Here is a 144,179-nt window from a genome sequence, read left to right as displayed (position 1 = left end):
GATGGTCCAAAATTGTATGGAGCCCAGGATCAGTCATTGTACCCTAGCAGAAATAAAAGAAAATACTTATTTTTAACTATTTTTGATTATTTAATTTTCTTTAATTATTTCGAAATAATATTTATTGTCTCCTTATGGGAGACAATAAATATTATTTCGAAATAATAATAAAACATTATTATCAGTTTAATAGCGGATTGATGACGTTTTCAATGCAGTAATCGATTTGACGATTGCTGTCAATTATTGTGATGTCATAGTTGCTTTAAGGGCGCCATCTTGATTTGACTCAAAAACTTGAGTTTTAAGTAATTTTATTTAATTATTTTTATTTACTTAGATTTATTCGCTTTAATAAATTTTAATAAAATCCTTGTATTTTTAAATTTTAATGATACGGGGTACAAGAGTGAACCTGAAATGGACCATTTCCTTTTTCTATTTTTCGAAGCGTTTGCGATCGTAGAAAGAGAATCGACGTGCCACTGAGCTACAGAAGCTGGGGTCCCCAAAACAATATTTTGCCAGAGACCTATCAAAAAAAATTCTCTAACACCGACATTTCTTTATTAATTTGCCTTCCCTACGTAATACAATCCGCAAATTAAATTTTTGTATAATTCGATACATAGGTGCATGCGTTATTTTAATATTCTAATCCCAAGTCTAATAATAATAGATAACAAATGAAACGACAATCAATTTATCACAAGGGTCGCCTTTTGCCTGTAAAATTATTGTTTAGTAGTTATTTTTATTTTTTGTGCAACAAAGTTATTATAAATAAATAAATAATAAGTACAATGAAACACATATATTCCTGGCTTTACTTATCATGTATGAAAAGTGGCGTGCACAAAAATTCAACTAGGGGAGGCAATACATAAAAGTATTAAGAAATAGAAAATTATTCCTTCAATACAGGTTCGTAATTCGTTCCCCGAGTAGACATCAGTCCATTTTATTTATTTATTAATAAAGACCCTAACTCATGACTCATGTAAAGAAAATAAGATGCAGAACCATTTGTAAGACTAGGGTCATCAACGGCATGAATAGTCATGACATGTATCATGATTATTATAAGCCGTTCCCACTCGACAATGGCCTCATCTCTTATAGAATCAGATTTAAGGCTTAAAACCATTACCTAAAATTAAAATTCCCATTACGCAGGAAAAGTCTGCAATTACTTTTATTGTGCAATTCAGATAATATTAAAAAAACTATTCTTTTAATGGAAATATCAAATACCTAGTTACAAGTAGATACTCGTATGTCCGTTATCGATATAGTAATGTAATCGATTTAGGAAAATTTACAGTTTCTTTAACTATATATTGGCACAAGCACCAATGTTCTTGAACTTAAAACAATATTATATTTCACTACTTTTGTTGATTCACCGCAGTGCTTCCTGTAGAAACAATTATGGAATTGAATCTATACTAATATTATAAAGCTGAAGACTTGTTTATTTGATTGATTAAACGCGCTTATCTCAGGAACTACTGGTCCGATTTGAAAAATTCTTTCAATGTTAGATAGGCCATTTATCGAAGAAGACTATAGGCTATATATTATTCCCATATTCCCACGGGAACGGGAACCACGCGGATGAAACCGCATGGCGTCAGCTATTTTAAAATATGGAGCTTACAACTACCACGTATCGATGCTACCACGCTATTTCATTGCGAATTGGCGAGCTTTTGGTGAAAATGTTTGGTGCTGCAAGGATTGTGTTGCCAATTAATTATTAACGTCACATCATCATCATCATCATGTCAGCCAATGGACGTCAACTGCAGGACATAGGCCTTTTGTAGGGACTTCCAAACATCACGATACTGAGCCATCTGCATCTAGCGAATACAATTATGACGACATCACGACATCGTACCGGAACGCTAAATTACTTGGGGGTACGTCTTTGTCGGTAGGGTGGTAAGTAGCCACGGCCGAAGCCTTTCACCAGCCAGACCTGTTGGGGTTAGGCCAATAGTCCAATAGAGAACTAAAAAAAATTCTCTGGTATATAGGTTTCCTCACGATGTTTTACTTCACCGTTTGAGACACGTGATATTTAATTTCTCAAAATGCACACAACTGAAAAGTTGGAGGTGCCCATTTATTTTCCTACTATTTGTCTACTAGATATTAACGTCTACTAGATGTTAATAATTAATTGGCATCGATGGTTTATCGAAGTCTCTTCAGCTCCATTCCAACTCCGGGCTGCTAGAAAGAATTTCTTTAAGAAAAGCTTAAAAAGCTGTCTAATTTCAGACCCAGGACTTCAAACTCCTCGAAATCGACTTGATTAGCCAAAGCATTGTAGGCTACCTGCTGGACCAATGGAAAGTTAAAAATACGAATGACATATTGGCATAATATGTCTTTTTTTTTATTTATTTATTTATTTAGGAAGACCAACCGCAGAACATTGTATCGTGTATACATATTGATTACATACGTTGTGTTCAATGGTGAATGTTCAACTTATTACAGATCTTCACAACGTTTACAATATTTAAAAAAATATAATACATAGTTCATGTCATCTAACTACAATATATATCTTAATTCTAAAAATTAAAAAATATTACAAACTATTTACTACAAATTGAATTAAAACAAAAAATACAAATTAAATTAAAACAAACAAAAAATGAAAAAATACAAATTAAATGAAATTAACAGAACAAAAGTACAATAATTCAATTCAATTCAATTTAAATTTTTGGTTTTATGGATACAATAATTGAGTATGTCTTGTAATGTAAGACATATCTACTATGTTTGTTTTGCACCGTTCGCGAGTATCTACATTCTACACAATAGCTATTAACGTCGCTCGCACGCTTTGGGAGTTTAGGGTCAAAGTGCACAAGGAAGTAATTTTGTGCATGTCATTAAAGTCTATATATTTGCAAATTTATAGCCCTTGATAATAACATATCACTGGTAATATAACATGCTATGTCAGTGACTAAAACCTACATGATATATTAGGAAATGCCTACATATTTCATTACATTAGGATTCAATAGATCACCGAGCTAGAAGACTCCGAAACCGTTATCTAACGTAAATTGCAAACTTAGGAGCATCGCCGAAACGTTACCTGTCTATCGGTTTTGTACACAGTGGCGAATTTACAAGCAGGCTAAGTAGGCATTTTTTTATTATTCACGTTATTTTACAAGTTAGCCCTTGACTACAATCTCACCTGGTGGTAAGTGATGATGCAGTCTAAGATGGAAGCGGGCTAACTTGTTAGGAGGAGGATGAAAATCCACACACCTTTCGGTTTCTACACATCGTACCGGAACACTAAATCTTTGCCAGTAGGGAGGTAACTAGCCACGGCTGAAGCCTCCCACCAGCCAGACCTGGACCGATTAAGAAAATCTCAATCGGTCCAGCTGGGGATCGAACCCAGGCCCTCCGTTTTGTAAATCCACCGCGCATACCACTGCGCCACGGAGGCCGTCAAAGGCCTAGGGCGGCATATTTGAGCCAAGAATTTTCGTCTTACAGAACTAAAGAAAAACATGATATGCAAAAAGACTATGCAAGTCTTGATATTCATGAAACTAACGTTACTGAACACTAATGCCTGTAGTTATATGAAAAATTATAAACCTCCTGTAAAATACACTTTAGGTATATGTAGGTAGTAGGTACTATGTACTACTTATGGCCTACTGGCGGCAAATTAGTCAACCCGCCACTGTTTCATCACCTTTTTATTATAGAACTGTCAGACATCGCAGTATATTGCATCCATACGTATGTTGTTGTCTTTGAACTCCTTCGAAGTCTGATTTACACTGTGAAGTTTTGGAATGCCGTTCCGTTTTCCGTACCACCCAAAACAAGGGTATCTTCAAGTCAAGAGTGAATAGACACCTTTTAGGCAAGCGCGTTCCACCATCATTACTTACGAGTACCATCAGGTTTAGGGTTGCCAGGTCGCCAAACCTAATAGCCGGACAGACCAGCCAGTTTGGCCGGGCATTTGGGTAGAAATCCACAATAATGTAGGGTACATTATTGTGGATTTTGTCTCAGTATTAATAGGTAAAACAAAAAATCGTATGTAAAATCAAGCAAAATTTTACTAGTCATCAGACAAAATTAGTCTTCTTCTAGATCTAGATACTTAAACATTTATCAACATATTGAAATTCTTCTTAAATACTAATGATAGGCACAAATAAGAGTTTTTTAGCAAAAAAAAATTCGAAATAAAAAGACTATCAAAAGCCGGACACCGTTTATTTTGGCCGGACACGCAATCAAAAAGCCTACTTTTGTCCGGCTATATCCGGACACCTGGCAACGCTAATCAGGTTTGAAGCGCTGGCCTATACAACGTAAAAAAAATGTTGTCTGTAAAGTCAGTTTACTGACGTAAGGGTAGTTGAACGTGACAACGTCATAAGAAAATACTGATGAATGGTTGCTATATTTCTTGTAAAAAAAGTTGGCAACCCTAGAGCGACGGAACAACGCATGACGTCATCTTTTTTTGAGTGTGCAGCCGGTTCCATCGAATTATAAGACGTTGTTACGTCAAAAAAACGTTAGTGTAGTGGTCTTTGTTTTAAGGAACGTAGTGAAATATGTAAATTATTAGTACATTTGCACCAGTCATCAACAAAATAATCACGGCTTTTGAGGGTCAATTACCTAAGCAGCCAACAACCATTCATGATAATGTAGTGATTACCAATCTGATGTCTAGGTAGTACTTACAAAAATACCTTCTGAACGATTAAAATCAGTCAGTCATCATTTCATTTCATTTCATCATTCGGCTCACTACTGAGCTCGAGTCTCCTATCAGTTTTTTTTTAATTCTTTACAAGTTAGCCCTTGATTAGAATCTCACCTGATGGTATGTGATGATGCAATTTAAGATGGAAGCGGGCTAACTTGTTAGGTGGAGTATGAAAATCCACATCTCTTTCGGTTTCTACACGACATCGTACCGGAACGCTAAATCGCTTGGCGGTACGTCTTTGTCTGTAGGGTGGTAACTAGCCACGGCCATAGCCTCCCACCAGCCAGACCTGGACCAATTAAGTAAACCTCAATCGGCCCAGCTGGGGATCGAACCCAGGACCTCCGTCTTGTAAATCCACCGCGCACACCACTGCGCCACGGAGGCCGTCAAATGAATTAGTGGAGTCAGGCCAATAGTCCACCACGCTTGTCCAATGCGGATTGGGAGACTTCACACACGCAGGGAATTAAGGTTTCCTTTCCTCACGATTTTTTTTTTTCACCGTTTGAGACACGTGATATTTAATTTCTTAAAATGAACACAACTGAAAAGTTGGCGGTGCATGCTCCGGACCGGATTCGAACCCACTCCGGAATCAGAGGCAGCGGTCATGTCCACTAGGCTATCAGACTCATGAAAATAATAATGAACGATAAAAATAATAATCAGAAAAAGAACAAACTTTCCACAGAATAGAAAATTTCCACAGTTGTTTTCAAACAGTTATTTTGGTTTAAACCAATCTTAAGAACTTAAGAAAAATTTTGTTAACATTTACTATAAAATATGTATTTCCATTTTATGTAACTACCTTCATGTTGTTAGTTACTTCAAAACTGTTTAAAGATTTTTTTTACGTATCCATTTTGAAATGCACTATACATACTCATAATGTCGGGTTAAAAAGATAAATTGTTATCATTAATAGCAAAAAACTGTGTGTCATAGTTTGTTATCAAATAATTTATAGGAAGGTTCAAAGACACACGAACTGATAACCCAAAAAGACGATATTTTAGTAGTTTAAGTGCGATATTAAGATAAGAGGCAACATAATATTCAGAACATACGTAAGTAGGTACTTCAAGATATTCTATTTATTTATCTACCGTACCTACTTTATTACACTAGCGGACGCCCGCGACTTCGCCCGCGTGGAATTTAGTTTTTCACTAATCCCTCGGGAACCATGGATTTTTCCGAGATAAAGTGGTCTATGTGTTAATCCAGGCTATAATTAATACCAAATTTCAGCTAATTCTGTTCGGTAGTTGAGGCGTGAAAGTTTTCGCAAATCTCGGGAAACCGTGGTTTTTTTCGGGATAAAAAGTAGCCTATGTGTTAATTCAGAGTAAAATCTATTTCCATTTTAAATTCAATACGGGAACCACCCGGGTGAAACCGCGCGGAGTCAGCTAATTACTATATACAAATCAAGAACAGACTGCAATGCAATCCGATATTGTTATATATGGGTTAAAGTTGATAACGGACCAGACTCGCTAATAAAGTGCATTCATTTACGCATGGCGAAACTATAATGTTACAAGTACTTGAAGGTTCCAATGGTCCGCGCGGGCCGGGAGGGGGGTAGCGTTGCCCCGCGTGCACGACTTCATACCCGCGCTATCTTTCCCTCTGCCCTTCGCTCATTGCTTCACACCCGCGCAGGCCTTCCCCCCCGTCGCCCACATATCATAGGAGTGTCATCAACGAATTTGCCAAGCTATAGTGCTAACTGTCTCAGTCGAGCACTGTACCTACCTACTCGTACTCGTTTTGTACTTTTACTCTTTACAAGTTGTCCCTTGACTACAATCTCACTTGATGATAAGTGATGATCCAATCAAAGATGGAGGCGGGATAATTTGTTGTAGGATGAAAATCCACACCCTTTTCGGTTTCTTCACATCGTACCGGAACGCTAAATCGCTTAGCGGTACGTCTTTGTTGGTAAGGTGGTAGCTAGCCACGGCCGTAGCTTCCCACCAGCCAGACTTGGATCAATTAAGAAAACCCCAACGGCCCAGCCGGGGATCGAACCAAGGATTGAAGCCTCCTTCTAGTAAATCCACTGCGCATACCACTGCGCTTCGAGATGGCGGGCTTAGGGTGATATTGATAAACTCTTTTATGATATCACCCTAGCAGATATTAATGATAATGAACGAGATCGACCTCTCCGAGGCATAGGGATAATACCACCAACTTTCCCAGTCCGTGCTGAGAATTTTTACTGTTTATTGGCGTATTTCTTAAAAGGCACATATGCTCAGTAAATATGTCCATCTCAACCCAAGATTTGAATCCAGGACTTCGTGCTCTAAACACTCCAGGTATTACGAAAACTTACATCATAAGGTCCAAAATTCGGTCCTGCTATCCTTAACATTTTTTTATCCGTCAATCTGATAAAAACATAAGTTTCAGCATGGATGTAGGTACCAAATCAAAATCACGCCCTGTAGTAAGTAGAAGGTAATAGTCCTGTCTTCCTTTGGCCATTGATTTATTGGGGGACTTACCTCTTACCCTGATTTGAACAGCTTTCAATGATTTTTTTCGGAAAACATAGTTAAAGTGATTTTCTCCATTTAGTATGGTTTGTTTTGATAACTCTTATCAGAATCTCTATGCACACCACTGTCATGTACAACTGGTGACTGTGATAGACTAAACAATATGTTTGTTTAGCTGAGACATTATTTCCTCGAACCTTTCCATGCAAGTTTTCTTAAAAATGAAAAGCCATTCCGTGAAGGTAGCGACCATATTGCTATGAATACCTTAGCAATTTATTCATACTCGTATCATACGTTTAGTAAACCCAGTTTTAGAATCATGACCGTTCTTGAAACAAGTGAAGGTCGTTTAAACTCAATAATACCCATTTTGCGATTAACCTCAAGTAACCTTTGCATTTTCGAATAGTAATTCGAAGTGATTCATTTACGAAACGCGGAAAAAGTCACGCTCTGTCTCGAGAATAATTGGTTTTATTTATGATGCTATTATTTGCAATCGAAAAAGTTGTTTATCAAAATTATATTTCTAGAAATAATTTTTTTTGGCGCAAGAAATATTGAACATTTTATTTTTTATGAAATTCGACCTTCATATCCTCAAAGTAATATATCCTTTTTTCGAAATTTCAAAACTGTAACTTAAACTTTCGCTACATTGCTTCCATTTTTGAAGGTTAAATAAATAATTAAAATCGTTTAATATTTTTAATTAAACTGGATGTATTCGTTTCACATTTCGATGACTATAAAAATAATCATATAAGGTTACTCAACTTTCAAGTTATTTCTTGTGCATGAGAGCAATACCTATCCAAGAAGTTGAGTCAGCGCGTGATTAAGCCCTCCAAAGTTGTAGGTGTTGCCAGTTAATAGGATCAAAATGTCCCCAAACCTTTCGCCACAAAAGTCAATCACTGTTCTATGTATAACTGACCACTGGGTTATCCGCCATTAAAAAATTCTTTCTCGCAAAAACTACTGAATTTGGAATGGACATAGATTATAGCCTAGATCAACGTTTTCCAAACTTTATTCTACTGTGACCCGGTAAATTTCATACTCCTCCTTCGTGACCCACTTAAGTTTTTGGACCCATAAACATATTGACATCATTATTGTCTCGTTAGTTAAGAAATAAAATCGACCATCTCCTAGTACTTATTTAAAGTCGCAGCATTGCCTTCATGATGTTGCGACCCGGTATTTTTTTTGTCGACCCGGCTCCGGGTCGCGACCCACCTGATGGGAAACGCTGGCCTATTAACACATAGGCTATTTTATTTCCCGAATAACTCCATGGTTCAAGCGAGATTAATACACTTTATTCACGCGAACAAAGCCGCAGGTAATCCGCTAGTTGTAATTAAACAAATAAATAATGACCATGTTAATCATATTATCTAGGGGTGGTCGATAATTAGACTTCGTCGATATAATAATATCAACTTTTAATAAATAATAAACATCAAATTAGATATCCATCTTTTACTTTTCCTAAAAATTGATAAAATACCTTCAAATAATTTATTGTTGGGTACTTAAACTTACTGTACGATTTCCACTACTTTAATTTTACTTATTTTAGCGACTTAAACGTTAAAGTGGCAACACTGTATACCAACTTGCCGGTGCTCATCGAACAAGAACTGAACTGGATCCATTAACTTTTATTTGGTTTTGCTTTTTTTATTCCAGGTAACTCGATGTACCATCGTTGATCTTGGAAACTATACGATTTTATGGCAAGCGTGGTCTGCAATCAAAGCTGATTCGGGACCTGAGAAATAAATGTTTGCGATAATACCTAGTTTCATTGTGTATACATTTATACTACAACTAGCTGCGCCACGTGGTGTTACCCGCGAAAAATAAGTATGTACGTACGTAATTTAATTTTTCCAGGATAAAAGTCCATGTGTTAATCCAGTTTATAATCTATCTCCATTCCAACAGCTATTTCAGTTCAGCAGTCGCGGCGTGAAAGAGTAACAAACATTCGTTATTTGCAAAACTCGGGAAACTGCGCATTATTTCGGGACTAAGAATAGCTTATGTGTTAATCCAGGGTATTATCTATTATTATTTTAAAGTGCAGCCAAATCGGTTTAGTTGTTGCGACGTTATAGAGTAACAAAGATCGAAACATCCATACAAACTTTCGCGTTTATAACTAGTCAGGAAATACTGTATTAGAAGTGGGTACGACAATAGACCGGAGCGAGGATCGAACCACCACCCCTCGGTGATGAGTCCTACCGCTCTTACTGTTGAGCTATTGAGGCCTTTTATATCATTATTTATGTTTCAAAACAAGCTGATGCCGCGCGGTTTCACCCGCATGGTTCCCGTTCCCGTGGGAATACCGGGATAATATATAGCCTATAGCCTTCCTCGATAAATGGACTATCTAACACTAAAAGAATTTTTCAAATCGGACCAGTAGTTCCCGAGATTAGCGCGTTCAATCAAACAAACAAACAAACAAACTCTTCAGCTTTATAATATTAGTATAGATAGTATAGATAATACTTGATTAGCAAATGATTTAGGTATTATATTTTAATTATTCAAGTATAAGTATAATTTGAAGAATGGTCAGATATTATACGTCCCAGAATAAAATACAAAGCAATATAATATCATACTTAAATAAGGATAAAGTTCTGTTTACGCATTCTAATAATAGAATTATTAAAATAAGTACATTGGGTACGCAATATAATAATGAAATGAGAATTTAATCAAGAAGGAATGTGCTATAATCTGGCTAGTTCGTTGGTGACACTACCATGATATGCGGGCGACGGAGGGAAAGACTGCGCGGATGTGAAATTGTGCGTGGAAGTGAACATAGAAATAAAGTTCAAATTCTAATAAAACTTGTTATAGATATATAGACAATAGTTATACCACAAAATACATAACCATAGGTAAGTAAGGCAATCATAGAGTTTGGATAATGATTTTTTTATTCTTCTTTACAGTTAGCCCTTGACTACAATCTCTATGATGGAAGCGGGCTAACTTGTTAGGAATAGGATGAAAATCCACACCCCTTTCGGTTTCTACACGACATCGTACCAGAACGCTAAATCGCTTGGCGCTACGTCTTTGGCAGTAGGGTGGTAACTAACCACGGCTGAAGCCTTTCACCAGCCAGACCTCAACCAATTAGGAAACCTCAATCAGTCCAGCCGAGGATTGAACCCAGCATCCCGGACTCCCCTACTATAAGGCACTTCCGTTCTCTTTCGACAAACGCTAACGCTTCGAAAACTAATATAATATAATGTATGGGAATGACAGATCCGATCGACAACTTGATCACGTGACCTGGCAATAGTGAATGTCATTACCATACATATTTTAATCTTCGGAGCGTTAGCGTTAGCGAAAATCGACGTACCGTAGGTCGTTAATGAATTTATCATTATCACTCTAAATCCATTAATCCGCATTGGATTTAGCCTGGTGAATCCATATCCCCTCTCCTATAGGGAGAGAACGTATCGGAAAACTTTCCATTCTACACATACGAGTACAATGCCTACCCTAGTTAAAGACCATGAGCACGCCACTGGTACTACCAGCAAATATAGTTACATATAACACTAAGCCAGCAATACATGTTATCTAAATTAGTGTAGAAATTAGTGTGTGTGTGTGTGTATTAGATTAGAGATACGTCAGATTAACATCTTGTAACATTTCTATCTGGTCTGTGCACAATATAGTTTCCTGCTTAGTTCAGGAAATCATTATTCAATTATTTTATGCAACCGTTGCATACGGCGGGTTTTACGTAAATTAAATCACTTCCACTTCTCGCTGTTCGCTATGTTCTAAGTGAAGTGCACAAGGTTTTTGACTAGGGTATGCACTATACAAGATAACACGAGGCTAGATGCGGTTGTAACCTCATTGAGCTAAGCAAGCGAACCGACTCGTTTGCTCTGTTATTTTGGTATACCTCCACTATTATGTGCATAATGCTTACACTATACTGTATCTTGTGCACTTTTAAAATTATAAAAGAGTTAATTATTACATAACGCAAAGGGTAGGTACTTATCGTTAAGTTGGTAAAGCGTTAGAATAGAGCAAAGTTTTCATAATAAGGCTTCCCCCGATACAGCGCGATTGAGGTGACATACAGGTAACATACGTCTTCATATTGCACCGCTCAACTTAAATAATATTGTCATCTGTGGTCTGCGGTCATTCATACCTGCATATTTTTCTCCATGGGAATATCATAATAATTAAAGTTACCAGGGTTCCAAACGCGCCTTGATCCGAGAAAAGCCCACAAGAGACTCAGCCAGGGTTATTTTTTTTGTTTATTACCATTAATCATTAATAAGATTTTTAAATTAAACTTGCGAAATATTATAATACTATAGAAGATCTAAGTGTCAATTTTTATCCAGATCCATTGAGTTGTTCTGAAGTTATGAATTTTGTAACTAGCCAATCTTTGTATTATCAATAAATACTAGACCCATCTAGTATTCAGTCTTTAAAACCTATTTGAAAAATCTTTCACCAAAAGTAAGCTACATCTACTGAACCGATTTTACCATAAAATAGCCACGTTATTGATGAGTGTCATGGGCTATATTTTATCTCCATATTCCCACGGGATGGGAAACTACGCGGGTGAAACGGCGAGGTTATGCTAGTTTCATATTTGTTTGTAGGATCTGCTATGTAAAGATATCATCAACTTGGATTTTGTAAATGCAATATCACCTGTGAAATTGTGCTAAAGAAACACGCATGCCACTGGAGTGTATTCCTGTTGCGTTGTTTGGCGAATTATGACTGCGTACGTTTTCATCGAGTGTTTTTGTTACGTAAAGCCTACGATACGCTGCGTATCTTTACGAGCCTTTGTCTCGATTGCTGCCAAGCGTATTGCTCGAGTACACTCACCTATAAAATAACAACTCCGTCATAATTGAAACAAAATGGCTCGCTATAGAATGAGCTCGCCTGGGAAAGTGACAAACGATCTATGGTTGTACACACAATTGTTATGTCTATTATTTTTATTTATTCTCTCTTTAAATAAAATTGAATCCATCCAAAACCACGATTTCCTACTATAGCTTGGCAACTTCGTTCGTAACATTCCCGATAGCCCGCGCGGGCCGGGTGGCCTGTAGCGATGAATGAAAATCCCACGACTGATACAGCTCACTTCCCTTCACGTACGTTTTCACACCCGCGCAGTCTTTACCCCCCGTCGCCCGCATATCATGTAAGTGTCATCAACGAACATGACAGACTATACCCGTATAAAGAGAGACCAAAAATCGAATGGTCTGTGCTTTGAGATATAATCATAAAAAATTAAGTTGGGGCGATAAATAAACGAAACATCAGAAAACAATATTCTGTCTGTCTGTATGGTAAATGTCCGGAATTACTAGATTAGCATGCGGTTTTAACAGATGCATTAGGCGAAGTTTAGAAAAAACATTATACGAAAAAAACTGATTTTCAAGCGGATGTACCTACTTAGTAGGTTTTGTCTATTATCTAAATGTTATTTTCGGTAGATACATAGAGAATTGGTTTGTATATAGATATACAAAACAAACATAATAAAGCATTAAAGTATGAAGAACAGTTATAATTTAAGAAAACGTAAAATTAGAATTTATGCTCAGCTCAGCTCAGCTCATGACCCCGTATAGGTTCGAAACTAGTCGGGCATACTCCGACCTAAAATCACGTGAGTTTTAGCCGTGTTTCATAATCAATTAAAACGTAAAATTGTTACGTTTCCTTCGACGTGTAAGTTTTTTCACATTATATGTACACGCGAGCGCTTGATTGCAATCATGCTTGACAGTAAGCGATGATGCTGCCTATAGTGGAACGCGCTTGTCTAAAAGATGCCTAATCACTTTTGACTTGAATATACCCAAGTTGTATTATGTTGCAGATGGTAGGTAAAAGTCAATCGTTTTTAACGTTTTCGAACACGACAGTACACGGAGTCGGTACTCGGTAGTAAAAATTATATCGCCGTCACCCGGTAGCGGGTCAGTCGCCGACTCGATACGCTCGCTACGTACCTAGCTAGGTACAAGACTGTACCTTATATGTATGCACTATCATCTATAGGTGCTAATGTTATTAAGTTGACGAGTTTGTTTGGTTGAACGCGCTTATCTCAGGAATTACTGCTACTATATTTTTTTAAAGATCTCACATTTGTCATTCCAAAAAATTTAAAATAATTGTTAATTAGTAATTTTGTTTTTCTATTACTAAGTTCCTAGAAGTTGAATATTTTGATGTAAATTTTATGACTTTTCAAATTAAAATAATCTTTAAAAACTCATTTTTTTTTATTTTGTATATCCAAAATATTACAATTTAAGAACTATTTATTCTTCAAAAACACAAATTTGCTCTAAATTTCAATAAAATGGTAAAAATCTGCTACGATTTAAAATCCGGGTAATTATGACCCACCATACAGTTGTTGTACCTGTTTTCTACCATGCTGACGTTGGGTTAAACGAGCAAGGCTATAGGGCCTATGAGGCTAACATCACCCTAAGAGCACCAGGAGCGGAACTTCATTAAAAGATGGGGCAAAAAAGACCAAAAAAGTATTCCTTTTGAGAGCTTCTGTTGTGTATAAGGACTGTCTACACTATGCTCATTCTATACCAAACTCACATTTTTTTATTACTTACTAACAAAAAATATTCGTTAACTAATTTATTATAATCGTGTATCTCTCGACTATCTCTGTGTGATCGAATCAGAAATGAGGAGATTCGTAGAAGAACCAAAGTCACTGACATAGCTCATTGAGTCGCGAAGCTGAAGTGGCAATGGGCTGGGCGCATAGTTCGAAGAGCCGATAGACGTTGAGGTCCCAAGGTGCTGGAATGGCGACCTCATACTAGAAAGCGCAATGTCTGACGACCCCCCACCAGGTGGACTGACGACATAAAACTACTCGGATGGATTCGCTGGATGCAGGCGGCTCAGTATCGTGATGTTTGGAAGTCCCTACAAAAGGCCTATGTCCTGCAGTGGACGTCCATCGGCTGACATGATGATGATGATGAACTAATTGGAAACACATAAGGAAAAGGGAAAAGAATTGAAAAAAAATTGAATGAACTAAGATACGAGCGACTTATTCTAGCAATACCTATACTATGTAAAATAAATTATCGTCAGTTAGTTTTATTTGAACAATAAAGACCAAAAGCGAAACAAAAACTTGTCATTACCATATGCCCTTCAACTAATCCCATAAATAAATACTGAACCGGTTTTTGCTTGGAAATGAAATGCAATTGAATGATTTTCTTTATTTTGCGTGTACCCTTGAAAACGTGACTTTCTAAATATTGCGACGTGTCAACAATATAAAGGCACGCACCCACTGGGAAGTTGTCAATTGTATCGCTGTAATGCTAAAGCGTAAGCTTTAGCGTTTTCTATGTTCTGTAGCTGTGATTCTATTTATTCCTCCGTGGCGCAGTGGTATACGCAGTGGATTTACAAGACTGGGTCCTGGGTTCGATCCCCGGCAGGGCCGATTTTCTTTATTTTCCAGGTTTGGCTAGTGGGAGGCTTCGGCCGTGGCTAGCCACTAGTATCAGCGGTTCTGAATTAGACCCGGTATATATGTATATGATCGCGGTTTTCTTAAACTAATCATTTATTAACGTGGATCCTGCTGGTTCTCAAAAAACATAGCCTATAGCACTCTGCGATAGTGTAACTTCCCAGCAGTGAAAGGATGTTTAAAATCGGTTGAGTAGTTTCAGAGCCTAATCAATGCAAACAAACAAACAATACAACCAAATATTTCTTCTTGATAATACATATAAGTATAGATTACGATAATATAATAAGTAAAATCAACCCTTTTAAAAAGTTCTTTTATCATTCGAAATTTATGTCTATGTCTTTATTAAGTAGATAACATGGGCTATATTTTATCCCTGCGTTGCTACGGGAGCGGGAACTACGCGGGTAAAACCGCAGGTCATCTACTAATGTTAAATAAATTGTACAAAGCCAAGTTAATTAAAAATTAAATTCGACTAAACGGTTGATTTTGTGGTTCTTACCAATGATAATTTTATACTATACATTGGTTACGTCCCTACAAAATCACTGCAAAAAGTGATCCGAATAAAGGCTAAAACACTGAGCGCACACATGCACAATTTTGTCTTTAATTCCATTATATATTTATGTATATATAGTTTTTACACTTCCTGAAAACACAACTCGACATTGTAGACGATATTTTGGTATTATTTGTTTAAATAACGTTCGTTGTTGACCACAACAAACATTGGGTTAGCTATAAATTTCCTCTTTTGAGTGCCTCATTTTTCAGGCGCTAGTAACATATCTAGTATTTAATATCATTGGTACTTATAATGAAGTCTATGACCTACTTTGGTAGCGGCGTATTCAATAAAACTTAATCCAGTTCTTGGAAGCATTTTATGAATCAACTTAGGGGGAGGATTAAAGGGGCGAATACAAAAGATCTAAGGGGTTGAAGTGCATCCGTTTATGCGGGCTTCGGCATAAGATCCTGTCTAAATTTCCACTTTAGTGACACCTAATACATCTGACGACCTCCGTGGCGCAGTGGTATGCGCGTTGGATTTACAAGACGGAAATCCTGAGTTTGACCCCCGGCTGGGCCGTTTTCTTAATTGGTCCTGGTCTACCTGGTGGAAGGCTTCGACCGGGGCTAGTTACCACCTTACCGACAAAGATGTACCGCCAAGCGATTTAGCGTTCCGGTACGATGTCGTGTAGAAACTGAAAGGAGTGTGGATTTTCATCCTCCTCCTAACAAGTTAGCCCGCTTCCATCTTAGACTGCATCATCACTTACCACCAGGTAGATTGTCAGTGGTCAAGGGCTAACTTGTACAGAATAAAAAAAAAACGAAAAAGTCCGCACCGAATTATGAGGGAGTCCTAGTTATGAAATAGGAACCTACTTATTGAGTACCTACTTTTTTCTTTCAAGAATAGATCAAGCTTAAAGTCAACGGAGAGCCCTGAACCCTAGATCCGCATCGTAAAGATCGGATCGAACGGATTTTATCTACCGTAAAATTAAAAATCCGTTTGAATCTGTCGGTCCCTTTAATAAAAACAATATTGTCGTAAGCCCGCCAACCTGCATTGAAGCAGCTTGTTGGTCCTATGTTCCATATGTCGTCTTTTTGCCGGTAGAGTGGTAACTAGCCACGGCCGAAGGCTTCCACCAGCCAAAAACTTTACTGACTGCCGCGTATAACGATTTAGGTATCCAATGAGGTTTTGATTATACCAAAATACGATTCTGCTTAGTTCCTATATCCAATCTATGACTCAAACCCTCAAATAAGTGCCTCATGATTGTTATTCGAAGTCCCTAACCCAAAATAATCTTTTGGTTCCGTCTACCCGTTTGGTTATTCCAGCGTGGATCTTATAAGTTATCTAATCGCTATACAAACATTAGATAATGACTGTAAACTGTTATCAGAGCCAGCAGCAATTATTATTATCACTGAACTAACACTGCGCCTCGTATTTGCTTTCTTGTGCTTGATATGTGACAGATAGGAGTGAGGTTTAATATACCAAGGAGGGTATGGCAGCAGCTTTATAGCACACTAGCGGACGCCCGCGATTTCGTCCGCCTTTAGAACTCTTTAATCCGGCCCTATCGCAGAATTCGTTCTTAGTGGATACCTACTAACTATAGACCCCTCCCCTGCCAAAGGAGATGGTCCATTTCAGGTCCATTCTTTTACATTAAAATTTAAAAATAGAAGGATTTTATTAAAATCTAAATAAGTAAATAAATCTAACAAAATAAAAAGAGATAAATAAAATTAAAACCCAAGTTTTTAAGTTATATTAAGATGGCGCCCAATTGACAGCAAACGTCAAATCGACTACTGCATTGAAAACGTTGTCAATCCGCCATTATTACCATTATTAGTGTTGCATTTCTTGGGAAAGAATGAATATTGTTTCGAAAGAATTAAAGTAAATTCGTAGATTTGTATAATCAAAAATAGTAAAAAAAAATAGTTTCTTTTATTTCCGCCAGGGTACAATGACTGATTCTGGGCTCCATACAATTTTGAACAATTTCCTTTCATCGTTATACGTCCAGCGCTTTCCGAGATTTCGTGATGAATGATCTTTCGCATTTATATATTAAGATATTTTAGATATATTCTTCTGGTTTCAGGCAACACTAGGCTTCATGCTTTTGTTCTCAAAGCCCCTGGGACGTCGCTGAACTCCCATTACGGCATTCGGAAATTTCTCAATCAGAAATAGAATATAATTAAGTACTACGATTTCATCGATACGAATCATCCAAATGTTCTGGCTTCAAAACTGATTAACAGGACATATCAGAGCAGGCTTAAAAGGAAGCACATTATTAAGAATTTATTATTATAAAAACAATGAGGGGATGTTCTCACTGGGGAAAACAGTCAAAAATGGAAGTTATCATAGTCTACTGATCGCAGATAAACCCAGAAGAGAAAAAAAAGGATTACGATATATAGGGGTTTTAACCTGCCTCATTGGTCAAGTAATTTGCTTTTGTGGTTTTACATCAAGAGGTCCTAACTCCTAGGTTTGAAATCTTATTTTTTACAAGTTAGCCCTTGACTACAATCTTGCGTGATGGTGTGTGATGATGCAATCTAAGATGGAAGCGGGCTAACATGTTAGGAGTTGGAGAAAAATCAACACATCCTTTCGGTTTCTACACGATATCGTACCGGAACGCTAAATCGCTTGGCGGTACGTCTTTGTCGGTAGGGTAGTAATTATAGCTTTGCAACTTCGTTCGTAACACTCGCGATAGTCCGCGCGGGCCGGGGGGCGTGTAGCGATGAATGGAAAACCCACAACTGATGCAACTCACTTCCCCGCACGCACGATTTCACAACCGCGCAGTCTTTCCCCCCGTTGCCCGCATATCATGGGAGTGTCATCATCGAACTTGCCAGACTATAGCCACGGCCGAAGCCTCCCACCAGCCATCGTTATCCAAAGATACTTTCAGCACTAAGTTGGGACGTTGTTGGTATAGTATATAGCTATTACAACCTCGTGCTTCGGGTAACCTGAACGAAACAGACCAATCCACATTGGAACAGCGTGGTGACTCCAAACTCCAATGTTTACGGTCGTAAACTGAGCTCTTAGATCTTATTGAGAGCTTAATTATAATATAACGGTTTTACATAACAATAAAACCGATATTATGTGCCGAGAGGAAAACCATACAGCATTGTCTTGAAGATCGCATTTGTGTACCTTACCTTTCTATGGTCAGAACATCGATACATACCTAGTTCCTTCAATCTACTAAAGGAGGTGTAGTTGTTTCATCGTGCTAGCCAGTGTGTAAGCACTGACATTTTAGCTCATAGTCTTCACCAGGAAGATCTTCCTGCAATGCTGTATGGTTTTCCTCTCGGCACATAATATCGGTTTTATTGTTATGTAAAACCGTTATATTGATGTGCCTATTGAAAACCATACAGCATTGTCTTGAAGACGTGTTTGTTATCTGCTGGTGAAACATATTATAGACACAATGCTATGATGATGATGATGATGATGTCGATAGTAAGATCTGACATCAAATTAATTGTTAATTTAACTAGGTATTTGACTTTTGCTTATAATTTTTATCATGGTTTTGCTACTTTATATATAAGCAAATATGTGTTTAAATAAAAGAAATCAATTTTTATGTACTTTGATTACAAATGTAAAATAAAAATTGTACCAGCGTTTGTATTATTACAGTTGAATTAATTTTTTGAAGAAAAATCGTACGATAATAAAAAGAACCAAAATATTAAGCAATCTTAATTGTATGAAAATAAACTAAGATCAAAAGAAGATCAAAAGCGTAACACTTATTTGGCAAAAATCACACCGCGCTGAACGTTTTTAAAAATATATATCATATTTATTTTTAGGAAAATCAATTTCACGTCAATAATGATTAAAAAATGTGACTGATGATTTCCAGTTTTCGCACAATAATATATCGTCAATCGGCTGGTTATCTGACCATCATAAAGATGCTACTACTTATCTACAACTGCCTGGGGAGGCGTCAATGCCGCTTTGGATAGGAACTGTTTGACCCCAGTTCCCTATTACAGAACGAGAAGCAGCTTTAGGTGTATGTAATATGTAATAAAGAGTTCTCAACTTTGCCTATTTTAGACTTACTTTTAACAATCAAAGACCTGACTAACGTCACTATGTATATGTCGTTATGTTTGAAAGTTTCCATATCGATTGTCTATATGAGTGAGAATCATTTTTTGAACCAAATAGGTATTAAGTATATATATTCCCCAGTATCACAAAAACTATCTTTTGCAATTTTTAGCAAAGTAAAGTCGTGGACTCTACGACCCGATGCTAGCAACAAAACCGTAGCTGAAATTGAAATTTTATTTATCCTCTCCACACCATAATATGTACAACAATATAACTGTGTTAGGTTACAATTTCATTATGTGATAATGTGCGGACCGGTGCTCGCATCGGGTACAAAACCTGTGTTGCAAGACACCACGCTGATGTAGCCGTTCTCCTAGACATTTCAAAAAGGGTATCTTTAGGTGGATTTGTGATGAAAGTCATCTGAACACAACCTCGGGATCCCATATGGAAATTGACTTAGCGACTTTAGGTTTAGCTTTACTAATAGCCTTAAGGGCATGTTTTATTATGAAAATTAAGACAGCGGATTTATGTACTAAGATTCTGCTATAAGATAGTTTCTCATTTTAAAAATTAATATATCATAAATTTTGTTAACTCTGCAGGTTGGGGAGATTTAGGATTTACTTGGGAGGTTTCGCACCAGTTTAACCATTTTCTGATGGCTGGTAAGTAGGTTGACAAGGTTGATTGTCTTTAACTTTTTTCTTTCCTGAGTAGACCATTCTTTTATTTGGGCACCCCACCCCTAATTGTCCAGACTTTCGGGGTCAATGTGTGCACCTGAGGTGGACACTGTGACGTGGCATCTATCAAGGTCTTTGGTAAGCTTTGTAGTTCGTGTGGGTGATCCAATGCTCTAGCTTTAAGATTCTACAGTCAAAAAGCACGCGGCCACTCGGGTGCCACTATTAGCGACGTTCCTGTCACATTGTTTAGATGTGTCAGTACTTTTGGCAATAAATTTGAAGGAGGAAACACTCGTGCTAGTTGATGTCTCCACGGTCTGCTGAAGGCATCTATGTAGTATGTCTATGATCTCTGCAGTCTATCGAGACGTAATTCGATACCGCAGCAATGTTGTGTAGCAAACAATTCTATCTCGGGTCGTCCCCATTTCATGAAGATTTCCTTTGTTGCTTGAGGAAGTAGATGGCACTCGGCGGGCGGTTTTTCGCGAGACAGTCTGTCTGCGATAATGTTGTAGCGGAATGGAAGGTAATGAGCTGATAACGTGATCTGAAACTTGTTTGTCATGTGTAAGAGATCGAACTTAAGATTCAACAGTCCAGTGACTTTGATCCACCCTCCTTCCGAACGTACGCTTCAAATGTTCGATTGTCTGAATGAACATGGGGATTTTGTAGAACCTTTGTGTTCCTTCTGATCGCCGTTATAACTGCATACAGCTCCTTTTTGTGGAGCTCATCAACATCGTTTTTAGCTGAGCTGACCAAATTCCTGACAGTAGTTTTGATTGAGCACCCCAACCTGAATCTGAGGCATCCGTTGCCAGGAAGTGGGATGCAGGTTGTAGATGTACTGGCCACTTGAGTCATGTGGCTCCGAGCCACTATTTTATCTCCTGTTCCACTACTTGTGAAATCAGTTGTTATAGACGGGGGCATTTCCTGTCGAAACTTCTGAGGAATCATTGAATATTGCGACCGTCTAGCCTGCGTCCGAGAATCACAAAATCGGCAAAGTTTAATTGGCCCACCAACCGTTGTAATTCGCGAAGGGTGATGCGACCTTTCAACGTCGAATTTCTCAGGGCTTTGTTGAGAATGTTTATACTGTGGGCAACGATATTGAATTTTTTGGAGGTCTGTCAATGAATACCAAGATAATCCAGATCTTGGGTAGGTATTAAGATTAATTTTTGGTAAATGAAGAGCCAGCCCAGATGTTCCAAGTGCCTCACGGCTTCCGCAGCCTGAAGACATAACTTGGATTGGTCATATTTGACCAGAAGGGAGTCGTCTAGGTATGCCAGAACCCGACAGCCCTTCGCACGTAGGGTTTCCGCAACCCAACATGTTACAGATGAGAAAAGATGAGGTGCTGGCGCCAGACCGAAAGGTAGACATGTCAACTGGTACAATTGCCTTTTGTAGCTGATTCTCAGGAATGGTCGATCTGATTATGCAGCCGGTATGTAGAAATAGACCTGAGAAATATCCTGCTTTATCATCCAGTCTCCAGGTTGTATAAAGCTGGGAACTGAAGCATGAGAGATCAGACGGAAATGTTTCGTTTTTACAAATTTGTTTAGTTCTCGGAGGTCAAAAATCGGACGCCACCTTTTTTGTTCCGGAGAAAAAGCTTTGAGAAAGAGCTGAGTATCTTCCTGTGAACTACTTCCAGTATATGTTGGTCTAATAATTTTTGTATCACTTTCGTCATGGCCGGTGACGCCTTGGTTGCATATTGACGCATTATTGTTTCTGTGGGCATTAAAAGAAGAGGTTTCTTGTATAAGGGTATTCGAAAGCCCGTTATTATTGAAGTTAAAAACTGTTCGCGCCCAGAACTTGCCACCGGTTTTTGAAAGTAACTCTGAAGTTTATCGGATATTATTATTATTTTTTTTGCTTCCTTAGTTGTATTATGTTTTGCTTGTTAGCACTCTCTTTTACCCTTGTATATTTGCTTTGTCTTTTGTTGCTTATAAGTGTCGTGTAAGTTATTTTTACTTTGTGACTGTACCCATAAATGTATGTTCTTTGTATTTTCTCTTCAGCTGTTCTCTATTGTTAGAAGATTGCGGAGGTGATAGCCAGAAATGTGGGCCACCAAGAGAATAAACGCATACCAATTTTGTTTTATCAAATGAGAACACTCCACTAGGGGTATATTGCAAAGGGCCGCTTGGATAATTTTATCCAGAATTTATTATCATAACTATTGCACCTTGATTCTATACATTCGGCTCTTTTATCGCAAACAATTATATGTAAACTTTGTTCGGATAACTTGTAAGACAAAGACGATTTACCATAAGTTTTAGTAAATTTATTAAAGAGGGTATCGATATTTAGGTAGGTTGGATTTATGTTAGCCCAACCGATGATTTCTTGTAAACCCGATTGCAATAGCTCTCTTTGATATAGCAGAGCATTAGTAGTGGTGTAGCTAACATATCTGTTAACGTTTTCGTTTATCCTATATGTTGCCATGTAGGTGAATAAAAATGTTGCAATTCGATTAAACGACGTAAGCGTTTTACCTGGCTGTAGAATATTTTTATCGTCCAGGTCAGTCTTACAAAAAACCTAAATATAAGGATTTTCATGCTGTCGACGGGTTTGTTAAGAAATCGTTATTGTTTTCATTTGGTTTTTCAACCAGTAGGTCTATCATTCTGATTCAAAGTCATATTAGACACACAGGAATGATTCATAATAAAATTAGTGAGCAAACTCACCTGTTCGCATAACGCGTCGATCCGAGGATCGACCGTTACCTGTGAGGTCAGTTTTCGTTTTTCCTGTTGAGGTTCCTCTCGTTCCTGCTCACTGTTAGAACCGCTGTTGAAACTCGAAGTATCCTCGTGTATGGAGTTCCTCTCAGGCGCCATTGAGTACGAACCAACAGAAGGATTGGCTTCCGTTGTCTCCATGCTCCGTGCGCCATTTTTCGTGCACGTGGTTTACATTAAGAGACTCAATTGATCGAACCACAATAATAAAATATGCACTATTACCGCTGTATTATTGTATTTGTAAATCGTATAAAATAATATTTTTTAGGAAAATAAGATATTATTTAAAATTTTTTTGTGTACGCGGTGACAGTACACAATGCTATGAGCTAAAATGTCAGTGCTTACACACTGGCTAGCACGATGAAACAACTACACCTCCTTTAGTAGATTGAAGGAACTAGGTATGTATCGATGTTCTGACCATAGAAAGGTAAGGTACACAAATGCGATCTTCAAGACAATGCTGTATGGTTTTCAATAGGCACATCAATAATAATTATATATTTGGGTAGGTAGGTAGGCACCTACTTCAAAAACAAAAATTGATACAATAATGTAAAAGTTAACTATAGCTTCAATGTAGGTCTGTCATTGTTTTTAATATTTAATTAAAACTGTTCATTAGTATGAGTCCCAGATTCGAGATTAAAACATCCGCTTTGTTTAGGGTTGTCATTGATCTACATTATATTATTATGGTTAATAATAATATAATGTAATAAATCTAACCTCATATTATAAAGAGGTAAACTTTGTGATATTGGAGGGGTTTCTCTAGATCTACTAAACCTATTTTAAATTATTTGAGCACTAGTAAAATACGTTATTTGTGAGTTTCATAGGCTATATTTTATCTCCGTATTCTCATGGGAACGAAAACTGCGCGGAGCAATTAAAGTGTATTTCAGATAGCATGAGTACGGTGACAGTCACCTGTATGGCGTTCATAATATGTACTATTATCGTGAATAGCGGCAAACTTTCAAGAGTGAAACGAACTGTCACCCGCACCATCCTACATGAAATGCATTTTAAGGAATTATCTATCACGTTTAAAACAAGAATATTGCGTATTTAATTTCTTACCCATTTTATGCTAATGCAGATGACAACCCTAGCATTGCAGTAAATTGCTCAGATATGGTTAAAAATTATAAAACTGGCAATTAAAACTTTATTTATAGAGCCATAAAGTTTATATTTGCGCATGAGTGTTTGCTGTAGGTTTCTTTTTAAATGTTTAGGTTCAGTCAAGGCCGCCTTATCACAGTGTCGGGTTACTAGAGTGACCGACTCAGCTCCAGGAATTGAAATTCGATGCCCAATAAAATGTATTAGTAAGTGGTTTGATACAAACAACGTTTGTACCGGGCTTGTGCAATATGATATGGATGTTTTTTTCAGTTTAGAAAGGTACCTATTATGTATTTGCCTTACATAGGCACCTTATGTAGGTACCGCGGTGACCTATATTCGTTACAAATAGCATTGCTACTGGACTAAGAACCAGCCATACACATCAACCCATATTCAGCTCACTGCTGAGCTCGAGTCTCCTCTCAGAATGAGAGAGGTTACGCTAATATTCCACCACGCTACCCAATGCTGATTGGCAGACTTTACACACGAAGAGAATTAAGAAAATTCTCTGGTATGCAAATTCTGGTATGATATTTTTCCTGCACTGTTTGAGAAACGTGACATTTAATTTCTTACAAAGCACACAACTGAAAATTTGGAGGTGCATGCCCCGTGCCGGATTCGAACCCACACCCATCGGAATCGGAGGCAGGTCATATCCACTGGGCTCCCAATACCCATAGCCTGATCTATCTAGCTCATTTTATAAAGGCTGAATGGCTGTCATGTTCTCCTACCATAATTACAGTACCTAGTCGGTTATGGAGTACTAGCCGACGCCCAGCGGTTTCGCTCGCATAGTTCCCGTTCCCGTGTGAATTCGGAGATAGAATAGCCCATGACACTCATAAATAACTTAGCTATTTTATGGTAAAATAATTTTTAAAATCGGTTCAGTAGATCCAGAGATTGCCCCCTACAATACCACAAACTTTTACCTTTTTACAATTATAGATGAGATGAACCGAAGTGGCTTTGAAAGAGTTAGTTTCCAAGCTAAAGTGTAAGCCAATTTTTTTTCCTCGGTATAATTCGATTAATCGTGTCTTTAATTGCCAGTCACTTACTCGTAGTTTAGCTTCGGTAGCCCTTCAAAACATATCTAAGATATCAAACTTTAAGTGTCTCTAGCGAAGGGTTGCCAAGAAGCAATGGGGATATTTTTTTGGTCTGATGTTTGGAGGCCGAGCCAACTTAAAAACTAGAGGGTAATTGCCTCTCTGGCTCAGTGGTAGGGTACAGCTCAAGATCATGGGGTCTTGTATTCGAGTCTTAAGTCGAGCTGACATATTGTTTCTCCATCACCACACTATCTTCAAACAGATAAGATGGTTTAACAACGTGCCTCGTTACACTATCATACTATGGTATTGAAGTTGTGGGTTTCAACTCCAAATCTCTCAGCATGGATTAAGATTTAGATATCAACTTCAAAATAAAGTGAACTTTAAAATATTAGAGTAACGGTTCACTTTACTTTTAAAAGAAATTAGTTTTGAATCTTAATCCAATTAAAAAGTAACTTCATACTTACTTATACCTACCTATGTTCCTAATGCGGAAGCCGAAGTCACCAATGTGCTGTTTTCTCGCCTTCCTTATAAACGACGACGTAGATTTAAACCTACTCGTACCTAGGTATCCTTTTGGCTAATGTGTGGATGCAATCACGCCTATAAATGCCTACCTATAGCCCAGTGTAATAGAAAATGCCTCCCATGGGGAGAAAACACATTGTAGGACTAGGATCTACGCAATATCATCATCATGTCAGCCGATGGACGTCCACTGCAGAACATAGGTCTTTTGTAGGGACTTCAAAACATCACGATACTGATCCGCCTGCATCCAGCGAATACTTGCGAATCGCTGGATGTCGTCACCCACCTGATGGGGGGTTGACCAACACTGCACTTTGTGGTCAATTGTATACGTCTCCACCAGCAATTTACTGTTAAGTAATAACAAACGATTATTGTACTTATATTCCATGAAGGCAAGTTATATTGAATCTCACTGAAAAACAGAGAAAAACAAAAAAAATCTCCATTATGTTATGAAGTATTTATGACGTCATGGCTTTTGCTTCATGACCAAAGATATCAGAAGGACTGGCAGAGTTATAATCTAATTCTAATTCAAGAACTTCGTCAAAAAATATTCTAAAGCAAATTAAAATAAAAAAAATTGAAGGATATGAGGAATTGAAGGAATGATGTGTGAACGGGTAGAAAAACAAAAATAAAAAGAAAAGTTTTAACATATTTTGGCTATAATTCAATAAAAATGCAGATGGAAATAAGGAAAACTTACAAGAAAATGTCATAAACAAGCCTTAATTTTTTGTCCGTATTGGAAAATAGTAAAGTCAATTTTTTGGAAGATTAACTTACAAATGGAATTAAATAAAAAAAAAACATTAAATACTTAATTACAAGTGACGTAGGTACTAGAGTAACTAAACTAATGCTTGTTATATTAAATGACTCATGATATATTACTAACATTAAGTTACAAGTAATCGTAGTACTTAAATGTTCGTTTTAAATACAAAAAAAAAAAAGAAATTAAATAAATCCGTTTTAATGGTTTATAATTCGTAATGAACTGATAATAAATAATATTCGCGAGATTTATGAAAAAAACGCTTAAAAACTAAATCTTAACATTAGGTACAAAATTATTATCATTCTGCGGTCACCATGCAAATCTTTGAGATGGAGAAAAACTGAAACTAAAATACAAAAATACTCCAAGAAAAACAAAATAATACCACCATCTTGGTTCTGTCTGCTTATAGTTATAAGATAACAAAGAAAAACCATTATGGTTTTAAATATGTTTTTATTAATCGTACAAAAAGTCTTAGATCTGGCGTATAAAAAATACTTCACTCTAGGCTACCAGGGGCAACCAGGGGCGACCAGGGGAGCTATTTCCCGGTAACTCAAAGCGTATCTGGCTGGTTCTATCAGAGTTTCTCCTAATCACTTAAATTGGTCCCTTAATTAAAACATTAAACTTTGTTATATAAATATTATAAAATATCACACTTTAAATTCAAAAAACTATTCTACGTCGAAACAAATCACTTAGCTCTGTCAAAGTACAAAAAAAAAGTAATAACTGCGCCGATTTGAATATTACATTCAAAAAGAAACAATAAATAAAAAAATCATTCTATCTCGATCAACTAAAAATTAAATATTATAATCGATTTATTTTGTTTGTTATACAGTAAAAGGCACTTGTGTGGGGGCGCGCGGGGGGTGGCGTGGAAGCGCGGGGGGAGGGCCGGCCCGCCGCGCGCCCGTCGCCATGCTTCACATAGGCTATATACTATTGTCGTCATATCTTTATACAGTACAGGCTACAGGTATATCGGTGTACGGAGTCTCGGGAGAGCGACGGGCTTATTCTCGGATACCTGTCATTTTTTGCGTGCGCCGCAGCATCTCGTCAACCGGAGCGAGAGCCGGCCGCGGTCGCGAGGACGAAAAAAACAATCACCAAAACTTTAGAACAGGTTTCAGGCTCGCCAGCCGCGGCGTTCGCTCGGCGCAAAAAGGAAAAATCCTCGCAGACGTGCCGCAGGACCTTTCCGATGTTGCCGAACGAGCTCCGCGTCCGACGACTGCCCATTGGTGCGGGTGGCAATGACGTCAGAGTTACAGTACAGAGGTGATCGATACAAGAAAATAATTCGATGATAACAGTCATAAGCCCGTCTCTCTCCGGAACCCATCGGCGTCGGTCAGCCGAGTTCGAGGTGTATGTAACGAGCCACGTCCCGTCGACGCGTGCCTCGTCCGTATGCGGTGTGGCATCGCAACTGCTAGCTACAAAATAATAATTAAAGTTAAAGAGACTCGAAATAAATAATAAATTATTATCTTATATCCTTAAAAATAGATCACGAGCGCCTTCTCGCGGTACGGTACCGAGCGCGGACAGGCAGTACGAAATAAATAAAATGTCACTATCAGCTAACTTTACAGAGACCACCGCTCGGCGGAGGATCGCATCGGGAAGACTTCCGCGAGCTACGCAATAAATATCTAATAATATAAGGTGCCATTTACAAGTGCGTGCCGATAACTAAAAAGATGTATATCTACTATAACAATCACACCGCAAACTTTCGAGACGCCAGTGTACACTTGTCTGGGCGTAGGAGGAGCGTCGGTAAACTGGAGATCATTCGTTGAGCGGGTGAGGGCGTGAGGCGCGTCCGCGGGACGTCGCTCGGGCGCAGTGGAAGACGTCGAGTAGGCACTACGGTGACGGACGATCCTTACACGCTACGCTCGGTCGTCGGCTCAGGACTAGGAGGCCGCTCAGGCGATCACGAGGTCGCCGAACGCGGACGAGAGGCGGTTGAACACGGGCAGCCGCTCCTCCTCCAGCTCGGGCGAGTGCGTGCCGCGGAACGCGAAGGAGTTGGTGTGCGCGGGCGGCGACATGGCCGGCGGGGAGTGCGGCGCCAGCGGCGACTGCGGCGTCAGCGGCGAGTGCGGCGAGCGCGGCGAGCGGGAGCCGTCGCTCATGTACGACGTGAGGGAGCCGCCCGACGAGAGCGACGCCAGCGACCCGCCGGGGGACGGCGGCTCGCGGCGTCTCGCCTCCTCGGCGTTGTGCACGAAGTGGCAGCGCGGCCCGTACGGGCAGAAGCCCACGGAGTGGAACGTGCGGCAGAGCTCCGTCTTGTACTTGGGGTGGCGCTGGAGGTTTCTGAGCTCGCGCACGCCGTGGGCGAACTGGCACTTGTCGCCGTATTTGCAGACGCCGGCTTCTTCGAAGGGTCGGCAGAGCTCGGTCTTGTAGCGGCTGGTGGCGGGCGGCGGCGGCGCGGGGTCGCTGGTGGTGCGCTCGAGGCGGCGGTGGCCGAGACTGGTGAGCAGGCCGGCGAGCGCGCGCTGCGCCGGCACGGAGGCGGCGCGCGCCAGCACCGGGTGCTGGTCCCAGCCGACGGCGGCCGACACGTTGGTCGCGCCGACGGGGCCGAGCGCGCTGCTCAGTGTGGCGTTCATCGTCTGCACTGGGCGAGTTTGGTTCTGAAATAGACAGAATATAACATTTAATTATGTGTTGTCGAAACAATAACTGCAAATTACACAAATTTTTAGCGACTGAATTACGATTATTTTTAATTACAATGTAAAATTTGTATAGGATTGTTTTATTAACCCTCATACGATTTTAAATTTTTTTAGATTGCTTTTCTACAAAACCCTACCCTTATAAGTTCTAATATGCACAGGACCATTTATTTTAGTTTATGATAGTACCCCATCTTGTAAAAAAAAAGCAAAACAATCTCTCTGGAACGGTCGGATACCTGCTATGGCAGCAAAAAAAAGGTCCTTCCACATTGATTCGGTTCTCTCGCCTACCTGCGGGCACTCGGGCACTCGGGCAGCCCTCGGTAATAATGGTTTCAACGTTAAATGTTTAATATTTCCAATTAACTGAACCTAAACTGGCACTGTTAGAGCCCCGGGGGTGGATCGAATCTGAATGTCTCTAACCAGATAGTGCGGCCGTCTCTCGTGAATTATTTATTTCTAGTCGGTGAGCGTAATAGGTTCCCAATTCTCGCCGCGTTTAAAAAATGCTAATACATCGGGGGATCTTTTGTTTGTAGAGGCGTCCGAGTGTAAGATATCACCATAACAATAGTGGTGTTCACGCAAGAGGTAGTTGACATGAGCGGTGCCGTACAGTGCACACGAGCCGCGATTGTGCACTATTGTTCACCGCAACGCAGCGCGCAATGAAGAATAATTGTCGCCGCCGAGCTCTGCGGCCGGGGGGCAACGGTCGACTTGTCGTCTTGAGTAACAGTACCGCAGTGATCGATTCATGATCTATTTCTTACCTGACGTCCCATTGTATGCGCCTAAATATACTGTTACACAAAGGCATATACACTATTTAAGATAAATAACGTAAAAGGCATTCTTTTAGAAAGAATCACTGCCAGTCTTGTTGGACACTAAAGATTTATAGTACACGTCTATGTAAGTTTTAGGATTGTTTTTAAATTGAGTTGAATGCCCAGACAGAGTCAAAGAAAAGCTAGAAATATCTCGAAAAATTTTAGTTAAATTACTTTAAAGTATTGGAAAATTGTAATCCATTGCTTTTTGGTGTTTTAAAGGCACCCAATCCTCCACATTATGAATGTAAGTCATGTAGGTCTAGCATGCACGCCACGACATATTATCTCGTAAAAAGAAAATGACATATTATCGACAAATAACGCCGAATCAGAAGTATAGCTCGCTCTTTCGTTGCTGCGGGGCGAAAGTGATGGGACTGGGACAACTCTACGGCTATTGGTCGACAGTCGTCTTTTTCTCTTCACGAGTTATTATGTCGTGACACGCATGCTAAGCCTACAGGACTTATTACATGTCATTCGAAACACTTTACATTCATAATGCGGTTTTTAGATGCGGGTTTCCAGGGTGCCTCTAAAACACCAAGAAGTAATGGATTATAATGCCAATAGAGCAATGTATCTATTCAACGCTCGGTAAATCTTACGAGATAATTCCAGAAATACATAGACGATGCAGGAGCACCCCCAGGGGACCATTCACCGGCTGAGTGTCGAATTCTCAAACACATAGAGTTTAATTTCGACATTCAGCACGTGAACAATGCCCTGGCATCCACAACGTCTATGACTTCCATAGTAAAAGATTAACTCGATCGACAGAGTCCAGTCTATCGTACGACGCAAAATATTTTCGCATCGCAACACGTAGGTATACAAGACGTTGACGAGTGCAGAGCAACCCGAAGGTCGGCTCGGAGCGACGCGGAACATGCCCCACTATACATAATGTATGATAGATCACATCTCGCATGCGGCGGCCTCAATCGATGTGAATGACATATCATTGTATATTCTATACGCCTATGCCTCGGCCGGGGATCGTAAACAAGTAACACTTGTGTTTCAGATTTTGAATACAACCGCCGATTACTATGCCACAATATTTGTTCAGGCCTATGCCTTTTGTTTATGTCACGGAGAATTGTAAGAATCGTAGTTTTTTTTAAATAAAGAATATTTGCCATATCTTTTAAATATAACCAATATTTCTGTTCCCCTCCAACTAGTCGGAAAACACTAAAGGTTAGGTTAGGAGTGACTATGATAATAAGACGCGCGGGTATCGAACCACCAACCCGTCGGTGATGAGTCCGACCCCGACGACGGAGCTATTGAGACTGTAAGTTTATCAACTTCTTAGCTATAAAATATACCTATCTATGCCTATTCCAAATTTTCTTAAAGTTATCAAATTATTTAGGTACCTAATACCCGTTTTACTTAGTTACGCCACTTTAGGTAACAGTTACTGATAATTTAGTTTTTAGCAATATTTAGAAAACACCCAACCGCAGTTTAGGAACAAGAATATACACACTAATTTATTTCTGTTTGTTACTGTAATTAGACAACTAATTCCGAATCTGGCTGGAAGATATTATAAGCTTTTATAAAAAACAAGGAGAGAAAAATAAGCTCTTTGACATCATCTCGACGAGGCTTACACCAGACATAAACTGTATCTACCAATCTACCACCCAGGTGTAAATCAAGTACACTGCACACTTTATCCTTTTGTTTATCATAAGTTTCCATACTATAAACATTTGCGAGAGTAAAGTTTTGCGGTTAGGAGCCAACGGTAGGCAAACAATTACGCGCAAATGCTTTTAGCCGAGTATAAATGGCTATTGTTCCGTTGGCGAGAAACGAGACTCTTTTGCTTTATGATTTTTTTATTATTTTCCAGCTTTGTGCAACATAAATAGTGCACTGAGATACTGTTGCATTTCGCAAATTGAATTTGGTAATTTTTTTAGAGCATTACTTAATTTGTATTACGAACAAAGATATGAGTCAACATGAGTATTTAAGTCTAATGCTTCATTAGACTTTGCCGGATGATGGTAAACATTTCCAGCCTACACAAAATACTGGGTGATTAGATTTATCCTGCATGAAAGGTATGATAAGAATAAAAGAAGCAAGAGAGATGCGGTCGTAGCAAGTGAAAGGATGTGATTCCATGTCTACCCCTACCTACGGGAATTAGGCGTGATATTATATAGATTTAACGTAATATGTGTGGCATACGCAATGTCCTGGCATTGAGAAAGCATGTCCAGATTTAACTTTACGTTACGGTATCACATTACTGATTCCAGTGATTGAAATTAAAGGCGAAAGTGTAGCAAAACGATGAGAGTTTAGCCAACCCGAGCGGTTTAGTCGCGGATGAGGTGGCGCAGTGAAAAGAGCAGGGGTTAAATCTGCGGTTGCCAAGCGACGATGGCAAATGGCTGCGTCGTAATTAGAGAGTTATCAGAGCGTAACATTGGTTAAGCGCTTTCCATCGGACATTGCGCCGCGAACCAACTCCAGGGAAATTTGTAATCACTGTCGATTTCGAGCGGCCGCGGTCGTTGCGTTCGAAACTAAGGGCAATCAGTTCGTAATTACGCTGCACTTTGTTATAATAACATGCACCCATTAACTGCAACGCACTGCAGTCTAGACCCCTGGCGAGCTGCACATGGAGGAGACATTCAACCAGTGAAGTGCACATCGTAAACGCTAAAGAGACAGACAGACATGCTGTCTTTAGGAAAGGATATTGTTTGTAACTTTTAAATTTGAATAAATTTATTTTCTTTCTTTCTTTATTTCAAAAACGCACTGCCTAACATTAACTATAAATTCATATTAAAGAATAAATTTTCCAGTGCGTATAATTTCTATTTTTAATGCCACCACTGCCAACCGTATAGTCCTAACCTATTCCTCTGCAGCAAGCTAAAATTAACAGCTTAAAAAAAAACATTTTTTTTATACTAAGTAAGGTAGGTATTAGAACCGCTTCTAAAGTATTTCTACCCTTCTACCTCCAACCCAATTATGTAAAAAGTATGTAAGTAAATGGTAGCAAGTTAGCCGGGTCATTTATATGTATATGGTGATATTGGTATATTTCAAATAGATGCAAATAAGCAAGAATCGTCAATGAGTCACGTTTTGGACCCAGTAGGGCCTAGCAACATGCACGTTAAGGTAAACATTTCGACAGCATCTATTGCACACTCCGTATGGTAATTCCTATGAACCGTCGAACGGACTAACTATTCAGAGAGCTGGTGAACATTTTTGGGTAAGTATTTGAGGCGAACTACAAACTTGTCCTATACCTGCCCTGTATCTTTCCTATACTACCCTATCACACAACTGGAGACCTGACTGAGGAGCAGTGAGGATTTCTTTTTGCAAAACACAGCCTTCAGTAAATTTGTAACACTGCCTCCTTATTTGTAAGGAAATAAGACTTTAGGGTTTATTTGCAAAATAGTTTTTCAAGCGTCTGCCAAAGTCAAAGACCCCGATTAGTTTACAGCTTGCCTCAAATAATCATCATTCTCAGTCGATGTACGCCCACTGCTGGACTAGGCCTTTTATATGGGCTTCTTATCAACCAAGGCCTCGAGCATCCAGCGGATTCTCGTTGATATCGGAAGTCGTCGGTCCATCTAGCGGGAAATAGACAAACACTGCGCTTTGCGACGCGTGGTCGTCATTCCAGCACTATGGCCTATGGGACCTCAACGTCCATCGGCTTTTCTAAAGTTCTCTATCCTTAAGTAGGTACCCAAAATGGTCGACTAGCTCTTGGTCTATACGGACTACGGATCGAGTCGGTCAGTGAGCGACTGTGTGCGCGGTATATTAGCGCGCGATTGTGTCAACGCGCCGAGCACGCACCGGCCCGACCGACGTGTTTGTTCACTTCGTTAAGGCTGCATTCACATTGACGCAGAAACGAAGCGTAGCGAAGCCATTTTTTTTCACTAGCATGATTATTAGCTTATTTTAAGGATGAGGCCTAACCTTATAGGAGAGGGGATTTGGAGCATCTATGCTGTAGTAGATACGCTATAAAGCTATCGGGTTGGCGCAGCCTCAAGGTGATAATGTTCGACTCTGTAACGATCACTATCAGATGTTAAAAATGCATACAGTACTTTTTGAAGCATAGCGTATATGATACCATACAACTTTACAACTCCGGGCTGTTATTAAACTTCCTACTTAATATTATAAACGCGAGAGTTTGTATTGTAGGCCAATTTTCATGCCGGAAACTGAATTCCACGCGGACGAAGTCGTGGGCGTCCGCTAGTTCAGAATATTTCAAAAGTTACTCAATATTTCGAAGCCCAACCCAGGACTTGAACCCAGCCGATAGCCGATAGATATGATCCGAAGCCGCATAAGCGAACCATAGACCAACGAGGCAGTTACACGACACTACTTGCATCAATGTGAATGGAGCCTTAGTTTCAACGAAAGGTTGCAACAAAGTCCGAATGCCAAGTTTTCATCATGCGTTGCATGATTTTTACACCAAATTGCAACTGTCCGGTTTTATTTTCTTTTGGAAAATTTTAACACAACTTCGTCAAAAATTATCGTTTAAATATTTCATTTAAACGATTAAAAATTACATATTAGTATTATGTTTTAATAAAAATAAGCATTATTAATATGAGATAAAGTTTTTTACATTTTTCTGTTGCATGGCTTTTATTATCTACACCAGCATTAAATACTTCCTTAGTACATTAAGGTCTGTATAACCTTTAAGAGAAAAACCTACAACTTGCGTAATTATCTAGGAAAATACTACAGGTTACATATCTAGGTATCTAAACATTCACTTCCTACATATAATGTATTATGGACATAATATTTAAAAGGCTCATTGGGAGATTTGTAAAGAGCCGAGCCACTGAGGCCAACGACTCAAGCCGCGGCCGGATATTTACTGAGAGCTGGTTTTCGTTACAGGTTTTAAAGTATTCTTTTTTAGCGCCAAAATTATGTAAGCTTTTGTACTGGAGCGAAGATTAGATCACAGTGGTGCAACCGCTCGCCGGTCGGTGCAATCTTGCATAAAGATACTTTACATTGTTAATATGCGTCAGACGAGAGGCTGAAGCACGACGTAATCCCTCATGCAAACTTACTTGGTTCTTGCGTTGTTTACAATGTTTAATGCGTAAGGTATACTGTAAAAAAAAAAAATCTCAATATATTGTGATATATTGAGTGTGAGAGACCTCTGCCTTCGATTTGGAGGGCGTAGGTTTTCCACCAACATTTTAGCTAGGTGTGTCTCAAACAGTGGCAGAAAAACATCGTGAGGAAACCTGCATACTCAAGAATATTCTTAATTCTCTACGTGTGTGAAGTCTGCCAATCCGCATTTGGCTAGCGTGATGGACTATGGCCTAACCCCTCTCATCCCGGGAGAAGACTCGTGTTTAACAGCGAGCCAAATATGGGTTTTTAATGATGATGATGAATATATTGTGATGGATTAATAGCCGGCAATAGCCAGAAATACCTCATTGTATGTAGGAAGGTGGTAATGCTGGTAATACTTCCCTAGTCGAGTTGTCACAAAAAGCTTTTATAACTGAAAAACTCGTATTACCAAAAAATATGGGCGGCATTGGCACTTGTTTACACAGTTAATTTGCGTCTATGAAGTTGTTATTGTTTCCAAGGTTACCAAAATCAAAGACTATTTTCGACAGGCCATCGAACTCTGAAAACACTCCCATGCCAGCGAGTGTATTTACGCTCGCAATCACTAAAATTTACACCTCCGCGATGTTGTCAGATGGAATACGCACGAGGTGTCTGCTAAATATATTTCCTTCAGATAACCCGCGGGGGCAACGCCTCACCGCCTCAACAAAGAATGCGAAATGAGGTTTCTGGTTTTCAGTTTACGAACGGTAAAGATCGTTTTTAACAATTCAAATAAGGAAGCCTAAACAAATAGTCACCTCCGGATGCAAATGACTTAACCTCGATTTGTTAAATATTTCAATAATACAATCAGTTGTTCATACCAACATTGATACATAACATGGAATTCTCAATAACGAGGCTATAGAAATGCTCTGTACACTTGAACATATTGCCCCAGAGATGACGTCATTAATTATTATCATATCAGCCCATTTTAAGCAGCTCACTACAGGTCAGGTTCCCCTGTCTAGAATATATAGGGGATATGAAGCCTAAAACCACCATGCTGTTCCAATTGGTGTTGCCGGGCTTAGGGTGACAATGTTAAAGTTTTTAACGACCACTATCTAGGGAACGACGTCTTAACGTGCTCTCCGAGGCACGGGAGTTTATCACCAATTTCCCAACTTAAATGAGAATTTTTACTGAAAATTTCTTCGAAGAAAAGCTCAGTATTTCATCAGTAGACTATTTCTTTTGCCCTGTTAGAAACTTCCATAATACATAATATATTAGCAGATACCACGTGGTTTCACCCGCATAGTTTATTTTCCCGTAGTATAATATCAGTATAGACAAAGAGTAGGTACGTAAAGCTTCGCAGGGAAATTTCTTCCAAGTCGAGCTTAATGTGTTTTATTACGTCCAACGTCTTTTATTCATTATTTCCTGTAACACAATACGGGGAGCGCGCTCCGGGGCCATTACGAAGACTCTCGCGACAATTGATCCAACGACAGAGTCAAACAAGAGAGTCGTAGCTTAATTGAACGTTAATTGGCTCTAATCAAATGCGTTCTATATTTAAATGAACTTTTAACGACTTTAAACACTTGGTCTTCGTCGCGGTATCGAATGGATATATTTTCATTAAGATACACAAGATAATATTTAGATTAACGGTCAAATGTGATTTGTGGTCTGACGATTACAAGCAAGATATACCTAACTGCCTACATATCTTTTGGATTCGATGATGTAATTTATCTAAAATACTTAATTAAAACTAGTTACTTGATGGCGCTTAAATGACACCGGTATCATAGTAAAGAATAAAGGTAAATATTTTCAATAACAGCCTACTACACATCTAGGCCTTTCTTCTTATAGGAGGGGATATGGAGCTTTGACTCACGCCGCTGCTCCAATTCGAATTGGCGGGCATTTAATTGTCTTTGTATATAGGACAGGTCCACGAATCTGGTAGTCAGCGATGGGTTTCAAAATTGGTTCATTTCTCTAAAGACCGAAGGAGAGGGTCTTGTCGATTGCTTCCATCACGTTTATTGGATGATTGCACGAATATAACAGAGATGCAGCGGTCCCCTCGCGACGTCTTATCTGACCCACCAATAAATAAATAGTCAAGGAGTCGGTGATTAAAATTGCTGATTGATTTAAGTTTACAAAAATAAATATATTATATTATTTATACATGCGAAAGCTAAAGAGCTGAAATAATATAGATGTATTTGGTATAATGATAAATGAGACTTTGCTTTAATTGCTATTTTTGTAAATTGTACGAGAAAAAGTGCTAAACATTAAATATTAAAGTAGACTGTAACTGATTAGTTTCATTAAAGCTGACTGAAAAGTATGTGTTACAACTTACAATGTTAATCTAACATGTTTTTGTAAAATTTCTACGATCTCATCACTAAGACTTAAATTGTCTATCGTTAAATTAAATTACATTAAAAATATACTAATACAAATTCCATGTTGCGATTTAAATATCAGTGTGCCTAGTGCGAGTTTTCAGTATTTTCATACTGTTTCTATCACGTTGACGTAAACGCAAATTTATATGGAATTGAAACATTTGTGCAGTAGTGCCACTAGATGGCGCTGTTTCAATTCCTTAGAAATTCGCGTTTACGTTACGTGGCAGTAACAGTATCAAACTGCCACTAGGCCCTCTGCTTCACAAATCGTTGACGTCAAAAAGGGACGTGACAAGATTGGAAAATTAAATGCAACAGATAATGACGAGTCGGCTCGCAGCCTATAATGGCAATATCATCATTAACCTTTCAAACTGTCGCCCCTTTGTCTCAGACAATGTTTATTTTGATTTGCATAAAAGGGAGGTTGTCGCGCACTGCGGCTGACGCGGCTAACTCATGCGCATTGTTTTCCTATTCAAGCCGATGGCTACGACGCTATTTAAGTACACTACAACTACGTACAGGTACGTATATCTATACTAATATTATAATGAGGAAAGATTTAATTATCTGTTTGTTTACATTTAATAAACTGCGAAACTACTAAACCGATTGGAACAATTATTTCACTGTTTGGAAGCTACACTATCTCCGAGTGCGATAGGTTATATTGTATCTCCTTATTCCTACGAGAACGTAAATTACGCGGGCGAAACCGCGAGGTTCATTATTGTTTATTGAATACAGAATCTTCAAGTTGTAAACAAATTTAAAAATTACTGACTCAATTTATACATATATTTATTCACGATCAAAAATTTAAACCCAAAGAAGACGGATCGTCTTCTATCTTGTTGTATTTGAATATTTACTAGTAGGTATAGAAAAAGTGTGGCAGATACTAAACTTATTCAGTTCGAATAGTTAGAACTATATTTCTAAATCGTAAAAAAGAAAAAAAAACCCACTAAACTAAACCCGGACTAGTAAGTAAAAGTTAGGCAAAAGTCATTTCCAAACCAGTTCAACTTCATTATTTTAGCAAGAAACACTCGTATTATATGTCCATATCTACAATCGTTACCAATTATTTTGATATCCCTCAATAGAGTCGATAAAAACAACCAACAACAAAAATATCTCGCTCTATTTTTTCATACCTATTCTAGAACATTAATAACAGCGAGAGTCTTATCATTACAACATCCGACGACTGTTTTTGTTATTCATGTACAAATACGAGAATTGCGATTCATTTTATAATGGGATTTTGCGCGTAAAAAGTCGATGGATAGACGAGTTTTATTAGCTCTATCTTAGACTACAAAATCATTACTTTCTTTCAGATTGTAATAATTATAATAGAAATTCAAAAAAAGAATGGAACGTACAAATGACCTAGTAAACGTGTGTTATTATAGCACGGAAAACGTTGTTTATTTACAGTATTAAACAGAAATAAGGATTACTGACTCATGCGATGCATAATAATATTACATTGTTAGATACTGTGACATAAATAAATAAATATTAATTATTATTAGCCTTAAGTTAGCATAGGAAAAAACGTAAATAAACTGAACTGAAGACTATTCGCAAAACAGTGAAGACAATGGTTACATTTATTATAAAAAAAAATAACAAGTAAACAGCATTAATATGAATAATAATAGATTTGATATAGAGAAAATCAATCGTCTCAATACGATTGAACTACTTAAGGCTATCCTAATACATATTGGTCCAGTTCTGGTTGGTGGGAGGCTTCGACCGTGGCTAGTTAACACTACCAGCAAAAACGTAACCGCCAAGCGACTTAGCATTTCGGTACGGTGTCGTATAGAAACCGAAAGGGGTGTAGATTTTAGTCTTTCTGCTAACTAATTAGACAGTTTCCATCTTAGATTGCATCATCAGTGATATTGTAAGCAAGGGCTAACATATAAAGAATATAAAAGAGTTGGGACCACGTCCTTCTACTTGTTACGATCCTAGCTCATCTCCCTTGTTTCTTTAATTCATCAAACCTTTCATAAAAGTTCGTCGGTAAAGGGTACTATTTGACCTGGCATTTGTTGAGAATGTCCTGGATATGATACAGGACATTGGCCTTGGTCTTCTTCTTCCAACATTTCACCTTATAAATCCCCTTTGTTAGCTTTCTTTCTTTCATCCTACTAACTAAGCATACCTTTCTCAAGTTTAACACTTACAATTTGTTCGAAATGTACGAATCGCATAAAAAGTACGTTCGTAAATACAAATAGCGGTCCGCCGGCGTCTGCTAACGATGAGTAATTGGTGTACATGACAACCGTACAATTGTACGGAACATTACTCCCGCAGAGACTAGAAATCCGATAGACGCATAATTGGAACGAACATTTGTTAATTGCTCGGCCCGGGTACTGGGAGTCTTCAAAATTAGATTGAACCGTTAATGTGACCGAAAGTGGAACGAATGATTCTGTCCATACTAGGAGAGAAATAGGAAACATAGCGTCATTTCTGCAAAGTGATTGTGAGCGAGTATAAAGTATTAAAGATTGGCGTCCACATATTCGCATCCTAATCGTATCGCACTAAACAGTACGACGCGTCCGATACTTACGATGCGTACCATCAAACGCCTAGGCCACGATTCGAGTCACAAATGATATTTCGAAAGCTATAATCGGATCGGATCTACTAGTAGCTGTTTTTATTAATAACATTGAGATTTAATTACGCCGAAAATAAATTTACAGCACCTTGTGCTACGCCATGATGAAAAGCACTTGAATGGACGGACTGTTTCAAAATGACAAATTGTAATTTATTGATTTAATGTGTAAATATGCAATGTAAATATCATATAAATAAATCCATATCGAATAAATGTATGATGTGTGTAATTAAATAAGTGTGATATAAAATTAGGATTAACCAGCCACCATTGATAAAACTTAACGCGTAAGTCAATCTATTGATATGCGTTACTTTAAATTTGATATAAAGAGAACATTCGACTACGATTACTTGCTTATTTTGGAAATTCAAACTGCACCAAACACGAAATACAAAGATATTTACTCAAGCATACGTCAATTTCAATAAAAATAAAGCCATGACTAAAGCATGAAGTCTGTTTGAATGGAATAAATTAATGAAATTCGTCGCTGTGTAGCGATAAGAAATTCTCTAGTTGTTGTTTACCTTTTCTGAGAGCTCTTATATGTGTTATAGTAACAATATTTCAGAGGCAAAACTAACCATGACCTATTCGCCTTCGTTCCTCTTTCTTCATTTTACCATTGCAAGTCAGACATCCGATAGATGTTATATTTTCACCATCTCATGTCGTTAATGTCCCTAAGACTAACAAAGTATTTTGCGATATCTTTTTTATTTTTATTAACATACCTCAACATCTTTAAAACAAGAGTGACTAGGAGTTTTAACCAAGCGCCGTCCGGTTCCTTCGGGGTAGATCGTAGTGAAACGCGAAATGATTTCATATGAAAAAACTAAAGTTACGAGGGTAGACTTTCGAAAGGCTGGGAATAACATCAAGAACGCAGGCGCAAAGGCCTCGTTCGCCTCGCGTCTGTCAGATGAGTAAGACCGGACGCGCGACAAGCCCGGCGCATGCAGATGGGCTCGGGCCACGATTGCCATGCGAGACCCACCGCCTATGGTAAAAATTCCATCGCTCGCTCACCTCTATTTGAATATCTATCAGCCGATTGTTTCTCGTTATTATACGAAACAATGGAAACATATTGTATTTAAGAGTCCCAGGCAAAACGCTGAGTATACAGGAAATCACGTAGAACGATGTTTCGAGAATTGTTAAATGGTAGTCATTTAACGACTTCATGTATTATTGCATTAATGACCGCCCCCGCCTAATGCACATATTAGGTTCGTTGACATTTATGACAATGGTAGCTGTAGGCATGCTTTATGGTTATTGCTACAACAGCCTCCAGTCCTCAAACACAATCGAGTTTTGTGCTTCTTCATCTATGAGTATGTGTAAACACCGTATGAGTAATGGTACTACACCAACTAGTAAAGTATACGTATTATTTATTTGAGAGCTTGCGAAGACAGAAAGAGATCAGCCATTGCGTTCTTTGTAACGTTTGTAACAGCTGCCGCAGCCTTGTATCTATGCAATAGAGGTATAGTAAGCGGTAAGTAAGTTGAATTATACATGCAGTAATAAATTTTTGGGTGTTTACGATTTAGAGATAACCATAGCAACACGTAGACGCCTTGCAAATGCGTACTAAATTTTCAATTATTTTACATCTCTATTGTATCTGGCAACCACTGATTACGCGTCTAACACTTTGGTATACTGTTTATGCGCAGACTACTATCATTTTGATTCAACTTATTTGCCGGGCTCTATATTGTCATGATCATGATCATATCACAACACAACTGCGCACGGTCGCAGACGCAGCGGCAGGCGTCAGTTTATTGCGCATGCCATAAAGGCCGCGACGAGGTAGAGCCGTAAACCGAGTGTCAACAAAGGGCCACGTCCAAGTCGAGCGTGTTTACCCCTCGGCCGCTCAAAGCGGAGGAAGCACGTCCCCCGGCCGGGCCGCTTTTAGCACCTCCTTATTTATAGATGCAACAACACCACGCCGTCCGATGTTGATTTGCAGAACCAAACAAGTAAACAGTGTTACTCACGATCTGTGTAACGGTCGGCAGACATAAGTAAGCAAGATATTCTGACACTGAATGTAACTGAATTTACTAATGTGGTTTTACCTGGAGATAATCCAATCCAACCACCAATCCAAGTTTAACAATCAAGATTCTAGATTATCAACCAACATTAATATTAACTTGTGTTAATACAGAAGGTTCTGATAATATAGTAACTGAATTTACTAATGTGGCTTTACCTGAAGATAATCATTAGACTAATCCAAATTTATCAAACTTGTTCTAGATTCTCAAGTAACATTCATTTACTTAATCTAAGTGTTAATGCAGAAGGAAACTGTCGGCAGGTATAAGTAAGCAAAAGGTTCGGACAATAATGCAGGTAACTGAATTTATTAATGTGGTTTTACCTCAGGATAATCAGTAGAACAACCCAAGTTGATCCATTTAGATTCTAGATTGTTAATTTGATATTAATTTTAACCCATAATTTAGGTTAATGAAGAAGGAATAAGAACGGTAGAGGTTAGGCCTTTTTCTAAAAACATTGTAGCAATAATCTACTTCCCTAAGAATTAGATAACAAGAAATCTGTTATTAATGTCCCTTAAGCCGCAAGTTCTTTACTTATGATTGTTCGTCATTACAAGCGCTCGTTAGTGACCTAAACGAGAACCTCGCGTCACTCATGTATCTGGTTGCAGCAATTCCTTTGTCCATACAATTTTTATTGTTGCGTCACAACTGGGCTACACTTTCCCCGCAAATTGTACGATGTGACTCACACAGAGATAATATACAAAGAAAACCGAGTCTATGACTAATACTAATTTAACTTTATTGTTTTCTCGGTCAGTTAGTGTGATATCGTTATCGACCTTTCAAAAAGAGTAAATAACTGCCTTTAAATTATTACCTATTTCAAACTCATTGTGTTTCAATATGTAACCTTTACCTATTTCAAAGTTAGTACGTGCATAACACTTAGTATGTTATGTTTTGTAGGGTAGGAATTTAAATCATATCAGATGTTTTTTTTAAACGAAAGGGTTTTTGAAGAATTTGTTATATTTGTTTTAAAGTCAAATAAATGTCAGACAGAATGTATTTGGGTTTTACAGACGATTTACATCTACTTACTTCGTAAGTAGCAAAAATCCAATAATATTTGAATAAGTGGAATGAAAAATTTATCTGTAACCTTGATTAAATAATTTGCACCTGTTGATATTATTGCCTTCTGCAGAGTCATATAAATTCTCTTCATCGTACTATTCATTCTTATTAGTCTATAATGAATGTGTTTATTGTTGTAATGGTTTTTTTACAAGACTTAGATAGTGTCAATTCAACAAATGTAATTAAACTGTTTACGACATTTTCTTTGTTTTGTGCTTGTGTGAACAACTTTTTTGCTTGGATATATCATTTTGATTTTTTTAACCACAATTAGCTTTGCTATCACTAATAAAAATAATGATATAAATTACAATTTAGTTAGATTATTAAAGACACGTCATAGTTACAATCAACCGACAACCTACTTATAGCAAAATAAGACTTTCATGCCCACACTGTTTTGGTTTCTTTTTGGTACTTTGGAAACTGTATTTTTCATACTGTAAAATTACTATGTTGTTATTGTTGTGTAACCGGATTCGGAGCTTACCTGTAACAAAGAAAAAAGAAATCATAAGTTTATTAAAAACAACAAACGTATCTTAAAATAAATTTGGTAAAATCTATTTCCATTGTCCCACATGTTCTGTGGGAATATCGGAATAAAAAGTAGCGCCTTTGCTATAACCAGATTATAATTTAACGCAAACGTAACAATTTGTTCCCAACTGCCTCAAAAAACCTATTCGTAAACGCTTTATTAGGAGAGGGATCGAATCTAAGACGTCTCGGGTTTAAGTCACCATAAAGTTATTGAAGCTCTATATACAAAACATAATCGAGACTCAAAGAACCTTTCCCTGTTCAACAAGCGAACAATCCGATGCTCTTAAGAGATAAACTTAGCTGCCTCAATAAAATCAATAATGTAAACATTATCTAGTAGTGGGTACAACAACAGTCCAAAGAACAGACATCAAACCTAAAACCTCTCGGGTTTAAGTTTGGCTACAGCTATTGAGGTTCTTTAATCTATACTAATCTATACTAATATTATAAAGCTGAAGAGTTTGTTTGATTGAACGCGCTAATCTCAGGAACTAATTATCCGATTTGATAAATTCTTTCAGTGTTGGATAGCCCATTTATCGAGAAAAGCTATAGGCTATATATTTTTCCCGTACTCCTACGGGAACTGGAATCACGCGGGTGAAACTGCGCTGCGTCAGCTATTCAAAACATAACGACGACTCAAAGATCATTTTCTTGTTCAACAAGCGAACAATCCGATGCCCGCAAGAGATAAAAGCACACGTAACCATTTGTTCCTAGCTGCCTCAATAAAATTAATAACCGGCAACCGGCACAGCTCGGGCTCCCGACCGACCGGTCCGCGTCGAAAGCGACAACACTTCCTACAAGAAAGTAAAACCGTACTCAGCTAGCTGGAAAACTCCGAGACGACCATCATTAATTAGTTTGCCTCAACCAAATCCAGGGTTATCAACCAAGGAATTTTACAAACTATGTTTATGTGACTCTAAGGGCTGGTTTTACCACTTCCTGATAAACTATCGGATAGTCTAAAAGTAAGTTTTGTCACTTTCTTACTTATGACAACGAACTTGCCAATAGCTTGGCAACTTGTATCGGGTGATGACAACGAACTTGCCAATAGCATAGTAACTTCTATTGGGTTATGACAACGAACTTGCCAATAGCTTGGCAACTTGTATCAGGTGATGACAACGAACTTGCCAATAGCTTAGTAACTTCTATTGGGTGATGACAACAAACTTGCCAATAGCTTGGCAACTTGTATCGGGTGATGACAACGAACTTGCCAATAGCTTAGTAACTTCTATTGGGTGACGACAACAAACTTGCCAATAGCTTGGCAACTTGTATCGGATGATGACAACGAACTTGCCAATAGCTTAGTAACTTCTATTGGGTGATGACAACGAACTTGCCAATAGCTTGGCAAGTTGACAAGTTCGTTGATGACACTCCTATGATATGCGGGCGACGGGGAGGGACGGGGCAGAGGCTGGAAGTAAGGTAATTGAGTTGTGGATTTATCATTCATCGCTACCCGCTCCCCGGCCCTCGCGGACCATCGGGAGTGTTACAAACCAATTTGCCAAGCTATAGTAAGTACTCAAGTTTATCAAAAATGTTGTCCCTTACCACAGAACATACAGTTACATATAAAGCGTTAAAGTTAACGCTTTTATATCCGTGTACTAGTACTAACAAACGCTTCAAATTGTGATTCATTGCGACATAATTGGGTTATTATCGTAGAGCTACCAATTTGCGACATTTCTATTTGAAACTACTATCGTGTAGCGGCCATTTATCAACCAATGCAGGTTGAGCAATACTCTGGTTATGTAATCTGTGTAATTCGATCGCTACCGGTTACTGTGTTGCTTAGAACTGTGACGTCATTACAGGAATTACATAGATAAGTATATTTAAGTAAAACTAAGTTGAGTTACTCGTAGTTACATAATTTACTAGTCGACGCTCTGCAGTTTCACCCACGTAGTTCCCTTTCCCGTGAGAATGCGGGGATAAAATATAGCCTATGACACTCACAAATAATGTGGCTTTCTACAACACCACCAAGTTTACCTCTTTATAATATTAGTATTAGATATAGATGACTGGTTGGACCAATTATTATGTTTAATTTGTTGACGACGATTAATAAATGACTATTATAACAACGGAAAATTTTTGAATTTATAAGAAGAAAATTCTTTCGAAGAACCGAGAATTTGTATGAAATGGATTTTTTGATGATACTTTATCTAGAGAATTTTTATTTTATACTGTCAAGTCAAATGGGCAACATTTGTCGAGTTTGTCAAGTATTTACTTACTTATTATTTCTTTTTACTATATAAAAATAAGTCGGGTTTTCCTTCCTGACGCTATAACTCCAGAACGCACGAACCGATTTCCACGGTTTTGCATTCGTTGGAAAGGTCTCGGGCTCCGTGAGGTTTATAGCAAAAAAAATCAGGAAAAGGTAGGGGTAGGGTAGGGTAGGGGTAGGGTAGGGGTAGGGTAGGGTAGGGGTAGGGTAGGGGTAGAGTTGGGTAGGGGTAGTTGAAAGTTTACATCGAGTTTCACGCGGACGAAGTCGCGGGTGTCCGCTAGTGTACTTATATTATGTACTTGTATAAAACAAATAATATATTAAATACTTCCACAATATACAGTTAAATACAAAGGCGTTGGTTAACCTTAACATTGAGTAGTAATAAAAAATAGACAGAATTATGTTATCATTGTCTTTCCTCATTCCAAACATAATAAATTTCCTATGTAAGTATTTGTATCTACCTACTAAAATCTTAATACATACAATACTTCATATTATCACAATAACAAATACGAAGAAAATGGCCAGCAATTAAAGGCATTGCATGATCGAGATAAATACAGAGCACAACGCCATTAAAAACTGGTTTTCTTATAAATTATTTATAAGTGTTTGTTCCATGTATAGCACGAACGAAGTAAGGCTTTTTTCCTTGCTTTCCTTCTTACAACATTGCAAGTCCAACGTCTACGACTATGTTGGATGTAGGTTTAGATTAGATTCGTCTTAATTTTGGAAGTGACAGAAGGTGACAGAAGTCAAAGAACAAAGAAAAACATAAAGGTGACGCTTTAGCTAAGGGTAGCTATATGTAGACGATAAATTTGTACACAGCAAATTTTTCCGAGACTATCTTTTGGAACAAATTCAACGTATTATTTACAGCGAAAGGTTGGAGTTACCACGAGGGTGAAACACCACAAGTTCTGGGCTGTAAATTTGCTCTGAAAAAGCCCAGTTTTTCATCGGCCGACCGTGGGCTCGAACTTAGGACTTTGTGACCTGACGCCACATAGGCTAACCACTGAACCAACAAGGCAGTTACTATACATAATATATAATATAGGCTATGTATTACGGTTGAAATACGGTAATCACCAGAACAATTTCCGCTTGATACAGACTAAAATTCCACTCCGCCATTAGCCACATATGGGACATGATAAGCATAATGATGACGCTGAGTAAATGGTATATTAGTTTAACGTATATTCACTATCTATCCTTACTTATTATATTTATAAATAATGACTTGTATCGGGTGATGATCGAATCCTTATATTTGGGTGACCAGCTCTTTCAGAAAAGAGCTTGAACACTTTACAAAACTGAAATGGAACACAATAGATAATAGATAATTAGCTCAACGGTAAAAAGGCCGGACTCATCACCGAGAGGTGGTGGTTCGATCTCCGCCCATTGAATTATTGTCGTACCCACACCTAATACAGTCTTTCCCAACTAACTGGAGGGGAATGGGAATATTGGTCATATTTAAAAATATATGACAAATATTCTTTATGAAAAAAAAAAAGTTTTACATATTTATTATGGTTGTCGGTGCAATCACTGACCTACGAGTTTGAATACAAATTCAAGAAGGATTAAATAGAATGTACTCGTAATTATAATAAAAATGTATTTACAATAGAACTCGCAGGGTAACGTTTGGTGAATGAGCCAAACGGGTATGCCTCGCGATACAAAAGCGCTTATCAAATAACCCTATTTAATTAGAAACAAATAAATTAGTATTGCATAGAGTAACGATTAAAATTCCACCCGAACATTAGTCACTCGGGTAGTAAACGCCTTGTTACCACGTGTGTACATTTGCTATACCAAAGACTCACGTAGTCTCATATACTCGTGTATTGCGCCACATAACCCAGTCGCAGTACTCATATGTCGGTGATTGTCAACCGAGTTTCGCGATCGTCGTGAACGATCAACGAAGCAATCGCGGCCACTTGTGCTAATGAAACACTTCAATTGAATTGGGTACGTTAATTCAGCCATATCGCCTCCCGTCTGTTTACATAGTCGCTACATAACGAGCTACTTTTAATATTTTTTTCCATTCAACATGTTAGCGTCCCACTGCGATATCATCTGATGTTAAGTGACGGTGCAATCTTAGATGGGTAGTGCGTTAACTTGAAAGGGTACAGTTTATTCAACCCATACCAAAGATTTTATACTATAGATATGTCACTAGCGCATCGAAACTGAGGCGGTCAAAACTGGCTAATTGTCATAATTTCATTTAGTGATATTACGAGCGATCATTATTATCACGATGTTCACTGTAGTGAAATATAAATAAATAAAAAATAAATCCTTGGTTATTTTTATCGACTGGTTTGGTTCACTGTAATGAAGTACTTATGAATTAAAGATAAGTAAATGAAAAAAAAAAAATCCTTGGTTATTTTTATACATCTGACAAATCTCACATAGTGCTATGTTATTTATTCAATAACGAAGAGCATTGATCTTTAAAGTATCAATATACGAATGACGACAGTCATTTATTGGTCATCTTGTAAATCAACAAAACATTTTGTCAAATATTAAAAAAAAAAAAAAAACTTCATTATCCTCCTACTTTCAACTGATATAATACAAAAAAAATGCGTTTGTGTGTTTATTTCTGGCATCGTCGACTACGATAACGATGCTTTTTTTTTTGTTTGAAAACTAACGATATCGAGCTACGATATAGATCCGATAAACCGATATGAAGACATCGACGTATTTTCTATTACTTACCTATGATGGACATACTTTGTGACATGAAAGTCGTTATTCATGATTATCGGGGGATTTTTTTTTTAATTTAACTTGTTAAGGCCTGTGTTAATTACTAGGTTTGAGTATCAAGTATCTGTCTCTGACATTGACAGCAGAATAACATTATGTACAAGTAGGTAAACGATTGATTTGCATTTGTGTTAATCTTATGCACCTTAACACATTATGCAATGTGATTTATTTTGAATTGGAAAATAACGCTTTAATTTCTATGTTGTCTATTGTAATTCAATGCAAACAATGTTTGTATATCAAGCAAGTTAGCTAAGTAAAGTTCATACTAAATGTAAAATTATTATCAGAAACAAAAAAGTTTTTTTTTTTAATATACACAATAATTGTTTTTCTTTTTCTTCTTCATCGAAAATGTTAATATATTTTAATATAAATTGGGAATTTTGTAAATATATAGTATTAAATTCAAATTATGATATGATATGACCTTATAACTATGATTTACATTGATCAAACCGGACAACGAACTTCGGACGAACTTTACCGAATGAGTATCTATCATCATTGCGCTGTAGGTCGTCGATATACGATCCATTAAACATTTCGACCATGTCGGGCGTATTGTAATAACTATACTAGTGAAACATCAGTAAACAGTAATCAATATGACATTGTAAATTGAAAATAATGGATCATTTCAATGAAGCTATTCCAGTGGCCATTGTTACTTGCGTGTGCTAACGGTACGTATGGTACATTATCAATTATTTAAATACGTATATCTGCCCAAAAACTAGTTAGATACTACTACAAATTTTTAAATCGTGTCAGAGATTGTGAAAAAGTTTGTAAAATCATGGATTACAATTAGGTATTTTCTCTTATGTCACTTGACATAAGCAAGAAAGTGACTTATCATAAAAACGTACAATAAACATAATGTCATTCAATTTCATTAAAGAAAATATTCTCAAGAATCCCGGAATTACGGATCGTTGGCAGCCCTAATTGCAATATCTATGTAATTTAAATATATGAATCTAATTAAATACAAGTTTGCCCCGTAAACATGAGCGGTTTAATAAAATGACGTTTTACCATTTAAACATAAGCTACGTTAATAATAGCTTCGCCAACACTCATTAAATTCTTTAATTAAATATTAATTTTGGAATTCTCGACTTGAAATAAAATTCTTAATAATACCTATCTACATATATACACGTAATTAAGAAGATATGCAAAATTAATACCCAAAGTGGTGTGTAGGAAAACTTCCAAATTAACATTTCCAAACAGATCTGTATTATGGCCTTGGCGTTATATTATGTAGAGAGGGTCATTCAAATACATCGATTTTCTGAATAACCGGTTCGGTCGCTTCGCCTTCTGATTCTTTATTTGTTGTCACATAATCATAATGTAAATGGGCGTCGATTTTAAAGTGGTTAATGACCAAGAAGTCACTTCTAAACACGCTAGCTTCATATAAAGTTTCATACTTATATTTTAGATTGCAACAATTCAATGTTCAGTTCAGACCATCTATTATTCTTAAAATAACACTGCTTTTAGGAAATTCACACTATAAATAATAACATAAATTAGGTAAATAAATACATGTATCGATGATTAAAGTAGAAAACCTGATGAACTAAAATGTGGACCAAAAACAAAGAAACATTCAAATAGCAACAAGCTATAGAATTAACTAATAATTTAATAATAAAAAGCTTCTAGAGCATCATATGGTATGATTAAAGCAATTTATGTCTAGGCACCTTATCCTTATTCTTCATTTTGCTATTTAGTAATTTGTTTTCTTTTCGCCTTTCTATAGCACTTTGCATTATTATCACAAATAATAATGCATCAGAATTTCTAATTAACATTATTATTTTATTTTAATTCGGCATGTCTATTAATATCACTACTTACTGTTACTTAATAGCCGCTGTCTAACAGTCCTATCCTATAGTCTATTGAAGAATCACTTGTGCAATAGTTATTATTATATTCTTAGACTAACCTTAATATTAAACATCCAATTATAAAACTATATCTGACATTTAGCGATATTATAACCTCTTAGACTATTAAAGAAACACTTGTAATTGTTATTAGATTCTTTGTGTGGCCTTAATACATCTAGCAAGCAAGTAGCAGACGTTTAGCAATTTGAAAACGAGGCCGGATAGGTAAAGTACTAACATAATGAGTATGTTATAGAGACATTAGTGCGGATCTGCGGTACGATTGCCGCGGCGTGACACACGCGACGACTTCTGCGCACGATGTCGCAATCGCAACACACAATAACAACTTAACCAACCTAAACTGACTATTGTAGAATGCATGCAAACAGACAGACATGACCTATTAGAGGAGTTCGTGAAGTAACCATATTTGAAATTAATCCTTTAATAATAAATAGCTGTCATGGAATGGAAGATGCTGTAATGGAAGATTTTTAAATTAAAACTGCAGCTTATATTACTAAAACGTTTTATCAGAAGGAATAATGTAGAAACGCTCACAGTAAATCATTGGATTTTAGGAATCTAAGTTGAATAAGAAAAAGCGCTGGATACATGTTTTATGAAAATAAAACATAAAATTCTAAAAGGTACTTAAAGGCTGCAAATATGTAACATCAAAGCAGACGGTAAACGAATTGCAATCAAAATTAGAAACTCACTCAAGAATCAGATTTTAAACGAAACCAATCAGAGATTGTCAGGAGATACCAAAAAATCGGAAACGCCAAGAGTAATCAATGTTGATATTAATTTAGAAGTTAAACGGTTTACACAACTCGCTTAGTAGGAAAGGGCTTGTCGATCGCCGGCGACCTACTTAGGGAGCTCGACTCGATTCGAACTCACCTTAATTGCAGTGAGATTTATTTATAATCGCGGTTATTTTAAGATGTTTGAGAATAAATGGATCCCGGAAGTGGACGGCGAAGGTCGAAGAGCGACAAGACGGCCTTGCCAGCGGCTGTGCCACTTTCTCCGCTGCGTCCGAGCCCACGTGCGTTACGTAGTAGTTACTCCTCGAAACAATGCTCAGTTCCACGAGTTATTGTGATACGTCGACGCACTCTATGGAACAGTTCACACAATCACCGAAATGAAGGAGTTTCTACACGCGGCCGAGGGTAATTTACATTCGCCACAACAGGACCGTCCAGTGTCCCCGCTCTGGCGCATTGTTTACATAAGAGCCTTGGTTTCGGACTATGATCACGGAACATTCATAGTCTTTATAACTGCTCATTGTTATTTCGTTTCGTAAGGTGGTTTCAAAATACCTAGTAAATCAGTGATCTCGTTGGTTACATAACAACAAAAATCTATAAAATAAGAAAAGAACCATTGAAACTAAACACTACACCGATCTCATTACAACACTTAATAGCTTTGATGCTATGCAGACATACGCACTGGCGTTCGTTGTATTACAAATTCTGCATTACGACAAATTGCCACTCATTTTAATCAACGTTGATTCAGATGCATTTAAAATACTTAATTTGTGACTCGTTATCAACGAATTATTTAAGTACCCGTTAATACCAAATTTAGTTATTTAGCATTACATTACAGTATTTGTGTCAGTCAAGATATTGCTTTATAATTATCCCAGCAAGTAGTGTTTTACATAACTGTAAGTTGATTGGACTTTAATCACAAATCTCCTCCTCCTTTTCCATTTCCCTCCAAATTCAAGCTTTATATTTTAACGTACCTTCTTGGTTATATGAATGGAACTACGGCACAGTATTATTAATTCTGGTCTAACATTTTTAGGAGAACCAGTGTGAAAAGTGTTCTACATCTTCTGCCGAGTAGAATGGAATAATAAACAGTTTAACTTATAAAGTATGTTGCATGTTAACAACTAGGACATTTCAAAGTAATTCTTGTTTAGATAAATGAATATAATTGGATACCTTGCGCAACTGACTTTGACGCGTGCGTGACAAGTTTACTTCGAAGTGACGAACGCGAGTAAAATGCGTATTCAAATATTGGTACGGATCTGAGATTGATTTTGACGAGTAAATGCTAGAATGTCATAACGAGGGAAATCGAAGGTTGTCCCGTAGCGGGGAGTGGAGTTGCAGCAGTTGCATCAAACACGCGGTGTTGCGTTGTGCAACGGTTTCGCAACTGGTGAAATACTGGATTAGCAACATTGACCACGCAGCTGACACGCCCACACGCTTGTGGATTATATTAACAGGCAAATATTGTATAAGCGTAACCTAAATAGTTACTAAGCACAAATATAGCAAATTCAGAACCAAGCATTATAATGTATCAAAATAACTCTAAGTAGTAGACATCACTTTACATTAATAATTATAGTTCGCTAAAAATGGTGATAACTAAATCAATGGCGATGTATATTAAAAACGTTGCAAGCAGTAACTTAACTTAACATTGAAATATAACAAGATACCAATAATATTCCTAGCAAGTAACGCAACACTGACAGTAAAACTTTACTTTCAGCTATCGTCGAAGCACCTGACCCCTAACAAAAGTAAAAGTCATAGTTATCTCAACGACCACGAAAGTGGTATAAATCTCGATATAACAGATGTACTCGTAGGAAATGCATCATATAAAACTGTCAGTGGTAATAAGCACCAGGATGTGTGATATATGTGCAGAATACATTATTTAAGTCACACAACAAGGAAGCCCAGACTTCGTGAGCAGATAAAGCAGTTAATGAGCGAGTAAAAAACATACGGGGTATTAAATTGCTGATTGTTCGTACCTACCTAGTAATAGTCATGAATTTAAATGTTTAAGTAACTACGCACTTACTGCATGATATTTAACTTTATAAATAAGTCTTATCACAGTATATTCTTCATCCATTAATGATTTAATTTTGAATTTTGATGTGCGAGACGTGGTTGATAGTTTTTAAAATAAATTTAAGTATAGTAATTTCTTAAGGTTGACATGCTTATTTTTTAATAAAGCACAAACTCATTCCGCGTCTCTACATGGTTTCTGATGGTCATGATTGTAATAATAACGATGCGAGATCACGAGATCTTATTAAATATGCCTATCATATATCATCATTTCGAAACACAAGATGTACAAACTTGATTAAGGATACAAACACGAATAGCGAATGGAACCTGTCACAATTTAGTAGAATTCAATATCGCCAGCAGGGTCAAGTGTCAAGTCGAATGACTTTTGGACAATATCACGTAACGCCTTGCAAAGATTTGACTTATTATTCTCATAGTTATGTAAATGAAATAAAATAGAATACGAGTTCCTATTTCCACGTCTTTGTGTAACAATAAATACGTGTTTAACAATTGTGTCTATACTATACACCCATTATAGTTTGCAGTACCTTTTATAGTTGACTGGTTATTTATAAATATTGTGTTTTTTGTGCGTTAAGTTGAAGAATCCGCGATGGAAAATGTTAATAGTGACGTAGTTGTCTTTGTGCGGTCGTCAAGCTAGTCGTAGTCGCGTAGGTGAGCGCTAAGCGAGCGGGTGACCTTCACGAGGCGAATGGGCCCATCAGCAAATACTCCACGCATTTTATGAACAGCTTTAATTATCATTATTTTTATCATTACAACACGCCTAGCTTTGTTGGTATCAAAGTAATCAGCTTCTGTGTCAGCAACAGCTCAGTCGGCGGCTTAAATATATTAAGATTTCGATGTGAATTTAGATACGATCTTATATTAAATAAAAAACTACTCATTGTGATTACACTGTGCAACATTTGGCTATTTTATGAGGCGCAAGAAGACTTAGGCAGTGTTAAAGTTACTGCAGAGACTAGATATATCAATATGTAAAATAAATTATTTTAATACGGTTACAGTTAGTCCGCATAAGACTACAAAGCTAGTCCGATTGCAACGAGGAGTGCAATAGAGGAGGGAGATGTATTCTTCCCAAACTTACATAGTTGAAGGTAGCCTTGATCCTTCATGACTTTTTGCTTTATCAGCTAATTCGCGACTTGATGTACATTTATAGTAAAAAATATCTTAAAATTTACGTAGATAGACAGTTTTGTTTTTAATCGTAATATATGTTTATTGTTTTGAATGTTGATTTTGTTTACCACAGTATCACGCAATGATCGCGCAAAAACTGATATTAGTCGTGATCGTCATTGATAAGTGTTTGTATCAATCGAATCGTTTCTACACCTTACTATAATATACATAATAGATAACAATAAATTTTTTATTGTTTCAATATTTAGTTCACCTTGACATTAAAATGTTTTAATTGAATCTCAACGAATAGAAATTAAGAACGATACAAATTAATTCAATCCTATATGTAATATTGAATATATAAATTAATTGCTGTTCGTTCGTCGCGTTAAAACTGAAACACAGGTTTGATAGATTTTTTATTCTCTTTTAAATTAGGGTGTTTTTAACAGAATTAAGTAACCTCAAACAGAAAATTTATGGTGTGATATCTACTGGAGCTTTCGCTTAAGAAAGCTATCAGAAAAATAGAGGACCGAAATGAGTGGAAGAAAATAGTAAAGAACGTGACGAAGACAACCAAATATCGACATGACCTTTAGCGGAAAAGGAAACGACCAAGGAGAAGATCTTCTGGGGAAGTAAGTTAATTTATAAATTGACCAAACGTGCTAAAACTTGTACGGAAGTGACCAGAGAATATGCCGATATTGAATACACAAGTGAGGAACACATTGTGCGAAACCGCTATCCCGCTGTTACACACTCCGCCATCTTCGTTCGCTAATTGCTCGTTATTATGTCTCCAAAGGAACAGATGTACAACATCCGCTGCTACTTCATCTTGTTTTTTTCTTTTTTTTGCTACGAATTGAAACGCTACGTATTTGCGCTGTCTGGTCTCTTTACTTCAATGTAAAACGCTGAAGAAAAAGTTGCTTATTGTCAAGTGTTTTTTTTTCAATTGCCCTGTTAAAACGTGTAGTTGAAATTATGGAAGCTATATTACAATCCCGTTTTATCATTCGATTGGACTTAAATCGTGGTGACGATGCCATATCCATATGCCAAAGTGTTGATGGAACTAATAAACTAAACAAGATAAACCCATCCAATTTGAGCTCATTTTTGTCATGGCAAACAATCTGACTCTCCTATATTTAAAACATTTCTCTTTATAAAATAAAAATTTGTTTTCATAAACATATTTATATATTATTTCACTTTGTTGTTGATCAATCATAAGTTATGACTTGGCAATAGGCGTGAAGTTTCGCTTCGACCTTAAATTAGATTATTTACGGTTACTTACATTATCCTTTGAAACTTCATTGTCTTTAGTAATATGAAATACGCATTATGTACAACTACTAGTATATTCTACACACTTCCATTGAAAAACGTATGACACTGATCTTCAATGCAATTATAGTTCCATTCAAATCGAGTTAATCAAACGATAACAAATGATTTCGAGACGAGGCTTATATGATATCTTGCATATTCAAAGTAATGCGAAATATAGAAACACTGTAACCAATAATACATTTCATAAAGATAATAGTGATATGTACAAACAAATTACAATGAAATGTGTAATATTTACACGTTGCTCATATATAGGTATAGTAATTATTTAGTAATAAAAAGTATCTATATTTCTGTATACTAATATTATAAAGAGGTAAAGTTTGTGAGGTTGCAGGGGGTAATCACTGGATCTAATAAACCGATTTTGCCAACTCAAAAAAATTCTTTTGCCAATAGAAATCCACGTTATTTGTAAGTGGCTATAGGCTATATATTATTCCCATATTCCAACAGGAACGGGAACTACGCAGGTGAAACAAGTAATACGAATACATTTGATAAAGATATCCAATAATGATATGCTACATACAATGCAATGTGTAATATTTACGTAAATTATACGCAAATGTTAGCATGCATCTATTTCCTAATACAATAAATTACAAAATACTTTTGTACTTCATCTTAAAATAAACATACAACAACAATATTTACATGTATAAAATCTAAAAACTTCATTTTAAGTTTAATTTTCAATAATTTGAAATTTTTATTTATTTTATTCAACGTACCTTTTAAAACCATTCTTTATATTCATAGTAATTATATCACTGGTTTCGCAATGCAGATTCTACAGAGAAACCGGCGAGAAAAAAGATCAAACGGCCGTTGAAAGATTTACAACCAGTTTTACCACATCCTTTCGGAGGAGGCCGTGCGCCTTAAATTGTCATTCCCGAGTTCGAATGCCGGTTGGGTCATTTGGGATTTTTTTATTTTTTAGGTGGTCAAATAGAAGAAATTTTAGACTTCCACTTATATATAAAGCCATACTCGATCTGCACCGTTTACCAACAAACAAATTAGAAAAGAAAGTAGAAAACGCATGTCATTTCATAACTGAAATTTATTTTAAAGGAGATTTTCCATTTCAGGTCCACTCTTGTACCCTGTATCATTAAAATTAAAAAAATACAAGGATCTTATTAAAATTTATTAAAATGAATAAATGTAACTAAATAAAATTAAAACCCAAGTTTTTGAGTTATATCAAGATGGCGCCCTTAAAGCAACTATAACTATGAAATTTTGGACCATCTCCTTTAACTATATCTAATTGTTCTAAGCTTATTAATCAAATTTATTTTCATTAATTTAAGTACAAGTTAATTATAATTATTATAAGGTGTGATTTCTACCCTAATTTTTATTTGTTTGTTGGTAAACAGTACACATCGAGTAGGGCTGTATTATAATAAATGCAAATGCAAAATGTAATGATCGAGGTAATATGATTCGATGTTCACTTTCGTCGCGCGCTGTGCAAATAAAACATAAACAGAGCGGAGCATATTCATACGGGTCAATAGAGTACAACTTCAACGATGCTGGAAATTAATTCTGATGTATCACTATTATGTCCCTATCATTGTGCTGTGTACAAACACTCGTTACAGTATATTTTATGAAGTGTGCGCGAAACAACAATGGCCGATTTCGGCGATACAATGGGCCATATTTCGTCGAAGGCAATACTTTGCGTGCGTGTAATGAATTCGTTGTGTTTACTATACATGGCACGGAAAGATTTTAGAATATACATTATACACACAAAAATAAAAATCCCTCATAACAAGGCTCAAAGTCACTCAGCGGACGATGGAGCGAGCTATGCTTTGAGTATCTGCGTGATCGAATCACACATGATGAGATCCGGAGAACAACCAAAGTCGCTTACATAGCTCAGCAAGTCGCAAAACTGAAATGCAATGGGCAGACCAAACAGTATGAAGAGCTGGTGGACGTAGGGGTCCTAAGGTGCTGGAATGGCGACCCCGCACTGGAAAGCGCAGTGTTCGCAGACTCTCCACTAGGTAGACCAACGACATTATGCGGGTTGCAGGAAGCCGCTGGATGCTGGCGGCTCGAGACCGTTTTGTATGGAAGTCCATGCTCTTACCTCTGTCCAGCAAGCAGTTAACGATGATGGTTAAGACAAAAAAATACTTTTAAATCACGCAGTGGCGTATGTGTTATTGTTAAGTTCGTAAATCCTTAGCGTCCTGTGTGAACTGTTAACAACGGTCGACGCATTTCGTAGAAAAATGAATGGCGGATGCGTGTTTTGAAGCGATTATTTTTAGCATTCCTCGTCAAGTGGTATAAAACGTTTGACAAAAGTATCCTAATACTAATGTAAACTGAACCGTTAACACATACGTAAACATTGTAGCCGCAATTTTTAGATAAAGTTTAACAAAAACTATAACGGATACTAGAAGCAAAGTATAATGTGCTTCATGTTTTCTTTTACACTTATCTAATAATTTCGAATGGACGTCACCAACAATCAAAGTTATCAGATTGTTTAAAGGCACACTACAGGGCCAGGCTTTCCTCTTTATAGGATTTGGAGCTTCGAGTCATCACGCTGCTCCAATGTGAGTAGGCGGACGTTTAATTATAAATATGTAATATCCTCCGAAAACAGTTTGTTACAGTTGAAAATTTAGATTTGCACTGTACTGCCACTGTACGCACATTGATGTCTGTTTTGACTTTAAATTTATTTTAATTAGGTACTAGGTTCCTAATCATTTGCACCAAGTTCAGAGCGGCTCAATCAAGTGACGCGAGCTCTCGACCAAGATACTCGCAGGCGTATTTATCGCAACCGTCCACTGATCCGCATCGCACGTATCGGACGCATCGCATACACCGCACTGTGGACGCACTTGTATGCTTTACTATACAAAGAATACTAAAAACCGTTAGAGGACGCCTACCATCAACCGCCGAGCCGCGAATGCAGCAGTGTCTTACAATCACCCATTACATTAACGAAGTCGAGGGCATCCGCCAGCTGTAAATAAGGCCATGACGAAACGTTGTAGGTTGAACAAACTGCCAATAAACAACGTGTTCTCAGGGAAACTATATTTTTTTTATTCTTTTACAAGTTAGCCCTTGACTACAATCTCACCTGATGGTAAGTGATGATGCAATCTAAGATGAAAGCGGGCTAACTTGTTAGGAGGACAATGAAAATCCACACTCCTTTCTGTTTCTACACGACATCATACCGGAACGCTATATCGCTTGGCGGTACGTCTTTGTCGGTAGGGTGGTAACTAGCCACGGCCGAAGCCTCCCACCAGCTAGACCTGGACCAATTAAGAAATCTCAATCGGCCCAGTCGGGGATCGAACCCAGGACCTCCGTCATGTAAATCCACCGCGCATACCACTGTGCCACGAAGGCCGTCAAACTATATGCCAGGTCAGATGATAACTTCTGCACTGAACTAGATTTGGATAACTTATCAATTTGCGTCACGTCACTAAACATTATTTTTTTTTCATACGAACAACATGGCCTTCGTCAAAAATATTTTAATTAGGCAATGTGAGAATATTTACCTACATGTAATTATAATGAGCCATTTATTTATTCAAACTGTAATAATAAGTAATGTGATAAGGAAATATCGAGCAGAGGCAAAACGCAGTTGTATTTGTCATGTATCATACTCGCAAGTAGGTATTGTTAATTTGTAATTCGTTGCGAACTTGCGACCTCATCAAGGTTCTATGAAATCATCAAAATTGGTAATGTGAATATTAATAGTTATGTTGTTATAATAATTTACTGGGGCCAGCATTATTTATTTGCCTGATGGAATGAATTTAATCGTCTTAAATCTTTAAATATATGGAACTTTGACGGCCTCCGTGGCGCAGTGGTATGCGCGGTGGATGTACAAGACCGAGGTCCTGGGTTCGATCCCCGGCTGGGCAGACTGAGATTTTCTTAATTTGTCCAAGGTCAAAGTTACCACCCTACCGGCAAAGACGTACCGTCAAGCGATTTAGCGTTCCGGTACGATGCCGTGTAGAAACCGAAATTGGTGTGGATTTTCATCCTCCTCCTAACAAGTTAGCCCGCTTCCATCTTAGACTGCATCATCACTTACCATCAGGTGAGATTGTAGTCAAGGGCTAACTTGTAAAGAATAAAAAAAAAACTAAACTAAATATGTAAAAAAATCATGTCAAACGCAAGAATCACTTTTTCCATTGCAACCTTGCTAGTGCAAGAAAACAATATGGCCGTTTTTTAATTTTCTCAATAACATTTTTTCTTCCATGACATTTCCCTTTCTTTTACAAACTATTAGCATTGCGTCCGTTAATTTTTTCCACGGCCACCGTGGTAAGGCAACGAAGCATGGCTTTTCACAAGCCATAGACCACCCCACTTGTCACGGTGATGGCTCCTCACCGCGCCGCGAAGGGTACACATTATCTACACGTAACGTAACGGCGATGCCTCATTAGTGCGTTGCGTTGCTTCGTCGCAACGGATCAACGCATTGTATGCCACACTTACGTTGTGACAACGCACGACTTCGCGGTGCAAAAGCACGACGCACGCACCCAGTCGCAGTCTCAACAATACATGCAAAACAAATTAACAATGTCCGTCGTCCGTTAAACGTCGCCTGCGACGACGCAACGCTTTCATGTGGCATGTTTTTTTTAATATATGGAAACGCAACGAACGCACTAATGTGGCATCTAAGTCGTGTAGTTATTACGAAACGCCTCGATCGCCTTAGCGTTTACCCACAATCTATAAACTGCTTCGTCATGATACTTGGCTTCGCTGCTTCTTTGAATGTAAATAAAAATACAATAAGCATACTATCACAGGTAAAATAATTGACAAGTACAATTCCAATGAAGAGCTACTTATGAAGCATAAATTTATTGTTATTATTTAACAAACGAATGTTAAAACAACACACCGTAGTTAAAAAAAATATTAAACCTGTCAAAAAACAAGACGATTTTTTCGAATTCCATATTCCGATTGTTAACAAAAATCACAAAGTCAACTGGGAAATGTCATCTGCCTAGTCTATGATATCCACGAAGTGTTGTCAATAGGCACCGGATGACATTTTTTAATAGAATCTCAATCTAGATCTTTGAATTAATAACTATTATATAGTTGCTAATTTCGTATTATATGTCAACTGACATCGTCTAAGTTAGTGAATTAGCCTGAAGGTTTGACATGAATGTGTAACCACTAAAACAAATTAATAGACTATTAGTACTCGAAATTAAATATCACGTGTCTCAAACGGTGAAGAAAAACATCGTGAGGAAACCTGCATACCAGCGAATTTTCTCAATTCTCTGTGTGTGTGAAGTTTGCCAATCCGCATTGGGCCCGCGTGGTGGACTACTGGCCTAATCCCTCTCATTCTGAGAGAAGACTCGAGCTCAGCAGTAAGCCGAATAAGGGTTGATAATGATGAAGTATGGGACTGCAAAGTAGCCAATAATTCACGCATGTTTCATGCATTTCACGGGTCCTTGGATGCGTTCGGTCGAGTCCACTCTTGCGCATCGGTGCTTTGAGCACTGGACCGAGATTTCAGAATGAATTTATTACGTTTTTGTATCTTTATGTAAACTCGCTCATTTTGTGGAAATTAAATGTAAAAAAAACGCTCGTTAAAATTTCATAAGCCGCGCATGTTACACCGAAAAAAAATTTCATGTTAATTAATTATTATTATTGATCCTCATACTTCATATACCTTACTTAGTATTTCGGCGGCATATCGTACCGGATTCGAGTGAATCTATAATTTGATCTACATTTTTAGAAATAATACCATACAAGTTTTTAACGCTTTATATTTAAATCAATATAAACTTGTAAAAAAAAACGTTACTACTTAATAATAAAAAAAAAATGTGTTCAGACTAGCCAAGTGTGAAGCGATACATTCGCACGGCCCCCTATTCGCCCCACCTATTAAATATTAGAATAACCTGCTACAACAAATCATTTAAACGTATAATGCATTGAGAAAAATGTAGAGATAAAAACGAAACACCAATCACGATTAGTAAGTGATTGATGGTCAGCCAGCCATTCAACAAAATAATTAATGTAACATTATGTCTGCATTACGTCCATCATGGTGCATTTATAATTTTATATATACCCCAAGACGTGGTCACGTCATCTTTTAATCTGCTCTAACCTTCTATATTTTGTTCAATATTGAAGAAATTAAATATGCATCAAAACAATACCGATGGTACAGTCACTAATCAAGTAATCAATAAATGCACACTTGACGTTTCAAAAGTCTTATAAACCAAGCATTTTTTTTCATATTTACGATTTTGGACGTCATCGAAAATTTCATCAACTCAATTCGTACCACTAACTGAGGAATTCGTAACATAACCTATGCTTTTAAGTAAGATGGAAAGATAAAATTCTTATAAACCAAGCCTTCTTGTAACAGATACTATTCGCTAGACAAAACGCAGTGAGACCCAGTCAAGGCAACTTAAAAATCTATTTCAAATTACTATAGCTATTTAAAAAAGTCGTTAAGATAAAAAATTCGTGTTATAAAAATCTCGTTACCAAGTCTCGTAGATACGTAACAAAGCACAGGGAAGCGACGTCGCGGTTTTGCCGAGGAGGAAGTGCGCGAATAAGGCCTTGTTAAGTTCAACGCCTTTGATGACAGAGAATCCGTGTTTGGTTAGGAAAGATATTGCTGCGAATAATAAAACACTCTGTAAATGAGGAAACGGAATGTGCAAACTAGGATGTGCCTATTAATTTTTTAATGCTCCTTAAGACACATCGGGGTCGGGTATTCGTCAATCGGTACAATCGCTATTCCGTCATCACATACATAATTATTATATTATCATTATTATCAATCCATATTCGGCTCACTGCTGAGCTCGAGTCTCCTCCTCCTCCTCGAGGGGTTACCCCAATAGTCCACCACGCTGGCCCAATGCGGATTGGCAGACTTCACATACGTAGAGAATTAGAAAAGTCTTTGGTATGCAGGTTTCCTCACGATTTTTTCCTTGCACACAACTGAAAAGTTGGAGGTGCATACCCCGGACCGGATTCGAAACCGGAGGCAGAGGTATTAGGCATCCTATACCCATCTATAGATAGAAGATTTGGAGCTTAGATCGAACATATTATGATGATTTGATTGTATAAACATCATTGTGGCTTTAACAAAGACCGGGATTACCAACTTAACGTGCTCTCCGAGATACGGGGTTATTACTTTTTATATTACCAATTGCTGGACCCAGACTTCGAAAAATTTCTAAAATAATTTGCAGTTCATTAACTAACAATTAAACCGACCACGCTGAGTAATTTTTGCGGATAATAACATTCAGTCAAATTACGTATTGCGGATTTCCGCAAAGCAAAGCCGAGATTACATATTTTTGACGTCACTCGAGAAACGTTAGCGTCTAGGAAGAAAAGTCTACTCTACGTTCGAGGAAGTACTGCAGACCTTGCGTAGTTCAATGGCTTTGGTGACAAACCCACGCAGAGCGTTGTCTTCCTACACAAGTTCTCTTTACTTCTATTGTTGATAGAAATAAAACCTGAGCAACAACTTAAGACACGAGACACACAGTAAAATGCAATAATTATGATTTTAGATAAATGCTAACGTCACGATATACGTTATTTAATATACGCCATAGTGAATAACTAGTGGATATTTCCACAAGCACATGAAACTCGACGTTGTCTATACTTCATGATTATTATGCAATGACTCATGTTACGTCTACGATTTCATTAGGAGTGTCCCGAAAGAGTCTATTCTGTAACTATTCTGTTTTGTATGTCAATAAACCGTTACCGTTTAGTTGACCTAATATTCAAATGGCTTTTTACAATATTCCATAATATCACCTATGGGAGGTACAAAAATTGAACCGATGAATTTAAAAACTACCTAGTAAAGTTCAATCACTTAGTAAAACTAGGCTAGTTAAGCTAATGCCTGGATATGGACATTATGGGAAATTATAACAGTCTATTTTACCTTTGAGTACGAATTTAAATTGCTAAGCTCCTGGCAAGGGAGGGGCGAGTACAAAAAAAAGCAAAAAGATTAAAAGCGCATCCGCTGACGGGCCTCACTAAGAACCCCTAATAAAAAAGCACCCATACCGCAGAATGTTTGTCCTGATTTAATGCCTCTTAAGTATGGTAAACGCAATTAAAACACACAGTGTGTATGTACAGGGTGATGTTGATAATCAAGTGTGCACTACTAAATAGGAAGTGGACGTGCAGATAAAGCGTGTGCCGAAATTGGCACGTCGTCGTGTGACAGCGGTTATGCAACTCGACACTGACCTACCGGCCGCCGTGCTACTTTCCTTTCAATATTGACACACTATCTATAAACGGTGAGACTATCACTCAGATAAGCGACGTGATCGCAGACCAAAACAACCGCAGCTGAACTAAGCTCAGTGTCTAAGCGTTTCACGTTTTTTTGTAACGATAACTATTACCTACTGTACTTATGTAAATATCGAGACATCTATCGATATTGTCTTTTATAAAAAAATATTCACTTGACATTTGACACATTTTTTTTAAATTTATTAATTGGTGTTACTTGTCCAGTACTATTTAATTTAGTGCTAAAAAATCCTAAGATCTTGGAAGCTAAGTGTAAAGGAGCCGAACTGAAATTGGACAGGTTTATTGATGGCCTTTTGATTGTTGTCGTATATACTACTAGTTTTGTACCACAGAAAGGATTACTGCAAGTTTTCACGCCTAGAGAAAGGAAAGATCAACAATATTGATGTACTAATTTAGGTACAAAGAATCGTTTTAATGTTAAGGTCTTTTCTTCCGCTGTTAGTAGTATTTTCTTTTGAATTTAGGTGCCATTAAGAGATTAGTTTTAGGATATAGCGTATATTATATTCGGGATTAACTTTGTTTTCGCAGTCGGATTATTATAATTTTTTTTTTGTTTTAATTTTATATTATACTCACTGTCCTGAAATTTAGAAAGTGCAACCTGGGAACACTACCTGTTACGCTGCCGGCTTGATACCTACACAGTTAGTTGCAAAATATACACGGCAATTAGTTTATAGGACGTGACGTAGATTGACAATGAGGATTGTTGCGACCGATAAGTGTCGTGTACTGTTAAGTGGCCATTGTAATAAACAACGTGATACACGTAAATGCAACTGCGCCCAATTAATCTTCAGTTAACAAAACAATGTGACGTTGTTTGTACCTAAGTACCACTGTGTTAAATGGCTGCTAGAAAGGCAATTAATCCTAGCTTCCACTCAATTTACAGCATAACGACCTTCAATCCTTAGCTGCTTTTGTGCGTGACTATCGCATCCCAGGCATGACGTCCGGACGTATCTCTCTCCAATCCATTTACAATTTAAAGAGGAAATCTGGAACTGTTGCTAATGACTAAATAGTTACAAAGTAAAAAGCTTGGTTTGGACCTACAATGCTGCTGTCAAGCAGTTAACTAATATTATAAATGAGTGAGTTTGTTTGTTACGCTTTCACGGATAAACTAATAAACCGATTTTGAAAATGCATTAACCAATAGGTTGCAACAGTATCAGCGAAACTATGTTTTATATCCCCCTAAGTAGGTATTCCCATGAAAACGAAAGTAATAAATATAAACCTCGATGTAAAAGTTTTATCGATACACGTTTAGATATAATATGACCTCAACTTAAACTAAACTCTAAGTTTATGTTTTAATTTAAGTTAAATTAGTTGTTCATAATGTGGTAACAACTTAAGAACATATTACTAAATAATAGCATACATTGTTTGTATGTCTACCCTAATACTATAGAATTTTAAACTTTTTTTTAACCTTGTAAAGTTTATTGAACGACATTGCAACAACGTCAACGATCTGTCGTTGAAACCTTATATTGCTTTAAAATAAATAAATAATAATTACTAAATGATACCCACTAATTACAACGTCGTTAAGATAAACAGACGTATTAAACAATAAACAAGGCGGACAGATAACAGAGCGGCTAATCCCAGATGACACGCGCTTGGGGAAAATGATCGTATCATTTTGAAATATAAATAAGTTTATCACCGTGAGTATTGGATTGCTCTCTGGTGCACTTCACGCCAGCCACTCACGATCAAGTTTACCGTCAAGTGTGCAGGGACCTAACCACAAGCTCTTAAATCCATAGCGATTCAATAATGATACAACATTTCGTACCATGAGGGCATAATATGCGTATCGCAGGATTACTTCGTATAACGATTTTGAACATCAACGACCATTTCATTAACTCAATTCGTACCACTTACTGCGGTAACAATATTTATTCCCTTAAGTAAGATGGACAAAACGTATCACGATGGTTTTGTAAAAGGTTCTGGTAAGCCCCTAGAACACGCATAGGGATGTGGACAGTGAAAAAAATATCGAAACCATACCTATGAGTATAACCAGAAATGACGGTAAACGTATCTTATCTTCATAATATTAATACGCTGCCGATTGGTTTTATTTTTTTCGGCCAATCTTATGGTTAATCATGTACGCAGGATATTGTAGACCACAAGTGTGTGCGCAAGCACAGGTGCACTCTCTTTTCGCTTGAGGTTGAAAGGGCCATGGGAGGTGGTGGGTTGACCCACTCTCATAGTCCGATGGGACGGCAGACCGACACGACCGGTAAAACATCAGGCGTAGGTTTTACATGTTCTCCAAGGCATCTGACTCCGATCAAATGACATTAACAGATATCGATAATGAAGTATCTCTATGTAATCAAAGCTCAACAAAATATGAACGTAGCACGTAGATCTTAGGATATATGGAAGTTGGGTTTGAAAGGTAAGATGACTCTCGAGACGAGTCGCACAAATGTAAATGACCTTTCGTTGGGCCTATATCCAACAGTGGACGACCATTGGTTGAGAGAACCACTGCGAATGTATACAAAGGCCAGTGGAACCCGGATCCATATATAAATAATAATTATTATACGCTTGTTATAATACAATGTGGCGGGTCGCATGACACATCCGACTACGATTGCGACGTCGTTCTTACAGCTACAGGTGCCCAATTGCGCAGTGTCCCTCGGAATTAGGGTAACACCCCATTTACATAAACACATTTTACTCAAAGGGGGGGTACATTAATGAGTAACTTGTTCGAATTAATTATTTATTCATGTGAATAACTCTACACATGTAGGACGCTAGATCGCTAATCGGATGACCTTAACCACTGAATACATAAGTATAAGCCTTGACGAAGCAATGTATGTTTCTAAAAGTCCCAAGATTGATTCCCGATGAGGCTCAATTTTTGACGTCTTATATTTCGATAGAGCCTGCTGCACACTCGAAAAAAGATGACGTCATGCGTGGTTCCCTCGCTCTAGGGTTGCCTACATTTTTTACAAGATATATAGTGTATTCTACAAAGATTTCTTAAATACTGGTCTACAAAGATTAGTAACAGTATTTAAGAAAAAAGAACATTTTCTTTTGAAAAATGCAACGATTCCATCAGTATTTTCTTATGACGTTTATTTATTATTATATTTTGCTTATAACTGTAATTCATTAGTTTTGTTTATCATATTTATGAATATTGAGGTGAAAAGCCTATGAGCAATTTCAAACTATATAATCTATCTTTGTACCAAATTTCATTCGATCTATTCTAGTGTTTTTAACCCGATTTTCTTTTATATACAAATATACCTAAGTCATCGACGACTTAGTGATTGATTATATTTCTTACTGGAAACGGCTGTTAAACTAATGTTTGGCCTGAATGCATACAAAGAAAGGGGTCAATAAACTGCGATACGTCTTTCTAGGTTTGCGCACTTCCACCTTAGGCATTTGAAGTTACTCGAGCAAAAAAAAACGTATTGCAATAGGTAACGCAAGTGCCCGTATTATTATTACAAGTTCACCCATTGAAATAGACAGGTAGTGAATATGTTCTAACAATGGAATTGCTGCTAAGCACACAATAGTATTTTTTCCTGATCACAGCAGGTAGAGATAGTTGCTTGATAAAATTATAAAAGTACAATTAGGTGTGTGGAGTTCTATTGTAGAACGTCGTAATATTTTTTTTTAATGCGGTAAAGGGAGCAGAGATATCGTATGGTCATTGGCGTTAGAAAAAAAAACGGTTGTCTGTAAGGTCGGTTTACTGACGATGGTTGAACGTAAGAAAATACTGATGGAATGGTTGCATTTTTCAAAAGAAAATATTCGTTTTTCTAAAATATTGTTTAATAATCGTCATAGACCAGAATATAGTTTATTTCTTGTAAAAAACTTGGCAACCCTAGAGCGAGGGAACGACGCATGACGTCATCTTTTTTCGAGTGTGCAGTCGGCTCCATCAAATTATAAGACGTTGTCACGTCAAAAAATCAATACACTATTTTATATTCATTATGCGTGTGGAAACCATAGATTAAACCCGCAGAAATTGCATCTACAGGGTATCTAAATGTACAATGCAAGTTCACTGCAGACACTTGATTAGACTCCGTGATCGCCTCTACCAGTTTATTATATCCTGGTATGTAAGACTCGATGGTTATTCATAGCCTGCATATAAATTATTCAGTTCATTACTATAAAATAATAATAAATAAATAAACGACTCTAAGTATTTTATAATCGTTACGTACACGATCGTAGCTATAAAATTGACGTTAACTTCATTAAAATCAGCAAAATCAGCATCTATTTCTATGAACTTCGAACTCAATACAATTATGTCAACACAAAAAACAAACACAGTCACTGAGTAATGCTTGTGAAATGTACTACGATACGAGGTTCATTTACTATTGTAATTAAAATGCTAAAATTGATTTAAAGTAAGTTATTATATTTCATTATTTCCACATTAAACCCTTTATTAGAAAAACACTAATTGGCAATTATCTCAATTCTTTTGCTATGTTTGAAACAGACATTACAGTTTACTGCACTTATGTATGAGAACGAACTCTCTAGCATGATTTGCGGAGTTCCGCAACCGTGAGGTAACAGGGCAGCCGGTTCAGTCCGGAAGGCGGCGTATGGTAACAAAGTACGAGGTTACAAGCGCAGGAGTTCGAAAGTTCGCTTCCTGCAGCACGGGCGCATAAGATATCACAGCACGCGCGGATTATAATCATTGTAATGGCTTCACGTTGCAACACTCGCTTGGCTGCAATCGTGCGGATCGCGCAACGTGTGACGTCGCCATGCCAGCGTCCCCACCAGCCATCTTGCGTCACATTGAAATCTAAGCATAGCTAAGTAAAGACACATCCAATAACCTATACATCACTGGTCCAATGGTGAATCGAGTTGATGGATCTGTGAAATAATGCATTTTTTTATTTCACGCCATTCTCCGAAGTTGTGAAGTTGTACGTCGGAGTGCACGTTAAAGCTAGCCGTCCACATACCGGACACATTTTTTTTTATTATTTACAAATTAGCCCTTGACAACAATCTCACCTGATGGGAAGTGATGATGCAGTCTAAGATGGAATCGGGCTGACTTGTTAGGAGGAGGATGAAAATCCACACTCCTTTCGGTTTCTACGCGGCATCGTACCGGAACGCTAAATCGCTGGGCGGTACGTCTTTGCCAGTAGGGTGGTAACTAGCCACGGCCGAAGTGTTCCACCAGCCAAGAACACATCGTATGAAATGTATTTTTTGAACAATGCGGATCAGTGGACGCACGACGGACACGTACGACTTTCTCATGGAATACTACGATCTGTTGAGGCGATGCGTCCGATAGGTACTTATGATGCGGATATGTGGACGGCTACCATAAACCATCGCTCTCGATCGCTGTCATTAACATCTAACAGTGATTGCTTCAGATACAAAGCTCGCAAACAGCATTAAAGCATCGTGGTGGCCCCACATCTTGACATTATAAATTGTCTGATACGATGACGACTTCTATTAATTAAATATTGATCCCAGATGCAGTCAGTTACGCGGATAAGTATGGTTCTCTATTAGCGATTTTTACTTTTAATTTACATTTCAAGATACAACATAGAATCAATGAAAGAACGAATCACTGGGACCCGATGACTCTCCTCTCCGTTCGGCCGTGTCATTACGAAACAAGAAAAGAAAGTTAAGACCGTTTCAGCTGAGAGAATGTCGCTCTAGTCCGACCGCGTTGTGCGGCGTGCTGCAATTGTAATACATCCCGCCCCCGTCCTACTAACCAACCTCTTGTGTGATGTAACTGCTTCAATTTACTTGCACTTTTGCATGATTAGGGTAACTGCAGACGTGTCAAACGTGTTCGCTGCAAAAGCAGAAGCTTTGCACCTCTTGTGTGATATAACTGTTTCAAGTTACTTGCACTTTTGCATGCTTAGGGTAACTGCAGACGTGCTTAACGTGTCCGCTGCATTAGCTTTGCGTCTCTTGTGTGATGTGATGTAACTGCTTCAATTTACTTGCACTTTTGCATGCTTAGGGTAGCTACAGACGTGCCAAACGTGTACGCTGCAGAAGCTTTGCGCTTCTCGTGTGATGTAACGGCTTCAATTTACTTGCACTTTTGCATGCTTAGGGTATCCGCAGACGTGTCAAGCCTGTTCACTGCAAAACAGAAGATGTGCGCCTCTTGTGTGATGTAACTTCTTCAATTTAATTTTTGTAACAATTACAATATTTTTTCGTGAATGTGAATTCCGTTATAAGCTCTTTGTCTTAAAGATATTATCAATGGTAACGTATTATCAAGTTTATTGATCAATTATTATTTGCTGTTGTTCTTAACTAACATGTATTTATTTGTAAGTCAGCGTAATTAACAATATATAATTAAAAAGGTAGCATTAGACGTAATTTGTCTTCAAGGAAATTGCGTCAAGTGCGATCGGTGTAATAGATAAAGGGCGAGATCTTATCGTTCCAACTTACACTAGTTAATAAACATATTAAGTAGATCAGTCACGAAATAGTGACCCTCTTTGGCAGCCAACTTGAATATCAAATGATGTTTTGGTATTGCATAAGAACTGTGGGCCGAAAATGTTCTTTACGAGCAATTATGTAAAACGAAAGCTTGGTACACACCTGCGCTATCTATTGCGTTAGCTAAGAATTTAAATCGTTTGCGGAAAATATATTTCCCAATAGTTTAGAAACTGATCGTTTGATAGCAATAGTTGATAGTTGACTTACGTAGTAATGCAATTTAGTAACTTTTATTATTATATTACGATGATTTAGTTAACATTATTGGCTAAACGATGCAATTAAATATCAAGTCACCCGTTATTGCTAAACCGGAGACCACCTCGATAGTTTCGCTGGCTTTCGTAATTAAATGAATTTCTTGGATAAAAACGTCGTCTTTTACCACAACTGATGAGATTGGATGGAAACTAATTAAATAGAGCCGCAATTGCAATAAAAACGATGTAAAATAAAGTCTCTTAAAATACAAGATAACTGAGGTATTTATTCAATCTTTGGTGCTTTGATTACTTTTTAAAAAAAAAACGTAGTCTGATGGTATCTTTTTTACATGTGTGTACATTGTACATTTAAGTACTTTTAAATCATTATTTTTATTAAATCTTAGATTAGACATGAGATTGTTTAGAATAATATGATAAGAAACAAAATATAAATATGTATTATATTAAAATTAGCAGTAAATTTCGAATTTATTTAATATATTATAATATATATAATAGGTATTATCATTATAAGGAAACTGAAAGATGTAAATTGAGAGTACGAAAACATGTCTATATAAGGTTTGTGTAGCTCTTGACTAATGATTAGCTGTGCCCAATAGTACATCTTACATCTCGTTCGTTTGGGAATGTTGGAAAAGTAGTCATATGCTATTTACTAGAGGCTCTTTTTTCTCTATGCCAAATTTAATCCAGCCGTGAATAAGTGACGAACATCCATCACGCACTTAAGTATAATGTTAGTTACGAGTAGATGGCAGTGTTCTCCGTTCGTCGGTAGATGTGGCTGTAGCTTACCAACAGGTAGAGAGGCGGCCACGGCTCGCGGTTATGGTAAAAGTGTTACACGACTCGGTCTCGGCCTGCGCTCAATTCGCCGTGACGCAATCGCTCGGCGAATGTGTGCCAAAACTGCAGTCGAAACCTCCGACATCGATGCTGCGCAGGTTAAGTGTTATGTCCGAGTTTACCCACTGTTTACGTAACACTCATTTATCTATCTATTAGCATCTATGTATTATGAAATTGGAACAGGGCTGTATAGTTGAATTAATTTTACCTGGCAGTTTTAGACACTAAAATTGTGACTCAAAATCAAGACTACGGGTTAGATTTTCACCCTTTTTGTCTAAGAATAAGGTCATATTACTGACACTTTATTATTGTATTACATTATAGTAAATATCAAAGTGCAGTAACTGCGTATATTGTTAACAAGGGTATTAATGTGACCAGACATATTAATATAACGGGAGCCGATAAGATACAATAGTACTCTTTGTTTATGCACTTCGTTATACAGGACCTCCGATATTTATTTATTATTATCTGTAGTTACTCAGTACCTAAATACGGTACTGTTTCGTTAGTCATATAACGTGATCGCTTAGAACAAATAAATATGACATTTGATTTGATATAGTAAGTAATTTATTTGGTGATAATAAACATGACTATACCAATCGTTGAGGTAGGTACTTACTTCAGTAGCATAATATTATAGTATTATGAAGAGGAGAGATCTGTAAGATAAGATGTTTTGGTACTAGCTAAAGCTAATAATCTCGCGTAGGTGGCATGCGACGGTTCAAGTTGCCTGAAGATTGGGAAGCTGTTAATGTCGATAATTACGAGATATGTACCTACGCAATATGCGACCGTCTAGTCGGCAATGAACCCTAGCATTTATTCTGTTGAAACAATTAGCGACGCGTTTCGAATCAACAAGTCATAATAGTCAAGGATCCGGGGAGCATTCTTACAATTTGATTACTATAAAGTTAATTTTTCTTGAACAGCTTTATGTTGAGATACTTATCTTTTATATTTACGAAAACTCTTGATTCTGGTAGGTAACAGGGTTACTAGGTAATAAAATTTAATGAGCGCAAGAACGAGATATCGTAACACATTATTTTAAGGACAATGTGTATGTTATGTTGTATTTAAATACTAATTAAGCAACAGTAAAAAACAAGTAAGTGGCTAGGAACAATTTTTCATGAACTCTCCTCCCACTTTGTATCAATATCAATATAAAGAGGATAAAAAGAATCAGCTGTTTTTTTTACTGTTGTTTAATTAATAGTTATACACATTATACACACACACACACAGAAATCACATGTACAAGATTATACTAAAAATTGCTTGGTATCTCGTTTCTACGCTCAGAAATTTTCATTACTTAGTAATCGTGTTAGGTAGCCCGGATCCTGGACTATAAGACTGAGCATCTAATGAATAATGCAGATATAGTGGTTTTGTTAAAAAACAAACTTGCAGTGTCATCAACCAAATGCTAATAGTTGGTAAATCGATTGAAATGTATGTATATCTAGAGGGACGTCATATCAATTGGGGTCAGACTATCTATTTTCTTAGTTTTTGAGAACCTTACTTAATAGTCCAGTGGCAAAGAATGAAATTTAGATTAAGGTAAACCGACCCAAAGAAGGGCAATTCAAATAGCATGATACAAACTCTGGTTTCTCTTATCTAGATACAGTACAACAATGAATATGCATGGAATTTTAAAGGTAACCTGCTAGGATTCGGGTTTCGTGGACTCTTCGCCGCTGCAATATACACATGTTGAGGTAGGTGTCGAGTAGCTCTCAAGTTCCCAACTTACTGTATAAATAAGACACTGACTATTTGTGCTTACATAGAAAAATCTACAGGCAAAACAATTAAATTAGATTTCGTAAGATAAGAATTTAGCAAAAAAGCAGTAGGCCTTTTAACAACGCCCTTAACCAAGTTGAAAATTGCATTACTTATAAAACTGCAACTTATTGTAAGAGTTACCGCTATTATGAAACAACAATATTTTATGAAACTGATAAGGTTTGTTCGATTAGAAGGTTAAATAATGCGAGGTAAACAAATAACTTTATTTTATTGGAAATTGTTGTGTAATTAAACTTGAAATTTATCAAGATACTTTTACAAGATTTGACGGCCTCCGTGGCGCAGTGGTATGCGCGGTGGATTTACAAGACGGAGGTCCTGGGTTCGATCCCCGGCTGGGCAGATTGAGATTTTCTTAATTTGTCCAGGTCTGGATGGTGGGAGGCTTCGGCCGTGGCTAGTTACCACCCTATCGGCAAAGACGTACCGCCAAGCGATTTAGCGTTCCGGTACGATGCCGTGTAGAAACCGAAAGGGGTGTGGATTTTCATCCTCCTCCTAACAAGTTAGCCCGCTTCCATCTTAGACTGCATCATCACTTACCATCAGGTGAGATTGTAGTCAAGGGCTAACTTGTAAAGAATAAAAAAAATAAAAAAATAAAATACGAAAGTTATTTTTTAATAGCATTATTATTTTAAGCTATTGAAAGATATGCCTATTATTTACTATTGTTCTAAAAACATATACCTATACGTATTATTAACTAACGAACGCATGCGTTTCTCTTCGTGACATTTTGTTCTCCACAAACACCGCAAGAACCATGGTTTCTGTCCTAAGGTCGCATTTATCACTGTACGAAAATTTATCTAAATCGGTTCAGCGATTCACTCCGAAAGTTACCTTAGACAGACATACTTTCGTTTTTATATTGGTAGTGTGTATTATCGATTCGGGACATATTGAGCATTAAGACTATCAAATAAAAGTTAGAATTAGGTAAGTAGGTACATAATGATATACGAATAATCCTAGATATCCGATTTTCAATACCATTTCCATTACGAGTATATTAATGTCGTAAGATGAAGGTATGTTTATATTATTAATATAAAAAAACAACAAATAGTTTTAATATTTGAAATGAATATTGACAAGGTATTAGTCGAACTAAACTAAACTCGCGTGGGTAATACGATTTCAAATAAGGTAAATATGCGTGCCTAAAGCGAATGAGTTCAAGCTGAGAATCAAGGCCCATAACCTGTAGAAACAATTTAAGGTCAACCGTATTTACGTACAAATTACTTGCATTGAATTCAGCGAGAGTTCAAAATGTTAATTAAAGGATGTTTGGTATTGAGAACTGTGTGCCGGAAAGGCATTGTTCGAATGTCCTTTTTTCTTCATTACGACTTTTGACCGCGATTGCACTCGATGGTAAGTCACAATAAAGTGATAAAAGTATCAATATCAACGATTCAGTGTACTGAAATCCATGTTCAATTATTCTCACACCAATTTTCTAAAAAATAACATCACCTATGTGTTTTAAACACGACCTAACCTTTCAACTAAATATGAGGGGTTTTGAAGGTACTACAATAGTCCAGCGGGCGAACCCAGATCCTTACAGATTTGCATCCAACGCCTTGCGATTTAGTTGTTCGATAGTCGGCCAACTTAGAAATTGTAAGTGAGCGGGTGCTCTAAAGATTTTTCTAAGAAAAAGTGATTATTATTTTAAATACCAGTCTGTGGGATAGTGTCACATTGGCATAACTAAGCACTGGGCAGGACTCGGCTTTTTGTCTGACTCGTATTGTATGGCCCGCGCCTGTGGTCTGCCCACGCAGTCATTTCTCATGATAATAGGCTGGAAGTAGGCACTGTGTTACAAACGAACAAAAACGATTATCTGTGAAGTTTCGTCCTTTCAATATGTATGATAATATACGGGCTAATGGACTTATGAAAGCAACTCCGCAAGCATAAAATATAAAACAATAAAAAAGGTATTTAAAATTTCTCCGATGTCACTATTCATAAGCTTGTACTCGTGATGCCGCACATTGTAAAAACACAATGTACTCTGTATTTAGATACCTACTTAGAAGAGAAACTGAGACCCTCTACAAACGCGGGTGAAGAGTAAAACGTTAATAAATTAGACAAATGACGTCACAAATACGGTACAATGAGCCGCTAAACAATAGTCGGCTGTCTGTATGTAGCTGTGGGTGTCAATAGTGCCTATATTTGGGACCGCCGCGGTCACTAATTAAGTGTTCCGTCTCTAACTTCAGTGTCGAATAATAATGCCATCTTCACATTGGGTAACGCAGTCAAGGCGAGCCAGATATTAAAAACTAAACAATATTCAAGTTAGGAAAGCGCGACGCCTTGACTCGCGTTTAGGGTAGCCAGGTCACCGAACTTAATAGCAGGACAGGCTAGCCAGTTTGGCCGGAGATTTGGGTTAAAATGCCCACCCTACAGGATTTTGTGTCTCAGTGTTAATTAATAGCTACGACAAAAAATGTATACATTTTGTTACCATAAATCTTGTTAAATTCAAATGAAATATAAAACCGAATGCTAATCAGTCTAAGCTTTACTAATAAAATAGGTCAAATAAGGTCATCACTTATTAGTCAAAATTTAATTGTATTTTGGCCGGACAAACTATGTCCGAGTTTATCCAGACGTTTGGCAACGTTACTCGCGTTGACCACACAGTAGGCATAGGTCGGATCGCGTCCTCACAGCGAGGCCATTAGGTACGGAGGGAATAAAGGCAAAGGGTTGACTCACATCCGCGCTCGCTCGTCGGAGAAAGGGACTGCACTTAAAAATAGAATATTGCCGTTGTAAGTTCTTGCTCGCTGCCAATGAGTCAACGCAAGTAGGGTTGACATCTTCGAGTGTTAAAAACCAGGACATAATGTGTTTTATTAAGTACATTTAATGAAGACTAGGGTTAACATTGTCGAGTATATCAAACCAGGACATACTTAATATGTTAATTAAATAGGTACATCTGAGGCAACTAAGTGTTGGCCGACTATCGAACATTGGTGTAAGTTGTAAGTGAGCGGGTGCTCTAACATTTCAAAGCAAATCCCAGGACACGAGCTCAGCTAGACTATTCTGTAACGATTTTTTTATAACTCGCAAGTGCGAGTTTCGAATTCACCTCGATCTCTCTCTGTTTAACACGATACTATAGAATAAGAAAGATAGCGGTGAATCCAAAACTCGCAAGTGAGTTATAGAAAACATCGTTAGAGAATATCCGTGCAGTACTTTGTGATCCGAAACAACAAAGCCTTAACCACTGGACAATCGAGGCAGTTTAGTCATAAAGATATTTTATTCTAATCAAGATACCCGATTAAATGCACGCGTGGCCTGCTTAGCTGATCAACTAATAGAGTAAAACACGCTCCCAACAACTTAGGCTTTGATCAAGTGATCCAACAACTTACGTACGTAATCAGCTAACGTATTTCCACTACACTGAGCAGTGGCTTCATTTCGTAACTCGAAAGAGGTTAACGCAATGTTGTAAGTGTGTGATAACCCAAGTATCTTACGTTATTAGTTAAATTAGACGGAACTATTTCAATTAAAATTTAGTCAATTTGTTCTTTTACAAGGCTCTATGTTTACTATCTTTATTATACGTATTTCAAAATTGGATTTGATTGGAGCAAATCATACTTAAATGGTTATTTTGGAAGTTTGATTTCGGTTATAAAGATTAATTACTTTTACTATATAATGTATAAGTAAATAACTGTATATATTGATGGTAGGATCTTGTCTGTATCCCTTAACAACATCTGTATAGTACGCACCAAACTTCTAGTCCACTCTGAAGTTTGCAACAGTCCGACCTGTGCAGATATTAACTTCGCTCGGAAATGTTGTTGTAATACTGCTTTTAAACGCTTAATGTTCAGACCGGACTACAAGTTTGGTGCATACTAACCATACTATATTATAAATAAATCAAATTAAACGGCATTCAAATTGAAGCTTAAAGTTAAGCAATTAACTTAAACAGTTAGCTATTTTAATATAAAAGAAAAATAAGCCAAGTTCATTAAAAAGAATCCATTTAACAACCACAACTTTACGAGGACAAAAAAGGCAAGTAATAATTTACTAACAAAAACTCAACTAGGCACAGTGAGTATCCAAGACACGAAATGCTTAGCAAAATGGCGCCTCCGTCCCACGCGGAATCTCATTTCGCTAACACAGCATACGAGGAAATAATCGAATGGTTATTGTATACAAGCAACTGGGTACCACCTCAGCTCCCACGATAGGTAGATTGTTTGCACTGCACTCGAAGGTTTCTGCAACGCCTAGATGTTGGGAAACTTAGCCAAGTGAGGCCAGAACCGGCCATTTGAGAAACCTTTCGAGATGCGGTTGCGAAAAGTGTGGAAAGCTCGCACGTGTTTGCATGCACGCAGTTATTGTCAAGTAACGCATATGTAAACACTCGAATGCGGACGTTATCTGAACTATCTACCCAGTTAGTACAAGACGGGAGTTTAAATTGAATAATGTACATTACAATTTCAATATGCTTTCGAAATAACTTATTATTTATGCCACAATTACTTAATGGCATTATAAGCACTTACTCGTTTTTTAAAATATTTTTATGTATCTAATAACTACAGCCTAATTCAGGTGATTATTATAGTGGGATTATCTCCGAACTTGTTTGTTTGTTTTACATATCAATATTATGAAAATACACTACCGATAGTTTTACTAAAACCTTATAATCTTTATTTCTTGATTTTACTAAGAACACTATTCAGGTACTTAATCCCGTAAAAACCAGGAAATCTAAATTTAGACAGAAGCCAAAAAGAGAAACCCATACCAAGTTCATTATTATCGATGTTTTAATGTCCTAGGACTTTCAGATCGCGCATACTGTTCTACATGCATATCATTTTTCTCTAGTCTAGTATTATGTAAAGAATTAAATCCACTACCCAACAAAAAGCTAAATATATCTTTAACAATGTATGACATTATGTACAACTATGGCATTTGTAGCAAATTTTTCTCAATAACACAAAAGCGGTTACAATCCAAAGCCTTATCAGGACACGTGCAAAGCTAATCGCGTCGCGTGACCACCAATGCCGCCTATGCAATTAATTTGCGGACAGAATTGATATTTATTATTAACACATACGCCCAAAGCAAAGGTTCCTTTTCCTTATAAATTAACTAGTAGACGCCGCGCGATTTCACCCGCATAGTTCCCGTTACCGTAAGAACACGGGGATATAATAGCCTATAGCCTTCCTCGATAAATAGGCTATCTAACACTGAAAGAATTTTTCAAATCGGACCGGCAGTTACTGAGATTAGCGCGTTCAAACAAACAAACAAACTTTTCAGCTTTATAATATTAGCAAGCTCCCCGCGGTTTCACCCGTGTAGTTTTCGTTGCCGTGAGAGTCACAAACGTGTCTTTCTATTGGTTAAAGAGTTTTCAAAATCGGTTAACAACCTCACACCTCTTTAAATATTAGTTATAGAAGTATAGAAAAGCAACAGAATAAGCATTTTTAACTCAGACCAAAAATCTAAACGTTTAATAAAAATATGCGTTAGTTTGAGTTTCATTTTGATAAATAATAATAATTGATTTAGTTTACGAAATATCCACGAAAACCCATCAAACATTGTCAACATCTTCTGTTAATGCTTCGGTTTCGCAGTTAACATGGCGTAGAGGATTTTTGGTCGAATCTGTGTGGTAGGATTAGTAGGATATTTGCAGAAACGTGGTGGACTAAGACCTAACTTCTCTCATTCTGAGAGGAGATTTGTACTCAATAGTGAACCGAATATGGGTTGTTAACTATTTATTGACCAAATCTAAATGACTAACTGATTGCTACACAAAAGTTCTCCTTATCAATGAGTATCAACAATTACACAGTACAAATATTGAAAATATAAATTTATCTCTGCGAAAACGTTGATAAGTCTGACTTCCTCTTAACTGATTATGGGTTTGTTTTATTTTTGCAATGTCGTTAAAACGTAGAGGACATGTGAAAAATTATCAGACTTTGGGACTTGGACGTACAGTTCACACCTGCCCCATTAAGCCAGGGGTCTCATATAAAAACAATTTAAAATTAATTTATCTTTATGAAAATTTTAACTTCATTTTAAATTGCAGCAGCTTCATTAATTTTATACGTAAGTATATTTTTATTATTAATTTCATAAACCTTGGCTGAGTTTGTTGTGGGCTCTTCTCGGACCGGAATCCTAGTGACATTATTACTTTTAAGTTTTCGACTTTAATCACCACCAATGACATAACTAGACGTTTCAAAAGTGCTTGTAAACTAAGCTTAATTGAAATATATGAATTTTGAATTTAAATAAGCAGTCGTAACAATTAACATGAGTAATAATAGTTTACAGACCAAGTAGATATGGTCCACCTGATGGTAAGTGGAAAACCATTGCCTATAAACAGAGCAATTATTCGCTCTGTTTATAGGCAAACGTCCAGTACGAAGTACTGTCCTTAACCTGAGGCTTAGGTGTTAAGAGTTGAGACTCATCATAATTTATCAGCCTTTTTGACCAGACCAGACCTCCCTCCCCTATAATAGAAAATGGGATAAAGACGGATGCATTTTTTCATTTCATTCGACTAAACGAAGCTTAGACAACACTGCTTATAAGGCAGACTTAAAGTTGAATGTTCTTGATGAAAAAATTTACTCAAATTTCTTCCAGATTTGGAAGGACCTCAAACCTAGGACCTCTAGATCCCAAGCTACATAAACTAACCACAGGACAATCTTAATCAACCAAGTATTTAGCATACAACAGTCTTTGCAAATATACCTAGGAATGGCCACAAATCCACAGCGCATATTCGCGTGTTAACGCATTGCAATCGCACGGTTCGACGCTTCTCATGATTACATGCCTTACTGACCAACTAACAACAAAAGAAATAATACTAATTCTATTATACGAAACTGACATTGTTTTAAGACGCGTTGGTATGTAAATAATTTTTAATTTCAGAGTTCATAAACGCGATCCATTCAAAATAATTCATTTATTCTGTGTTATGTAATCGACGCCATGATTAAAACCCTTTCATTATAATAAACTAGCGGACGCCCGCGATTTCGTCTGCGTGGAATTCAGTTTTTCACAAATCCCGCGGGAACCATGGATTTGCCCGGGATGAAAAGTAGCCTATGTAGTAAAATCTGTTTCCTTTTCAAATTTCAGCCAAATCGCTCCAGTAGTAGTGGCGTTAAAGAGTAACAAACATCCATACAAATTTTCGCGTTAATAATATTAGTAGGATTGTAAGGTAATCCTAATTTCGACTTCCAATGTTTTGTTAGGTAAATTTGGTAGATTACTTACCTATCGATTAAGAAAAGTTAATTTAGGTTGTGATATTTTGTAAAATTGGCACAAATACTGTATTTGCAAGTCAAATTACTTGTGTTGCAATTTTTACCGCACTCTTCAAATTTATTTCGAGCGTAATATTGAAAGGCCTATTTCTAATTGACTAAATGTCCTTAGTTTATAGGTAGTTGCCAATTGGTTGCTAATAACCATTATAAAGTACCTAAGCAATTATTATTATTTCCTGTCAAAGCTAATTACATATTCTATTTAAGTGTACACACCAGATTTCGTTATCTTTGAGGGGCACTTTTTGTTAAGGTTATATGGTAAACAATAAGGAAACCTCTATAGAAACTTAACATCCCACTTGCCAAGACTTTCCAATCGTTCCCCTCAAAATTTTGGAAGTCGCCAACAATGGTTGATCTAACAAAGGGGGATAGTTGAACAAAAGCCTTTTTATCTTGTGCCAAAAAGGAAAAAAAAATGGTTATAGTGAGCGGTTGTATTTGTAAATAGGCAGCAGGTAGAAGGTTGTAGGTGTATTTATGGAGCCCAACGGTTTAAAGGTTCTTTTTTGTGCTATTCAAAATAAAAATAAAAGAAATACGATGCACCTTTCAATATTCCCACTGAGATTTGAAGGCCGTTGTAACTCGCATACAGATTGTCATGAAAACGCAGCGAATGACTTTGCGAAAACGTGACGTGAAAATATAGGTTACGTATGCTATAAATATATTTTCCCTTTATTTATTTTTTGCTATCAGAAAACTACTTTTAAAGTGCCACAAAAAAAAATCATGTAAAGTAATGCGAAGGCTTGCACTGTAAAAAAATTATCAGACTATGGAGTTTTTTCTTTAATTGGAACACTAATGTAGAAAGTACTAAGAAATCTGCTGGAAATACAAAGGTGCTTTATTTACACCATATACCTACCAATTAAGATATTATTATTAGTATGGTAAGCTTAACAATTAATGCCTCTGTCTCTTCCAATTCCACTAATATCTACTTTACTTGTTATAATATTAGAAGTAGCACTAAAGATGCCTGATTTTAAAAACCAGTTTATGAATATTCACAACACGAGCTTATATTTTATACATAAACCGCTCTACCCCTCGCCGTATATGCTTCACGGAATACAAAACAGGGCAGCCCTGAGCAACAAGTGGCTTATATGCAATATAAAGAAACCACAAAAACCGTGAGCAGGTAGCGTATAAAAGAGCAAACGATTTATAACCATGTGAATTAGCTAATAGAACCGGTTTTGCTTCGCCATTACAAATAGGGTCCAAAACGCGTATGTCAAGCGATAGTCATCTTAATTACAAAGACAGAGGAGTCATTTCTACGTATAGTGTGATTTGTAATGCCAGCCACACCAGTCACACCACTTAACCGCGTCTGCTCTTACCCCTGCTGAGATTTGAAAAGGATTTGTCAAGCAATAACAACGCGAGAGAGATAGGTTAAAAACAAAAATAGGGAAATTAATACATAGCTAGGTTAAGGACAGAGTTGACACTTCTAATCTTTTACCTGGGGAAATTAATAGGTTGGCGTCTCTGGATCTTTCTTAATAAAGACAAGGATTGTTTAGGACACGTATAAGTAGATTCTGGTACCAAATATAATATCTTAAACTCATAAGATTAAGTCATATATTATAAAAGTAAATCGGTAAGCATAGTAAGATGTATAATAATAAATGTTAAGAGTTAGAGAACAAGTTAGTTCGAAGAACAATCTAATTCCCTTCTAATTCCTAGTTGAAGTTATTTTTTCCAAGTTTAATAATAAGGTTTTATAGCTCAACGGTAAAGATGCCGGGCTCGAGGACCGAGAGGTCATGGATGCGATCCTTGCCCGCTCGTTTTACCGACTTCTAACACCTTTTAGTGGAAGGCTTTGGCCGTTGCCTAGTTGCCTAGTTGTAGTAAAGCAATTTAGCATTCCAGTACGAGTTCGTGTAGGAACCGAAAGGGGTGTGGATTTTCATCCAACTCCTAATTAGTTAACCCGCTTCCAACTTAGATTGCATCATCACTTATCATCAGCTGAGATTGTAGTCAAGAGCTAACTTGTAAAAGATATAAAAATGAACTTTTTCGAGTCACAAGTTTGATGTCAGTCAAATACATGAAGTTAGAAGCGATTACCTAGATCTCCCTCACTGTTTCCTAAATATGTCGACGTACGACTTTTACTTTTTAAAGGAAATTGGCTCACAACGTGTTGGTTTAGATTCTTAAACTACCGCGGTATTAGACCAGTCTTGTAGCAAAACATCTTACAGCAATACGAATTTCCGTATGCATCTTGCTAGTAGTAAATACTGTACATCACAGTGATTAAGGATACAAATATTGTAAAGTACGCGGTCTATAAGTTGACCATGCACAGAAAACCATTTTCGGATGTTCGCGACGTACGGACGAGTTACCAATAACCATAACAACAGCTTGACAACTTTACAATCGCTTACGAAATTTTTAATAATTTGACATCTTTTTGTACCGGGCTACTAGTGGTCTATAAAGACATAACAAAATTGGCTTACATTCTTAGATTATTAATTCCAGTCAGTATCAATGACATTTCATTGACAGTTGCACACGCCATTTTACTAGTAAAATAACATTTCAGTGACAGTCGCACTTGTCATTTTACTGACTGGAATTAATAATAATCGTACAAAAGGTATCTAAGTACTTAAAAATATACTAAAGTACCTACACACTACCAACTACGCGGTACCTACCTCATCACAATCAGCCTATATAGGAGAAAGGATATGGAGCTTAGACCCACCACGCTGCTGCAATGCGTTACGTTTTATACCTACCTACTTTATTATAGTCTATACTGTACTTACGTTATTATTGGGTATTTTGTTCTACCTACTCCAACTCTAAAACGGATAACAGAACCCAAAAGTTGAACCCAAAATTTCCTTGTTTTCTAGGCTTTCACGTCTTTAAAGCTACATTTTCATCCTTTGAAATTAACCCAGACAAAACCTCGCTTTATTGATAAGCAATTGTAACTCTGTGGCTCAAGAATAGTTTTATCTATTCTAATTAGGCTGATAGGTACCAGTCAAGTTGCATTGTCTTTATTAGGCTGAAAATAATAAGGTAACTGGCAGGCATGTTGATAAGGACAAAACGTGTACGACACGCGGTGTTACTTTTTAGGTTATGTCAGTTGTTACGTTATTAGATAACAGTGTTATTGTTTCATGCCTACATGAAAAGTGAAACCGGCTTAATGTGTAGGCATTTAATGGCTGCTATTTTTTTTTTTAACAACTGACTTTACGGTTTTGGGTTCTAGGTAGGTATGTGGTGAAAATTAAGCAGGTAGGTGGTACCTAAAACAGGCTGTACAGGCTCTCAAAAATATTCCGATTTTTTGCAAAATTGTGATAGGCTAGGCAATGACCTCGATATGTCAGCTGTCATTTCAAAAGTGAGTTAAAATTTTTAAAAATTTCGTTAGCTTTTCTGTGGTAATATCGACATATTAAAACTTATGTTACGTTCCTATTAAGTATTTAAGGTATAATATAGGCTACTAAAAATGGTTTTTACGTGACATTAATACCTACCTACCAATTATAATTTGACCGCATACAAGCAATATAAAATCTAATTCTATTATCATAATCAAATCCACCAAAATTTACTGGAAAAACTGACTTGCAATTAGTTAAATAGTTCCCAAATACCTATTTGGATAAGTTTGTAGATCATTTTTGTGTAGGTAAGTAGGTACTATTAAGAATTATAAACCAAAATAGTTGTCTTATTTAAATTGATTGATAACGATTTGTTTATTAAGTTTCTTAGAGAATAGTTATATTCATGTACTATAAACTTAAAAAACTTACAAATACAGCGGAATACCTAATGGATACAAGATAATTTAGTTGACGACGCGACGTACATATAATAAAAGATAACGAATTTATTTACGACTCTCAGTAATCATAGCAAATAAAGTGCTTGTTATTTCATAAACACAGTTTTCGTAAAAAAAACTTTTGTTAGTCACATACACACCAGGACATTGGGTTTTTGTTAATAATATTTTATCATATCTAACTAATACTTATTTCTGCAGGTTAACCAAACCCGTGGTGGTATTGTCGTATGCATTCAAAACTCTTAAACTTCTCGTAACCCGTCATATTATTTTAAATTTTATTTACATTTCTCATCTAAAATGCCTTCTGTTGAACCATAGCTGATCACAGACATCTATTACAGACTTTGAGTAATTTTTTTTCGAAACTTAGTCGCGGGTTTGAAAGTCAGGTAGGTAAATAAACTTTGCTTACCTTTAAGAACAGTTCACCAAAGTCGTACAGCGCAGACTGATGCATTATGGCAGTAGACATTATGTAAAACCAACTCGACACTAATTACGATCCAGGTTTTCGATGCTTCTTTTGCGTTTTTTATAGTTCAACTTAACAGATCCACTTAGCACGAATTTCGAGGTTAAACTCACAGTAATTTAGCAAGTTGGGACAAGTTCACGATGCTTTCAACGAGAATTTTTAGGGAACCTTTGAAAAAACAGATTGTGAAAAATGTTAGTGAATTTGATGATGCGTTTTTGTTTTTTACGGTCGGTGACCACAGATTGAGTCCGAACTAGTTGGCTGAGAGCAATATTTTTTTATTATGCCCTCCACGATTGAGCCAGTTTTATAATTTTTGAACACAAATTCGCAACCGTTGCGAAAATGTACAAAACAGTCCTTTGTTTCGAAATGTCTTCTTCACTTTTTTTCGCGTCTATACGGAAATTCACAAATACTGGTCAAAACTCTGCGCGAACTGCATCGAAGTAAACTTTAGACAATAAAAACTTTTTTATTTGTCCAACTTTATACTCCAAAACGTTTATAATTCTGGCTGCATAAATGTCGCAAAATAAAAAAATAAATCGAAGTGTCAACGTCCGCGCAAAACGCACCACACGTTCATTCCGTATCACGCTTGCTCGCGCACTGAGCGTGAGCCTGCAATTCGGTTCGCCCGAGTCGTGAACCGGCAGCGGGCGGGTGGATTTTGTTTTCAAATCAAACAGCACGATCACGTTTTGAAGCGAGATTCGTTTTCCGATCGGGTGCGTTCGTATGATGTCGGCTATATTCGTTCTGTATTGTTGACACCCGCTACAATAAAAATGATAAAACCCTTCGCGGTTCCTTCTCTCTTGAATTTAATAAATTGTATTTTTTCCAAGTTCTAACAGGTAGATAATTTGCTTATACCCAGTACCGATTTACTTTATTTGACAAAATAACAATGTTGCCTACTTTACCACAGACTACTCAGTACTAGACAAGAATATCCCAGATCTCAAAGACATTTTATAGGTACTATAGACATGTTACGTGCCTACAAAATTACCGCAAAAAGTGAGCCGAATTTAGCTACTCCACTGAGCGCAACCATGCACAATTTTGTGTTTAATTCTATTATAGGTATTACGTAGGTATATTTATGTATATACAGTTCATAAAGTTACGAAACCACAACTCGACATTGTATATGTATATTTAGAAGAAGAAGAAGAAGAAGAAGAAATACTTTATTGCACACAAAAATACAATTATAAATTGAAACATTAAAAACGTAAATTAAACTTAGCATGCAAAGGCGGCCTTATTACTATAAGTAATCTCTACCAGGCAACCCCTGACGAGAGAACAAAATTTTAGAGAGAATTTAGGTAATTTTTATTTCAATAACTTTCGTTGTTTACTATGCAACTCAATGAAATGCGGTCAATTAGCCGCTTTTGTTCGCCTCAGTTTTGACGCGCTAGTGACATACCTATCTCTATTATAAAATCTTTGCCAGATTTGCCATAGCTATACATCTACAGCTAATATCATAGACTTAGACCTAAAGTTTGTGGTTCTACTGAAAGGATTTTGAAAATTCTTTTACCACTAGAAAGCCACGTTATTTTTGAGTGTCATAAGCTTTTGGTATTTTATCCCCATTCCCCGTATTCTCACCAGAACGGGGCTAATATTTTAAGTATTATAAGTAGGTATGTAGGTAGGTACAAAATGTGTACAGTGTACCTATAACCTACACGTACTTACTTAATAAATTTATATTAATTAATTTTATAATACCTTTTATACTTGTACATTTATGTTTTCTGTGCCTGTTACAAAATAGTGCGTAGTTTGATAAGGTACAATTATATGATAATAACCCAGTACACGTTGTACCGGCTATTTCAAACCCTTTTAATGGAGAATTTTATACATTTTGGTGAGGAAGTGCTAAAAAATAAACGGCCAGAACGGTGAACAAACGCAAAAACTTGTAATTTTAGAGCTGGTTCGACCAATCGAGGTATCCACCGCCCGCGCTTGTTCAGAGAAAAGTACTATGGTCATGAACGGAGCGTTTTGGAGACTTATGCTTAGTTCGGACTACTTTAGTATTTTAGTCAAGTACGAACAATTTTTAGATTTACCGCCCAAAAATCGTTCGTACTCGACTAAAATACTCAGAACTAGGCATTATAGTACAAAGTTTTAAACCAAAACGATGGTCAAACCTTCGTCATGTTTTAAAAGCCGTAAGTTTGTCAGGTATAAGTAAAAAAACACATTATGCGACTAGAATTATCGTAAACAATGTTTTTACTTTCTGCGTGAAACATACAGGTGAAATTAAAAGAAAAAATCGGTATAGACTTATATAAATTGTATTTGATGGAAGCTTATTTCTAAACAATTTATATGAATTAATACATTTGAATTAGTTTATAATAATAATAATAATAATAATATAGCCTTTATTTCCAAGTACATAAATTACAAAAATTTTTACAGTTTACATTTTACATTTTTAAAGTTTTTTATTTTTTTTTTTTTTTTTTGTTACAAATAAACATTAACATTTCATTAAATATTAAACATGTCAATTTATAATTTAATTGATATTAATTTCATAAGTGTTTGTGTCAGAAAGGAGATTTCTCAGTCATTGTTAATGTTCATTTCGTCAATTTTAATTTTATTTATAATGTCATTTATTCTTGGAACGCCCATTTTTGAGCATAGGCCTCCTCCATTTTTTTCCATGTGTCCCTGTCTCTCGCCAACCTTGTCCAGGTAGTCCCCGCTGCGTCGGCGATGTCGTCGCGCCAGCGTCGTCGCGGCCGGCCTCTCGACCGGCGCTCTTCGCGTGGGTACCAGTGCAGTACCTTTTCTGTCCATCGCCCGTCTGATGTTCTTGATATGTGTCCAGCCCAACGCCATTTTAGGAGACATGCCAGTTTTGCCGCGTCTATGATTTTTGTCCTTTTTCTTATTAATTTGTTTTGAATTTTATACTTAATTTTTAGGCCTAGCATGCTTCTTTCCATGGCTCTTTGGGAAACTTGTATTTTATAAATTATGTCTCTAGTAATTGGCCACGTTTGACAACCGTATAAAAGAGTTGGCGTTACTATAGAGTCCATTGCCTGTTTCTTGAATTTTATGTCCATACGTGACTTAAATATATGTTTTAAGGACCAGTATGTGGCCCAAGCTTTTTTAATCCGTCTTTCGACTTCATCAGCATAGTGTCCTTTGAAGGATACGTTTTGACCCAAGTACACATACTCGTCTACATATTTAATATCTTTGTCTTGTATTGAGACTTTTAATTGATTACTATTTGACATTACGCAAGTTTTTTCCAAGTTCATTTCCAAGCCACACTCTTTGCTACGGGAATCTAGAGTGTTAATCATATATAAAAGCTGTTCGTGATTTTTTGCTAATAAGACAATGTCGTCGGCGAAGCGAAGATTGCTTAAATATTCCCCATTTATATTAATTCCTAATCCCGTCCAATTTAACTTTCTAAAGATATACTCCAGGAGAGCAGTAAAAAGGTTAGGTGAGATTGGGTCACCTTGTCTTACTCCCCTTTTTACTTCGAAGGCTTTTCCTCTCTTTTCGAGTTTCACTATCGCTTTGCTCTTCGTGTATATTTCTTTGAGGACATTTATATATTTTTCGGCAATATTTTGACTTCTCAAAGCGCACCATAAGGATTCGTAAAAAATTGAATCAAATGCTTTGGAGTAATCAATAAATGCTATGTAAATTGGTTTTCCATACTCTACATATTTTTCCATAATCTGGCGTAGAGTAAAAATATGATCCAAGGTAGAGTACTTACTTCGAAAGCCTGCCTGTTCTCGGGGTTGGTGAATCTCGAACTCTCCTTTCAGCCTATAGAGTATTATGTTTGTAAATAGTTTATAAAGCCCCTGTAATAAACTAATAGGACGATAGTTATTAATATCCTGGGGGTTGCCCTTTTTATATAGTAATGTTATCACAGAAGTTTCCCATTGTTCCGGTATTTTTTCTTGTTTCATAATATCGTTGAATAATTCGGTTAATATAGGAGTTAATGGCCCGGCTATTGCTTTGAGAGTATCATTCGTTATGTTGTCTTCACCTGGGCTTTTCATACATTTCAAGGAGTTGATACCGCGTCGGATTTCACTCTCTAGAAAAACAGGGATCTCTGCTACATTATTTTCTTTCATGTTGATTTCCATTTCATTTGGCGTGTTGTACAAATTTTGGTAAAACTTAGTAGCTTCCCTAATAATGGTGTTTCTATTCGTAGTGGTCGTGCCTGATGAGCTTTTTAGAGTTGGTATCCACTCTTTAGTATTGTTTAAGCGTCTATTTCCACGTTTTACAGATCTCTTTTTATTCAATTCCTCTTCAAATACCTTTAACTTGTAGTTCTCTTTGTTCTTTTTTAGAGCTTCCCTAATTTTTTTATAAAGATATTTTAAACGTTTCTTATCCGAGTCTGTTTTTAATACTTTGCTTTTAAGTTCAGTTCTTTCGGAAATCAATTTCCTTACTTTGTCTGTAACAAAAAAATGGATTCGATCTTCTTTTTTCCTAGCTGGCAATGTGTTGACGCTTTCACGAATTGTATATATAAGATTTGTATACGATTTTTGAATGTCATTGGTAGCTTCTGTTGATTTTGATAACTCTGTAAAAGCATTTTTTACGTGTTCGCATTCAATTGGCAGATATCCTGACCGATTTCTTCCAAAAGTTCTTCTCTGTTTGGGTGTCTTTTTGGAAATGGCAAGAGTAGCTCTGACCAATCTGTGGTCAGTTGGGTGCGAGGTGTTGATTACTTCCATATTTTGGATGCAGGATGTGTCATCTTTTTTGGTGATAAAGAAATCGATTTCATTCAATACACGTCCATCAGGCGATTGCCACGTCCATTTTCGAGTTGGTTTCTTTTTAAAGTGGCTATTCATTATGTATAGTTGATTTTCGAAACAAAAATTAATAAGTCTTAATCCTCTATTATTTCGGGTTCCATATCCCCATGGACCCATTACTGTATTGTCGTCTGGTTCGGGATAACCAATTTTTGCATTGAAGTCTCCCATTACATACGTTTTTGATAGAGTGTTTTCTAGGACCAATGAAATGTTATTGTAGAGACACTCTAGTTCTTCGTCAGACGCTTTTTCGGTTGGTGAATAGACTTGAATTATACTGGTTGGGATAGTATCTATGTTTATATCCAATCTAGCGACTCTATCAGAAATGGCCATAAAATCTATTACATTATTTTTAAACTTCTTTTTAACCATAAATCCTACGCCGTTTTTCCCACTTTTCTTTCCTGTGTAAAACAATATGTAGTTGTCATGCTCTATAATATGTGTACCTTCTTTTTTAACTTCTGATAGTCCTAATATGTCCCATTTGATATTTTGTAGAGCATGTTCTAATTCTTCTAGACGGCCAATTCCTACAAGAGATCTTACATTAAATGTACCAATGTAATATAGATGCTGAATGGAGGGTAGAGGTCTACTACTCCCTCGGGGACCAGCCGGCTTGGGAGAGATATTGTTTGTATTTATTACAGAATTTTCTACGGATTGGAGAGAGGCTTTTCGTTGCTATGGTCTTTGTGTCTGTTCTATAGAATTTGTAATATTATTTTGAGACGATGAAGATGTTGTGATTGGTAGAGTTGGTTTCGGTGTCATATATGATTCAATACTGGTTTTGTTCTTTTTACGAGTATTATTGTTTAACAGAGGTTGGTTGGTTTCTGGTAGAGCATCTGGGGAGGCAGGTGGTTTTCTTTTATTATTTCTATGTTTATGTTTTGGGCTTTCTTGTAGAGCTCTTGTTTTATTTAATAAGGGGCTCTTTCTGTTTAATGTTATGATTTTGTCATACTTTATCACAACATTTTCCCCTTTTTCTCTTCTAGATAAAAATTCTTCTTGTAACTCTTTCCTTTTTTGTAAAATTTTAGGTGTGAAATCCTCTTTTAGGTAGACTCTTGTATTTTTTAACAAATTCTTGCTCCGTAAGACCTTCAATTTTAAACCCATTGTTGTTAAAGTTACCACGACAGGTCTAACATTCCCCTTCTTTTTCCCCAGTCTCTTCACCGACTCTATGTCTCTTTGATCACATGGTATCTTCATAACTTTATTTAATAAGTCCAATACTATTTCTTCCAACTGACTGTAGTAATTTTCTTGTTCTTCTAGTCCGAAAATTATAATATTCCTTTTCTTCAATTGTTGATCTAGTCTATCTAAATGCATCTGCTGCTGTTCTAATTTTTGTTCTAGTTCTTTCGTTTTTACTTCTATATTTTCAAATTTTTGGTTTATATTTTCATTTATGGTTTTTAAATCTTCCTGTACTTTGGCCATGTCTTGCTTTTGGCATTGCATATCTTCCCTAATTTGCATCAAAATTGTCATAATTTCGTCCATATTTATAACAGCGCCCTCTATTGTTGAGTAGTTAAAATTCCAGTGCTTCCACCTAGTGAGAAGTTTGCGAAGTATTTTAGAATAGGTAATTTGTTTTTCTACTCGTCAATAGATGGCAGTAGTCATATAAGTCTTGTATTTTTGGGATTTTAATATTATTATTTCAATACAATTTAGTTAGAAATGTCGCTAATTCAGTATGTCAGACGTTAATTTTGTATAGCATTATTGTTCAAGTCACTTTTATTTCGATTATTGTCCTTTACGTACTCATTAAATAATGTCCATGTAGGTATGTCAATAAAAACGGTATTTCATCATTTTCACTTTAATTCATATATATGTCAATAATTATCGTCACAGTCACTTAAATTTATGTACTTACAATGAAAAAACTTGAATTAGTTTACTCATATCAAAATCAATATAAACAATATTAATTTCGTATAGTACTTGGAGTGAGGGTCCAAAATATACCAATTTAAATAAAAAAATGCACTGCAATATATTTATGCCATCGTTTAGATTATTAATATTCGTTTCAAGTAACGGGCGCGTCATTGTTTTCAGGGAAGATAATATGAGATATGTATGCAATATTGCTTTTTTTAGGGTTCCGAACGTACGTAGTACAAAAACAGAACCCTTATAATATCACTCGCGAAAATTTTAATGTCTGTCTGTTTTTTTTAAATCGCTATACGCTCCCCTTATCACTATGGTCGTAAACAGCGCCCGCCGAGTCCCCCGAGCAACTTTTTATTAAGGCATTCGTTGGTTGCAAACCCGTTTGACTGTTTTAGTGTTAAACGCTATGTTGCACCAAGCTTACGGGAACTGGAGTCAACACTTGGCTCAACTTTGCTATACAGCTCGGGGTTCTTAATCATAACTTATTACCGGATTATAATAATACAGGTAACTGCCGTAAGTGGAATGCCCTTAGACGTTCGTGTTTCCTACCAGTACCACGTCTATAATGAGCACTTTCAACAAAGATATAGAGAGGTTGATTAAAAAAAACCTTTTTGTTTTCTCGTAATTTAGGAGTAAAGAGAATCTTAGAGCCGTGATAGCCCAGTAGCAATCTGCCTCCGATTCCGGAGGGTGTAGGTTCGAATCCGGTTCGGGGCATGCACCTCCAACTTTTCAGTTGTGAACATTTTAAGAAATTAAATATCACGTGTCTCAAACGGAAAAACATCGCGAGGAAACCTGCATACCAGAGAATTTTCTTAATTAAGTCTGCCAGTTGGCATTGGGCCAGCGTGGGGCCTAATCCCTCTCATTCCGCCTCAAACCGCGCGGCGTCTGCTGGTCTCATATAAAAAAGTAAGGTACTTAACTGCTGTTCTGGGATTTCTAAAGCTACCCGTAACTTAAACATACGCTTTAATATTATTAGGTCCTCTCGTAACCTAAAACGTTGATTAATCATTCATTAAAACTTATTCATTATTTCCTTGATTGCTGACTTTGATTCTCTGTTCGTAGAAAATAGCGCACTTCCTACCTATTTCAAAGCGATTTTACGTAAGCAGTAGAAAACAGCTATAATATTTCTCATAATTAAGCTAATTTTGCGGCGGCTCCGATGTCCTCTCATGGGAAATATTTCGAAATACGAGTCGTACCTTACTGAAACACGTTTAGAGATCCCTATTAAAATTAATAAAGAAATATATATTTTGTTTGCCCTAGTAATAGTTGGTATAAAAAGCAATGTACAGGATTTATATTTTTTTCAACAATATTGAGTTTGTCATTGACCATAACTAATATTATATTGCACTCCAACGAAACATTTATTTTGTCTTATGACCACTCCAATTTCACGTCGTGTACCCACGTACGACAATAGTCCAACAGGTAGGGATCGAACCCAAGACTCTTGAGTCCAACAACTTAACTGTGACATATAGTTCCACAGTAAAAGCCTATAAAACTGTAGCACTTTCGAAACTATCGTCATAATTGTAGATTTTTTTCGCATGGGTATACGATAAAATCTACTTAGGTACTTGCATCTATTATCTTACCCGCAAAATTAGAGCAGCGTGGTGGGTCTAAGCTCCATATCACCTCTGCTATGTGAAGAGAGTAGTATAAGTATTCTCATCCTGAGAGGAGACTCGTGCACAACAGTGAGTTGTTAATGATGCATGAAGAGAGGCCTGTCAAAATAGACTGATGATGAGTATGATAACCTTATTATTGAGCTATTTTCTAAAACCTACCAGATACCTACTTGTAGAAAAATCTCTCAGCCGACAACTTGTTTAGCAATAGTGTTATTATTAAAAAAAGTTTATGCAATATAAGACAAAAAACAACATTGCTAATGAACCTACCGATATATAACACCGATTCAAGATCAGATGAGCTCTTTTCTTTGATATTAATGAGATGACAAATCCAGAACCGGTTCTCAACTGTCAGAAATGTTACGCAATATTCGGGCGGGTCAAAAGATTTAGTAATTCTCAAAAGTTTGTCAAGGATTTCTGTTTATTCTTTTTGTTTCATTTTAATTTACTGTGCCAGAAATATCTTATCTCTGGCACAGTGCCTAGGTTTAGGGAGGTCCTGGATTTGATTCTCAGAACGGATAAACTACTTCTAAATTGGGTCAGGTCTGGTCAAAAAGGAGCTAAGCAAGGCTCTCGTGGCTGCGATTGATCAAGACCTATATCTGTCATTAAAGCAATGGCGGTTAGACATCCTGGGAAGCTGTAGCCTCCTTCAGTGAGAATGTAATGTCACAGGAGGCAGCGGAAAGATTGAGAGAGGATGACGTGGAATCATCCTCTCCGCCATAGAAGAGCCGGACAAAGGCGGCTCGCTCATGACTGCCATTTGCCTCCTTAACGTGGACCTTTGGGTGATAGATACGAGGAATATGAAAGCCACCGGAGATAAGTCCTTGAGTTGTAGACGCTGATTTCAACAACACTAGAGGAGAGCTTGATTTATGAGTGCCGCTGGCTGGATAGCGGTAGCTTACGGAACGTTCCCGTAGCTCAGTCATCAGGTGGCGAGTTCTTACACTGGGGGGTTAGTCGGTTAAAGTCCGACATAACCGTTTTGCCTCCCCGTGGCGTGAAGGTATCCATGATTTCCCCATGTTAAAAAGGTCTCGATTTGGGCATAGGCTTTGGCAGTGGTTATCGAACTTTTCGTCCCAGTATAATGCCATGTAAAAACAAGCTAAAGGTACACTAAATAAAGTATACTCCTTTACAATTAGCGCGATGCCTTTTTAGACTGTATTGTCACCTAACATCAGGTGAGTTCACAGTTAAGCGTTAATTTGTCAATGAATAAAAAAAATTCAAGATTTTGGCTGAGGATTTTTTAATGGCGAAAATGTGTGGACCACCAGGGGCGTACCTACCGCTGTATCAGCATTCAGCCGTATCAATGATACGGGGCCCATGAATTAGAGGGGTCCCTTAAAAGTATGAAAGCAAAAATTAGGATAATGTAATGCAATTCAATGTTCCCACACTAAAATACTACATCTTTTGTACTAAGTATGTTACAACGAACATTTTGGTACCAATTTTATTTTGTGGTAAAAGAGTTAGCGTTAAATCAAAAACTCGATAGTTTTCTCGGGATAAGCCACTCATCTATTGGGCCTCCAACTAAATGAAGATAAAAGACAACAATATTAAAACAACATACCTGTAGATACCTATATTGCTGTTGAATTATTACATTGTAATTTAAAACTTTACTCGTAAGTTTTGTTATGCAACGACCAGATAGTTAGGGTATTTTTTTCTAAAAGGTAAACTTGTAAAGTAAATATTGAATTAAGAATGGGAGGGTTACTATGTTATCATGAAGTACCTAAAGATTTTACTCGCCGAAATTTATTTTTTCTTTGCTTGGAAATTTAATGGGTATTCAAATATTATTGAAGTAAGTTATTTTTATGTATTTTTACCGAAGATGAACAACAAGTAGACTTGTTATTATCTATTTATAATAATTTAGATCCTTAATAATTATTATTATTGGTAATCTGTCATAATAAAATATAACCGGGTGTTATTTAAATGAATGATATTATTGATTTACATAATATTATGTATAAATTCATTTTTTATTATTTTATACGGGCAAAACATTATACCGGTCATTTTAAAACTTTTGACCTTCCTGACATATTGATGCATGGGATCAATATAAATTTTAATTACGTTAGAGTAGGTATAAAGTTCGTATATAGAATTATAGACTAGGTAGCTAGGTAAGTATGTACCTACTTGTATAGTGCTATTTTTATACTGTGAAATAATAACGAAGGGTGGATTTTAACTTCAACCAATTAAATTTGAAATTGTATATAAATTAAGAGTATACTAATAGTAAAGCAATTTTGTAAAAGTAACAGGGTATCTGCGATCATTACTTTTGGAGCTACAGGAATTTAAAGGGTTAGATTTGCGGCGATGCCGCGGATCCCTGAAAAAAGGCCCCATACAAAATGTTACGATTTATTGACGTAGTAGGTGCATAATGATCGTTAAATTTGTATGGGCGTTCAAACAAAATTTCTAATATTTTTTTTAATTGTGTGTTTATGTTTATAGTTCATATATTTAAAAAAATGTCACATTTAATATAAAGAAGCTAAAATTTTATACTGTAAGTGTTTTGTATTATTAACACTGTTCAAAATTAAAAAAAGGACAAATATATAAATGTGCGAAATGAAATAAATATTTAAAAAAAATTATACATTGTACGGAACCACATGTTCAATTACGAGCTTACGCATAGGTCGCGTTTGTATATCATTCAGTGTCAAATGTCGGTCACGTAGTGCTTACTCCTAAACTTATGGCGGTTGGTTATATTACGAGCACAATACAAGTCATTGTGTTTGTGTATGCGAAATATTAATAAAAATACCCATGTAATTGAAGTATTTACATACTTACCTAGGTATATGAATAGGTATCATATCAGCCAATGGACGTCCACTGCAGGACATAGGCCTTTTGTAGGGACTTCAAAACATGACGATCCTGAGCCTACAACCAGCGAATCCCTGCGACTCGCTTGTTGTCGTTAGTCCATCTGGTGGGGGGTCGACCAAAACTGCTTTTTCTAGTGCGGGGTCGCATTTCTAGCATCTTGGGACCCATTGGCACTTCAGCTTCGCGACTCGTTGAGCTATGTCAGTGACTTTGGTTCTTCTACGGGTCGCCTTATTTCTAATTCGATCACGCAGAGATACTCCGAGCAAATCTCGTTTCATCGCTCGCTGTGTGACTCTGAGCCTGTTTATGAGGCCTATAGTTGGCGAAGCCTCGGAACGATAGGTCACGATAGGTCTTTAGGATCATTTATCATCATCATTAACAACCTATCTTCGGCGTACTGTTGAGCAGAATCCTCTCAGAAGAGGGATTAGGCCTTGGTCGCTGGCCAAAGGCGGATTGGCAGACTTAACACACGTAGAGAATTAAGAAAATTCTCAGGTATGCTTTCCACACAATATTTTTCGTTCGCCGTTTGAGACACGTGATATTTAATTTCTTAAAATGCGCATAACTGAAAAGTTGGAGGTGCAAGCGCCGGACCAGATTCGAACCTACGTCCTCCGAATGGAAGGCGGAGGTCCTATTTACTAGACATCACATCACTTAAGAAATTAAGACTTTATCAGATCTTAATTACAATGACCGGGACTGATGGCTTAACGTGCTCTTCGAGGCACGAGGATGTGACACCACCAACCAACTTCTGAACTGCGGGCTGAGAATTTTTACTGAAGCTTTACAAGAAGAAAGGAAAACTCAGTTTATTATAGGCCCGACTCATATACGAACCCAGGACCCCGTGATACCAGGACCCAGGACCCCAGGACCACATAGGCCACTGGACCAACGGGGCCGATGTAATACCTAGGTACTCGTATAAATAAGTACATAAAAGATTGCTTTCCAAGCAACATCCAATACTGATCATATACTCATACCTAGGAATAGTAACTCTATACAACAAAACCTACGTTCTCGAATAACTGCAGCTTTAATTTAGCTCTTGTCTACATTCTGATTAACTGTATATCGAGACAGTACAAGACCTTGAATAATTCAAGCTATTTGAGTCGAAAGCCAAAACATTGACTTCGGTTACTGCGAGTCAATTAATATGCCTTTCAATTTGTGTAGTGACATTTATACCTATCCAACAGAGTATGTATGTTATTACTTTAACTTCCGAAAGCTATCAGGAAATTGTATAATTAATACTTAAAATAACACTAATAACTTGTAATAATATGTACGTTTTCAAGTGGAAAATTAATTAATTATGTTCAAAGAGTCTGCACCATCGGCTATCCGTTGATCGGCCAGGTAACACTCTATCCACGGCCTTCAGTCATCTAGGTACTAATTTAAAAGTAAAATTTAACGGAACAGGCATATAGGAAACCATCGTCTCTAACACAGGGCAAGGCAAGCAAACCCTCCCACATTCTGCTTTTTTCGAGGAGGAAAAATACCTTCAGGACAACTGCCGATTTGGAGTAGGGCGAATCCACTTTCTGTTTCTCTCTTGACTCGGAAGTCAGTATGATTACGCGACGAATTTCTTCATGCCAACTAGTTCCTTGCTGTTATCTATTTTCCTCTAACTCAATGGATTTACTAGACAGCAAATGCGCGATCGCAATCTCAGTATACATAACATGTGTAATTGTATGTACCATATCCCTACGCTAATCGTAACGCTAACCCTCTGCACTCATCAACCTAAGCACTAAGCTTCAGGTATTATTGCCGGTGATACCTATAACAGGCATTACATGTATTATAGGTATCATCGACAAACATACCTTTCAGACCGGAACAAAATTACTTCCCTCTGTCTCTGCGCTACTCTACTACTTCTACTTAATATAAATATAATATAATAATAAATAAAAAAATTGTAATGTCTGCTACATTGTAAGTTTTGCCCAGTCGCTGCTCACCAGTAATTACCAGTGTACGAGTATGGAACAGATTTGACTTGCTTTAGTTTGATAATAATTGATAATCCGTGGATTTCAGAAATGAAATCTTGTTTTTTCTGGGATTAATATACCTACCTACTTTGCGGGTCTAATTTCCACATCTCTCCTAAAAGGAGGGTCCTTGTCCTGTAAATAGGCTGCTAATGATAATATACCTACCTACTTAATGATATTAGGTATGTATGACCATGTAATTACCTACATAATCCAAGTAAGTCGGAAGGAAGAAGATAAAGGAGGATTATATGTTTTGTTTTTTAAATTACAAGTACCTATATTTTCCGACAAAACCTTTGTACAATATCAGAGTTAGACTGCGATGTATTCGACTGCAATACTATAGTATAAAGCTAAGCTTTGTTGCTGTCAGTTAAGTAAATACAATAAACATGTATTTACTTATAGATCGGCAACAAAAGAACTTTACTTTATTACTCTTTTCTTCAAAGTTTCTTTGTCTTTATGACAAAGGGAAGGACGTAAGTAGGTACGTAGGTACCTACCTAATACCATAAAATAATAAAAATAATTCCTTTTTATTTTGGGTTAGTTTTATTAAAAGGAACCCAATTCCGACATGAAATCCTCGACGTTTCACTCTATTCTCGGAGTATCTTCATTTTAACTCTACAATGATTAATGATGAATTAAACTGTGAAGTCTATGTTAAGGTCTTTTCTCTTTTTCCAGTCGATCCACGTTGGCCCAATGCGGATTGGCAGACTTCACACATGCAGAGAATTTAGAAAATTCTCCGGTATGCAGGTTTCCTCACGATGTTTTTCCTTCACCGTTTGAGACACGTGATATTTAAATTCTTAAACACACAACTGAAAAGTTGAATGTGCATGCCCTCCGGATTGACCGGACCGGAAGACTATGATCGGATTCGAATCAACCTCCGGAATCGGAGACAGAGGTCATATCCACTGGGCTATCACGGCTCTAAGATATAATGCCTATAAGATTAGTGGGATAAAATACTTCAAGATCTCGAAGTTAATGAGATAACATGAGAATGCTCTTTAGACTTTGGTACTTAATAAATATAAATAAACACACCCAAGGTTATGTACCTATGAATTCCATAACTTTACAGTAGGTATCCAAGTATACCTAAACACATAATATCTGTCTGGTGTGATGAAACGGTCTATTCGTTTTACGAGCCCGCGTCCTACCACAATGTTCAATGTTTTAAGTATTACTACACAAGGCCACGTGTTAAAAGCACGTCCGTATGTTTCAGTATACAAAATAAGTTTAGACTTTAGTTGGATGGGTAACTTTAGTTCTGTAAAACGATGTAAGTATTATTCTTTTTTCCTCTCATTTATTTATTTACAATTTATATTTAATTTTTAACAATGTTGAGATATATGCCGACTCATGACAAACTTCCACTTCTGATTATCGGAGAACAGACTAAATCACGCGGGCTAAATATCGGGATATCGTGTTAAGTCTCAACTAGGTTCTACGCTTTATGTCAGGGATGGCAAATACACAAAGTATCACTATCCATCAATACCGTTGACTTACTTCTACAGGTCTACCCTCTAATTACAATATTAATCAAGTATAGCGCTAATCCTATCAGATATAAACCAGGATTAACTATCATAGGGCAGGTAGTCAAGCGGAATTACGGGCTGGCAACTGCTAGTAGCAGGTTAAAGGATCCTTTTATTACATGTAAATGCTCCCCTTCCCCGCTCGTGTTGGCTTCCAGCTAAGTAACTAACAATACAATAGCTTGACAATACGAATTACAGAATCACTCAATTCTCTCACTCATTGCTAAACATACTAGATCCAGCTAAAGCGTTCAACTGGCAGATACCCACAAACAAACAACTGACAGACAAACGACACGTACTCCTTGACGTTTCTAACAGATATCGCTACCTAATTAGTTACTCTGATTAATGTAGGATGGCGCTACTATCTAATCCTCGGACATATACCTACATTAAATAAAAAAATCAACAAACAACAGCCAAGTGAAATGTGTTTTCTGAAAATTTTCCCTGCAATTATTATTGACTGAAACGCTTATCATTAATGGTAAAAAATGTTGAATGTGTTTCATGTGCTTAAAGCTTTTTTATAATTTTTGTCGGTCTGTCTGTCTTTCTGATTGGCCGGGCTAATCTTCGGAACGACAGGACCGATTTTAAAAGCACTTTCTCTGAAAAATAGAGGAGGTTATTGAGCAACATATAGACTATTTTTATGCTGAAAAAAATCCATACTTCTTATTTGTGGAAAGATAAATTTTACACACGATGTAGCGTTCGTCCGTTAGTATAGTTATATTTTTAAAACTACAATTTGTACTTTTTTTTTTTTTATTGAGAAAGAATACAATAGGGAACTTAAGCTAACTTATCCTAATAACTATACAAATCATGCCCACGTGTAATGGTGGCAAGAATACTGGCTGCATTTCCGCGCTGACAGCCAGGCTGATCCTTTGCGCAAAAAATGAGCCAGCCCTTCTGTCACCAGTCGAGGCAACAAGCCGCGATGAAATGGTACGGAAAAATTTTTTGGCACTGCGACTCCATGGCCCAAGGGTCTCCACGGCAAAAGGTACAAATATGTAACTCTCTGTCAGAGAGGCATATTTGTACTTATATGTATTTTGTTATGGTCAGGGAATGTGATGTCACACTAAACATAAAATGTGCAAAGGACAACAAAGGTGACATTGCAACTCACGTTCGCATTACGACCTACGTTAATGTGCAGTAAAATTTTATATCCAATTTTAGATATAACGTGTCTACATAATATTACGTAACTCTGAAACTTTGTATGTATTTTATAAGCTACGTCATAACATAAAATTCATAATTTTGAAAAACCTCCGAAGGTCATGAAATTATCATTTACACTCTCGATCAAGTCATCAATATTCTCTTTCAGTGCGCTTTCATTTAAGACCCCACTCGAGTATATTTGCAGACATTCGGTTATTCTTTTCCACTTTCATCCCCCACAACTTTAAACGACCGATTTTTATCAAACATGTCTAAGAACACTCACCCATAAGTCACATTTAACACAAAAAGACACTAAATAGAAATCGCTTTATCTGTTCGCGAGCTATGATGCCACAGACAAACAGACAGACTGACTGACACGTCAAACTTATAACCCCTCTTTGCGCGTCGGGGTTAAAAATAGATTATTAATTTTTAATACACAATAAAAACCACCCGTTAACACGCTTAGGAGCAGTGTGGTGAATCTCTTCTCCTTAACTCCTTTGCCATATTTTGCAATTTTCCATAATTAATATTGCCGTTTCTCTCCTATTAGTCGTTATGAGACTATGTTAAGAATAGGCATAATATATAATCGTCGTTATCAACCCATATTTGGCTCACTGCTGAGCTCGAGTCTCCTCTCAGAATGAGAGGGATTAGGCCTTAGTCCACCACGCTGGCCCAATGCGGATTGGCAGACTTCACACATTAGAGAATTAAGAAAATTCTCTGGTATGCAGGTTTCCTCACGATGTTTTCCTTCACCGTTTGAGACACGTGATACTTAATTTCTTAAAATGCACACAACTGAAAAGTTGGAGGTGCATGCCCGGGACCAGATTCGAACCCACACCTTCCGGAATCGGACGCAGAGGTCATATCCACTGGGCTATCACGGCTTATATAATAATAATAGATAATCCAGCGGGCGAAGATCAAACTCATGATTTGATTAAAATATTTTTTTAGAACTAGATAGAGCTATTTCTTGTAAATAAAACTGAACCTTCACATTAAAGTGTTAAATTTATATCTATTTATATCCAATATAAATATATATCCCTTTAATGTGCATTAAACAGTTTGGATCCTCCTTTATAATTACTTCTTTCAGTATTTAACTACGGGCTTTATTGATGGGTCTTTGGAAGACACGTTATATATGGAACGTTGGAAGATATGGAAGACCCAATCGCTTCATAGAAGTGTAATTAAAATTGTTAAAACATATCATATTTCTATAACTATTAAAAGATCTTCCTTTTAAGTAAATTAAAAGAGGCCATCTGATAATAATTAATATTTTTTAGTACAAATACCAAGTCACCGAAACCGGGCGACTGCTCCTTATATATTTAAAAAGATACATTTCAAAATTTCCAACAAGAAAGCCAGACCGGACCACATTCATATCTACATTCCGTATAAACAAAACAGCTATTACTCAGCGTATTTGGCAACATATCTACAGCTATTAAAATTATTAGCCAGCCATGTTCGTACATGCGTGATGCGGGACCACTCTTATCAAGAACGCTTCGTACTATGATAATGTTGCCACACGTAGTGTGTTTCCACATTATATTAATTCACTAGTGAATGCCTGCGACTTCGTCCGCGTGAAATATTTATTTATATATTTACTTAAATGCCAGAAAAGAACCATGCACATAGTAAATAGAAGAAAACACAAGAAACAAGTATGTGTAAATATATATAAAAAGTAGTAAATAATATAATTTTTAATCTCAGGGAACGATAGATTTTTCCGGAATAAAAAATGGCCTATGTTCTGCTCCAATGTTCAATTTATCTCCGTACCTTCCAACAAAAAAAATCATTGCTTTCGCCTTGAAAAGGTAACAGATAGACAGTATTACTTTCGCATTTATTATTTTTAAAACGCTCATATCTCAAAACAGTGAATTTCGAGTTAATGACTTTTCGCTGTATGGGGACGATATTGCCATATCGTACTATGCGGGAATTTGGAACTTTTATTGAAAGTATTTTCTTAATTAGAAGGGTTAGGGCTCGCTAGTTATTATATGTACATAATATAAAATACGAGGCGTGTAGTAACGCCTTTAGTCGCGTTACGCGATAAACGATTTTTACCGCTCCAAATACTTATGCAATGCAGCTTACAGCTATAATGTAGTGAAGCCATACATTCACTGAACATGATAGTGTTGGTTACTTCCTTCACCATTCATGAATTCTATACTGGATACGCCATTGCATAGAGCATTAGCTCTCAAAGTGGTCCAGGTGAACCCTCCACAGGAAACTCAACAGGGGTCTATATAAGCGTAACATAAAAACAGGGGTTCACGATTCGTCCACGAAAATTTATCTGGTTTCATACCGAAAGGGGATTTTCTAAATAAAATAATTGTGAATTGATTGCTTCCTTCGTGCTGTAAGTAGATATCTATACTCTATACTAATATTATAAAGAGGTAAAGTTTGTAAGTTTGTAAGTTTGTAAGTTTGTAACAATTCTTTGAAATGGGGTAATCTTCGGAACTACTGGTCCGATTTTAAAAATTCTTTCACCAGTAGATTGCTACGTTATCGGGGAGTGCTATAGGCTATATTTTACATTTCTATCATATTTAACTACTGAGTTATCGCGGGTTTTCTCTTACAGGTCGGACTGAAAAACTTACTTATTCGCATGCGCTGCCTCAACCATTGAGTATAACTGAAATAAATGTATGGAGGCTTTTTGAACCTTTAAAAGTTCTACGAAAAAGTCCGCGACACCATATATCTATCTTTTATATTTTAGCAGATATAGTACTTTTAGTACTTTAATAAATTATTTAAATTTTAAACTAAGGTTTACGTAATTATTTACACAACTAAACTTAAATCCTTATCAAAATAAATTATTTAATAATCACAAGGATATTACAGAGATAAGATTTGCCCTTTACAGTATGTTAATTAGTTATATAGTTTCGGAGATAATACAAAATTTCTGAAAGTCGCAGAAATGCCGCTATATGACGCCCCGCGGTTTCAATTACGTGGTTCCCGTTCCCGTGTGAATATGAGGACCAAACATAGCCTATGACACTCGCAAATAATGTAGCTTTCTATTGGTAAAAGAATTTTCCAAATCGGTCCAGTAGATCCAGAGATTATCCTCGACAACCACACAAACTTTACCTCTATAGTATTAGCATAGAAGTCGCTTGGGAAATTATATATTTTTGGTCATTGCACCACGCACAAAAGGCTGGACCAATTTCGCTGAGGGTAGGGATAGGATAGGGGTAGGATAGGGATAGGGAAGGGGTAGGATAGAGGTATGGTAGGGGTAATTTAGGGAAATTGTAGGGTAGGGTAGGGTAGGGTAGGGTACGGATAAGGTAGGGGTAGTATAGGGTAGGGGCAAGGTAGAGGTAGGGAAAGGATATGAAACGTATAGGGTAGGGGAGGAGTAGGGTAGGGGTAGGGTAGGGTAAGGTAGGGTACGGGTAGGGTAGGGTTAGGTTAGGTTAGGGGTAAGGTAGGGGTAGGGAAGGGTTAGGGTTAACGGTAGGGTAGGAGTAAGGTAGGGGTAGGGTAGGGGTAGATTAGGGGTAGGGTAGGATAGGGTATGGATAGGTTACGGGTAGGGTTAGGGTAGGGGTAAGGTGGGGGGAGGGTAGGGTTAGCGTTAGCGGTAGGGGTAGGGTAGGGTAGGGTTGGGTAGGTTTACGAGCAGGGTAAGGTAGAGGTAGATAAGTTTACATAAATTTTTACGCGCACGAAGTCGCGGGCGTCCGCTATTCAAAAATAAAAGTTGGTTTAAGTAACGTTTGCCTGGACAATTTTACTTTTTGTCATCCACTGTGCACAGTAATCAATAAATTAACTAAGTAATCATTTTTCACAATTTTTTTTTTAAACTGTTATTTTGTGGTGGCTGTTGATTCAAACGAAAACTCAAAAAACAAAACAATTTCCATAAATCTAATCACTTTTTTGTCGAGTTTTGGATAGAAATTTAGCAGAGGGTTCACAGGTACCAGTTTAATTTAAAAGTGGTCTATGAGAAAAAAAAATGAATGGCGTTATTACCTTTAAACCTAAAAAAAAGTAGCGTTCTAATACCCACTTTTTTAAGTATATTTGCCATATCTTTTAAATATGACCATTCTGCTTCAACTAGTCGGAAAATACCGTATTAGGAGTGGGTACGACAATAGCCCAACGGGCGGGGATCGAACCACCACTTCTCCGAGAGGCCTAACCGCTTTATCTTTGAGTTATTTAGTCTAACATTCTTACAAAGTTCTACGTTTTGTTTAACTTCATTTTAGTCAATCACACTTCACACTATCACATCACACTAATATTATAAAGGCGAAAGTTTGTGTGTGTGTAAGTATGTTTGCTCCTCCTTTACGCTGCGGCTACTGAAGCGATTTGGCTGAAATTTTGAATGAAAATAGATTTTACTCTGGATTAACACTTAGGCTACCTACATCACGGAAAAATCCATGGTTCCCGCGGGATTCGTGAAAAACTAAATTCGACGTTGACGAAGTCGCGGGCGTCTGCTAGTTTATAGTATAAGAGTCATGAAGTTTTTGCTTATTCGAAAATGCGCATTTTAACCACCAAGTAGGTACAAGTCTATTGCGTAGACCGAGAATTATCTTCCGTCGTACGGTAAATCATACGATGGAAATAAAAAATACCATACTTGTTTACTATACGCTATTAAGTCTCGGAAAGGTAAGCGTAATTTTAAAATTCTATTCATATATCTCACCATACCAGTCTGTTTTCCTTATGGCCCGGATACAGTGAGCTGAATGTGTGCAATAACCGACTAGACTGGATTGTTTTGTTCTACGTATCTACTGACTACTACCTCAGATACCTAGCTACGTACAGCAATACATATCTGATACTAGTAGACGCCGCGCAGTTTCATCCGCGTGGTTCCCGTTCCCATAGGAATACGGGAATCAAATATAGCTTATAGCCTTCCTCAATAAACGGGCTATCTAACACTGAAAGAATTTTTCAAATCGGACCAGTAGTTTCTCAGATTAGCGCGTTCAAACAAACAAATAAACAAACTCTTCAGTTTTATAATATTAGTATAGATAGAAGATTCTACAGAAACAATAAATTAATTTTTAAAATATACAAAAACGAGCTTTAATATATATATTTTAAGATAAAAAAACGAGCTTTAATATATATATATATATCGTATATAAGATGAGCGTATGGTGTTTAGTTTAGGAGGTCCTATAGCCAAAAAAGAAGACTCCGAGAATAATTTAACTATGCCTAAAAGGTGAAAATTACCTAAAAGTTCACATTTTCAGATCTAAATAAAATAATTGGATGAAATTAAAAGCTTTAATTTTTGAATTTAACTCTTTTAAGAGTATACGAAATTGGGCACCTAAGATAAAGTAGTGTTTTCAAAGAGTTTGGCAAAATAAGGTTAAACAAAGTACTGACCTGCTCCGAACCACTACGCTGGTGTATAGATTCATTGCAAACAGTAACAAACCTGACGTTTAAAAAATGCCTGTAAGGTAAGCCTACTCTTGATTTTTTATTGAGAAAGAATAAATAAGAAAATAAGGAACTAAGCTAATCTAATACCAATACAAATCATGCCCACCATTGCCATTTTTTGGCAACAAGCATACTTGTGCTTCTTACCGGTTTCAGTTTTTTCTGCTGCGGCTCCCGGTCTACTTAATTGAAATAAATGAATTTTGAATATAAATTTAAAAAAAAAATACAACACACCCTTTTGAATAAAACCGGACTTACAATCGGAGGCGCATGCGATTCGTGACTAATTTGCGAATTGCGAGTAATTTTTCAACTCTACCCTTGAACATCAGTTAGTAACCCTAGCCAACCTGAACCCTCAAGAATAAACAACCTGGTTAATAAATTATAATAAGTTACAATTAAGTTGCTCAATAATCGTTTTGTTAATGAATACGTTACCAGTTTCGCTACACGCACCACTGGTTTGAAGTGGTCAGGAAAATTGTACAAGTACCATAAATAACTTGCTAAAGGGCAGACGCGCAGAAGTACTTTTTAATTCCGCATCGGGCCTTCCCTTTATGGTGTATTCACATTTAAAAAGGGCAGACCGATCACCTCGAATCGACTGCCGGGTTCTAGTAACCCGCGAGAACGTAACAACAGAATGAAAGGCCACATACAAAACAACTTTTCACAAATACATTGCTGCCCGCTTATTGTCTATCCAACCGTATGTTTGCTGTTTAAAAAGAAATTTGTTTTATCAACTTTAGTAATACAAATTATAATCACGTATTAGAAAATTCTGTGTCTGTGATAAGTCATGGATTAGTTCTATTACACCTCCTAATTTTTAAGATACAAACGTCTTTAATTAACCATGTTTAAGGATCATCCAGAGCCAGGAATAGATCTGGAAGTCCCTACAAAAGGCCTATGTCCTGCAGTGGACGTCTATCGGCTGACATAGGCCTTATCCTGATGATCCTTCATCATCATCATCAGAATTATAAGGTTCTGATTTCAAGTCCTAGGTCGGGAAATTATTTTTTCAGTAAATTTCCAGCCGCAGTTGAGAAGTTGGTGTTAAACCTCCGTGTTTTGGAGAGCACGTTAAACCCTCGGTCGCAATTACTGTCTGTTAGCCTCGTCGTTAAAGAATCTAACATTATAACCCGCCAACCCATATCAGAGCAGCCTGGTGATCTAAGCTCCATATCCCCTTCTATAAGGAGGGTTACTTGGCTCTGTAGTGGGCCGTTAATTAAATCAGCCACTGACAATCAAATAAGCTAACGACTCCCTATAAAACTGATTAAGTGTGTGTTGGTCGCGATGTGCATGACACATTATAACGATCGCGATCAACACAAGATCAGTTTTATCAGGCGTCAATCCGTTAGCGCTGCAGGCATGTGGGCTAACCGGATGGTGAGTGACTAGCATAAAATAGGCTACCGAAAACCGCCGTTTAATAAATACTCATAGTGATAAAAACAATTGCACATGCATTTTAATACAATCGACATTAGGTATTTGTTGCGGTTAGCCTCGTTAAGATTTGCCTTATTGAAATACCCGTTAATAATACTTTTCTAAGAAATAATGAAAACCATAAGGAAATAAAGAAAACGGTTTGTTAAAAGTACAATGAACTTTTCAAATAATAATTACCGTGACCTACAGCTAGCTAACTAGTAGAACTAGGAGTTGCAGATCCAAGATTTGGATTGATGGATTTGAAGTTTTAATCATCATAATTAACATCCCATATTATTCTGCCCACACTGTTGAGCATGAGTCTCCCCTCAGAATAAAAAGGGTTAGGTTAACAGTCCACCACGCTGGCCCAATGCGGATTAGCAGACTTCACACACATAGAGTATTAAGAAAATTCTTAGGTAGTTAAGTATTAGGTAACTGTAATACTGGTTTGTCTGGTGGTATAGCCTAGAGCCGTGGTGGTAGGCCTATTCAACATCCTACGGGCGTTAATCGATTGGATGTTCCGCTATGATGCCGTGAATAAGCCAATAAGTATACTTGTATGATAAGTATTGCTTGAATACAATCGGCGTAGATGTAGCCATAGTCAAGAGTTAATAGCACGCTTACATAAGGTGCATATTAACTCTTGACTTTTAGAAACCCCCTTGAAGAGGAAGTTTGACGACCTCTCTGGCGCAGTTGGTAAAGTTGTAGTTCTCAACAGAGAGGTCATGGGTTCAATTCCCAGCTCGGGTCAGCTTGGGATTTTATGCTTTCTAAATTGGCCCAGGTCTGGTGGTAGGCATAGGCCGCAGCTAGTTACCACACTACCAGCAATGACGTATCTGCAAGCAATTTAGCGTCCCGGTACGTTGACGTGTAGAAACCGTTGGAGACACGAGTAGTATATACTTGTGCCTCTTCCAAGTAAACCCGGTTTCATCTTAGACTGCATCATCACTTAATATCAGGTGTGATCGCAGTCAAGGGCTTTCTTGTCAAAGAGCAAGAATAAAATAAGAAACGTGTGCGTCTCAGGATGCTTGACAGAAGTTATAACTTAAACCTGCTGCCGTTATAGAAAGCAATAGCTGTCAGCTGTCGCTTGTCAGACAAGAGCCTTCTTCTTCTTCAAATGCTCAACGCGGCAAGTCGGCGTTCTTCATAATATCATTACATTCTAAATAAGACAAGTGATTCAAATATTCCATTCATCAATCGTATCGTGCCAGCCAATATTTGAAATTGCCACGCCTGCAGCTATCTACTAACAGAGGGGTACCCCGGAAAGACGACAGCGCCAGCAATACAAGGTACGTCCAACATTTTTCCTGGTTTCTCCTACAACCTCAGACCAATTACAGAAGGACCTGTATCGCACTCATAGTCACGAACAAAATTGTCTGTCATTTTCTGAAGAAAACGAGCTTAGATTTGGTATATATCTTATACTAAACTAGAAGTTTTTGCCCGTTTTTTACACAATTCAATTACACAAAAAAGTATTTTTACGGAGCTCTTTAATCGACGAACACGATTACAACTATTTAACATCGATACTATAGAGACAGTTTCTATAATCGCATTAGATCGTTGATCATATACTTTGACAGAAAAGTAACGTCTAGCGAGGCAGGTCCTATACAATAATTGGTCTGAGCCTACAACTACAAAAAGTAGAGTGTTTAGTTCACGTACAATTTTTCACCTTGGTTTACAAATACCAGGCCCAAAAGCGTGAGTTGGAGTAAATCAAATCTACACAAGCTTACGTGTCGGCGAACAATTAACCAACACGCACGGACACAGTCGTAATCGTTTCGTCATAGTTTAACTAAATCAACACTCGTAATGTGTAATTGAATTGCGTCTTAAAACAGTTTATTTGTGACACGCCATACGCCGATAGCTTTTTTTTGTTTTTTTTTTTTTATTTCGCCAGCCGGGTGGTCGTACCTACGTACGTTATCTTTATCTTTAAAATGACCTCATGTCCTTTAAGAAATATTGCACAAAGTTGTTATTGATTGTTCGGATACTTAATTTATTGGTTGGTATCTGTAGTGGTCATCAATAGTAGATATATTATCTGATCAACAATAATATCCACATTTATACCTCAAATTAATACCGTGGATATATTTTTAAAGAATAGTCTTATTACTTTCTATGTAAGATGAAGATAGTAGCGTTTGACAGGGGAGATGGTGTCATCAGCATTAAAAATCCGGCCAAGTGAGAGTCGGACCACATGTAATATTAGCACTTTAAACCCTTGTACACAAAATGGATGCCTGATTTGAAAAACGTTTTTATTACACCCACTATAGAGGTACCTACACGTTAATTTAATGTTTAAATATTATTTTTAGTACTCTGTAGCCTTGATTAATATACAGGATGTTGGGGAGTATTTTCCATAACTCTAAGGTTTTTTTTTGTTAAGTAATAGAATATTAGTTATGCAGTTCGATTCCTGTAAGTGGTCTCGTCAAAACCTTATAAAGTTATGGAAAATACTCCCCAGCACCCTGTATATACCTACCCGTGCCAAATTGTAGATATCTAGTCATTATGTTAATATTAAAAAATAAAAGTATCTCTTGGGTAAATGACAGAAATCGTAAATTTATTCGACCCGCGATCTTTTTCTTCCAAAAGTAAAGTAAAAGATTCTCGAGCTATATCTCTGAAAACTATTATTTTAATTATTGTACCAATTCGATTAACACTATCATCAATTACTTATTCCCCTCTTTCTTAAGGTATAGTATTCCATAGTAGGTTAAGGTATTGCATAATTATTTCTCTAGTCATTTCAATTAGACACCTAATATGTATTTAAAATGTATTTGATGTAATAATATTACGTGTTCCTTTAAAACTTTTCAAATATGTTTAGGTACGAGCTTTGGATGTCAAGAATGTCTGATAGCGCTTAAATTAAATAACCATTCATCACTGTCAGAATTATCAGACACCTCGAGGAAGTGACTTTGTTGTACAAATAAATACCTATTTAACACTTTACTTCCGTTTGAGAAGCTCCTTTTAATTATTGTACCAGTCAATGTTTATTTTACAAGTAATTTACGTTTCACGAGACTTGATACTCTAATGTATATGACCTCTGCTTTCGATTCAAACCTACGCCATGTAACTTTTCAGTAATGTGCATTTTAAGAAATTAAATATCACGTGTCTCAAACGCTGAAGGAAAAATATCGTGAGGAAACCTGCATACCAGAGAATTAACAGAGAATTTTCTTAATTCTCTGCGTGTGTGAAGTCTGCCAGTCCGCCTTGGGCCAGCGTAGTGGACTATTGGCCTAACCCCTTTAATTTAATTCTTAAAAATGTTGTTATTAAATTGTTGAGCTTTCATTCAACTACATTTATGCTTTGATACATGTATATCTTCAAAGAACAAGTCAAGTTTGGATTTTCAAACATTCTTCAAGGTTTTTTAGGTTCCCTCGCGCTTCCTCTGGTTTTTTTAACCTTCCAGGTTCAATGCATCTATGAGTAAAACTATATAAAACTTATAATACGTAGGTAGTTACGGCTTGTTATAAAAGTATTTTTAATTTTGTTTAAACACCGCGGTTTTCCTTTGTAAACAACTGATTAAGAGTTCAGCTGCGCAGCACTTACTATTATAATTATGTGTGCATTCTGTGGTCCAACTCAGAATATATAGGGCTGCCATGTAGACTAATGAGACTAATTTGAAAAACAATATCCAAAAAATATAGGTATAAACAAGAACAGAATGTTAAAAAAAACATATGATATGTAGACGTGTAATTAATAGTTTCTATAAAATATTTTTAATTACTTTTTGCTAAGTTATAATAATTATGATACTTGGACCTCGCTCACGCCATGTGGAATGTTGAGTCAACTATTATTGTTCCGATAGTTGTTTCAGTCAATGGTCTTATAGCGAAAAGCTTCGACCAACACCTTAAGAAGTGTTCGCTTAACTGTTGGATACAAAAGGCAGTGATTCTTGAGACGGCGCGTATTGTGAGGAGGTTCCTCACTCTGGAGTCCTGACCACCGGTTGCTTGGGCACTCAAATGTTCCGCAGCGGGAGGGTTGATTTTTTTTATAAATTTTTAATAGTGTTTTGTATTTTATATTTATATTGACATTGTTAAAAATTAAAAAAAAAGAAGTAATAAATAAATAAGAGAATATGATAGTAATTTACGGTTTTATGTTTAAAACGGGTCTAGGATTATTTTTTCATATCTTCATAAGTACATCTAATTTTATATTTTTCCTTGTTTTAGCTGCTTGGAGTTATGGACAAAGTAGCAATAATAATAATATCTAGTACACGCATTTGTTTGTTTGTTTATGCATTAACTAATTTATTTTCATAAAATTTTGCAAATATATCGAAATTGTGATTCATAAAGAAAAATTAAGGAACAACATTTTTCGAATAAGCTTTATCAACCGATGACACGCCTGAAGATAGGCCTTTTAGATGGACTTCCAAATTCCACGGGCTTCAGCCGCCCTTTCACCCGCTTGATGTCGTCGGTCCACCTGGAGAGACTGTGGGAGGTCGACCCACAGGTCAATATTTTAAATACCCGCACACTAAGCCGTATTAAAGCAGCATTGTGAGTCTAACCACCAAATCCCTTCCCTTACAGGAAAGAAGATTTCTGCGTACTAAATTAACCCATTAAAAACATCTGATGAAAAATGATAATGATGTAGCGGATGAAATTGCATCATCAAAGAATGGAAGAAAATTAAAAAAATATTTATGATTGACAACCCTACGAAGTCTGCCGTCTCATTAACCTATTTTGTAGTATCGATTGTATTTAATAATGAATATAAATTTGTGGATATATTTCCTGGGACGGAAGTATATTAATAATTGTAATTTGTAACTACGATAAGGCTCTAGTCGATCAACATCCGCTCGGTAGTTGTGACGATTAAACATGTTTTTTGCGGATACATAAAATAACCTTACCGTCTGATATAATTAATGAATAATTAATTAATTACAAATTCCTTTAATGTTGTGGCATCACCAAATAGGAAAAGTATTATCATCGCGTCTCGAATATTGATATGTTCAATATATTAGTTAGCCGGTCAATCTACTATCTGTCGCATATCTAGATATGTGTGATGAGCCTGATTTTTCATTATTACTAAGTATAGTTAGTATATTATAGAAATGGATACCTTATGAAAGTAAGGTCTTAATGTGTTGGAATGGTGACCCCGCACGTTGTTCGACCTCCCAAAGTACCATCAGGTGGACCGACGACATCAAGCGGGTTAAAGGGCCAATCTGCATACTGGCGGCTGAAGGCCATACAAGAGGCCTAGGCTTCAAGTGTGTCATCGGCTGATACAGCTTGGCAACTTCATTCGTAGCACTCCCGATGGTCCGCGCGGGCCGGGGGCGTGTAGCGAAGAATGAAAAACTCACGACTGACGTACCTCAATTCCCCGCACGCACGACTTCACACCCGCGCAGTTATTTCCCCCGTCGCCCGCATATCATGGAAGTGTTATCAACGAACTTGCCAGACTAATGATAATGATAATGATGATGATCGTTCATTATTGGAATGGCTTAGGTATGTTCTCTCATGAGTCTCTCCTACTATTGTACTATTATATATCAAGGTACCGTCAATTAACGAGAGTTATATCTGTATATCGTTGCGATATTGTTGCTCATTGGAGATTGGTCCATGCTCTCTTGAGTAATTCTTTCATCTATTTTCTTGTATTATAACCAATAGATTCTCTTTTTGTGAAGATGGTGCCTAACAGTTTATGACTTTAATGACATATAATTCAATTTATTTAGCCTACAGATGTTATTAACACCTTTTCTTCAATAGTGACTTGAAAACCATAGTATAACTGACTTGTTTTGCTTTCCGCTTGCATAAACTACGAGTACTTATTGCAAAAAAATGTAAACTTTAGCAAATACCTTGTATTCAACTTGATGTCCATTCAAAACTGGACTTTTCCTACTTTGAATTCTTTTATTGTTACCGGATTTAGGCTGTAGCTACAACGACAGTCATGATAATCTGAAACAAGCCTTGAATGGCAATGGCGCCTAATAATACATTTTATTGCTTGAATAATAATGGAATTTTCCATTACAGATTGTGTTATGTATGCGTTTTATCCGTGAAAACGTTTAACTTATTCAACTTGGTTATTAATTACTTTAGTTTTTCCTGCTAAATGTATAATCTCCATCATCATCATATCAGCCGATGGACACTCCACTTTTTTTTTTTTTTTTTTCTTTACAAGTTAGCCCTTGACTACAATCTCACCTGATGGTAAGTGATGATGCAGTCTAAGATGGAAGCGAGCTAACTTGTTAGGAGGAGGATGAAAATCCACACCCCTTTCGGTTTCTACACGGCATCGTACCGGAACGCTAAATCGCTTGGCGGTACGTCTTTGCCGGTAGGGTGGTGGTAGGGATAGTGAAATTTCCAAATACATGCTGACACATAGTCAGCATGTATTTGGAAATTTCACCAAGTAATATTATAAACGCGAAAGTTTGTATGGATGTTTGTTTGGATGTATGCTTGGATGTTTCTTACTCTTAACGCCGCAACTACTGAACCGATTTGGCTGAAATTTAAAACAAAGATAGATAATACCCGGGATTAACACATAAGCTACCTTTCTTCCGAAAAATTCTATGGTTTTTGCGAGATTTGCGAGAAACTGAATAACACGCGTCCGCTAGTTTAACATAAAACACAGCGCAAGTCGCTTGTTATGCAAACAAATAAACTACTATCCTATGCCTATATTATTTTACCTAGCATTATAACACATAATAGTCGTGTATGCACTTATGAATGAACACAATGTATCGCTTCGCACATAAACAGAAGCATGATGTTTGATTATAGTAAGGTGACAGAGAAAAACAATTTAACTAGACTTGTTTTTGTTCTTCATTCTTACTGTACGTTTATGGGATTCCATTTTTTTTTTAATTTTACTCAACACCTATTTCATTGGGAATTGACTAGTTATTAATTATTTTAATAAAAAGTATCCCATAAATATCAAGACGAACAAAAAGAAAAATGTGTAAGCCGTTAGAGTTTAATTACTCGTTTATATAAAAAAATAAACCCACCTACCTTAGAATAAAAATCTTGTTACCGTAAGAGATAAACTGCATACATTTTACTATACCGGGTACTAATTATACAGAATTTTCCACTTGAAGCAGCTGTCCATACTCATAATATGCATATCCCACATCTATTAGTTCGTTGAGACGTTGAGACGGAGAGGCAGTCGATCGGCTAATGGTTCCAATAACGTTGATTGTAACGCACAGACACGCAAACTTTAAACTACAGATTATTTTTTACTAGCCATCAGCCCGCGAGTATTTGATCAGTGAGCCCGTATGCGTTGAAGAAGCCGACAGTCAGTGAATGCAGTTTTAATCTACCGTTGTGAGCCATTTAAAAAATCTTTATATTCCTCTATCGCGCGGAGCATGATACTGTGCTCGCTTATTGCCCTTAGTGGTTTTACTTTATATTTTTTTACATGTCACATAACGGATACGATGGACGACCGGTCGTCCATTTAGGAGTCAAATGGCTAGAGAACGCCCTGCGGGTCTACCTGCCTAGTACCTACCCGTTCCCGATTGAGTACGAATATAGTAAGTATAGCACATGTTATTCGTTAATTATGTAGCTATCGTTTAGTGGTTTCGGCTGATCTTTTAGTGGGTATTCTGGTCAGCCAGCGAGTCCCACATACCGGAAATAGATTGGGCATTTCTGTCTGTGCATTCTACGGTCGGGATGCGTTAAAGCATTTTCCAGCGTCAAGAAAAAATAAAAAACTGGACTAAAATCTCACCTGATGGAATTGCTGATGCGATCTAAGATGGAAGCGGGGTAACTTGTTAGGAAGAGGATGAAAATCCACACCCCTTTCGGGTTCTACACGAAGTAGTACCGGATTTCTAAATCGCTTGATGGTACGTCTTTGCCGGTAGAGTGAGTAACTAGCCTCGGACGAAGCCTCCTACTAGCTACTACTACTTTGACCAATTAAGAATATATAAGTTGGGATTAGTAGTAAAGCTTTATAGTGATAGAGCTTTTTCGTTCTATCACCTACTTATTTCTACCAACTACTTATAACATCGATGATGTCCTGTTTGCATCTGCCATCTAATCCGGTAGTAAAATCAAGAAGTAGACATTAAATGACGAATTTGATTCGATTTGCCTTAAGTTGGAATAACCCTATATCAGATTAGATCGAGTCGGCACGTCTATAGAGGCTTAATCGTATGAGGAAACCACGGACCGGTTTCCACACAAACGACGTTGTGTCGCCAAACGTACACATGCCATTTATTATAATACCACCTCCTACAATGTAGTTGTGACGTAATGTAGTTCACTACAACCTATCGAACGGGAAGTAGATTTCGTTAGGCGCCACGTGAAGTTGTAGTCATTAATTTTAGTATAGGATATTTGACTCTAAATTTAATATAAACAATATTAATTTTGTATAGTGCTGGGAATAAGGGGCCGATATATAACAATTTTAATAAAAAATAATAAGATTTAGAAACACAAGTATTTTAACTATTTTTTTTTTTTGGTTTTTCACAATGCCACTGTCGGCCATTTCATGACGTCATAGTTTTAGTAAATGATGTCCGATTTTTTGGTATATGTATGCTTTGATTCACAGTTTTCCTCTCCTTTTCCTTTTTCAGGAATCTCGTTAAATACAGAAATAGTAATTACTGTAAGCACTTTTAGTGTAGATAATTATTAAAAATTATTGTTTTTAATACAAAACTGGAAGGTGAAAACTAGTAAACAAAACTTGCTTGACTTAATGGCACAATAATAACACCATAATGGCGGACAGCGTTTTCAGACGTATAATTAAAACTTGAAATTGAAATTTGAGAGCCGTGATAACCCAGTGGATATGACCTCTGTCCCCGATTACGGAGGGTGTGGGTTCAAATCCAGTCCGGGGCATGCACCTCCAACTTTTCAGTTGTGTGCGTTTTAAGAAATTAAATAGCACGTGTCTCAAACGGTGAAGGAAAACATCGTGAGGAAACCTGCATACCAGAATATTTTCTTAATTCTCTGTGTCTGTGAAATCTGCCAATCCGCATTGGGCCAGCGTGGCGGACTATTGGCCTAAACCTTGTTATATCTACTGTGCCCAAACCCTCTCATTCTGAAAGGAGACTCGAGCTCAGCAGTGAGCCGAATATGGGTTGATAATTATGAATGAATGAGTAGAATGATTATGAACAATTCAAGATGGTTTTTAAAAAAATGGCAGCCAGCCTCTTGTGGTCAATGACGTCTGAGTGAGGTGACATCACTATGAAGCGTTTGCGTCATTAAGTTAGCTGTCTAGCTAGTCTAGCGCGGAATCGGGAAGTTGGTAATTTACACCGTTGAGCAAGTCAAGCCGTCAGTTCCGGTAATTATCACTAACGTCTGGTAACTATCAGCATGTAATACCCAAGTTCCACACCCCTCCTACAAGAGTGCTATTTTTTTAAAGAATATTTGCCTTATTAATACAAGTATTAATAAGGAAAAAAATCCCCGGCTGAGATTGTTGTGGGCTCTTCCTTATCTTAAGTTTTCGACTTTAATCATCAGCATTATCTCATAACCCAACCTGACTTTTTAGATAGTCGATTTGATTTAGGCTGATGACATAAGCCACAATTAAGGGGATTTTAAAGCTGAGCGTTTAGCTGCAATTACTCCTGATGGCAAGCGATGATGTCTAAGGTAGAACACACTTGCCTATTAGAAGATGCCTCTATTGTTCTCTCAGACTCTTGACATGAAGATATCTATATACCTATATCGCTTATAACGACATTGGAACGCAATTACATAGGCAGCAGTATACAACACATAGCTGACACTTCGAGTACACAATATCAAAGGTTCGCCGAAGGTCTAACAGCGGGGCAAGACATCGAATTATTACACTCATCGCACTAATTTGAATAACGTACAATATACCTTCGCAATGGTAAGCGATAAAGCCTATTGTGGGACGCGCTTGTCTAGAAGATGCCTCACTCTTGACTTAAAGATATCTATAAACCTATATCGCTTTTAACGAGAATGGAGCACAATTACATAGGCAGAATTATACAAACTGCTTACTGTCTCACCCGTACACAATGTCGAAGGTACGCTGAAGGTCTAATAGCGGGACAAGGCAATAGGCATCGAATTATTACACTAATCGCACTAATTTGGATAACGCACAATGTTTTTCGCGATGGTAAGCGATAATGCCTAATTGCTCCCTCTTGACTTAAAGATATCTATAAACCTATATCGCTTATAGCAACATTGGAACACAATTACATAGGCAGCATTACACAAACTGCATACAGTCTTACCCGTACACAATATCGAAGGTACGCCGAAGGTCTAATAGCGGGGCAAGGCATCGAATTATAACAGCACGCACTAATTTGAATAACGTACAAAGTGCCTTCGCAACAGGTTGTAAGTAACCTATGCACAATTCAGTCAACCAACACGAAAGTGGCCTAACCAGTATTTTATTAAGTTTCTTTATAGTAGCATACCTATATTGATACTAGCGGTAAGTTAAAGTAGAGTTAATGGATCATTTATTTTATTCATGAGTTATTTAATCTATACTTTAGCGAGGTCTTGGAACCCGCAAGTGTATGTATAATGTAACTCTAGATGGATGTTGTTTTATTTTATTTAATTGTTTATCACTAGCTGTGTACCCCAGATTGACCCGCGTAGTTCCGGTGAAAATATGCGAATAAAAAGTGGGTTATTCCAAACTATTATTATTATTTATCTTTGACAAATTGACAAATTGATCAAGAGCCTTAATTGACTCAAATTGAAAACAAATCATCAACAAAAGTCAGAACCACATCAGTCAAAAAACCATCGCTAGACCTTCTTTACTATTATGTCATGGGGTAGCTAAAAGAGACCTCACAGTACAAGACTGTAAAATAGGAGGAATTAATTTATTACTGCCATCTACTAGCAATCTATTTTTTCGGTCCTGGACCCAATCCAAGCAAGATTTGCAGTTACGAGTAGACCAAGCGTCCAAGAATCATCAAGTTAAAGGGCTGAAGTTGATATAAGTATTTACTTTATTCTTATTCTCTTTCTAACTTTTACAAGAACTATAAGACCCGAATTAAGCCAAGACAAGAATTTAGCTCGCTTCCATTTTAGATTGCATCACCAATTACCATCACTTGAGATTGTAGTCAAGGGATAACTTTTAAAGAATAAAATATGTGATGAAGTATGACAAACTATTTTCTGTCAGAGATGCATGAGTGAAATTCTCTAAAATAATAAAGAAATCCTTACTTATTGCACTTAATCGTACGAGTAAGCCTGTAGTGTAGTGTAGTACGTAGTGTAACTCGGGAACGTGGTATTACGGAATTCCTACAAAAAGTCTATGCCCAGTGATTTATGATGATAAATACTAAAATATAAATGAAGCGAAAAGCGAGTGATTTATATAACTGTTTAGAAATTTATATAATGACAGACAAATGTAACCCCAGCGCCTGCATTCTGTAAAGTTACAGCGTAGTGACATCGTTGGTTTCCATGGAAACTTCGTTGTTAGTGACATTTTATTTTTGGCATTCTACATAGATATAAGTGGCCGTTTAAGGTTAAGCTTGTAATGGATGCTGGTGGCTCGAGGCTGATGTTCTTTGAAATTCATGCAAGAGATGCCCAGCAAATTAAATCCAGCAGTGGACGTCTATCTATACTAATATTATAAAGCTGAAGAGTTTGTTTGTTTGTTTGAACGCGCTAATCTCTGGAACTACTGCTCCGATTTGAAAAAATCTTTCAGTGTTAGATAGCCCATTTATCGAGGAAAGTTATATTATCCCGTGTTTCTACGGGAACGGGAACCACGCGGGTGAAACCGAACGGCGTCAGCTAGTCGAACTCAGCTAGAAATAAAGATGCTAAGAGAATAATAGAAATTTCTTATAAAACTTGTAATAGGCGAATATATACATTGAGAAGTACAAAATAGCGGAATACCACCTCTGTTATATGAGTTGTATGACGTCAGTTTTATTATCAATTTGTTTTTAAAAGTTAAGTCCTTCAGTTAAGCCAGTTCCGTGCAGATTGCATAAAGTAGAATTTCATCGTCCGCTTTCAAGTGCGTCAAAGGTAAAGTATAAAATAACACTTATTCAAACTAATGGTGCCTACGTAATTGTAAGACGATCAATGACGATATGAGGAAGTAGATATTAACTTAAGAAAATAATAGTGAGTACAAAAAATTATAAGAATTCTTACATTAACCACTGGAAATTTATACGCTACACTTCATCTTAAGCAATTATTATAAAATTTTAAACACATTTCAATCTGTGGATTACGGCATATACTTACCAACAAATCGGATTAATGTCTTGGAACTGCTTTTTAGTACATTTAGTACTTTTGAGCACTAGTAGAGTTTTTATTGACAGTTCGTCCGGGATGCACTTCTTTCTTACTAATCTCTGCCGCCAATCAGCATTGCTAAATGCTGTGTTCCTGTCTGACAGGGACTTCGTAGACGTTGTAGGGGCCGCGTTGATTCAGACGCTGAGTGTTGAATTTAACCTCTAATTGTTTGATAATTTGACACTCAGGGGGTGAATGATCCCCTGGGGAATAGAGGTGGTTGCCAGTGAGGCGATTGTTTACAGGCGCTAGACACTTGTAGTGTAGGTGGTTGAGAAGTGGTAAATAAGTAGTAAGTTAGTGGTAGAAGGTAGTAAGTAGTAAACTACGTAAGTACGCTGTTCGAAGAGTTCGACGATTTGGGGATCAGGATCTTTGAATAGTCACTACGGTTTAAACTCCATAATCGGCTACTTTACTTATTTATGGTATGGTATATATATTTATGGGGGGGAGGGGTTATGGTAAGGGGGAGTAGGGGCTGACAAATTTTTAACCTTCATAAAATTATGTATGATAGATAACGTACGGACAAAAAGGAAAAATTTACTTATTTCTTTCATCTCGAGATATTAAAATAATATATATTTATAACAGAAAAGCTCGCCTATAACTACTACACGAGAAAAGGATAATCCAAAAACAAATAGAGGAATGGTACGTTAATTTTATCTATGTACGTAAATGTTTTGTCTTTATATAATGATTTATTTATTTTGCTATCATCCGCAAAAAGTCGACGAACCCATGCGACAACGTCACCCAGGTCCGACAAAATACTCTCTACGTACGTTTCACCCCGAAACCGGAGCATCCTCAGGAGATGTTGACTCTACAACGTGCAATTGCAAAGTCACTTTGCAATTGCATTAGCATTTGCATTTGCATTTTTGCATTGCATTGCATTTGCATTCGTCGACTTTTCGCGGATGATAGCAAAATAAATAAATCATTATATAATCATAATGAACTTCCGCAAAGTAACGCCTGTTTCTATCCAATGTTTTGTCTTTGTTTATTTACGAGTACCTAAATGGAAATATGTGTCATAAAATATAGTCTCACCACAGAAAAGGTCACGAACTATTTACTGCCCGGCTGGGATACTGCAGCTCGTAAAACGGCACTAAAGCTGCATGCAAAGTTAATGGACACGCGAGAACGTACCGACGAAAACGAAACTTGTATCGTATCTCATATTATAACGATCTATAAAACTGTGCCGCGGCTGTCTGTCCAATATTGGAAGACATATTGATAACGGCTATTTTGTTGAAGCAAAAACAATGTTCAAAATAAAACAGAAACCTCATTAGAAACGTGCGTTTATTCATTAAACGCATCGGAAAGTGTAGTTTTGGACCCTACACTAGGTGGACCGAGGATATGAAGCGGGTTGCAGGGAGCTGCTGGATGCTGGCGGCTCGAGACCGTTGTGCTTGGAGGTTCATGCAAGAGGCCTATGCCCCACATTCATGGACCCATAATTTTTTTTTCGCTAATATAGACCACTTTGGGAATCACTGGTCTAGACTTTAGAGAATACATTCTAGGCAAATGCGCTCTAATTTTCAGTTTACACCAATGCTTACGACGAGCAAGATTGTCTCTCATTCTTTCCTGAATATAGTCAGCTGCAGCTTATATCTGAAGAACAAAAAAGTAATAAATAAGACAATATTTGTTCTATTCAGAAACATTGTAACTTAAAATAAACTGTCTTCATGGAACAAAACAAACTATCAATCATTTCCGAAATTTATTTTTTGTCAACTCGCACGAAATTCGAAGTTACATAATTTAGAAACAAAAGGGTCCCTCAAAAAAGTGTGCCCGCAGAATGGGTCTAAAATAAAACGTCTGCCAAGTTATGTCCGTAGAGTTAAGTTTCTACTCCAAGAGCTGGCGTACTTTTGTTTAAGTTGCTTCTTCTATCTTGTATATTAATTACAGACACCCTGCGGTTTTACCTGCGTTACCTTTCCCATTGGATAAAATATAGCCTGTTACTGGGTGAACTTTTCTAATGGTAATTAGCATTCCTATTGGATAGACGCTCTAGAAATGTGGTGCTGGAGAAGAATGCTTGGCATACCCTGGACTCAGTTCCGATCCAACATTTCAATCCTCCAAGAGCATCAAACAGCGTCTTTCTTCAATAGTCCAATGTAGCATACTGACTTTCTTTGGTCATATTACAAGAAAAGATGACACGTCCATAGAGAGACTTGTGGTGCAAGGAAAGGTGGAGGGCACAAGAGCACGTGGCAGGTCACCAATGCGCTGGACTGACCAAGTAAAAACCGCTCTCCATGGATCGCTCCACGAATGTTCTAGGAGAGCCACACTGCGGGAGGAATGGCGACGGATAGTGAGGCTTGCCACCGCGCCCAAATGACGACCACGACCACTCTGTCAAGAGTGTAACGACGAAGAAGAAGAATTAACATTCCACGGAATCACTATGCCGGTGCCGGATGTGGCATATATGGCACAGAGAAAAACTTAGAACAGAGCCCGACACTTAAAAAAATATTATTTAGTTAAAAAGCTTATTGAAGTAATAATTTCTTAATGAAACTAATATTATTTTTTTGTACATGTTTTGCGTAAATGAAGTTATAGTGCTCGCCACGAGATATTGTGTTTGTGAAGTTAGCAACAAATGACTGCGCAATGAATCAATAACGGTACAAACTGCGCGGGCGGGGAGTGTTCGCGTTTGTACTCATTCCGCAGCTAACTTCACAAACATAAAGATCCGTGGCGTACTTCATTAATTCTCAAAGGCCTTCGTTGCACACCTGCATAATTATATTTTATTGATGCGTATCGAATCTATGAATTAGGGTAATATAATTAAACTGTATTATCCTACGTTATCAATTAAATATCAATATGATAATCCCAAAACGATAACGATGATAATGCTGTTTGTAGTCGTATGTTATCCAACACTAGCGGACGCTCGGCGATGTCATACGTATATTTCCCATTTCCGTAGGAATACTGTGACAAAATATAGCCTATGGTATTCCATAAAAAACAGCTATCAGCCAGTGAAAGTCCTGTCTAAATAGATTGAGCCAATTCAGATATTTACCGGAACAATTAGAGAGACAGATTTTTTTTAATAAGTACCTACTAAGTACTATGTATCTTTCTTAAAATAAGAGTTAAAGGGACACTTAAATATTAATTATTTATGTAGATTGATTGAGAGAATATACACAAAATGTAATATGTATATTTCTACTATAATAAAAACATAGTATTAATAAATTAGGCATACACTGTCTCTTAGTCTATAAGGCAGTTCAGACAGTCACATAAATCGCACGCTGGAAACAATAAGATCGGCCAAAAAGTGTTTAGTTTTTTTTTTCAACGAAATAGTCGGCCAGCGGCGTGCTATTGCATAATCGGTAGGAGGACCGAGCATTCTATTCAATCTTTAGATCGTGGATGGAACTTTAGCAATTATCTTCAGCAAATATCTGGCGATGCTGAATTATAATTGTTTAATCCGGACTACTGTTCTAAATCTATAAGGTACTCTTAACTTTTTAACCGACTTTAAAAAGAGGAGGAGGTTCACATTTCGACGCGTTTTTTTTTCTAAGTTTCTATCATCAGGGGTTGTCTGTATGAGATTGCTTTTAGCTGCCTTTGCATGCTTACACTTATTTTCTTTTTGTTATACTGCTTTCTTTGTTATGTTATTGTTTGTTTTGTGTGTAATAGAGTTTATCTTTTTACTATTTTTTTAAAATTTTGTTTTTTTTATTGTTAGATTTGTTTTTGTTTCTACAATGTTTATTTTTAGACTATATTAATGTCTGTGACGTTATCCACTTTAAAGGTTTCCCCTGAAAACATAACGCAACTGTCTCTGTAGCATTATGCTGAGTGGACGATTCTCTTAGCCAGCGTGTTTTATTTTCTATAATGAAGTTAGAATTTGTGAGACTTTGGCTCAATTCTAACAGATTCAAAACAAAAAGTATTGGTTTTGTATTGGTTTGGAAACCGTATAAATAAAATAAAATAATTTAATTACTCGTAGTAGTTTCTGTATGAATAGTCACTTTTGTTTTTTTTATAAAAAAAATAGCCATATATTTTATTAATACGCTAAAGTAAGCTTTATACTGTTGCTTACTTTATAGTTCCAATAAAACAGCTTTACTTGCTTCAATAGAGCTTAAAATTCTAAAATAAAAGACATCTGTCTTCTTTTGTTTATTTCACAAGCCCCACAGCTGATAAGTACGCGGAATTTTTATATTTCTAAGAAAATATGTTATTGACTCTTCTGGTTATCTCTGTTTTTACTTTCGAAGAGATAAAGGAGTATTATGAGGGATAAATAGAGAGCTTATCAGCGACACCATTCATTAATTACGCTTATCACCCAAAAGTAGGTCGGAGTTGTGATAGCATGTTCATTACTTATTACAATATAACTGACAGCTTAACGCGGATGTATATAGATTGATATACATATTCTTCATTTAACCCTTGAAATAAAAAAAAAACATAAAATTGATATAGCCTATGTTACCCGGGCTATTATTACGAATCTTTTAACACCACATTCAGTAAAATCGGTTTAATAATTTAGGGGCAACAATGGAACATACACGCTTAAATACATACTCATACATACATAGACTACCAAAATCATTATTAGGTATCCTTCCTTTTGGCTTCGCCGTAGCCGGATAAAAAGAGGAGTATTATAAGTTTTATATGTCTGTCTTTGTGCCTGTGTTTGTCTGTGGCGTAGAAGGTTTTAAGCAAAAAGGAATAATAGGGTCCTATTATTCTTTTTTGATTTTGATAATGATGCCATTTTTTCGTTTCAAATGTGCTATATGATATTAGATCTGCAAAAAAGGTCTTGGATATCCTCTTGGGTTTGTACTTTTTGACTCGTTTTTATGAGCACCTCAAAAATAGGAGGGAACAGGCATCTTAAGGACAATTGCGTCTAACCCTAGATCACTAACCTTATTTTTCGACGCTTAACACTAACCTTCATCGCTTCGATTACTGTATTTAATAATAGGGGTTATGGGGTGTTATTTAAAATAAAGTGTGTACATGTTAGTTATTTTAATAAAATAGAGTATTTATTTATAATATTCGTTATGTTTAAAGTAGCGTCCGATACGTACGATGGAGATCTGTGGACGCCTCCCTTTTGTAACCATAACAAAAGCTACGCATATATTGGAGCTAGATGACGATGTGTGTATTGTTTAATATAATAATTATTTATTTGTGATTATTATCAGAGAGCAGTGATAGCCCAGTGGATATGACCTCTGCCTCCGATTCCGGAGGGTGTGGGTTCGAATCCGGTCTGGGGCATGCACCTCCAACTTTTCAGTTGTGTGCATTTTAAGAAATTAAATATCACGTGTCTCAATCGCTGAAGGAATACATCGTGAGGAAACCTGCATACCAGAGAATTATCTTCATTCTCTGCGTGTGTGAAGTCTGCCAATCCGCATTGGGCAAGCGTGGTGGACTATTGGCCAAACCCCTCTCATTCTGAGAGGAGACTTGAGCTCAGCAGTGAGCTGAATATGGGTTGATGACGACACGATTATTATCGATATTGAATACAAGCCATTGATTATAGTTAGGACACATAACTATACCACATAACTATATTGCAACTGTAGCGGTATCTAAAGTAAGTTACGAAACGTTGAACGACAATAATCTATTTCAAAAGTGAGAGTGAAATGCTCGTTGCAACATTTAAGGTTAGCGCACATCAAACTAGATCGTACAATGATTCGTTGAGCTGTTTTACTCTAGTTAAAACATTTTACTAAACAAATTTTAAGCGTCAAATAATTAAAATAAAGTTGCGGTGAATATGATTTATTTTATCTTTATGTATTTCATTTGATTTTAAGATTTTTTTAATATTAATTATGCTCTTGCTGGACCACAATCACATGGTAATTGTTGACCAGTTGTAGGTAGACTAAGATAGAACCCACATGTTTGAAAACACCTTTTCGTTATTAAATATGTACCTATATACTCGTAGCTTACCAAGTTGTTACAATCAGGACAAACAGACGAGAGAAGGGCATCCTATATCCTAGCCATACGTATGAGAAATGTTGACGTAGTATGAGATTTGAGAAAACCTGAAGTCGTCGGAGTAATAAAGAACGTAAACCAACGACATCAGGCAATGCTTCAAGACTATTTTTTTTTAATTATTTTCTTTAGGGCTAACTTGCCCTTGACTACAACTTGGTAAGTAATGTAAAGTAAGTAAAGTAATGATGGAATCTAAGATGGAAGCGGGCTTACTTGTTAGGAGGAGGATGAAAATCCACACCCCTTTCGGTTTCTACACGGCATTGTACCGGAACGCTAAGTCGCTTGGCGGTACGTCTTTCCCGGTAGGGTGGTAACTAGCCACGGCTGAAGCCTCCCACCAGCCAGACCTGGACCAATTAAGAAAATCTCAATCTGCCCAGCCGGGGATCGAATCCAGGACCTCCGTTTTGTAAATCCATCGCGCTTACCACTGCGCCACGGAGGCCGTCAAAATATACGACTATGGTGTTTGTAAGTCATTACAAGAGGCCTATACTCAGCAGTTGACCTTAATGGTGATGAATAAGGAAGGATGTGGTATACGCTCAACTTTACAACAGAGGATATTATTGCAATCTAAAACGAAGCGAGGTCTCGTCGATAGGGTCTTATCGGTTGACCCCACTGTGTCGAGTGATAAAGCGGCCTCATGGGCTTTAGTAACTGGCAGCTCACCGATTAGAATATTTTTTTATTACACACATTTTATATTATTTTGTTTTGCAAACAAACATTTGGGTTAAAAGATAATGTCAATGCGTACTTATTGATACGTTGCTGTGCAATTTCAAAACATAATGACAAAACTTTTAACAGAAAAAATGTTCGGCTTTCATTTCTTTTTACGATATTTAATAAATAATTAAATATCATATTCATCATCATCATTATCATATAAGCCGATGGACGTCCACTGAAAGGTATAGGCCTTTTGTAGGGACTTCCAAACATCACGATCCTGAGCCGCCTGCATCCAGCGAATCCTTCCAGCACCTTGGAACCCCAACGTCCATCGGCTCTTCGAACTATGTGCCCCGCTCATTGCCACCTCAGCTTCGCGACTCGTTGAGCTATGTTGGTGAATTTGTTTCTTCTACAGATCTCCTCATATTTGATTCGATCACTCAGAGACACTCCGAGCATAGGTCGTTGCATAGCCCGCTGTGTGGGTCTGAACTTTTTTATGAAACCACCAACAACAGACAAAGTCTCGGAACCAACCTCGGGGTTCGGTGTACAAATACCATATTCAAAGTACACAAATGTTTACCTTCTAAAATAAACTTATTTTTCTTAAAGTGATTTGATAGTTTTTTGATTATTTCGGCTTCCTATAGTTACCTAATTAAACTGCAGGTATTTTGTGCCGCAGGCAATCGTGCCTTGACCTGTTATTGTCAATCTAAATCGTTAAATTCAATTAAAGTGTTGTGTATCAATATGTACTGATACCTTTCAACACACAATTTTTAAATTACTATAAGAAGAAAATACTTTATGGGTACTCATAGACCAGGCGCTGTGAGGTAGTGAGCTTACATAAACCGAAGACCGCATTCTGTTGACAGTTTTGAACCCAGAAATGCTTTTCTGGGTTCAGAACTAGTCTATGCCAGGAGGGCTATTGGTCCATTATTTTGTTATACTCTACCCCCTTTGGTGTCGAGTATATCTGTACAGAACAAATGCTTTGTATCAGTTTTATTGCTAGTTTTATTAGGACCATCCAATTTTTCATCATAACATTATCACACTAATAGCTAATCTTTTAAAAAACACACTAGAATAAAAATAAATGTTTTGCAATTGAAAATTGTCGAGTACTGAAACTATTAATGTCTCCACTGTGTTTATTGCAATACTTAGAGTAAACAGTCTCGAAAAGTTAGTCTTAATTAATTATAGCATTAATGCAATCGCTATTGTAAGATCACGATCAGGGTTAAAAGTTAATTAAATCGTTAAGCACGTGCGGAAACAGCCAGTATCATTATTAATTATGTACAAGTAGGTACTTGTAGGGGAATTAGAGATAAATAGCGATAGATAGCGATAAAGCTTGATAACGAAGCTTCAGCCAGTTAGAAGAGATCATCAAGGCCAATTTCAGATGCACTACCATTTGAGCCTGAAGTCTTTCATCATCATCATCATCATCATTGTCAGCCGATGGCCATCCACTGCTGGATATAGGCATATTGGTAACTTTCAAACACCGCAGTCATGAGTCGCTTGCATCCATCGGCTCCCTTTTTCCCACCGATCGTAGATCGTTAGATGGGCCTCAAAGCGTCGCGGAATTGTCATTGGTTTCGCACATTGAGTACGAACACATAACTCGTAACACATTTCTCTGTATTCATGTTGTGGCTTGTGTTTTCACACTTCCAAAATAAACACGAAGGCAGGCATTAAGGGATTAAAATAAAATAAAACAGTAAATATTTTTTTAAGTCTACGTCCACTCACAGTATGCGCTTGTTACGTACCTACTAAGATAAGATGTGTGTGCACGTCTTTGGGTAATGACATAAAATTGCACGTTCTTTAGTATGGAGGGGCCCATCTAACGATTTATATCAATGCTTTTTCCCCGTTGAATGTCATCGGTCCACCTATCGACAAGTTCTGCTCGTCAGTACAGGATCGCCTTTACAGCACCTTATCCTCTCAAATCTCACGTCACAACATTTGGGACAGAATAATGACGACATGCAAACACTTGCTGAATGCTGAAAGCGTCGCCTTTAGATTGACATAATTTCTCCAAGCTACCTGAGTAAATTCAGAAGTTCTAAAAAATTTTTTCTTCTTATACTTTCTACTTTGTATTAATATTGCAATGGAGTCAATTATAAATGGATTTTAAAATATATTCCACCGCAATCTCAGTCTAAACCGGAATGTTAATTTGGTTCAGTCGAAACAATAACATTATATCTATATAGGTTTACTTATTCAATTGTATTTGTATTTACTATTAGTTACAATCGAGTTATCGTAATCGTTAATAGGCATTATGTTTAGATTGGAGCAATAATAGATTGTCCATTAACTGTTTTGTGTATTATAGGTACACGATCGCTCCACGATAAGGCACAAAACAGTTATACATAGGCAACTGAAAATACCGTTATAATGAGTAACAACAAGTAGGTAATGTACTATTTTTTCTATTCAAACTTTCGTAATCTTACGCATTGTTTGTAAACTAGCTGATGCCGCGCGGTTTCACGTAGTTCCCGTTCGCGTAGGAACACAGGGATAATATAAGGCTTTCCTCGAGAAATGAGCTATCTAACACTGAAATAATTTTTCAAATCGAACCAATAGTTTCTGAGATTAGCGCGTTCAACCAAACAAACAAACTCTTCAGCTTTTTATATTAGTATATATTGAAGAAATAATAGATTGTCTATTATCTATTAAATGTTTTGTGCATTATAGGTACACGGTTACTCCACGATTATGCATTAATCAGTTATACGCAACTAAAAAAAAAACGACCGAATTGAGAACCTCCTCCTTTTTGAAATCGGTTAAAAATACGATATACGGACACAGTACTCAGAGCCTAACTATAATAGTAGGTATGTAGGTACTATTCTTTTAATTCGATCGTAATCAACATGTTTTTACGTGTCTATACAATATGTATAAATAGGAGTATTATTAGATTGTCCATTAACTGTTTTGTGTATTATAGGTACAAGATTACTACACGATTAGGCACAAAGCAGTTATAAATAGGCAACTAAAAATACGATAGGCCACTGACACAGTACTGAGTAACAATGAGAGTCTACAATTAGCCGTCAATTGACCCTTGGCCCAGCTTGGCGCCATCCGCTGTAGTCACGTGCTCTTGTTGCTACTATCGTGGCCTTGATACTCCGTGGTCACTACTAGGAATCGTGATAGGAAAGATGCAGCTCAGACTCTAATTGTTTTCTTTTTTTTTTTTAATACATACGCGTCAAATTGAGAATCTCCTCCTTTTGAATATCGGGGTATAATTTCAAGATATTGTTAGCTGTGCAAATGTTTTGCTCTATAGATTTTAATTATTATTGTAAACATGACGGGGTTGTTTAGCGGGAACCTATTATGATTTAGAAACAATTGTTTCTAAATTTAGGGGTTAGGCCAATAGTCCACCATGCTGGCCCAATGCGGATTGGCAGATTTCACACACGCAGAGAAATAAGAAAATTTTCACGTATGAAGGTTTCCTCACGATGTTTTCCTTCACCGTTTGAAACATGTGATGTTTAATTTCTTAAAATGGACACAACTGAAAAGTTGGAGTAGCATGCCACGGATCGGATTCGAACATACGTCCTCTCCGAATCGAAGGCAGAGGTCGTATCCACTGGGACTACATCATTTATTTGTTTATGCGATGATTTTTCACTCAGGTTGGTCATCTACTTGGTCCATCAATTGTTACTATAAGTACATATAAAAAATACTTCATAATGTTGTTCAATCATAATAATTAAAGAAAGTACGACTATAGTTTGACGGGTGTAGATAGCATAGACGTAAATTGGATCTTAAGGTCTCCCTTGAATCATTCAATCAATAAATTAGTCATCGAGGTTTGTGTTTCATGAATGCCCAGTGAATTTGCAGGTTCTAGAAACGCATTCTCAGTACAATTGGAAAGTGATGTGGTAGGTTCTTCATCACTTTCCAATGCCTTATCAATCTCGTTAGTAAACAGGCACTACAATAGAACAAATTGGATTGATAGGTGCATCTTACAGCAAACACTAACGATCGAACGATTGGATCAGATGACTATCAATCAGCGGTGTACAATTTGCAAATACGGATACATTTTTCGAAGTTTGAAGTATGCACTGTATTTTTGGCAAAAACAGTTTTTATTTATTTACCAGTCGACCCGGGAATTCTAGAGATGTCTCTATACCAACCCTCCAATAAACACCTTAACTATGTAACTAAGGTTCTAGCTTCTAAATAAGATAAGCTAAACTATGAAATAATAATCAACAACGAGTCTTAATTTGAACTTCATAATTTATCACCTGTAATATCGATTCTAGTAGAACAATATGCTTTATCAATAACTAATGGCCGTAAGAGTTATAAGGCCTTCTCCATTTATAGGCCTTAAAACTCTTACGTTTAGATGATTCTAAACATCTATTGTACAATAATTCTCGTAACCAGTTCGGGGACAATGTACGGAGTATTCGTCTTGTGTTCAATCAATATTATGAATAGCCTATTTTAACAAATGGCAATTGAGAATGATTGGACCTTTATTTCGGGAACAACACACTCTAGATCTGTCGTTTCTCGATCATTACGTGCACATATCACCACTTTAGAACTACTTATACTAATATTATAAAGCTGAGTAGTTTGTTTGTTTGTTTGTTTGTTTGTTTGTTTGTTTGTTTGTTTGTTTGTTTGTTTGTTTGTTTGTTTGTTTGCTTGTTTGTTTGAACGCACTTATCTTAGGAACCGATAGGTCCGATTTGAAACATTCTTTCAGTCTTAGATAGCCCATTTATCGAGGAAGGCTATATATTATTCCCGTATTCCTAAAGGAACGGGAACCACACGGGTGAAATCGTGCGGCGTCAGCTAGTCTCGAATATAATGAACGTTAGGTACGTACATTATGTTCGCTCGAATAAAATATCAATATTGTATTGTAAAAGTAGTAAATTGTTGTTAAGGATATTACCATAGATTTATAACACATAGATACTGTGTAGTCGCAGGATTCGTAAGCCGTTTTATGAGCCCCGAAATAGGAGCCCTTGACGCATCGCTATGCTTGTTTGCGTGTCGGCGAGTGAAATTATTGAGTGGCTAGTTACCACCCTACCGGCAAAGACGTACCGCCAAGCGATTTAGCGTTCCGGTACGATGCCGTGTAGAAACCGAAAGGGGTGTGGATTTTCATCCTCCTCCTAACAAGTTAGCCCGCTTCCATCTTAGACTGCATCATCACTTACCATCAGGTGAGATTGTAGTCAAGGGCTAACTTGTAAAGAATAAAAAAAAAAAAAATAAATTAACTTAGCTCTTACGCGCACATAGTCATAGAAGTGGCTTACGTTTGGAGTGAATAATTGTTAGGTCTATATGTATTATTCTGAGGATAGTACCTTATTTCCGTCTAAATTTTTATTTTTTTATTTAAAAGTGTATCTTACCATAAATTATTTGAGTTCCACCTCTCATTGTTGTGATATTAATTTAAAATTTTCATACAGATTATTACGACAGCTTGGATTAATTAGTGTACCTAAATAATAATGGATTTCGAAGTCATATTGAGTTAGTAATCTAAGGATTTATTCGTCTATACGTCTACGAAGTGCTTGTATATCCCAATGTTTTTACCCACGCAAAATTTCAGCATGGCTGTTTCGTAATGAGTGCGAATGTAATACGACTTGTGTTATTCATCAATCGCATATTATGCAGAAACGATGCATGTAATCGCATGTTACGTGGTTGTTCTCTCCGCTGACAATTAGGTAAAAAGTCTTCACGGTTGCAAACTTGAACTTAATTTAACTGCCGGTTGGCTTTATTTATGTCCACCTTTGTCAAGCTCTAGAACTTTTTTAGATGTCGATGTTCGGAATACAATTAAATGCATGACTTGGATTTTTGGTTTAAGGGTTTTATTGACTAAACCATACTATGTAAATATTTTATTCTTTTAGTTTAACCTACATTGATAAAGTTTGTTTTTGATATTCTATTATGATGAAATTATCAATTTAAAGCAGGTACCTACTTAGGCTTAGTTTAGAAGCACGTTTGAAACGTCAAGTAAGACTAGTTATTTGTAGAGACTCTACCACCAGTTCAGAAAGCACGCTTTGTTCAGATTTGCCTGCAAACAACTCAACAATATTGTGTTCTAACGTAATAAGTAATCAGCTTTCTTTTCAATAAAAAAAATAATAATCAACTGTTACGCTATAAATTGTATTTTTATTAAATTAAAATAAAAAAGTACAAAAATAAAAAAAAAATCGTACAGTGCTGTGGTATATCGGTTTATAAGTGAGCCGAAAGAGGCAAAGAATAAAAAAAAAACAATGACCGCATTACGTACCAAAATGTTAAGTAACATTGATATTGAGTTCTTAAACAAAAAAAATAATAACGAGGCGAATTACAGCTCGGAGTCATGAGCATGCTTTTTGTTACGAATACGGAAGTGCTAAATTGTTCTGACCAGCGGCACACTACTAAATATAACTCATTAGGTTGTTACTGCCTTCTATGGTAGAGGAGACCATGGTGCTAAATGTGGCTGTAGCTGTAGTCGTGCGTCGCGGGAACCTTTTAGATTTGGTAGATTAGATGATAAGAAAAATAAATGGTTCTATACTATTTCCGCTTTAAGTGATGGGGAAAAAACTATAGATTTTATTGACAACTTATATTAATTACTACGGCTGCGAGAACGTCTAAAAATATTTTTGTTGTTATTCTGGTACTATTTACTTCAAAATAATTGCGTTCGTGGCTTAAACGCAGAAATAACCCTCCCATGCCGTTAGTATTCTAGCAATTAACTATTTTTGAAGCTAATAAAAGTTGTTTTTTTTACGTTGCTCTGAACGTACACTACAATATCAAGATTATTTTTCTGATTTTGTAAGAGCCGTAGGCTCCTTCCTCCTCGTGGGATTTCAGCGGCGTCACTGTGGGGTTTGGGCGAGCGCAGCAGCATTGCCTGATGCGGCCCGAAGGCAGATGCAGTAGATGGGCGAAAGGACTCTCTAAGGGCGTCTCCTCTGAGAGTCGGACCGCGGCTTAGAGGAATGTTCGATTGTTCGGGTAGGGTGTTTTGGCCTGAGTGTATCAGTCCGGGCATCCCCGAGGTAGTGAGTTTTTGTCCACGTCCGGGTGACGTTAGATATCGGGGAGATACAATATCAGGAGCTTATATGTAGAGTTACTAATCTGTCGTGCTCAAGTAAATCCGAAAATTCCCCTTCGGCTCCCTTACTACTAAGCGAGTTGACGCTAGAAAGAGAATTATGTATCCACTTATTAACCATGATGCTCGAGGCTACCAGCTAAGCTCTTTTCCTGCTTTAAGAATAAGTAAGTACTTTTCACATCCGTTGGATACTTGAAGTTCAGAGAATACCGAGTTCAGAGAGATTATATTTAAGTACTTTTAAGTTCTCTAAGTTTTGTATTATTCTTAGGGTAAGGGATTTTTCAGTAATAGTATCATTCAGATACCCAGTGATCTGAAACCCTACCAGACACTAACCTACCACGCTAACATTTTACTCCGCAGCTATTTAATCACTGGCACCAGTTCCAGGCTTCCTCTTTATATTGTAAATCGATTGGGAGAGAGCATACGTCCGGACGTCATTTCTGGGACGTGAAAGTCACGCACAGAAGCAGCTAAGGATACGACCGGTCGTAATGCTGCAAATCGATGCTGATATAAATACTTTGTATCTAATAACCTCTTATTAGGATTTGGCGTAACGACATATTCGATACTTAGTATCGTTTTATATTATAAAAAGAAACTGTGCCTCCAATTCATATAAAATTAGGCACTGCAAAACTCAAAACTGTTTAAATAGTGGTAAATGTGTAAACTTGTTTATTGCTACCTTTAATAGCTTCTCAACTCCTAGTATTTAAATAAAACGTTAAGTTGCATTTCAAAATGTAGATAAGTATATACTAATATTTGGACTAAGGTTGGAAATGTATCGATTAAATCATGCAATATAGCAATGTCAAATTGTTTCTTTACTTGTCGATATTGACATAGTTTATCTAATTCACATCTCCAACTCCGTGAGAGCCGTGATAGCCCAGTGGATATGACCTCTACCTCCGATTCCGGAGGGTGTGGGTTCGAATCCGGTCCGGGGCATGCACCTCCAACTTTTAAAGTTGTGTGCATTTTATTAAATTAAATATCACGTGTCTCAAACGGTGAAGGAAAACATCGTGAAGAAACCTGCATACCAGAGAATTTTCTTAATTCTCTGCGTGTGTGAAGTCTGCCAATCCGCATTGGGCCAGCGTGGTGGACTATTGGCCTAACCCCTCTCATTCTGAGAGGAGACTCGAGCTCAGCAGTGAGCCGAATATGGGTTGATAATGATGATGATGATGATCTCCAACTCGCGACTTCAAATGTTTAGTTCAAGTTATGAAAGGGTACCAGTATCTAATGCTTGGCAATACAAGTTTGTCTATACCTTATTGTAACTCTGCTCTATTGTACCTTCTAATCTCGGGTGTTTTTATCTGAAGCAAAGAGGTTCTGTATTGACCAATTAAATCATAGAGAAATAACGTGATAAAACTTACACGTCATCCATAAATAATCAAATTGGTCTTTTCCTGCTTTTCCGTTCCGTGCACATTATACATTTGCCGGTTAACAACTAACAAAGACTTAATCTAACATACACTACAGTATCACTACATTATTAAGGTGGTATTATAAAATATTGATGTTCTTAATAACATAGATGCTTGTAAGTAATTTAAAAAAAAATGACTTTAAACGTCGTAGAAATTATGTGAAATACAAAATTATTAAACCATGTTTTTTTTAAAACCTAACCTAACTACTACTTAGCGTATTTGCTCTAAAAATAAGGGTCTATTCTTACTATTCCCACCAGGTGGACTGACGAATTTAAGCGAGTCGCAGGGATTCGCTGGATGCAGGTGGCTCTGGATTGTGATGTTTGGAAGTCCCTACAAAAGGCCTATGTCCTGCAGTGGACGTCCATCGGCTGATATGATGATGATTCTTACTGGGTCTTTTCAGTTGATTAGGCCTTCCGGAGCTTTAGTAGTTTCTTTAAAAAAGAAAAAGTAGAGTTACATACCTACCTACTACAAACAGATAAAGTTGAATTTTCTAAAGAACGAAGTCAATATCAGTTGGTTAAAAGCAGGCCATGGCACGAAATTACAAGCAAGCTACTTCCCATTATGTTCCTACAAGTTAGCTCGCAGTAAAAGTGGTCACAGAACTCGTAATACCGCCCGCAAAACAATAAGTGGCATTAATTTATGTCAGCGCAGAACTTGTTTAGCTACGCAGATGTTTATACTTCAAAACAGGGTTCCCAACTTAGGGGTTTTCCCCCCAGTTTTAGGGGGTAAATAAGTGAGATGGGATTTTTTTAGGGGTCTGAAATTTTTAGGGGTATTATCAGGGATTTTTTGACTCCTTAATATGTATTTTTAAATTGATAATGTTAATATTTCTTTCTTGACCTAGCGACATTGAACGACATATAATACGTAATTTTTTCAACCACTCTGTGGCGATTTTGTGGCCAATTTTTATCCAATATTTTTTTGTTATTTATTTAATGTCAACATGTATGATTTAAAAATCTAAATCTTCAGATGAAGACGTACATGTATGTTTTAAAAAATCTAAATCTTCAGATGAAGACGTAATATTTTATGTATTAAATAAAGACTTTTGAAACATATTACAGCATATTAATTTATAAGTATTTTTTAGGGGGACAACTTAATTATTAAGGCGATTTTAGGAGTTTTTGACACAAACTTTGGGGATAAATATTTTTGGGAGTTGATAACACTGCTTCAAAATGTTATTCAGATTGACTTGTCATTAAAAAATTGCATGCATTTCATGAAATTCAGTTTCTTTTTGGTAGTTCAGTAATATGTAGCAGTGTATTGTATAGCTTGGCGTTGTAAATAAAGGACTTATTGACCTGAGTTGCAAATCCAAACCGTGTGATTTCAGATGTTAAACATCACATAATAAAAGAGTGACAAAGAGATAAAATTATATCAAAAGGTAACGTAGAACCACTATGTTCTTTATTTTTACGTATAAACCTTTCTCTTGAATCAATATTCTATTGATAAAGCTGCATTGAAATGTGTTAGTTGTTTAAAATATCTAAGCAAAGGAATAGCGGATAGAGACTTTGTTTTATACTATGTCAAGGTGCAAACGTAGAGAAATCTCAAAAAAACCTTTTTCTTCTCAGTATTTGTCTATTTGCCCTTTCAAACCTCTTAATTCGAATGATATCTTCATTTAATTGAAAATTCAAGTTTTCGTTTGATTGCGACCTGATATTTTAAAACGAAATAAAATATGAAGACTTACTATACCTACAGCTTGAAAATAAGTACATCAGTTACTTTTAGTCACATTAATTCACTCTCATTATTTGCACCTTTACCTTTTTTAACGTTCCTTGATTTTTAGATATTACGAGTTACAACCAATGCGAATGCCTCTTAGACTTAAGGGTAAAATATACAAAACGGTTGTAAGACCTGTCGTGCTGTATGGATCAGAATGTTGGGCGGTGAAAGGGATGGATAGTAAACGAATGCATGTGAACGAAATGCGTATGTTGAGATGGATGTGTGGTGTGACAAGAATAGATAAAATAAGGAATGAGTATATAAGAGGAAGTCTGAAGGTGGCGCCAGTGACAGAAAAATTGAGGAGTAGAAGGTTAGCTTGGCATGGACATGTAATGCGTAGAGAGGAAAGTCATATTACTAGAAAAATGTTAAATGTGCAAGTGGAAGGTCATAAGAGGAGAGGAAGGCCAAAGAAGAGATGGTTGGATTGTGTGAAAGAGGACATGTGTGTAAAAGGAGTGGATGATGAGTTGACGAGTAATAGAAACGAATGGAAAAGATTGACATATTTTTCCGACCCCACTTAAGTGGGATAAGGGTAAGGAGATGATGATGACGAGTTACAACCAATGAGGTAAGATTATATTATAGACAAATAATTATAACATAGTTAGATAGGTACCTTAGTTATAATTCGCAATTTTCAATATATTTCAGTATTAAGTTATTGTCCGTAGACTTATTTTGCAATCCCAGCCGGTAGTTAGTCCAGTTTATTTCAATATAATTTGCTTCGCTGTGCAGTAAATTTAGTAACCGGCTAATAGATATCGTTAATTTATTGTAATAAATAAGCTTATCGTCATACAGTTATTGTTCTATTTTAAACATTACCAACACCGATAACGACCAATTGTTTCTTTGGTTTTGTTATAGGAGTTTTAGGTAAATATTTCCTTTGTCAAACTTATATTTAGCTAAGGTACTTGTAGGATAACGGAAAATGGGACTTTATGTCAAATGACAAAAACAAAACTTGTTAATAAGCTACACAGAATTAATTGTTTGGCAAAATGCTGAGTCTTTTTCTAGGTTTGCAGTGCATGTGTTTCCATTGTTTTACTGGACAGTTCCCGAATACCTATATTGTATACTAGCTGACGCCGCGCGGTTTCACCCGCGTGGTTCCCGTCCCCGTAGGAATACGGGGATAATATAGCCTATAGCCTTCCTCGATAAATGGGCTATCTAACACTGAAAGAATTTTTCAAATCGGACCAGTAGTTCCAGAGATTAGCGCGTTCAATCAATCAAACAAACAAACAAACTCTTCAGCTTTATAATATTAGTATAGATTTATTAATATTATATTGTGATGTATCACTATACTAATAGCATTAACAACTGAGTCTTAGGGCCATAAATCATTTCTCTATATCTATCTCGCTTGCACTTATGGGTCTTATGGAGCCGTCTAGTGAAGGGTGTAACAATGAAAGACATATTATCGATAAGTAAAGTTTATTATCGTATCTTGTTCACAAAATTAAAAAAATTAACAATATTTGATTTAATATAATACATATTTCATATTATATAATTATTAACTAAATAAAATTAATCTTCATCTGAGTCTTCATCATCAGAATCTTCGTCTTCTGCCAAATTTATTATATATTAGTATCCATAGTGCGCAACGAGTAACACATGAATGTATTTATTTAATTGCAGTAAACACATTTATAGCAAAAAAAATACGCAATGCAATTACATTAGAAACCGACCAATCAGAATCGTCCAAATCATTATTGACTCATCATTAGCACGTGCGCAGGTAGCCGTTTATCGATAATTAGGGTGCGCAGGTAGGCGCGCTGCACATTCCTATCTTTTTTGACTTTTATGACCGGACGACTCAGATGATAATGCGCATACTATAAACTTATATAAAGATCTTTTCTTATTTTTCTTCTTCTATCTGGCCCTTATCAAAAGGTGGTAAAACCATCACTATGCCTTTTTATATTATTTAATGCCAACCATTGTCAGTGGCTCACATAAGTATCAAATAGAGCCAACCGATAAATCTTAGCGACCTCAAAAAAGATATAATTAAAAATAGCTACCTACTAACTTACCTACGTTATAACATGCCTTAAGATGAACTGGACTCAATTGATTCTGAGGTCAATTGCTGTTGTATTACTGGATAGCTTGATTTCTACAAAGATTTTGGTAAAAGCTCCACTACAATTTATCTTAATTAAAAGAATATGGAGAAAATTGTTTATATTAATAAAATGCAGCTGATATTAGTCTAATATGCAGCAGAGCCTAAATTACGTGAAGGTTGTTTTTAACAGAATACTTACTAATAGCACTAACATAATCGGATACAAATTCGTAGTCACTGAAAGCATAACAAAAAAAAAATTGGTTGCCTGTAAAGTCGATATACGGGCGAAAGTTTTACGTGACAACGACTTTGAGTGGTAAAATAATTTTAATGTGAATATTCATTCGTATAGTAAGACGGATGAAATAATGGTAACAATTTAAAACATTTATTTATACAAAGAATTATATTTAAAACATTAATTTATACAAAGAATCTCGCACTGAATTTCATATTAGCAAAATTTTATTCACTCGCTCTCAGTGAGCGCATAACGTGAGCGGAGCGTAACGCAGTTTCTTGAAGTGTCACCCGGCAAACCAATTTATAAGACGTTGTCACGTCAAAACACGCAAACGGATTAACATTAAGATTGTGTCAGTTTTTAGTAAAAAACCTGTAGCAGTTAACCCAATTTTGGGTTACGTGATATATTTGCCCAAATCCAACAAAGTACGACATTGATATTGACATCTCGGGCTGTATTACGAGTATGCAAAGTCCGCAAGTAAATCTTTTCGTGCGAGTCGCTGCGCTGGCGCCTTTCACTGAGCGAACGGCGGAAGAGGTGTTATGTCATCGCCAGTGGGCCATCGGCTGGCCGTAATGGCTGACACACTTACCACGACCCACCAAAACAAGAATTACGTCAGCGATTTTATATGACAACATACGTATTGCATAATATATTTTGGTCATTTCGATGGCGCTACGTTTCCACGATGTGCGATACGATATCGGTCCACGTGTCGAGGCATTTGTTTTTAACCGACTTCAAAAAGGAGGAGGTTCTCAATTCGGTCAGTATTTTTTTTTTCTTTTTTTTTTATGTATGTACACTGATTACTCTAAGACGCTGGCTTAGCACCGCCTACATACTGATCAGCAGGTAGAACATATTATGATGTTATTTTTCGCTTTTTAGTTTAGTGGGTACGTTTTTAGGTTTTTGAAGTCGGTTGTATCTTTCTTATTAAAATTTTTATTATGTTATTTGATATGGTTCCACGTTTTCATACATGCTGTGTATAATGGTAAAGTCATACACAAGCTTCTGCTGCTGTCTTCGTCGTCTAGACGAATGTCTAAAGGGACTAGCTGGTGGTCACGACTTCGACGGCATGGACTTCTTAATTGGACCTTGTGGTAGGTAAATAGGTTAAGCAGTACAGGATTTATCATTATCGGCCGACTTCTGAGCTCGAGTATCCTTTTAGAATGAGAGGGGTTAGGCCGATAGTCCACCACGCTGGCCAATGCGGATTTGCAGACTACACACACGCAGAGAATTAAGAAAATTCTCTGGTATGCAGGTTTCCTCACGATGTTTTTCCTTCACCGTTTGAGACACGTGATATTTAATTTCTTGAAATGCACACAACTGAAAAGTTTGATGTGCATGCCCCAGACCGGATTCGAACCCCCGCTGCCAAATACTGCCATGTTTATTTATTTTTAACAAATTTTAGGTTACTCTTGAGGTCAACGGTCACGGAGTAGATCGTTGCGCGTATTCCTATAGTACAGGGTTTCTCAAACTTTCGACTCCACGAACCCCTGTTAAAATTTCCAAGTAACAGCGAACCCCTTACTAACTAATGAACCAACACCCCTCCTCCCCCGAAAGAAAAAAAATTATTTGACTGTTGAAGAAAATAAGTTTTTATTTGAATAAAAGGTAACACATAAAGTACCAAAACAAATGTCTTTGTAATATTAATGTAATGGGTTTGCTTGTTTCTTGTCGCAAATGGATTCAATGTTAGGAGTAATTTTCGCCAATTTTAATCCTAATTTTGATACGGCTGAAACCGTATCAAAATTAGGATTAAAATTCATTATAAAGCCACCATTACGTAAATCTTGTCGCGAACCCCTAGGGGTTCGCGTTCCCCACTTTGAGAAACCCTGCTATAGTAAAATCAGAATACATGTAAACGAAGCTACAGGCGTTCTCTAGGCGTCAACTAATTATGTGAGATATAAATTGATTTTTTCCATTCTAGCGATAATATTATGACCCGATGTTATCATGTGACCTCTTACTTTGAAAAAGATGTTACTGCCAGTGTGATAAACTCGGTTATCGGTACAAAAAAATGTTACAGAATTCCAAATACAACAATATGCGTTATTTATTGCTTTCGGCTATTGCTTTTTAACTTCATTTATATATTACGTGTAATCGGCCACAACTTCATTCTTATACATTACGTGTAATTTTTCTTTCTCGACCTTTGTACTTTGTTCCTTGAATTTATATCCTTACTAA

At 36.9% G+C, this 144,179-nt stretch overlaps 2 protein-coding genes and 1 long non-coding RNA gene across 3 annotated transcripts; all 3 read right to left on the bottom strand.

Annotated features, from left to right (window-relative positions):
* Window positions 1-26,482: 26,482 nt before the first annotated feature.
* On the bottom strand, window positions 26,483-87,061 carry LOC112051814 (protein TIS11). Its single transcript, XM_024090610.2, has 2 exons — window positions 86,334-87,061; window positions 26,483-29,282 (listed from the first exon to the last, which is right to left on the bottom strand). The coding sequence occupies exons 1-2, from the start codon at window positions 86,391-86,393 to the stop codon at window positions 28,566-28,568; spliced, it is 777 nt and encodes a 258-aa protein (XP_023946378.1). The 5' UTR covers window positions 86,394-87,061; the 3' UTR covers window positions 26,483-28,565.
* Window positions 36,679-44,103, bottom strand: LOC128198835 (uncharacterized). Its single transcript, XR_008251545.1, has 2 exons — window positions 42,678-44,103; window positions 36,679-42,540 (listed from the first exon to the last, which is right to left on the bottom strand). It is a non-coding gene; the product is annotated as an uncharacterized LOC128198835 (long non-coding RNA).
* A 4,926-nt stretch (window positions 87,062-91,987) lies between the features above and the next one.
* On the bottom strand, window positions 91,988-92,761 carry LOC128198873 (uncharacterized). Its single transcript, XM_052886324.1, has one exon. It carries the CDS (start codon window positions 92,759-92,761, stop codon window positions 91,988-91,990), a length of 774 nt encoding a protein of 257 aa, XP_052742284.1.
* Window positions 92,762-144,179: the final 51,418 nt, after the last annotated feature.

This window comes from Bicyclus anynana, chromosome 16, assembly GCF_947172395.1.
Source record: "Bicyclus anynana chromosome 16, ilBicAnyn1.1, whole genome shotgun sequence".
In the NCBI taxonomy this organism is placed as follows: domain Eukaryota; kingdom Metazoa; phylum Arthropoda; class Insecta; order Lepidoptera; family Nymphalidae; genus Bicyclus; species Bicyclus anynana.
The sequence above is the reverse complement of the archived record's forward strand: the minus strand, read 5'-3'. Positions and strand labels throughout refer to the sequence as shown.

Excerpts from the sequence above, each read along its gene's own strand:
- LOC112051814 (XM_024090610.2), bottom strand. The coding sequence starts at position 86,393 with ATGTCTACTGCCATAATGCATCAGTCTGCGCTGTACGACTTTGGTGAA. Across the intron at positions 29,283-86,333 it reads TTGGTGAACTGTTCTTAAAG|AACCAAACTCGCCCAGTGCA; the intron begins GTAAGCAAAGTT and ends TGTCTATTTCAG.
- LOC128198873 (XM_052886324.1), bottom strand. The coding sequence starts at position 92,761 with ATGGCCAAAGTACAGGAAGATTTAAAAACCATAAATGAAAATATAAAC.